General features: G+C 34.4%; 15 protein-coding genes and 1 long non-coding RNA gene across 26 annotated transcripts; 8 read left to right on the top strand and 8 right to left on the bottom strand.

Moving 5' to 3' along the window:
- The first annotated feature begins 6,130 nt into the window (after positions 1-6,130).
- Positions 6,131-7,844, top strand: LOC116342450. Its single transcript, XM_031770061.1, has 3 exons — positions 6,131-7,334; positions 7,459-7,577; positions 7,690-7,844. The coding sequence occupies exons 1-3, from the start codon at positions 7,193-7,195 to the stop codon at positions 7,753-7,755; spliced, it is 327 nt and encodes a 108-aa protein (XP_031625921.1). The 5' UTR covers positions 6,131-7,192; the 3' UTR covers positions 7,756-7,844.
- Positions 7,845-9,978: 2,134 nt separating this feature from the next.
- On the top strand, positions 9,979-20,238 carry LOC116342507. 2 transcript variants are annotated; one of them, XR_004201251.1, is made up of 4 exons: positions 9,979-10,292; positions 16,634-16,713; positions 18,615-18,813; positions 18,908-20,238. It is a non-coding gene; the product is annotated as an uncharacterized LOC116342507 (long non-coding RNA). The 2 variants fall into 2 exon arrangements; XR_004201252.1 differs by lacking the exon at positions 9,979-10,292 and adding an exon at positions 16,455-16,508.
- A 42,279-nt stretch (positions 20,239-62,517) lies between these two features.
- LOC116342459 lies at positions 62,518-85,355 on the bottom strand. Of its 2 annotated transcripts, none has more exons than XM_031770086.1 (3): positions 85,256-85,355; positions 64,172-66,899; positions 62,518-64,039 (listed from the first exon to the last, which is right to left on the bottom strand). In XM_031770086.1, the coding sequence occupies exons 2-3, from the start codon at positions 66,891-66,893 to the stop codon at positions 62,859-62,861; spliced, it is 3,903 nt and encodes a 1,300-aa protein (XP_031625946.1). In that variant the 5' UTR covers positions 66,894-66,899; positions 85,256-85,355; the 3' UTR covers positions 62,518-62,858. The 2 variants fall into 2 exon arrangements, with proteins under 2 accessions (XP_031625946.1, XP_031625947.1); XM_031770087.1 differs by lacking the exon at positions 85,256-85,355 and adding an exon at positions 69,127-69,331.
- Positions 85,356-86,824: 1,469 nt separating this feature from the next.
- On the bottom strand, positions 86,825-89,436 carry LOC116342483 (transcription initiation factor TFIID subunit 11). Its single transcript, XM_031770121.1, has 6 exons — positions 89,120-89,436; positions 88,912-89,059; positions 88,759-88,845; positions 88,006-88,695; positions 87,335-87,927; positions 86,825-87,208 (listed from the first exon to the last, which is right to left on the bottom strand). Exons 1-6 carry the CDS (start codon positions 89,327-89,329, stop codon positions 86,981-86,983), a joined length of 1,956 nt encoding a protein of 651 aa, XP_031625981.1. The 5' UTR covers positions 89,330-89,436; the 3' UTR covers positions 86,825-86,980.
- Positions 89,437-89,505: 69 nt separating this feature from the next.
- LOC116342484 (superoxide dismutase [Mn], mitochondrial) lies at positions 89,506-90,575 on the top strand. The gene is made up of 3 exons (XM_031770122.1): positions 89,506-89,639; positions 89,726-90,213; positions 90,285-90,575. The coding sequence occupies exons 1-3, from the start codon at positions 89,605-89,607 to the stop codon at positions 90,431-90,433; spliced, it is 672 nt and encodes a 223-aa protein (XP_031625982.1). The 5' UTR covers positions 89,506-89,604; the 3' UTR covers positions 90,434-90,575.
- A 337-nt stretch (positions 90,576-90,912) lies between these two features.
- Positions 90,913-92,911, top strand: LOC116342684 (U3 small nucleolar RNA-interacting protein 2). Its single transcript, XM_031770397.1, has 6 exons — positions 90,913-91,136; positions 91,196-91,795; positions 91,871-92,064; positions 92,134-92,331; positions 92,396-92,535; positions 92,609-92,911. Exons 1-6 carry the CDS (start codon positions 91,080-91,082, stop codon positions 92,836-92,838), a joined length of 1,419 nt encoding a protein of 472 aa, XP_031626257.1. The 5' UTR covers positions 90,913-91,079; the 3' UTR covers positions 92,839-92,911.
- Positions 92,912-92,980: 69 nt separating this feature from the next.
- Positions 92,981-94,315, bottom strand: LOC116342685 (ATP synthase subunit b, mitochondrial). The gene is made up of 3 exons (XM_031770398.1): positions 94,179-94,315; positions 93,729-93,888; positions 92,981-93,654 (listed from the first exon to the last, which is right to left on the bottom strand). Exons 1-3 carry the CDS (start codon positions 94,204-94,206, stop codon positions 93,093-93,095), a joined length of 750 nt encoding a protein of 249 aa, XP_031626258.1. The 5' UTR covers positions 94,207-94,315; the 3' UTR covers positions 92,981-93,092.
- An 84-nt stretch (positions 94,316-94,399) lies between these two features.
- On the top strand, positions 94,400-95,445 carry LOC116342687. Of its 2 annotated transcripts, XM_031770400.1 has the most exons (4): positions 94,400-94,636; positions 94,705-94,771; positions 94,847-95,011; positions 95,084-95,445. In XM_031770400.1, exons 2-4 carry the CDS (start codon positions 94,709-94,711, stop codon positions 95,096-95,098), a joined length of 243 nt encoding a protein of 80 aa, XP_031626260.1. In that variant the 5' UTR covers positions 94,400-94,636; positions 94,705-94,708; the 3' UTR covers positions 95,099-95,445. The 2 variants fall into 2 exon arrangements, with proteins under 2 accessions (XP_031626260.1, XP_031626259.1); XM_031770399.1 differs by having other exon boundaries at positions 94,404-94,771.
- Positions 95,446-95,689: 244 nt separating this feature from the next.
- Positions 95,690-101,038, top strand: LOC116342683 (UTP--glucose-1-phosphate uridylyltransferase). 2 transcript variants are annotated; one of them, XM_031770396.1, is made up of 6 exons: positions 95,690-96,031; positions 98,776-99,060; positions 99,138-99,484; positions 99,563-100,255; positions 100,325-100,409; positions 100,493-101,038. In XM_031770396.1, exons 1-6 carry the CDS (start codon positions 96,005-96,007, stop codon positions 100,598-100,600), a joined length of 1,545 nt encoding a protein of 514 aa, XP_031626256.1. In that variant the 5' UTR covers positions 95,690-96,004; the 3' UTR covers positions 100,601-101,038. The 2 variants fall into 2 exon arrangements, with proteins under 2 accessions (XP_031626256.1, XP_031626255.1); XM_031770395.1 differs by lacking the exon at positions 95,690-96,031 and adding an exon at positions 97,541-97,851.
- A 306-nt stretch (positions 101,039-101,344) lies between these two features.
- LOC116342301 (bifunctional 3'-phosphoadenosine 5'-phosphosulfate synthase) lies at positions 101,345-109,432 on the top strand. Of its 4 annotated transcripts, XM_031769826.1 has the most exons (7): positions 102,518-102,548; positions 105,624-105,811; positions 107,053-107,174; positions 107,247-107,519; positions 107,591-107,840; positions 107,912-109,025; positions 109,116-109,432. In XM_031769826.1, exons 1-7 carry the CDS (start codon positions 102,533-102,535, stop codon positions 109,223-109,225), a joined length of 2,073 nt encoding a protein of 690 aa, XP_031625686.1. In that variant the 5' UTR covers positions 102,518-102,532; the 3' UTR covers positions 109,226-109,432. The 4 variants fall into 4 exon arrangements, with proteins under 4 accessions (XP_031625689.1, XP_031625686.1, XP_031625687.1 ...); XM_031769829.1 differs by lacking the exons at positions 102,518-102,548; positions 105,624-105,811 and adding an exon at positions 101,345-101,790 and having other exon boundaries at positions 109,116-109,431; XM_031769827.1 differs by lacking the exons at positions 102,518-102,548; positions 105,624-105,811 and adding an exon at positions 102,983-103,185 and having other exon boundaries at positions 109,116-109,431.
- Positions 109,433-109,492: 60 nt separating this feature from the next.
- LOC116342300 (ATP-dependent DNA helicase Q-like 3) lies at positions 109,493-114,385 on the bottom strand. Its single transcript, XM_031769824.1, has 11 exons — positions 114,117-114,385; positions 113,978-114,036; positions 113,594-113,881; positions 113,404-113,520; positions 113,099-113,313; positions 112,876-113,017; positions 112,678-112,810; positions 111,666-112,613; positions 110,352-111,542; positions 109,750-110,280; positions 109,493-109,668 (listed from the first exon to the last, which is right to left on the bottom strand). Exons 1-11 carry the CDS (start codon positions 114,310-114,312, stop codon positions 109,586-109,588), a joined length of 3,903 nt encoding a protein of 1,300 aa, XP_031625684.1. The 5' UTR covers positions 114,313-114,385; the 3' UTR covers positions 109,493-109,585.
- A 144-nt stretch (positions 114,386-114,529) lies between these two features.
- Positions 114,530-115,494, bottom strand: LOC116342547. Its single transcript, XM_031770207.1, has 2 exons — positions 114,986-115,494; positions 114,530-114,917 (listed from the first exon to the last, which is right to left on the bottom strand). The coding sequence occupies exons 1-2, from the start codon at positions 115,311-115,313 to the stop codon at positions 114,658-114,660; spliced, it is 588 nt and encodes a 195-aa protein (XP_031626067.1). The 5' UTR covers positions 115,314-115,494; the 3' UTR covers positions 114,530-114,657.
- A 168-nt stretch (positions 115,495-115,662) lies between these two features.
- Positions 115,663-117,321, bottom strand: LOC116342506. Its single transcript, XM_031770154.1, has 3 exons — positions 116,896-117,321; positions 116,662-116,811; positions 115,663-116,558 (listed from the first exon to the last, which is right to left on the bottom strand). The coding sequence occupies exons 1-3, from the start codon at positions 117,194-117,196 to the stop codon at positions 115,837-115,839; spliced, it is 1,173 nt and encodes a 390-aa protein (XP_031626014.1). The 5' UTR covers positions 117,197-117,321; the 3' UTR covers positions 115,663-115,836.
- A 594-nt stretch (positions 117,322-117,915) lies between these two features.
- On the bottom strand, positions 117,916-120,282 carry LOC116342318 (neurofilament heavy polypeptide). The gene is made up of 3 exons (XM_031769864.1): positions 120,153-120,282; positions 119,597-120,078; positions 117,916-119,536 (listed from the first exon to the last, which is right to left on the bottom strand). Exons 2-3 carry the CDS (start codon positions 119,654-119,656, stop codon positions 118,115-118,117), a joined length of 1,482 nt encoding a protein of 493 aa, XP_031625724.1. The 5' UTR covers positions 119,657-120,078; positions 120,153-120,282; the 3' UTR covers positions 117,916-118,114.
- LOC116342317 lies at positions 120,233-127,582 on the top strand. Of its 2 annotated transcripts, XM_031769862.1 has the most exons (10): positions 120,233-120,581; positions 122,233-122,420; positions 122,537-122,795; positions 122,881-123,156; positions 125,072-125,235; positions 125,305-126,069; positions 126,140-126,160; positions 126,517-126,798; positions 126,859-127,198; positions 127,273-127,582. In XM_031769862.1, the coding sequence occupies exons 2-10, from the start codon at positions 122,300-122,302 to the stop codon at positions 127,424-127,426; spliced, it is 2,382 nt and encodes a 793-aa protein (XP_031625722.1). In that variant the 5' UTR covers positions 120,233-120,581; positions 122,233-122,299; the 3' UTR covers positions 127,427-127,582. The 2 variants fall into 2 exon arrangements, with proteins under 2 accessions (XP_031625722.1, XP_031625723.1); XM_031769863.1 differs by having other exon boundaries at positions 120,234-122,414.
- A 4,453-nt stretch (positions 127,583-132,035) lies between these two features.
- On the bottom strand, positions 132,036-136,166 carry LOC116342387 (ubiquitin domain-containing protein 1). 3 transcript variants are annotated; one of them, XM_031769977.1, is made up of 5 exons: positions 134,828-136,166; positions 134,621-134,728; positions 134,085-134,346; positions 133,775-134,015; positions 132,036-133,620 (listed from the first exon to the last, which is right to left on the bottom strand). In XM_031769977.1, exons 2-5 carry the CDS (start codon positions 134,700-134,702, stop codon positions 133,465-133,467), a joined length of 741 nt encoding a protein of 246 aa, XP_031625837.1. In that variant the 5' UTR covers positions 134,703-134,728; positions 134,828-136,166; the 3' UTR covers positions 132,036-133,464. The 3 variants fall into 3 exon arrangements, with proteins under 3 accessions (XP_031625837.1, XP_031625836.1, XP_031625838.1); XM_031769976.1 differs by having other exon boundaries at positions 134,621-136,165; XM_031769978.1 differs by having other exon boundaries at positions 134,085-134,334; positions 134,621-136,165.
- Positions 136,167-137,423: the final 1,257 nt, after the last annotated feature.

Below are 137,423 nucleotides of genomic sequence, written 5' to 3'. Positions count from 1 at the left end.
CACACACACACACACACACACACACACACACACACACACACACACACTCTCTATCTCCATCTTTCTCTACTGGTTGTTGGTTGGCTGGACCGAATGCACTGCGTGCGTCATCATGAGTGAACACCGCGTATATCCGAATGTAATCAAACAGCGAACACGTATTTGAAATCGCTTTGCCTGAAAATCGCCACATTGAGAACCAAAACCCGTGAACCTTTCCATCTGAAGTTTCAATGTATGCTCATACACACGCATACATTTCGAATACAATACAACAAAACATATCCCATGCATTCCGATGACGAAAATCTCTCTTTCTCTCAAATGTTTACATCGTGCGCAAGCCTGATCCCCGTTCTCTCACATTCTCCAACCTTATAATAATCATGCCAATCTCGAAACCCGATTTGTCTATTTTTTTCACTATTTACACTTCTGGTAGGTATTACAACATTTTTTTTCTTCACTCATTTACAATAATATTTGCTCCTCTCAAATATTACCTGTTTACATTTTTAGTGGCAAAAGAATGAAGGAGTGCAATAAGTAGATCTTTCTGTGTGTTTTTTTAAGTACAAACAGATATACACACACTTTGAATTCGATGGCACATCGTGTCACATTCCATTCCGAAAAAAGAGATACTGCAGGCTATTGAAACCGCATAGCATGCGAACAATGAAATAAATACACAATTAACAACAAAGAACCAAGTACTGTTACGATTGCAACATTGGCCAGTGTTATCCGTCTGCGAACTTGACTCAATCTTTCTTGTTCGCTCGCTCTCTATCTCTCTCTGTCTCTGCACCTTTTTCTCTCTCGCACATCAGCAAGACAATGGCCAAGCATGGCATAGAATGCCATAAATTATATTGGTGCTTTTGTGCTGAATGTTACTCTGCCCAAGAATTTTCGTATTTCGAAGAAAAAGCACTGTGATCGCGCACGAACCACCGTCGCGACCAACAAATGCACAGATTTCAAAATCGATTTGAGCCTCAAAGCTATACGATGTGTTCGCAAAGTGAATAGAGAACATTTTCATATGCACACAACCGCCAACTTTCGTGGCTACAAAAGAATCACACCCGATCACAAAGAGACTTTACGCAAATATTCAGCATACTCACCATTGAAACTCAAAACATACATATAACTGTCGTCATTGGCTATAATTTTTGGTGTTTTTGGCGGCATGGAAAAAATGATTTTCTGATTTGTGACTTGTGTTCTTTTCGTCTTCGTTTTTAACATCTCATAAATAATAACATTTTTGCCAATTAAAACAGCAAACAAGTTGCGAAACACAAAAATGGTACACTTTTCCAATTGGTCGTATTATTATTGACCATAAATATGCCGTAAATGTCGTCGAAAGTATTCGTGCCGTCAGTGTGCATGGGATGACCCCCCGATGAATATCAAAAGATCATTCCAGAAAAGCGCGACTCTAATTTGCATATTAAAGAACTTTTAAATGAATGGACCAAACATTATGCATATGAATTTCATAGTCAATTTCGATATATACAATACACATCTTTTTTTTTGTTCTTCTTACTCGGTGGATTATGGCTATGAGAGGCTTTTATGTTTAGTTTGTACACAGAATTTTGTGTTGAAATGACATGTCAAAAGAAAGCATTCTTTATTTATTATATTATGAGAACGACAAGATGCCGAAACCTCTGCTTGTCACTTTTGCACTTCTCTCTCTCTCTCATCATCATCTCTCGGTGTGTGTTTATGATGGGGCCAACAGTATGGCAAACTTGTCTTACACCAAAATGTTTTTTGTTTATTATTTTAAATTCATGCGATTTATTTAAAAGTGACAATTAAGTATTTCACTATTCAAGATTTCTCTCCGATTGAAACAAATCTCATAACTAATTTTACAGCTTATATATTTTCGCATTGAATTCAATTAATTAAAATAAAAAAAAATGTTTTGATTTGAGGCGATTGTGGAAAAATATCGAATTACTGGCCGATCGAAACGATAAAATGCACATATTTTTGGTGAAATAACGTGCGAATCTCACATTTCGAATCATTCTGGTCTGGTCGGGTCTGAATGAAAAAAGCGCATGAAATTAGTAAAACTGCTGGTGTATACGGTTGAAAATTCACAGACCTGTCACATTTAATTGTGTTCGAAATTATTTCTTAATGTGATCATATGGCCACACATAAGTGCACACGACACATGCTCACAAACGCACGACATACACACACACCGCTGGTCTCTCTCTCTCACACACACTCGTCCAGAATTCTTGGAATTTTCCGTGCTTATTATTTCGCTGACCATTCGTTATTATTGCCGTTATTATTCCTATAATATTTTTCACATTTGTTTGAACAAAAATAATAATAAAGTTATATAGAAATGTGAATTAATGCATTTGGCCATCGAGCAAAAAGTGTTCAGATTAATTTTCAATCCATTCGAAATTGAAATGTTGGTGTTTTCGATGGCATCGTCGTCGATGTCTTCGATAAAAGTCCATTTGGTTCTGGGCTAAGAAAAGTAAAGAAAGAAAACTGGTATTACTACATGGCCATTTATATCATTCTTATTCAAATATACCATTCTTTTTCCATCTTATCTCGCTTGCATTAAGCTGTGTGTCCGAAGCAGAAGGCAAAAAGGTGAACGAAACAAGTGTAGATATGTGGAATGCAGTCAATTGCAACATTTCAACTCTCAATCGAAACCGTTCGATAGAATCAATGGCCAAATGATTTGAGACACACAGAGACACATACACATTCCATTTGTGTCCAAAATGAAGGTGATTTTATATACACAACTCTTTTCTCTTTTTTATTTTCATTCTAAATTACTTCGACAGAGAGATTTAACTTTTTGAAGCTTGCGACTGTGTTGAAACAAGGTTTGCTCGTATTTATACACTTGTTTTTCAAATGCATGTGTCTAATTATGTGGTAATTTCTATTCAGAATCACGAGAATATTTATGGAAATGGCGGTTTAAATTCCATAAACAATGTACCATCATGCGTTCAAATCGGTTTTGAATGACAAAAACAACATGCAAATCATACGAAGAATCTCATCGTTTTGGAAGATGACTGAAACTGATTATACAATGCACGAAGATAAATAATTAATAACAACGATGGAACACACACGTAATGATAACACATGAAAATATTGTCATCATTCTAAATGTGATTTCTTCATCGTTCCCATTTAAACCAACGACGGAAAATAACAATAAACTCACCGATTCGTGGAATGTGGCCACAAGTGAATTTGAAAACGATAAACTTGAATCATTCCCAAAATCAAGTTAAACGAAACAAATACGTAAATTATGGTGAACGACTTTTCGAGTAAGTGAATGAAAAATGAACCAAACAATGTTATTTGTGAAACATGTGTATTGAATGCAATGAATTATATTCTTTATACCTATGTTTTTTTTTCTCATTCAATCGAAATGAGAGGAAAATGCTCATATCTTGCTAACAGTGCTAAGTAAACGAATTACCGCTATAAAATAGCTTATAAATTCTCATTTCAAAACCATATTTAATGTTATCGCGCACACAGTCTCTCTATCTTTCTATCGCTCTGTTCCTTTCCGCGGACGAGCAACACTCGACAATAACAATGTCATCACGCGCGCGCACGCATGCACGCATACACAATCTTATCCGGAACTATTATAATACATCATGATCAACCGGATATTACCTATTATATTTGTACCATATATCGGTACAATGCGCGCATATGAATGCAATTGTTTCGATTCTTTGTGTGTGTCATTCTAGCCGGGCCCGCCATCACTTCGCATATTCTCTCTCACTTTGATGTGCAATGTTGAGTGTGTTTCGGTTCCATTGCGGTGGAAATGGAAACATGAAAGAAAAACAACCAACTGTATAAAATATGATCCGCTACATTCCAAACCGATTGACAATAAATAACACTTGCGTTTATTTATCGACACCAAGTTAAGTTGAACGAGCGAATGAGTTCAACGAGTGTGTGACAATGAAGAAAATGCTAAATGAAAGATCTTGAGCGCATCGGCGTCGTCGTTATCTTCCACATCAAACCATTCGATACAACAGCTTCTTTCATAATCACTACACTCTTATATCGGTGGTATTAATATTTAGTATTTTGGGATTTTCAGCTACGATTAATCCAAAAGGACTAAAAAGTAATCCAATGGGATCATTTTATATTTTTTAACTTGAGTTCAATAAACACTTTTTTGTTGTTTGTAAAAAAATATCTCAAAATGAATCTTCCTTTGGAACACTGTTTCATATTGTATTGACATTTACATGAAACTTCAAATGCTTGTCATTTTCATTCGATTGCAAACATAACCTTTCACGGTCTTATGTTTATTGTGTAAATCACGTGCACCTTTGTCGAAAAAACTAAATTTTGTTTCTGTTGGAATTTCGATTAGTTTGTTTATTAGAATATAATTCTCAATAGAATCCTTTTTTCCATCGCTTCTGTGCAATTTATTAGATTTCTGATAAAATGTTTTATAGCTAGTGAAAACAAAGTAAAGAATTGATTAGCGAATGGTTTTCAATAGAATTTTGGGTCGGTTCGTATCAATATCAACATTCCATGTCAAAACCGCTTTTGTGTGCTCAGTGATTTTTTTTCAAAAGGGTAACATGGCAAACATTTTGCAAAATTTTCAAAATCCATCAGAATCTTGAACAACCGAAACACTATCGTAAAATGCGTGTTGACGAAAGATTAATTTTTGCTGACGAATGATTTTCAATAAGATTCTTTTGCATCGAATATCAACATAAATTCCGTATCACACCTTTGGGAGTGTAATTTAGCGAACATTTTGTCAGCATTTGAAATCGGACTGCAGAATTATGAAATTGTATTTATGCAAGAGTGAAATGAACGCATTGATATTTGTTTATTGTGAACCCGTTCGATCACATGAATCGGTGATTGTATATTTTGATAAATTTTTAGAGGCCTGTTTTTAAAATACCAGGAACCTATAAATTCATCAACAATAATACATTGCTAAATCAACCAATTTCTGAGTATAATTAATAAAATTATTTGATGGCATGCATAGTCTATCATAGTCATTGTAGTTTTTGATAAATATAACAGTGGCCTGAATATTTTTAAACCGGCACTTTTATATTTATCAAAATATATTTTGATTATTCATCAATATTTCGAGGTATAAATATCGGTGGAGATTCCAATACGTTAACAGTTGCTAAAAATGAGCGGTCGCAAACGGAATCACGAATCGGCGTTTAAGCCACGAAAAAAGATAAAAATTAAAGAACACCAAACAATTAAAAAAAGTGCTCGAAAAGGTTTAAAAGTGAATCTGCCCATTAACACTGGAAAATTTGCTCAGTTGATTGACGTATACGTATTAGAAATGACACGGTGCTACATATTGGGTGCACTGAATTTGCATTATTTCACCAGTGATCATTTCAAGCGCAGTACAGACGAGCAAATCGAAGCATTCTATACTTAATTCGTCGACAAAAATTTATTTCGAGATTGGTTTTACGGCGTTCAGTTCATTGAGCATGCATTTAACGACGCCAGAGAAAGCGGGTACAGGTTGTGTTACGGCATTTGGTACTATTGCCAAAAATACGGTGTTCGAGCTCCAGTAATTAAAGGATTCGGGAATGTAGTTGAATACGCAGTACAAATGTTTTATACAAATTACAAAAATAATATTTGTATGCACGCTCACTCACGCATCCGAAAGTTTTTCACACATCAAAACGCGAGCAAAGCACAAATTGATGACACCGTGGATTTCTTATTCAAGCGAAACTCCAACTCTGTGCCAGACCTGAATTTGATGTGGGAACTGGAAAATACATTAAAGCCAATCCGATTCGACGATGGGAAAGGGTACTTTTTTGCTATGGAAAGCAATTGGTTCAAATACATACCAATATTCCTGAATTTGCAACAGTGAGTTTTCGTTCATTTATTATTGTGAATCAAACGATTGTATTTTTTATGCGATTTTTTTCCATTTTGAAAATTCTACAAATATCACACGAGTAATTTTATCAATTTATTTTTTGGAAAATATACAAAAATGGGTACATTCGCAATCATGAACGTGAACGAAAAGCCGCATTGAAGCGAGGTGAACGAACCGAGCTTCGTGAATACAGAAATTTCACCGTGGTACCAACGTCATCGTTCGAAAGACATTACATTCGAATTGATCGTAGAGTGTTTTATCGCATGTTGAGACAGATAGAATGTCCACATTGATTATTTCGCAATAAAAACGGCGGCCCAAAACAGGAGCAAGACATCAAAAGTAAAGAATGGGATGTATTATGGCGTCTGTATTTCGACATCGATAGCATCGAAAGAGAACCGAGAAACAAAAATGATGGCCATGCAACAATAAAATTCGACAACTCCATTCAAACAGATGGTGTCGGTATGTCATTTTTGATGGAACGAACAAAATTCATCATTGAAAAAGACGATGAAGAGCGTATGAAAGAGACACAAGAGATGCTTCTGAAAAGCCAACAAGTGTATGGTCTCGATCCTGGACTACGTTTGGTCATTGGTGGTGTGCGCATTAACAATTTCAACGATCGAAATAATCGCACTGAAACAATCATTCGATTGACATCGGGCCAATACCAAGATATGATAAATTCATCGCGACGGAACAAATGGCGCAAAAAGTTGACAATTGAAATCGATGAAAAGATGCGTCTACATCGTGAGTCATTTGATGAGCAGCCTGGTCCACGAGCCGAAGATTGATCATATTTTGCGTCATTTTGAAGAAAAGTTCACAGCATACACACAGTATGAATACGCTTTGCAAGCATTTCTCCAGTACATTGACACGAATAGAGCACTTGATGCATATGCAACCAAGCTCATCGATGGTAAGCAAACGTTCATATTTGTCGGTGATCATTTCATTGCGGCAGATTCACCAGCCCTAGGATATATTCGATCGAAGGTGCGAGATTTGTTCGAGAAGTTGAAACGTCGCCGTAAATGTACAGTGGTCGAGGTGGACGAATTTCGGACGACCAAATTTCGGACGACATATGTTCGTTGTGCTTCCGTGAACTTGAAAAACCGACAAAAAGAGGCAAAGTAAAGGAGAAATATCGCTATCTCACATGTCATGGACAGTGTTTCATATATCGCTATCAGTATCCGTCCACGTATGGCATCAAAATTTCGTAAATATGAAGAGAAAACTCGAATTGGGCGTACTATCACCTGGAATCGTGATGCAAATGCAGGTCGTAACATTCTCTACAAAGGTTTGTGTTTGTTAAATTGATATGCTCTCAGTTTAATATGAACAAGTCAATGAACAATAGACAATGAATTCGGTTTTTTTTATTCCTTACAAACAAACCGGATGGTGTGCTGTTATGAATATAGAGCTACATCCAGCATTTCAACGGCATGTTGAAGAAGAAGAAGAAAATGCAGGAGGAAGAGATCCACCGCCAGCACCACCAGCACGAGCTCGACAATCAAGACGAGCAGCATCCAATCAAGTATGTAATCATTTCAATAATTCTGCTTTGAATTTATCTAATCAATTGAAGCTACACATACTTTTAATTTACGTTCATATTTAGAAATTGATATAATCATTTTCATTTTCAGAATCAACAAACAACACAACGAACATTGCGTTCTCATCTGGATCAAGCGCGGAGCTCTCGGCCGTAAGCCCTGGGTTTTGTGCGGGATTTCAACGTGGTCCTACAATTCGCTACAATTAGTAAGTATTTAAATTTAATCCTACAGTGCTAAAATTTAATCCTTTTGGATTATTTTGATGAAAAATCCCAAATGATTAATATTTAATCCCTTCTATTTTACAGTGTACCTATTCCATATTTCAATGAATGCATTCATACACATGTGTATTGTTTCGTTGGTTTTTTTAAATGCATTTTTAAATGTCTCAATCCAAAAAAGAAATACAAACAGTTACACGGCAATATGCAATATTTATAAATGGACATTTTGTAATGTATCGAAATACAAAAAATAAAAGAAGAAGTCACATGAGAAGTTATAATCAATTTTGTTTTCTAAAAATTACAAATGATCGCCCGACATCCATTCATTTTCAACCTGCAAAACATTATATCGCGGCAATTTTTAGTCGTGATTTGGCGATTCATTTGAATTTCGATCGGAAACCCTTTCTGAGCAGCTTTCTCCGAAAGTATTTCACTTCCCGGAACCACAAACATTCGTTTGTATGTATGTCGGTGTCTGACGCAAACCATTTCAATTCAAATTGAATATATGCTGATGAATGGACATAAACAATGGCCATAATTGGTGTTAAATGGCCGTTGGGGTTCAAATGTAATTATGTGCTATTTATTTTTCTTTTATTTTTAATTCACACATTCAAGCGATCATTGATCGTTTTTCTTTGGTCAAATACGAGAGAAAAAATCCATTGTATAACTATTCGAAAGTTCATTCAAATCGAATTTTTACCAGTGCAAACAGCTTTTCGAACTGTATTCAACTTCCACAAAGAAAAATAAATGGCATTTAGATGTTTTCTTCAACAGTCAGAAATATTTATTCGCTTCATTTTTTCCATATAAAAATAAAATATTTATGCAAACAAATGTAGGAGACATTCAATTTTTGTGGTGAAAATATTCTTCGCTCATACACATTTTCAAATGATTGAAACACACACATGAACATTCTTCAGTACAAAAAGAAGATCAAAATTCCATTCGCGGATACGACCACAATGACAACATTTAAGCTCATAAACACGCACACAAAAGAAGAGAAAAAAAGGTAAGGAAAAAGAAATATTTTCATAAGTGTGCGGCGACCACCATGAGATCAGCTGTAAGCTCTTGGGATGACTTTAAATTTGAAATGTTCTTGCGCATACACATGAAAACTCACATACACATTAACGTTCAAATTGATATCGAATAAAATATTAGAAAGAAAAAAAGCATAAGCGAAAAACGAAGAATGAAGAAAGAGAGAAAAAGAAAAAAAGCAGCAACTATGCGCAATGCGCACAATACTGAATAGTCAAAACTGTTCATCGACCATACATATGCAGTATGCATGAAATCCGAATCCAAAGATGTGAATTCGCTCGAAGCACACCGCATTACGTATATGTGTACAGATTTTGTGTATCGAAGCGATAGTTCGGTTTTCTTTTTATATAGAAATGCAAACACACACCGAACCAGCGAAACGAGGATCGACACAAATACCTTAGTCTACTAAGAAAAAGACTATGGTCTTGCTGTGCGCGAACGGAACGAAAGAGCAGAAAAGACGAAAGACTCGAAGAAGAAGAAAAAAAAAGAGTCGAAGAACGAGGAAAATTGTGAATGAGTGAGAAACTTGACTGTATTATTGTTATTACTATTAACATTCCAACGGCACGAAGCTGAAACGAACTTGAATTCGGCATGTCGACATACTCTCTATACTAACGGAGCTATTGTGCGATTTGCTATTTGCACATAGGGTTCAAGCAAACAAATTCATCATTTGGCGAAAAAAATGCCACCCGAGAAAAATGCATACCATCAAAACTTGACCAAATTCGAACAATTACATGTTATAGGCATATCAATGGTGAAGGTGGACAATGGTGTCATTGCAAAATATGTGCAAATTGGACAACCCTATACCTGCTCAATACACACAGTGTATTCAATGGCATAGTACACTTCGCATGTGTGTTCGGTGTTCGCACATACAGACATTTACAGTGTGTATGGCAAAGATGGCCTTAGGCTACAATAATATAATAATATCTGTGTGAGTGTGTGAGAAGACATACAGGCATTTTATTTCATTTCACAGTGCGCGCGGATGATGTAAAATACGAACATTTTTTTAGTAGTTACTGAACAACCTTTGGACATTTCTGAACTGCGATTGTTTTTTTCATTCTCATTTGCGACGTAGACTTCGAATTATCAGTAAGTGCACTGTTAAGTCGCCTGCGTCTTCTACCTCATCAATACACAACATTCATCAAACAAACAAGAAAGAATACATATACCACCGCTCCGGAATTTTCATTTTCAATTTGTTCAATTTTACTTTAATCAAGTAGTGCAAAAAAAATATATAAAGAATTTCTGTTTTTGGGGTTCAAATTCACATCGATCGTCAATCTGCATAATCGTGATCGCCAGGATTTTTGTTGTTATTGGAACAAATATTGTGATTCAGTTTGATGTTTGCACGTAAGAATTATTTTACTATTTTTGTTTTAATTCATATTTACAAAAAAAGAGACCAAATTCAACAAATAGAGAAGATTCTTGTGAAACTTTTTTCATCGGTAGCCATCAAAAAAACCAGCGAACGGATAAGAAAATGAAATATACACACACACATACGACAAAGAAAACTGTAAAAACTGATATGTCATAGTGCAAATAAATAGGCACGAGTTTAGTGAGTGATTTAAATTGTAATTGATTGCGCAGAAAAAAAGTCCCAAATACATAAAGCCTATGTACATACAGGAGAGTTGAATTCAAATAGATTTCTCAGGCCTAAACCGACGATAAACTCGGGTAATTCACTCTTTCGCTCTCTCTCTCTCTCACACACACACATACACTTTGTATGTCACATATGCCTACTATATTTTTGTCGCCATTCCTATTCATCAAAGATAAATTATTATTATTTAAATGGAATTTAGTGGAGACGATTTTTGCTGTTGCTAACCGAATAACCGAAATTAAAACACACAGACAAAGAGACACACAGAAATTTCAGTACAGAAAGCATTTGTTTGTGTGTGTGTGTTGAAAAAAAGAGAAGGAAATACATATAGACTAATGATGAACATTGCACAATTCACGATTGTGACGAGTTGTAGAATAAAAAAGAAACATTTTCTTCTTTTTGGCCTTTTCATGTCGAAATTGTTCGTGTTCCCCGTTTGAAGTAGAAGTAAAATTATAGCAACAACATCAACTGGCAATATATTCGCAGACGGTTAATTTTATTGCTTGTCTGCCTTGGAAACGAGCTAAGCATTTGAATGTATTTATCATTTAATTATCCACGTTTTGTTAAATGGCTAAGCAAATATTCGAAACATCATAGGCGTTAAACGGCTCTACATTTTTGCGCATCGCAACTATTTTACATTTAACATCGTCATCAAAATACAATTTTTTTCATTCATTTTTTCTCATATTTTTTTCCAACGAATTGTTCCCTCCTTTTGTTCATTTGTTGGTAATTTTCTTTCGGATGTCATTTGATCAGTTTTTTTTTATTGTGTGTACTACTGCTCAGTCCGAGCCTACGCATTTAAACCATGTCTTCATCCATAGGAACGGTTGTGTCCCTGTCACGTCTGACTGAAGTTATATCAAAGTGGCGAAGAAAAAAGTGCAAATTGTTTCGCTAGATTCACCGTTTCCTTTTGATCGTGAACGATATCATAGTTCGTTCAATGAAATGGCGTTTGCATGAATAAAGTCGTCTATTGATAAAATAAAATTGAAAGAACTTCAACTTTCAATTGTGTCGTCTATTAAAAATGTTTCACATTTCCGCGTTAGAAAACAACAAATTTCGTACAATAAACTTTTCGAAAGAAGTCTTCTTATTCATATGTTGCTTGCACAAAGACAACATGAAGTGCGTGAGACACTGAAAAGGGACAAACAATCTTATAGACAAACAAGAAAGGAGAGCAACAACCAGCATTCGATTTTGTCTGCGTCAGTACATGTGTATATGTATACATAAAATTTATGGCAAAATATATGTAAAAAAGGCGTAGAAGCAAAAAAAAAACGCGATCACTTTTACATGAAACATTTGAACTATGAAAACAAATACTGATACAGAATTTCCATTTGTTTGACTTATTTTAAGAAATTACATAAACGCGATGACCTCAAAAGACGTAAAAACGAAGGCGATCTAGCAGCAGCAGCTAAAGCGCGCAAAAAAAACCAACATAACGAAAAGTAAAGAAGATACACACATATTGTTGATTGTCGAAAATTGAGCGTTGCCGTGTGCATTCTGTCTCTCTTTCTCTCATTCGAAAAGGTTTATTTGAACGTTGTTTTCTTTCTTCTTCTTTTTTTAAATAACATCAATAAGAAATATTTTATTTTACTTTCTGGTGTTGTAGTCGTATATCGTTCGTATATATGCCCAATCAAGCCGACAAAAACCTTAGATCGAGAGAGAGAGAGAGAGAGAGAGAGAGAGAGAGAGAGAGAGAGGAACGAATGAAGAGCAATGAATAAGTCCACACATAGCACACAGAACTTCAAACAAAAATGTAGCTTATATGAAATATACGCCTTTTTCATGTAATATGTGCTGTTGCTGCCTTTGTGTACCGCGCAAAATAAATGATTTAGCACACGCGTATACGAATACCAAATTCGAGCACCATAAACTGAACTCGGTTCAACAATGTGTGTGTACGCAGTACTGCTGCTGTTGTCGTCGTCGTCGTCGTCGTCGTTGCGATACCACTTTATGTGGAATGTTCGAATATATATATATAAATATATAAATTGCTTGAAACCCGTTGATATCGAAAGATAGAGAGATTCTAATCCATTGCTAAAACTTCTATGCTACTAAAAAGTATGTAAGAATGCGATAAGTAAGAGAAGAAAACAGCCACCACGGAATAGAATTAGAAGTGATAATTTACTTATTCTTTTCTGTGCAGTTTCGTCTATGCGAACCGTTTTGTTTCTTCGTTCTTTCTTTGCCACTTCTTGTACTTCATCGTAGTAGTCGCCGTTGTCTTGATTTCAGTCGACGGAATCATTCGTTCTCTCTGTGTTGTGCAATATCTCTTGTTTTTCGACTCTTTCTTTTTTTCGAGTTCAATACGGATTGTTGCTGTACCATTGCAGACTGTATGTGTATGTGCGCCTCACTGCATCAATGCTTTTCTCTCTTTCTCTTTCTCCCTTTCTCCGCTAGTTCAACATCAAGTCATATCGTTATTATTTATTTAATTTTTATTGTGTTTCAATATTCGTTCTCATGTGAATCAAATGTACTAACTGTCTCTCATCATCAAGTAATATGTGTGCTTTTGTACTTGTTTTCTTATTATGTCGAGTGTGTGTGTATCTATGTATGTTCTTTTTTTCATTTCATTCCTTCGCTTATTCGCATAATAGCGATGGATTCTTTAAAATTAACTGTTTTGTTCGCGTTCCAGACATATATACGCAACAAAACATACCTTGTTAAGGAGTGTCCCGTAAACAGGAAAGGTCATTTAAGAATTGTAGACCAACTTATCTTATAAAATATTGAAACTCAAGTGAGAGCACATTGCATTTTTGAGAAATAAGTTCTTTTTAATAGCAAAAAGAGGGAACATTGATATTCAGCTTTTCAATGGATTCGGTCCAAATACAATAGACTAATAATTTGCCGTTCGACGCACTCAACATATCTGTATACAGTAAGAAAAAACATGATATTTTTGTTTGTTGTTCTTCCAATCATGTCTTTCATTCAACGAAAATGAATATTTGAAAAGTAGTTAACATGTGTGTGTGTGTGTGTGTGTGGCTCTTCTGCGACGCTGTAAAATTATCAAATTGCGCATAATTTAAGAACAATAACAGTTGAAACAGAGAACAAACAAAGTTTACATTGACAACAACGTATTATAAGAGAATAAATATGCTAGGGGGGAGACACCCGCAAATCCATTCACCTTTTGTGTCGGATTTGTACGATTAGTATGATTACAAAATTTTACAAAGATTCACATTCGATTCAATTTTTGATTTAAATTGCTATAATTCCAATGATTTGCACAGATTCACAGATTTGTAAAGATCCACAGATTCATTAAATATTCACATTTTTCTGTTTTTCCTTTTGACGTACAAACGCATGTTGATTTTATAGAAAATAAATATGCTAGCAAATATGAATTAAAATAAACACAACAATTACTCAACAATCAACACATTTTAAATTATTGACAAAGTGACTTTATCAAAGTCTCTATGATTCATGAGATTCTTCGGATCCTTCGGATTCTTCGGATTTGTGAGTTTTGTGTTTTTTATTATAATTCTAATGGAATCGTTGGAATCAATGAAATTATACAATTGAGTATTTTAACATAGATTTTTCATTTTGAATTGGTGTCTACCCCCTAGTAAATATGGCCATAACAAGATCTCAAGCAATGGCAGCGAAAGAACGAAGGAAACCCGTCTGCGCAGAAGCACAAAATCTCAATTTATGAAACGCACAAATCAGGTTGTAAAAGGGAACATATATACGCGTACTCACACAAAGCGAACAACAAAACAAAATGTTTAAATAAAGAACAAGACACTTCCCTATTCCGTGTATATCGTTTGAAATAATAATAAATGTGCCGAAAATATGCTCATTCCATAATTTCAATTGCGTTTCTCTGCTCTATTTTCCCATTTCGGCAAATGTCTCATTGATTCACTCGCTCGCTGTTAATGTGTTACCGCGCTCCATTATTTTTTACTTAAAAATGATTCGCCCAAGTGCCTTTTTATTTTCTCTTCGTATTTCATTTTCACACACTCTCGCATAATTTAGACAGACTTTTTCACTTACTCTCTCTCTCTTTCTCGCTCTCTCGCTCTTTCAGTCACTCTTTCTTTTCCCATTCATGGGATAAAAAAAAATATATTGATGCTTTGTGTTTCAATGCAGTTCAGTAAATGAATAGATTTATATATGTAAAGAAGAAATTTCTGTAAACGATTTTCGTTTTCGTTTGAATTTCGCATTTATATATTTTCCCACAATCGAAATGCTCATCAAACGCGAGAGAGAGAGAGAGAGAGAGAGAGAGAGAGATGAGGGTCAGACTGAAAAACCAAATAAACATTCAGCTAACTACAAGAGAAATATTTTACATTCAGGGAATTGCTTATTTTTGTGCCTGTGACAAAATAACAACAATGATGACAATTATCATGTTAGATTTCTATGTTATGCTACAGAAATTGTTATAAAAAAATAACGAGGTTAAAATTGAACAGTTTACACTGGTTCAAAACAAAATGGGGTCCAGTGTAGATTTTTTTAGCAACGGACCCGTCGCCAAGCCGAAAATCAATCGAATTTTTGTTGCTCGGTTTTCAACCGAATTCCATTGATCGTTCGATTTTATTGGATGTGTTCGTACCTTCCAAGAAAATCAACAAACACAATAACAAAGATTAGCCATAAGCCTCATCCTGTTTCTCTCTCTCTTTTCTCTCTCTCTCTCGCTCCGCATCTTCGTCTTGTGTCGGCCAGTTCTTTTCGTTGTTTCGTTGTTGCATATGCCTAAAAATCGAATGCATGTTATTTTCGTGAAAGTATCATGTTGTCGTGTTTGATTCATGTTTATGTTCAAACAAATTGTAAACTATTATGATAATAGTTAATAAATTGAACGGTCTCAAATACAGTCAAGTGGATGTGAATGCGTTTCATGTGAGCCGCTGCACTGTGTGAACTCTGTTGATAAGCTTCTTTAACCACTTTTATTGCCCGAGCAAACAAATATAAAAAAAATACAGAGAGACATAAAGAAAGAGAAAGAAAAAGTAAAAACTGAAGAAAAAAAATAAATGATTGGGTATACCACAACTACAATACCAAAATCACTGATACCATAGCGTTTTTATCATACAACACACAAGAGAAAGAGAACAACTTGCATATATATTTGGTATTTATTTCAATTCCATGGAAACGATCACGAGAGAAAAGAAGGACCAAAGAAGAGGAGTGTGAGAAAAAAATATATAAATGAAATTGTAACGCCGATTGGCATACATTCCCAAGTGCAGTGAAATTTGTATTCCGATGAACTAAGTGATGATTGACACACAGGCAAATTTAAAATCAACCATTTACTGTGCGTGTGTTTGTATTTGGTGTGTGCGTTTTGTTTCTTCTTCTTCTCTTTTTTCTTCAAAATGCACACGCATTACAGAACGCACTTACAAATACCAATATTCGGAAACGACCTCGACTAGACTCTGTCGTAGTTAGGGGCCCTACGAAGTATATATCTTGTGTGCACAACCGGAGTCGCATACCAATGCAGAATCTTATGTGAACGACAGAGATAAAAGAGTGCAGTTGGAATTTTTTTGTTGCTGCTACTACTGCTGCTGCTGCACACATACCAACACGCATACAAACACACTCCCCAGGAGAAAGAATAAAGAGGCACAAACACACACATACACACACACATATTGAAAGAATGAAAAATAGAGAACGCACGGTACAATGTGCGGTGCGCACACTCGTTTGTTGGTGAACAAGATGCGCAACAGAATGTTTTGTCAATCGTTTGCGCTCTCAGTTCATTCGGTTTGGCATCAGGAAGTAATAACACGTGGTTGATCAGGGAAAATGGCTGTATTTTTGACTAACTCTCGTGCGTGCGTCTCTTATATTTTTGTTTGTAAATTTCAAAAAAAAAAGTTTCACAAGTTTCAGTTCAAATTAGAATTTTTTTTATTAAAAAAATTTAATGTAATTTTCAATTTATTTTCTTTAATTCAAGGGACCAAATAATTGAAGCCAGAAAATGCTTGAATTTGCGCTCTCCGAGAAATGTGTACCGACCTCATGTTCAAATCTACTGTAAGTACCATTTTTTTTAAAAATTCGTTTCACTTTAGTTTTATTGGTTCATCTTTCGATTAAACTAAAAGTTAATTACACACATTACAATGATAAGGCAAAGCTATCACATTGAAAAAAATATTCAACGCGGTTCGTTTAATGTCTTCGATAGCGGTTAAAATGTTTAGAGACAGAGAAAAAATAGTTATGGAAGAAATACCCAAGCAACATTATAAAGATTATACGTCTTTCTTGATTCTAACTTATATTTATTGATTTTTCTATTCAATAGGTCGGAACATTTTTTCTTTTTCTCTCTCTGTCTCTCTTTTGTTTCGTGCCTTTTTTGACTAATAAAATATATAAAATTATCCGGAATAAAGAATAAAAGAACGAAAATTAAAACACATATCAAATTGTTCGAAGGTACCAATACGTTCGTATAACGGTATTGTAGTGATGTGCCATCTTTAAATGTGGTATTGAAAAGAATTTAAGACAAAAAAAGAACTCGAACAGCACACCACAGTGAAATGTGGCATACAGTGTGTATGGCAGAGCAGCGAACGACGTAAAGCACATTTACAATGTGCTGAAAATGCGCATTCGATTCCAACTTACTGTTATATGACGACGATTAACTGCCACGAATAAACATCAATGGCATGTGCATTAGTTGAACGAATATAATTTGTAATGAAATCGACCTTAGTGCTATTTCATGAATGAAAATAGAGAGACGGTTTTCTATGTATCGTTCTATTCGGTTGACGTCAATTTTTATTCTATCTCTCTCTCCCCCCTCGCTATCGGTGTGCCTTTTTTCCTTTTGTAGAGCGTTGCATTTACTCAAATTCATCCGATTCAATAAATTTCATCACATTGTGAATATGCATACACGTTCGAATCGAATATTAAAGCAATGTGACAACGCATTCCAAAACGAGAGAATGTTGCATTCTATTTGTATTGCGGCAACATTATTTGAGGAAAATAAAAGATACTTCCACAGAATATGAGTGTGTGTACGCACACAAATGATATTGGTTTCGGCTTTAGAAACGGCACTTCGCTGTCGGCAACAAGAGGCACACAAGACATGACAAGAACATTACAAGAAATGTGACAAACAACTAAAAAGCCTATTCAATAAACGACAAACGTCAGCATGACGATGGGATTTTGGTTCCGTTTCTATTTGTCTCTCTGTCTCTTTATTTTCACCTCGTACACCGAAAACAGCAACAAATTCTATTCTATTTTCGCTGTGCTCTTCTCTCTTTCTCGTACGTCGCCATGAAAACGAAAATAAAATCAATTCAATGTTCACTCACATCATACCAAATGATCGTGTCGGCGTGTTGAGGAGTATGAGTATCGTGGCACATATGCGTGCATGTATATGCGCCTGTGTATATGTGTGCCTGAGGAATGTATGTGATATGCATGCGTGCGAATTGGCGGCTGTGATAAAGTTCAACGAACTTTTCAGTCAGTCTCATTTCGTTCATATCTTTTAGGTTAGGTTGGCTTTTTTCTCTCACATCGTCGCCGTTATCAGAATTCTTTATTGCTTTCACTGTTGTTTGATTCATTTACATTCATTTATAAGCGCACAATTTTTGGATTAATGATCACTAATTTGACGTGAAAATTAGAAGCATTTGTGAGAAAGATAGTAATTCAAGTGACTACACACCTCGGTAGGTCGAATTTACAAAAGAATGGCATCGAAACAAAGATTAAAACGATAATAATTTCTTTGAATTAGTAATATTCAAAAATTTTTAAGCAAGAAAATGGGGAGATAAAGAAAGAGCCAGATGTATCTGGGTCTCTAGGAGACTGTCTAATACTCTTTTCTAACATTTTCATCTTCTTTCTTTTCATTTCGATGTGCTTTGTCGATTTCTCGCCAGGCGAGCGAGCTTTTCCAGTACCCACTGCTCATGTGCTATGCCCAATTAAAATTAATTCAATTAAATCATCATCTCAATTAACATATGTTTCGAGACGCAGCATGAAATCTATTCAAAACCACATTGATCAATTCATTCACAAAAGTGCACGCATCAAGTACGATACTAATCACAGACAAATTCATGTTAACGCTTAACGGTATGCAGATATTTCATATTATTGCTATACACTTTATTGTTATTTCAAAAAATTATTTTCTTTTTCGGATCACCGCCTTTATTTCAACACACAGATAGAAAGAGAAAAAAAAAGAAAGCCAAATTTGAGCGAGAAACGTTTCATGATAGAATTTTGTGCTGTCTTTATTTCTGTGTTTTCGTCGATACATTTTTTTCTCTGTTTGCGAACATTGGATTTTTTATGAAATGGAGCAAAACGATTGATACACACAGGTCCACAAAAAAAAAATGAAATAAACGATAAATAACAATATCTGGTAATAATTTATTGTGTATCGATGCCATATAACGGTATATACAAGTGAGTTCGGCAAACATGCATTGGCCATATCATTTGAGTAGATCGCGGTGTTCAATAAACTGTCTGAAAATCGATGCCACCGCACACTCGAAGGCTTTTTAATCAATTTGTATATACAATTTATATAAATATGGGCGTACTGTAATCGTCTTGTTTCGAAGCGAAAATAAAAAGAAACATATTTGAGATGAACGTTATTGTGTGGTAACAGATGAACAAATATTCGGATTAGTAAAATCGTTTGCGTACTATACATTCAATGTTCAGACAGACGTACAAATATTTCAAACGGTGAAAAACAAAGGAACGCACTTAAATGCTGAAAAATCGCTCTTTATCGGCGCGCTTTCAAAACTGACAAATAAACTCACTATTCTCTACTCCTTTCTCTCTCTTTCTCTGCCTCTTTCTCTCGATCGTTTGAGAAAAGAACCTGAAACATCATTTGGACGACCAGACACCAAACCCAATTGAAAGCTACACGCATTATTGGCCTGAAATCCATCACAAAACGAAAAATCACTTCGAAATCGTAGTTATGTATGCGCACACATTCACGAAAAATATGATCGGAATGCTGAGGCCCGTTTTGAAGATTATTTGATGTGATGGCATTTCATCATCACAATTCGGGCTCATCATTCTCCCTGTTTACAAATCAACATGAGCATTGCGTCACGAAATGTGTGTTCCGTTGGTGTGGTTTCAAGTGCCTATGCCGTTGTTTCTTCTTTTATTGCCTATTGCTCCTTTTCTGTTTACTTGACCTAAATAATTCTCCTACGACGTTAAATCACACACGAAACATTGATACCCTCAACAAAAAAAACTGTTCCCATGAGATCGAGAGACTAAACAAAATGTTTCGGTCATTGCGACGACAAATTGAATTGATGAATGTAGAGAGAGCGAAAAAAACAACAAGACAAAACGTTCAATTTGAAGTAGTCAATTTGCTTGAATTTTCAATTCAATTTTTTTTAAAAGGCGATGAAAAAAACGCGTCCGAAAAAAGTGGCTTCGCATTTTAAAAATGTTGACATCGGATATTGGCGCACGCGAAAGCAATTTACAGTTGAGACACAAATCATATGTGCTAAAAAAATTCAAATAAAAACAATAAACATTCAAACGGTGTCAAAATCAAAATCCATGGGAATGGAATGCGGTATTTAAATTGGTAAAATATTTTTTTCCCATTTCATTCCCTCTTTCTCTTCGTACGTTGGCATTCCATTTCACTGTGATGGTAATCGCAATACCAACCAGCAAACTTGCTCTGTCGCACATCGCACAAGAAGGAAAAAGAGAGATGGAAAAAAAGGCATACATATTCGTATGTAGCTTAGTTTAGATCGTTTTTTTTTTTCTTCTTTCGAATTCAAGTTTTTCGTATCCGTCCAAAACTTGAAATTCACATATTTAGTTAGCACAATATAAATATGCAATCAATCAAACGATCAATGCTTTACATGTTTGTGTTCGTACTGAGCGTTTGTATTTATTGGAGTTCATTGAATTTGCCATTGTCGTCACCGTCGTTGTCGGTTAAAATGTAAAAAGTCCCAAATATTACGAGATAAACAAACATATAAATATGATAAACATAAAATAAGCGTAACTCATCCAAACGATGAAAAAAAAAAACTGCAACATAACAAAGAACCAAAAGAAAAAACAATGAAGAATTCGACCAAATGAAAAAACCAAAACACAAGTCCGCAAAAACACAATGCGCTGTATGTATCTCGTGAAAAAGTTAACGCCACCGCCGTCATTGCTAATAAATTTGTGTGTTGGCCAATTCGAAAAACTGGCAAACGCCGCCATTGGCTTGCAAATATACTTTGGTCGAAAATAGAAAATAGGAGATTGCTATGAATTTCAATTTATTTTTGGCTTTCGAATGTATATCCGCATCTGAAAATTGGTTGGTGCCTCTCTTTTCGTTATTTATACACATTGGCCTGATATAATGTCTGCGAGACGACGTCGTCTACACAAATTAAAAAGTCCACACGTCGGACGATTCTCTGGTGTGGATGTAGCAACAAAATGGAATGTCGCACGATCATAGCCAGCTATCTCTATTTGTCGAACTATATATATTAAACAGTTTTTTTTTGGTTCGTCATTCGTCCGCTCTTTATTTCGTTTATATATATTTTAGACGCCGTGTACTCTATTTCCGTTTAAGTGGCGACAAATTTCAACGACATTTTTTTTTCATTTGCATTACACGATTCCATTTATGATCGAGTTTTTTCCCTGTCATTCAACTAGAGTAATTCTTTGATGAACATTTTTTCCTGTTGATTAAATTTTTTGTGAATAAAAAATGACCGTTTTTTCAACTTTTTTTAATCAGTTCTTTTTTTTTATTTTTACGACAAGTCAAATCGCTTTTTGTGGCTTATCAAATTCTTTTTTTGTTGGTGCTTATCACGTTTTATTTAAAAACATAAATATGCTGAAGTGCGATATGGCGACTGTAATTCACAAGACATTAACCTGACTTGCAAGAGTTTTACGACCACTAACCGAACGAAAAATAAAAAATCAACGAATCACGTTCATACTGAGCGCTCCTTATTTATCGCTTCGGAAGCATGGTGTACGAAAATACGAGCGCCCATACACTATTAAATAGAAATTATAATAAAAATCACTTGTTTTGTTTTGTGTGTGTGTGCGCCGCCGTCGTCAGAGTGTTTATGAATGAAATATGCTTTTAGCCACCGGATATGAATTGATATTAAAATGGTTCTCAATTTCAATTATATTCGCTATTTTCTCGTTACTTCTGTTTTTTGTTGTTGTTGCTCTTTTGCCTCGACATTCTTGCACTGTGTTTGTGTTGTGCCGTTTCACATTGAACATGATGAAGAAAGAAAAAAATAAGAAACTAACGCAATGTTGCTAGTCAACCGAAAGCACTATTATCACATCTTAATTGGCCTCGGTTTCTTTCTCATAATTCGCTTAGACGTGAATTCCTGTGATTTCTGCATCCGATTTCTTGTCGCACTCGGTTTCCAAGTATCAACTAGCACCGAATCGAATGGCTATAATATATAGCGACAAGTGCCTTCGTTTTTTTTTTATTTTCGTGCATACACACGCATCCGAGACAGACAATCATACAACAGCATTCGGTGCCATGGGTTTCTCGCTCTCTGGCTCTGTGCTACTTGTAGTTTATTTGTATCTCTGCAATATAAACACACAATGCGTTGTACAGACGCTTTTAGTTGCAATAGTGCTACATTCATAGCTGTACATGTTCAATTTTAAGAGAGGCCATTAAATTGCACCATGCACATGAATTCAATCGTCGGTTTGAATCACTACGTCTCACACCATTATAAAATGTGAACATTTTTTGGCATTTCAAATTCATTCATAAATACGCTCGATTCATTCATTAATATTTTTTGTTGTTGTTGCTGCCGTTGCCGTTGATGTTGTTGACTGCTATACTAACTGCTATGCACTTCGATTCGGCTCGGGGTCTGATTCGTTATGTATATGGACTGCATTTTTCTACAAAAACAATCTCCCTCTATCGATGTGTGTGCGTGTGCAATGTGCATATCTCTTGCTCTTGCTTCTATTCGATATGATACCGCATAACAAAGTCGATTAACTCAATGGATGGATGGATGAATGAATGGATATTCGTTCGACGCATGCAACACAATACAAAACACACATACACACACATACATAACATTTATCCATATTCCGCTAGCAAATTGTACGAATTTTTACATTGAGCTTGAAGCTCATTCATCGCTTTGGCATTCATGTGCTTCTTTCATTCACTCGCCCGTCTGCCCGCACCCGTTCGCTCGCTCATTTGCTCTCGCTCTCTCGTACACATGGACTCATTTACTTAGATCGGAAATTTAGATTATTACCAACAGGATATAACATATTATTGTTATGATGATGATTTTGTGAATGAATGAACGCTGTGCAGCTAGTGAAAAAGGCCAGCCACAGATTTGTGTGTGAGTACAATATATTTATTTGTTGTTTTTCAATTCTACACGAAATATAAGATGAATACAAAGAACCAAAGCAAACTGAATCTGCGCTAAACGAATTAAAAATGTAAAACAAAAAAAATTGAAGCAGTAAACGATTTATACATGTATTGAAAGAGTAAGAACGATAGAAAAATTAAATGCTACATAAAATAAGCATTAAAAATTTCACGTAATCGTAACTAGAATATTTAATTAAATTTGAATTATGCGCCTGCTTAGTTTTCATGATTGCGATGGAATTTAATTTCATAACCCATTTAAAACGGTTTTTTATTTTCAATTTGTAATTTTGATTTGTGATGACCTTTAGATTACCTGTCGTTAAATCGTGCTTATCTGTCCAGTTGCTCAAGCTTGACAGAAAAGAAAAAGAGAGAACATGATAAAAAAAAAGCATAGCCACATGGGAGAACGCTTGCGCACGCGCACAAGGCAAATCATTAAAGCAATCGTCAAATGAATATGTGCAATAACGTGACAAACACATCATAATTCATGAATGAATTGTGAAAACTTAGTCAGAAAAACGTTATTGCTATTGGAATGGGCTGATTTCGAATTCGGTGTCATTCGGTATCTCTCTCTCTCCCGCTCTCGCTCGCTTGCTCCATATAAAAGCAAACACAGAAAAACACGCCAAATAAAAACAAACGAAACAAATAAAAAAAAACTGAATGAAATGTTTCGTACACACGTTAATTTATTCTTTCAACATTTCAACACCGTGCGCGCATCCAGAGAAAGGGAGAGCGTGTGACGGGCGAAATATTTCTCATTGCTATATTTGTAGTGTGTTTTGTGTCTAACTCTATTTCTCTATTTGTCGGTGTTGCTGCTGTTGCGGCGGCCGTTGCTTTTTTTCATTTATAGAAATGTGCTTCGGCAATTGCATTTGTGTGTTTAAAATGTGTGATAATGGATATTATTATTCAACGACCGGAAGAAGCAGCGGTTAATTGTTTTTCTATGTAATTTTGACGCTTTTCGCATTAGAATCCATGTGATTTTCTCTCTTTTTCTGTTCTTTTTTTAGCTCAGTTTCTTTTTTTTCCCTCGCTCATTTGATCGTAATGTGTTTTGTTATTGTCGAAAGAGTTCTGCTTCAATTCATAATACCATTTCATGGCGTTGGCGATCGTGATTCGATTGTGTATGTAGTTGTGTGTGTGTGGTGCATGGCCAACAATGCCAATTTCACTGTGCAATCTGATAAATGTGCCGCTTGATGAATTTTGACTGCTTTATTTGAAGTTGATTTAGATTCGCTTGTCATTGCACTGAGATTGTATTGCACCGTTGCCACTTCAACAAGAGTGTATGAGAGGGAGAGAAAGACGATATCGGTGCTTTTCGAATTGTTTTTTACTCTGGCGTTTCCAACCTTTTTTTTCTCCTCCATTCAATTCAGTAAGACCGTTTTTTTGCGATATTTCTGCTTCCTGTAAAAATGGCTTCATCGGCTTCTATATAAATGAAAAGTCACGACACAGTGACAAAACGAAAAGACAATATGAAACCGACGAAAGTGCTGGGTGAACGAGTTTGAGGTTTTTGTTTGGTGAAAATGCAGAGAAAGAGAAAGAAAAGAAGGCAACCACGATTTTGAGTTTAGTCGCTTGTACGCGCACGCGTTCTCGTGCGCGTTACGCTCGAGTGCAAAGGAACAATCATTTCGTTAATAATTGGGTTAAACGGTGTTCATTACAGTCCATTTACTATAATGAATATTTTATCCACAAACCAAAGCGACCAGTGGATCACAACCGCATCATTTCGTGTCGATTTCAGTTTCTGAAACATTGAAAACAATTTATTCTTTTACCTTCTTGTGATATTTCAACTTAAAAAATTCTTAAGATACATTTTGCATCATGTGTGCACTAATCGCATTTAATCTCATGATCATTGATCAACGGCAAAGCGTACAATCACTTAATTTTTCTATTGACATGCTTTGTATTGCCGACTTTTTGGAAGACTCCATGAAAAATGCCATAATTCGTCTTTGTGCTATTTAAACAAATTCTCGATATACACGTATGTGTAAGAATTGTTGAGAGAATGCGAAAAAAAGCTTTTAGTTGAAATGTGCTCGAACAAACAAACAAATAACACAGAAACATATTCAATGTGCACGATGAGCTAATTTGTTTTCGAAGAATTTGATGAATATCAAGGGAATTTACACTTTAAATGTAAATCGAAATCGAAAGACCAAAGAGCACATTTTGCGATATGAATCAGTGAGTGGTGTGCTGTTCTGTTCTGTTCTGTGTACTTTTTGTATGCGTCATGAACACGATTCGTCAATATATATATATATATATATATATTCGTTCACAATTTACAGCATTTTTGCTTCATCAAACAATCATGCATTCACTGGAAACCGATGAAGTAGCAATTCCGATAATATCATCAAGAAAGAGCTGAGATCCACAGAGCCCATTTTATGTGCGCACAAAATGTATGATGTATTTCAGAAATGGTAACAATTTCGTTCGTTCGAAAAATTAGATTACGACAAATTTTCCTAAGAAATATGTGTAATGTAATCTACAAATAGTGTGTGTGTTTGTGTGTTCATAAACAGAAATCGAGTTGAATGTGATGGCTTCGGAAATAAGCCGTTTTGTGTTCAGTAAACATGATTATGGTATTCACACTTTGAAATTTGCTTGTTGCCGTTGTTTCTTTTCTCCGAACAAATACTAACGGCGTCATAGTCGCCAGTCACACAGTAAATATATCTACATGGAATTTCAAGTGTTTTTTTTTGTCGGGCCGCAATGAAACTTTATAGCTTCATCAAGTCGGTCAGTTTGCTTAATCTTCAATCGCATGCCCAGTTCATACATGCCATTCGATCAATTCTAAGTGTAATGGGTTCCCGTGCGAAAAAAAGCAACACACACACATGATCAAGTCCATTGAAGTTGTTTCGCTGTAACGGAATGCGAATGGAATGTTGTTTAAGAGTTCATAAACGCATAGATTTTGAGTTTGGATTTGAAACACTGAAGAATTTGAATATCATTGCGGTAATAATGTTGATTCGATGACTGTGAGAATTTTCGCGCTCTCTCTCCCTCTCTCTGTATGTATTATTCATTTCGAATGGAATTTCTTTTCATTCATAACATTCATACAAGATGCGAATGAATAATGAAATGCTCTTTCATTTGATCATATACGTACTCAATATATATCCGTACGCTAATTTCGTTCGGATATTTTCGGTTGGCTTTTACCATCTTTTCATTTTCGTTGATGTGCGAACAAAATAAAATCATCAAATTCGAATAGATGAAGAGAGTGAATAACCACGAACAATGGCACACGGATAACAAGCAAATAACAACAGCGAACGAAGAATGTATGTTGATTTGAGCTATAAAACTGTATAAAACCAGAGCCACAATAATAAAACGTCACATTATTTTTCGTAATTTACACTCGTTCTCAATGAATTGAGCTATGCTTCGAATCGGACACTTATTTTACACAATACATTTTTCTTATTGTGTGTACAGCTTTTCACTCGCTCTCTTTCTCTCTGTGTGTTCTCATATTCATTTTTGGTTTGCTCGTATGTGCCCCCGTATTGACATACCACATTGATCATTCAGTTCATACGTGTTATTGACTTGACATAAATACCACTGGATGCATACATGCGCAACGCGATCACGCATCGATTGGGAGGCGCAAAGAAACTACTCACTTGGAATCCAATTCAAGGCACAAAAAAGCAGCAACAAGAGAACCGAGAGAAGAAACAAAAACAACGACAACAGAAAAAAAAGAAACATGGCACAAGTGATTTTATCGCGCATATATTCATAAACCACCACATCAGATCAACGTTCGGCCAGTTTCATTTTATGAATCAATTGACATGCATACTTTTCTTTTATCCCGTTTCTATTCACAATGTGCTCGCGCTCACGCACATACACGACTCAGTTTCACAAAAAAAAAAAAACAACAAAACTTTATGACTCTTTGCCGCTTCTGTTGCTTTTGTTGTTTTTATTTTTCGCATTCATACGTCCAATTTTAAACATGTAAATTAATATAAATGTAACGAACGCACAATTTCCAACAAAACCAAATCAATTTACATAAATATTCGCTATTAGTTGTATTTTTTACTGTTTCTCTTAGCGTTCACCGTTGGCTATTTATGAATTATCATAGCCAGTCGAGCAACACACAAAAAAAAAGTATGAATATTGAACGACATTCCATCGTTTTCTCAAGTTTTATTGGGGGAAATTTCTTGTCATCAAATTTTAAACACTAAGAAACATTTGATTAAAAAAAATTGAAACAAAAAAAAAACGAGAAATAAATTTTTCCATTTTTTTTTTTCATTTCAGAACTTGAGTACTTGGAATCAAACTGGAGACAGCATTGGAATCCAGCATCTCTGAGGACCATGATAAGTAGATAGAGTTTACTTAGTAATAGTTTTTTTTTTATCAAAATTATTTATTGTTTCATTTGGATTCAAATAACGAGCTCATTGTTTTTTATTTAAAAAAATATGAAAAAAGACATAAAACTCCGACCTAATTCTGACGAGTATTTGCATTTTTCATTATGACGATTTAAGTAAACAAAATAACACAATATTCTTGAAATTATGAATGAATTGTAATAATAAGAAGTGTTCTTGTTTTCCTTTTCTACTTGTTTCATTGTGGTACGGCAATCGGGTATGTGTTCTTTTTTTTTGTTTATTTCGTTCACGACTGTCGCCGCCGTTACTTCAGCACTTTTCTTATCAATGAATTCCGTCAACACTTCAAGAGAGTGAGATGATGTAAAAAAAACTCTGGCAACAGAGTAATCGCGTGTACAATGTACACAACACCGAGTTAGATCTAGACAAGTAGAAAAGGAAGAGAAAAGAAAATCACAAAATTAATAGTCACACGAAAATATTTGAGAAGAGAGAAGCAAATACACAAAGAACTAAACGAATGTGCACGAAGCAAGAAAGAAGAGGAAAACATGAAGAACCAGACCGTCAAAGTGATTACAAACAGTGGAACAACTGAAGCGTACAGAACATTGAATGAGATTCGTCTCTCGTTCTCTGCTGAGCTCTCAGCCAAGCTCATCATGTTGCATGCAATCAAAGCGCAAAAAATATTTATTATAAAAATATGAATAACATTAAGTGTAAGCCAAATGTGCTGCACACGCACATAAATGCGTATTTAATGAGATTAACATAATTAAAACGGTAGGATTTTTTTAAAATACAAATTGAGATTTGCGCACACACCAATATCCCAATTCCGGTCTATCTACATGAACAACTCTTTTCATTCACTCATTCATAATGTTTTTTTTTCTGTCTTGTTTTCTATTGTGTGATATTCTACGTTTTTTTTCTGCGCATCAACTGTATAAAAACATTTGTCTGTCTAATTTTCACAACGTAATCTATCTAATTCGATGCAAAAAAATCGTTTGATACTTGGTCGTTGTGAAGGGAATAGGCTTAAAATTAAGATTTTTTTCTGATTTTGTTTCATAATTACTATGTCTTGTTATCAATCATTTGTGGTAGGAACAAAACAGAAAACAAACAAAGTTATTAACACACAACTAAATGTTAAACGACCATAACTAACAAGCGCATATCGCACAATTTTACACAAAAAAACGACCCAAAAATCACCATAGTTTTTTTTTATTAATTTTGCTACATATAAAGCAAATTTTCATTCATTCAATGAACATCAACGGTGCTCTTCTATATTTTTTTCCGCCCGGCTTCAAAGTGCGATGAAAGGTCAAAGCAAGTAAGCAAAAAAAACCTTTTTTTTTGTCTATCCCTTGTTATTCTTTGTGCTTTCGCTTAACAAACACCACACATGAAATCCAACGAAAAGAGAACAGAATCAGAATCAGTCGAAGTAATTCATATTTTTGGAGTCACGATTATCATTGAATGGAACGCAATGCAAACGGAATGCTCTGATGCCTTTTTTGAACTCGAAACGCCGGATGTTGATAAGAAATATATTTCGAAACTGAAATGACACGAAATCAAAGCGAAAACAGGCGCACTGGCAATGAACACACTACTGATTTCAGAGCATAGTTTCATTTCAATGAACTAAGATTACATTGTACAAATGAAAAGCGCACGATCGATTTCAGAGTTAATGCTCACTGTATGCGGCGGTTATTAATTAAATTTTCGGTTAAATTGTTTAATTTTTCAATTTATTCGATCGGCCGCCCCGATTATGTTCCACTGTCTGACAAAGCGCGTGTGTTAAATTCCAAATCAATTTGAATCACGTTTACCTTCATCATCCAGTACAGAGGGGAAAAACCAGGAAGAGAGAGAAAAAAGAGAGTAATTATCTCATTTTGCCTTCGCTGGTCTTGTAATTCGGCGTTCTCTTCGTCGGTGATCTTTTGCGCGGCCAGCTAGAATTCGTTACAGCTATCCATTACGCTATAATATTCATTTTCAATTTAACCAATCAACGAGCAATTATCTGTACGAAGTTTTACCAGGCCCATTGGCAATGATGATAAAAACACAAGCCAACATTCCGTTTTACGTTACTGTTGCTGTTACGATTCCTCTTCGGTTGCCATTTGCTGTAAAATGCATCAAACAACAATCTTTTCTTTTCAGTTTGCTATTTTCAACAACTTGAAGAGCGAACAGAACATGATTCGGTCTATAAGTTTCAGGGCTGATATGTTTCTCTCTATATTTTTCGTTCGTTTTGGTCGTGCTATTGGTTCCGAAATACCGTTCAAAAACATTCTCCAATTGAACGAACAAACAATTTTTACCTGTAGCTCAACAATTATGCATCGTTCCATACGGAAAAGCACACGAATCTATTCAATGTGCCGCGATATACATGACCGTTTATCGTGACCAAATAGACCACATCTTCTGTTCGTCGACTCCGAGCCAAACAATGAGAGACAGCTAATCAGAAAATATGTTCAATATAGAAAATTATAATAATAATAAATTTTAATTACTGCATTTATTGAAATATAAGCCCATGATAAGCGATCGAATTCCATATGACTTCTTCGATTCGTTTGATTGTGAAACCCTTTTGCCATACCTACTTCGCCATGACATGCTACATGATCGCTTGAGAATTGCTTCGCTTCCTATTTTCTCTTGCTATACTCGATCAACTTTTATTCGTTGTGGTTTTTTTTTTTATTCTTCAACGAAAAACTAAAAGCTTGACAAGAAAATCTCTGTTCGCTTGCATGTGAATTCATTTGAAATACTTAATTTGGTAATTTAAATGAAAGTTTAAAAAAAAATCTTAAAAATATGTTCTTTTCTGTGTTTCGTCATCGTTATTTTTAAGCCATACATTTCGTTTTCTATCCCTCTCTCTGTGTGTTTTTATTTAATAAATCGCTTTGTACTACGTTTGCGACTCTTTGTCGCGATTTGTTGCGTACATGCAGTGCGCTTGAACATCAGTAACAAAATGATTTCCGAGCAACAAGATACACTCAACCATCATGGTTTGATTCGCTTTCATAACGGTAAATCTACATGTCTTTTGATGTAGAAAATATGTATAGAATACGACGATATGGAAATGATATGCGTTGTTCGATGTGCCGCGCACACACACATATGTACAGTACAAGATGGTCTCGGGTTGCACATAAAAATACCGAAGAGAACAGAGAATGAAAAAAATAACAAGGCCCGGAGAGATGCCGATTCGTGTGAACATTGCCATAATGAAATTCTCTATAATCAAGCTACAACTTAAATAACCGTCATAAATGAATTTGACACATTTTTTTTATTAATTTTCCTACTCATTCATTGTACTTCAACCGACATCGGTCTTGCAATCTCATAGAAGAATGTGCTCAGCACAGCAGACAGTGAAGCAACGTCATATAAAAGAACGAATCTAATTTAATCATACTTTGTTCCAATTCGTAGTGAATTTTCTCAAAACAAAGAGCACAGTTTATATTGTCAAGAATGTATATGCATTGAATCCGAACTCATAGTATTGTTTCATCGAAATTATATCCTTTGAAGAATGCATTCGGCGGCTTGATTTGAAAATTCATGTTTGACCACAACGATTTATTTAGATTTAAAAATCGTTCAATGAATTTTCTATTTTTTTTCTGGTTCCACATCCACACATCCGTACCAATTTTGCGAAGCATGAGTGAACGAACACACAGAGCACACAACATGGAATCGAAATCAGTTTATAATAATGAAATAATAATTATTTGGATTTTACACGGGTCTGATCAGTCAATCATTTAAATGCCGCACGCAATGTAATTTCCCATTTGGTGGACCATACGATAGATTTAGGATAGAAAACAAACCATACTAATATGTAAATATCGGTTCAGCTGTATTGCTCAAAGCAAATACTTGAGCATTGTTTCATTTCAAACAGATACCAAATCGAGAGAGAAAGAAAGAGATACACCTAACCCATATATTCAGTTGAATATCGTTTTTATTTTATTGTTGTTGTTGTTGTTCGTGCATTCACTACGCAGACACATTCATAAAACATAATATTATCTCTTGAAAATATGAAAATAAATTAAACAATTTACAGTTGTGTTTTTAATTGACAATATGTTTAGTGTATAGTTAAAATGTGTTCTCGTTTTCTTTTCTCATTTTGTTTTCGTGTGTGGCTCTATTCGTTTCAAGCAGATAACAAAAATTCAATTGGAAAAATTATGTGAAGAGAACACAAAACAAAGGGTTATATGTGTCGTTATTGTCGTCGACGACGACAACTTGTCGTTGACTGTCATAAAAAAACCAACGCGCTTTGTGCGTAACGATGTAGGTACATATTAAAATGGAATACGATTTTGTGTTTCTGTAACTTTTTTTTTTCGGTTGATTTCGAAATGAGTATAGTTTGCTTCTTTTTATTGTAATATATTTAAGTTGTGAGTGTGTGTGTTGTGTAAGTTTCTAAATCATTCATTAAATAGTTTAAATATGGTTGAAGGCAAAAATCTTGAAACCGAATTGAATTGAAATCAAGTGTCTTCAAATCGTTCGGTACACATTGTGGATCAATTTGATTCACATTTTGTTGTCAACTTATTTCGGTTTATCTCAATCAATTACACTTGATTACACATTGATTTAGTTTGTCTTTAGAAATAAAAAAAATTTCGAAGCAACAATGCCGCAAGTTTAATCAGTAACGTAGTAACAGGAATACATACAATTGTAATATTTTTATGTTCTCTGCTTTTATAATCGCATCCATATAATTCCGGTGCCAACGGAATCACTCAAGAGCGATAGATGCCATCAAAAATAAACTGATACACTTTTATAATGCCAACGATTTATAGTTCGTTTAATTAAGCGCCAGCTCGAATAGGTGGTAATAATTCCACAAAAACGATTCAACAACGGTCTCTGTACAAATATTTGTAGACGTCATAAACGTACATAATGAAAATTGAAAAGTCGAGCGAGAGTGAACCATAATAGATAACGCATATGTATATATTATATTACGCATTCCTATTTCGAGCATGAATCTCTTCACAATTTCGGCCATGTAATAAAAATCGTGTTATCTCGGCTCCTTTGTTTTAAGAGCTTCAAACAAATGGAATTTTTGATTCAAACACTTGAATTGTAGACAATATAATTTTATGGAACCTGTGTTGTTGTTTTTCTTTATTCGATCTGTCTATCTAGCCATTCGTAATGCGTGAAAATCATACATTTATGACATTAAGAAATCGGAATGAACAAATTGTTTTTTTTTTGAGACGGAAAATATGTGAAATCGAAATGACGAATGTGTACATATGATATAACGCCATCGACGCCATTAATTTCCAGTCCGAGAGATTGTATTTCCCAGAATTATAAAATGTGTCAAACCATCAATTGTGATTGACAGCCAATTGATTTAAACGGATCGTTAATTAAATATATGACAATGTTTTTTTTGTACATCCATGCAGTCAAATCGACAAGCCCGCATGATCATTAGCCCTTTTTTAATGTGGGTCATAATGATGGCAAATTGATGACAAAAACAATTAAAAGTCTTATCGAAATTTTGCAGAGTACCACGGAAACGGGAATGGAAATGCACCGTCAAAAGCAAACTAACACATATTGAATTGCAGAAGAATGGTTCGTTTGACTGGTAATAGAATGCGATGTGAAAAGATGTCAATGGAAAATTAAGAATGAAATAAAACAAAAGAATAACAAATGGCGCTCTCAATTAGACTGAGTGTATTTATCAACCATTACACACCGATTTTATGCCGACGATAAAAATTTGGATTAACAAACCAGAAAAAATTGCTCTTTTCCCGTCTCTCAATTCTAAATTTCCCTCTCGCGTATGTCTTTCGAATGCATGAGCGCCTGTCCGCTTGATGTATTTCAATTTTTACGGTATTCGTTAGCATGAATTTAAGTATGCTTGACGTATTTCATTCGGAATCTGTATGAGAAGCGATAATTTGGAAAGTATATGTTTTTTTGGGTTCTTCCCTCAGTCTTGCCGATCTAATTACGGCACAGCGCCAGAGACACCAGAGTTAATGATCACTGTCGACTATGAGCTAAGCGACTCAAAATTTGATGACGGTGATTTACATCATTAAAAAGAAGCTATAGATCAGCACAAAAAAAAACGATCTTCCGAAAAAATTAGTCGCATTTAACCAATTTGTTGGGATTAATAACTCGGCATTTTTGTCTTTCTTTCTTAAAATTCCTCGGATCTTTTAGTCGCGGTGACCCCAAAAAGAGAGATTCATCAAAACAAAGAGACAACACACCAGAAAATATAAAGCGTTTGTCGCACGCGCTCCTCGTGCTATTTTGTACATTGACCACACATCATTTGAATTTTCACCATAGATATTCATATGGTTATCGTGTCTCTTTTTCGTTGGAATGTAATTACCTTTTGCTCTATCTCTCATTTGCTAGATAGTTTTTGGTGTTCTCTTTCATTCGCATCAGTATTAATATGAATAATTCTTGTGTCACCTCAACAAAACACTTACGGCGCATAATAAACAAAACCATTCTGTCCCTGTTTCTATATCAAAATGATGACAAATGTCATTAAACGAAGAAATGACGAGAGTGTAGCCATATTAGCGAAGCGATTTACACATTTTACAATTTTTTTCTTCTTTTCTTTATTGAATTCTCACGAAAAATAACTTTCAGTGGCCCGACATGGTGATGGTGGGTAAATACAGCACGTGTATGTGTGCGTGATGTGCAATGCCATGAGCAATCAAGTATTTTAAAATGGAATGCCAAAGTATGAACGCGCACACATTGAATAACTATAACGGTTTCAAGTGATAAATTTCCATTGACGGCAAATGAGCAAATCACACTCACATATCACAATTATGGATAGTCTGTGAGTCCGTTCTTCGTCTACTCGGTGATTTTCACATCAAAAGTTAATTTCTTTGAAAAGAAAGCAAAAAAAGCACACATCCAAAGCGGATAACGATGATGACGACGACAAACCGTGAGAGAAAGAGAGACAGGTGAATAATCTTTATTTCGCACAAATCCGGATCCGTCCGGATCAAATGTTTTCTCAACTCGCACAGCTTTTCAATTTAGGCTAAATAATATTTTTTTTCTTCTTATTCGGCTGTGTTCAAATCTATTCGAATATTCATTAATGTACACCACACAGCGCACAATAACATAGCATTTAGATTGAGCAACCATTCTCTCTGTTTATGGCATCTTGTGTGTGAGTGTTTTGTGCCCATTTAATCAATGGATCAGCCAGTTTTTCATTCAAATTTCGTAGCAATTATGAGTTGGCTTGTTGGAATTTTTTTATTATTTCGTCCGCTACCATTTGATTGTGTTATAGCGAGTTTTTTTTTCTTCTTTCATTCACCATCAATTCGCCAATTAATTATAATAAACAGATTTAGATGCATGGGCAGTGAATATCAACCTTTCTACATACATATTGGCAGTGCATAGTCTCGAGTTTCTTATCTCTCTCATTCACTCGCACTCTATCTCAATGGTTTTAGGAGTTTGGATGTGTTGGTTTGAGGCCGATTCGAGGGATTCGTTTTCTGCATACGCACGACGATCTATTATGTCATGTGCGTTTCGATGATGCGATCACTTTGCTGACTGAGCTTGATTATGTTTCTCTCTCTCTCTCTCTCTCTCTCTCTCTCTGTGTGTGTGTGTGTGTGTGTGTTGTGTATATGCGCGCGCACATCAATGATGAAGCGTGTATGTGTGCACTCGTGAGCCGCATTCGCATATCAACACACACAGGCGCACTGTGTGCCTGTGTATATATATATGTGCGTGTATGGAGCACATATTATTCATATTTCTTGGCCGCGATTAATAAGCTCCGTTTCCCCACCACCACAACTCAATTAGTCGATTTAAAGCTGTTGAGAGCGTACGAGCTGTAATGTGTTTTCTTGATTCACAACTAACTAACGCGTTTCATTTCGTTTTTTTACATCGTCGTCGACGTTTTCTTCTTCTTCAACAACATTCATTCTCAACATTTAATGAATTGAATTCCTCGAGCATGAATCACCGTGTCAACTTTTTCAAGTGGTTTTACTTGGTGCTGCTGTTGTGTGTTGTACTGCCGTTTTCTTAAGTCCCACTATATTGCAAATGCCAGAGCGCAAAATATTCAGTGTTTGCTTGATTGCCGTGTGTGGATGTGAATAACTTCTTCATTTCGCGTATTTTGTTCGAAAAAATCAGTAGAGTCGCATCACAAGACGAAAAACTACAGTGTTCAGCTGAGAAAGCAAAAAAAATCATCAAAAATTTATTATTTTTCAATATAAAAAAGCGATTTTTCTCAATTTTTTTAACCAAGTTCTCGTTTATTTTTCTCGTGAGTGGAACTGTAAATTTTTATTAATATTTTTTTTTATTAAAGAATTTCAAGGATTTTTGTGTGATATTGTGTGTTCAATTGAAACTAATATAATTTTGGTTGTGCGTTCGTTCCTTGCAGAGATAATTTAATTGTGTAGTGTTAACATTTGAAAAAAAAAAAAAAATATTATCGAACATGAAAAAAATGCCTATTGTCCTATCATTTCAATGATTATTTTGCTATAGTATGATTTTCAAACTTGTAAAAGAACAAAAATTGTATGTATGAAAAATGAGTTCTTTCGACACTTTTCGTTGAAAAAACGGTTAAATTCTTGAATGACATGAAAAAAGACAGATTCGAAGCCAAGTGTGAAAAACAGATGCGAACGCAAAGTGTAAGAGAGAGAAATGAGCTGTAAATCGAATAACTGTAAAATATCATAAAAATTCATTCACTGGGAGGAATTCTGATGGAATCGACATCACGCCGCTAATCAAAGTATTATATTTTTTTTTTTCTACATTAGAACTTACATTATCATCGAGGCCGTTTCTGCTGTTGCTGCTGCTGTTCAATTATTTATAAAAACGAAACCAGTTTTCGATTTGATTTGATTTTTTATTTAACAAAAGTGAGATCATTTTGAAAGCTGATTTTGTATAAAATCACCAAACACTTAAAAGGCTCAACACGAAGTAAACAAATCAGTCAGTGAATTCAGACAGAATGGTGTAAAAAACTACAGAAAAACCAACGAATCAAATACTCGAACAACATGTTTGAACGGAAACACGAGGTATGTTAAAAAATAGATTTTCTTTTGCAAAATTACAGCGAAGTGAGTATATTCATTTTTTTTTAGATTTGCTTTTTTAAAACAAACTTATCTTTCAATTTAATTTTAATGAACAGAAACTATGATAAGGCAAATTAATACAAAAATATGACAAAGTCATAGAGAAAAAAAAACTATTATAAGTTATAATTCATTCGTTCATTCGGCATATAACAATCGTTTATCTTGAATATCAAGTTCAGAAAATCGTTTGAATATAAATTGATATCAATGATACATCTAAGAGAAATCCGATCAAATGTATTTTTTTTAACATAACGTTTTTCTATGTCCATTTTAATGAATGAGAATGTGAAAATTGACACGATCGAAATAAAAATTCCACATGCTATCGCTTACGACAAAAAACCTGCAGAACGATAAAAAAAAGTCACACGGTTCCCATCGCGATTTATATGAATAAATTACCTATAAATTTGACAAAAACTTCTCAACACTCATATATTGACGTGTGTATATGTTCTCTCTCTCCCGCTGTCTCTCTTTATATATTCAATTCGTGATTCAATTTCAGAATTTCATCGATTAGCAACTAAATCCAATAGCAATGTCAACCACACAATTCGACACACAATATATATAAACAAATAACCCGAAAAACAGCATTGAAATTACAATATTTACGAAATTTCACAACTATTCAAAGAATTTAAATTGGTTTTCAGTGGCTGTCCGTCTCTTTCTCTCGATTCGTATACGTTGGTTCACTTTATCGTTTCCAGTGTGCTACGCATACTCACATCGCTACGCATAACGTACGGATAACATAGTGTTGATGTTTTTTTTTTTTTTTTCAATTCAAATGAATGGATATATTTTATTGATTTCGAATTGTTAAATGTGTTTCTTTTTTATCAATCGATGTTGTTGTTTGTTTTGCTAGCTCATGTTTTTTTGGTTTCTTTATTTCAATATCATGAGTTTTGTGCGTTTTATTTTCTTCTATTTTGTAATAGATAAAGACTATTAGTGACAAGGCCATCGACTCTCAAGATACAATGAATGTTTCGTCGCAAAATGTTGTTATTGAAAACATGTGCGCGCTGAGAACGGTGATGATGCAACCAAAACACTCACACACGTTCCGGGGACAGAGGAGAGAAAAAAAACAACAGCACCGTAAAAAGAGACCACCAAACAAAACACATCCGATTTCGAAAGGCTGACAAAACCTGTCATGATTGTCCGACACACACGAATTTGAGACAATTTGTCACCTACGCAATCAAATTTATTGATACATTTTTTTCGCCTAATATAAACGAGAGTTTTAAGCCGAAACCGATGCTTGTTGTTTGCGTAGAAAATTTTAAATTGTCAACATTTTTTTCATAAGACAAATACGACTCGATATTTAAATGATTATGATATAGGATTTGTTGTTTGTCGACCATGATATTTTATGAATAACGTGGGAAATGACCTACGCTCAACAATTTTAACTGTTTCTTTTTTATTTTTGCGCATGGGCTTATAAATGATTTGACGCCCAAATTGTGACAATTTAACGTTTCATAGATTGATTGGTATCATAGCGTTTGCCTACGAGTTCTTTGTAGTGCAAGAAAAGAAGGTCAATGAAAAATCTGCTTTCAATATATTCAAACATCAGATTGAGTGTTGGCTAAAAACTGGCGGAGCACGTGCGTTGAAAACTACATGAATGGAATTGAACAATAGATGGCGTGGATTAAGCTCGATACAATAGTTTTTCAATTGTAACTTTGCAAACGAAGTGGTTTTATGATTAAATTAGAGATGGCGTAACTGGTCATTCGAACTATTTGACGATCGTTTTTTTTTTCGAGTGGATAGTGGAGACTCGAATCTAATTAATTCTTTCTATAGATAGATGCTTTGAAATAGATATTTCCAACTTAAATGCACGGTTGTAATAACCGCAATTATGTGATACGTATTTTATGTTCTTACCAATGATAAAATCACGCCAGACTGCTTAACAGAAAGCGTTTCTATTCTTAAGATAATGCCTGCAATTTCAAAATTAAAGATAATAAAAACGCCAACATTTTTGTTGTTCAAACAAATTTTTTTTAGTATATTTTTTTGCATCATTTTCAGTTTTTCCTTAGTTTTAAGATACAAATTACAATACATATAATATTTAATTGGATTTGTAGGTTTTTTTTTCCATTAAAATCAGCATTGATTGAGTTTATTGTATTTATGGATTTTATTGTTACTTTTAAAAAAAATACTGCCGAAGTAGAAAATCGAATGTTGTGGAATGTATTAAAAAAAAGGTTATCAAGTCCTAAAATTAGCACCTATCATAAAATTTTATCAATCTATGGAGTTTGCAAAATATACTATTTCATAATGAATGTCGCTTGTTTGAGGTAGTTGTTTTTTTTTCGTCATGTTTCTTTTATCGGATCATTGTTTATTCAATCTGATAATATTTCCATATATAAATCTATGCGCGAGGTATTTTGATAGGATAAGTAGGATTTAAAACATTTTGAGGTAGAATCGGTTAAATAGTTGCGGTTAGTTTGCATTCATTTGACAATTTACATTACAATAATTTTAATTTTGTGGAAAATTGTACAATATCGAGACTATTTTTAATAGCTTAATCATCAACCGAAGTTCTCACTCCTTCTCTGGACAATATTTCGGAATGGATCATTACAGTAAAGTTCAACGTTTAATTGGATGACTGATTTTGGTGTAATACAAGCCCAAAAGAGGTCTTGTACATTTTAACTTGCGCGTCGTTAGAGTATCGTTGGATGGCAACGCGACAAAGCAATTAATGTGTGTTCAAAACGTATCGTGTGGACTCTGTTTTTTTTAAATATAATGATTTTTAAATGGCTCAGCGGTAACTAAAGTTTTCCCTTCTATTCAATCGAATCCCACCAATCTAATAACAACAAAAATACAATCATACAACGACGACGCATACATTGTTGTTGGCCACAATTTTATTCGTGTAAATGTTTATCGAAATGAGTAGTAGAAAGCGTGTGGTGCCATATGCGGATTTTTTTTTTGAATGCAATTACTTTCAATATACGCTCGGACGTTATGTAGATTATAAATTTTTTATAATTTGAAAGCTACGCAGGCAAGGACATATACACATGGCGTACAGCAAATAGCTGAAAGTAAATAATGACTGAAAAACGGAAGGAAAAATGTTTGTGTTACAACCCCCATGCAACAAACAAAATAAAATGCGTACCATAGGCAAGCACCGTTGGAGCTCGATGAAGCAAGCACAACTGACTGATAGCAGCGTTCACTGTCAAACAAACTATAAAAATGTATTCAATTTTGCGGGGTGAATTTAATGAGTCAACATTATACTGAATTTTTTGAAAAAAAAAATTTTATTTAATGTCGAATCAGTTTTATGGAGGATTTAACTCATTTTCCAAATAGTTTTCAAATTCATTTTTGCGCGAAGGGTGCGTGAATAAAAATGTGAAAACAGTTGATTAACATTTTCAGTAAAAAATAGAAATGTTGTGAACGCAACCGATGTTAATCACGCCATTTGCTGAAATGATCAAATTTTTTGTGATTTATAACCGGTAAAAGCTTTCTCATGAATCTCATTATCGATGTTTGTTTCAGAAATGTAGGTTGGATTGGATTTCTATATTTGTAAGATGCTGTGTAATACACGAAACTTAAAAAAAGTTCTTGTAGAAATCTTGAAGAATAAGCAAAAAAATCAGTTGAAAAAAAATAATCCAATGGATTTATTGCGTTCAGAATGACAAAATGTGTGTTTAATATCAAATTCACGCTTATACGAAAAGTATGTTGTCCTGCTTTATTATTGAATACAACTTGTAACGAGGTCCGAATGCCTCATTACAGAAAATATTATTGTGAAAAACAAAATGGAAAGATAGCGCATAGCGGATAAAAAAGCAGACTGGAAATTTTCCACATATACATGTTCTAAATACATGTGAGCGTTACGTTTCGCATCTAATACCAATTAAAAGTAGTTAAAAGAAAGAAAGAAAACGAGTGAATTTTCCATCCTTTTTTTTCTTTTGTAAACTTCGCCGTGAAAAGTAAATAAACGGGTATGAGAATCCTTATGTCCGACGAAAATGTGCTACGTTGAAGAAATTCGTTTGTCTTGGGCATCGCAAAAATATAGCTTCGTGCATAACGGACACTGTTACTTTTGGGCATCTTTATCGCATGGACCAAAATTTAATAACATACGAAATCACACATAAACGCACCAACTCACACACATATACACGCACTCTTTATTTGTGCACAAGGATAGATGATGTAAAAGTTAAAACGGACCACGCATTACATTTTACATGTGCAAAATGAAAAGAAAGTACTACTCATTTATTATCAGGAGTTTTTCTGCTGTGTTGATGATGGGAGGGGGAAGAGCCGACATTTTTTTTCTATTTCTTTTCGCTTCGCGTGAAGAGTGGCACAAGTATTTTATCAAAATAAAGTTGGATCGGTTGGACTTGGTTTGGCTTCTTGTTTCGCATATGTGTGCAAAAATTACCAAAATTTCGTTAGATAAACACACATACACACGCTGAGTTTCCATTAAAAATCGTTTGAAGCGAATAAAAACTAAAAGAATTTTCTTTTGTCGATTCGAGGGGTGCTTTTTTTTCGCCGCATTTTCACAATGCCTTTTTCTTTCTCATTTGCTTTGTTCTTCATTAAATTTGACGCGCTCATTGTGCGCACTATTCAGGGTGTATGGCAACGGAAAAATAGAGAATGGGAAAAAAGCCGAAACATTCATATAACAAACCAATAGATGGGATTTTTGGATGCGTGTGTTGTGCGGTCCGTTTATTTTTTCATCACCCACATATGTGTGTACCAGACTGGGAACAAGAGAGAAGTTTGAAGAAAAGTAGAGGCGCGCGCGTCCGCATAATATCAGCAACACATAAAAAAAATTTCGATGGTTCTTCTGTTCGGCTTTTTCTATATCGTATTGTATAATATTGATTTTCAATAGAATTTTATACAAGTCGAATGTAGAGAGAAATGAGATTTTTCTTTTTATTTTCTTCGTTCTCTCGTCGTTTCTCATCCTCGTGCATTTTCAATGGCTCGACTTTTATTTACACAGGCACTACACAGTACACACAATTACTCATGGCATGTATTGAATGTGCCTCTCATATGAGGTATTCACTTTGCAGCAACAACAACAGCAACACCATCACCACCAACACATGCTTACGTCCGCTTGCTCCTTCTTCTACACTCTGTTTTCCGTATTCAATGGAAAATGGAAACCCAATGAGAAATTCGGAAAAATAAAGTAAAAGAAAAATTGTTCACATTTATACTTTTTCTGCTTCTTTTTTTCCTTTTAGTTTTTCAAATTCCATATATTGTCGATATATAGGCGAAAGCTGGATGTTTGTACAGTTTGTTGAATTTTGGGTGTGTGCAAAAACACACTATTACACTCATATGTATATATAGAAAAGTAAAAGGCATTCACAACAAATCGGCATTAGAGTTTGTGTTGGATTTTCATTGGAATTTTTCTTTCGTTTTGTTGATTCGGTGTGTTTCTTTCTCTTTTCCACTCACGCTCTTCTTTGCTCCGCTCGTCATCTTCATTATTGCCAGTCATAAGTTGTGTAACGGCTTAAGTTTCTTAAACTTAAAGCTACATTCAACGGATGTGTGGCCGCCCAAACCGAAATTTCGATCGATCGGGTTCTAATAAGGAAATCGGTGAACAGAAAATATTGAAATATTAAACAGAGAGCAAATATGTTTGCGTGGAAAGTGTGGCAATTTGATGGAGGCTGGATCGTGTGCGAATATGGTTATTATGATTGTAAATGAATCGATACATTTCGGATGTCAATTCATGAAATGGGAAATTGGTTTAAGAATTAAAGAACTTTTCATACTAATGACATGATATTAAAAGAAGATGATGTTCTACCAGAGGAAAGTTTTCAACATCAGTTTTGATTGCACGATGATGTCATACTCTCTCTGAACGCACAAAATTGGCTCAATTCTACTTTCAAATATTTTGTTTTGTTTTCCCTTAAAAATTGCTGACGAGCCGCCGGCCAAGATTTGCATTGGTCTATTTTTAATTACATGGCATTGCTTGCGTAATGTTTTTCTCTCTCTTTCATTTCGCATATAATTCTTCATTACAACGCGTCGACATGCATGGCCTGCATGTGTGGAATGAGTGTGTTTGTGCTTAGTGGAAAAAAGATATTTCGCGCAATCATCATTCGTCTTTATAACTTCTTTTTGCCATCCATCGGTTGAATTCGTCGGATACTTAATTCCACACGCATTTTTGCCGGTCAGCCCGAATGTTGTTCAATTCACCACGTTAAAATAAGTGTGCCAGTGTGAGTAATAAAATATTATAATAATAATTTTCGTCTTTTTCGTTATATGAGCATCTCTCTCGTCTTCTGCTGCTTCTTCTTCATTCGTTCCTGCTTGGTTGGTTGCTTTTTAGTATTATTATTATACGTAATTGTAGCAATGGTCAACAGGACCGTCGAGGCTTTTGGTTGCCAACACAACGCACTCAGTGCATGAGTGAATGTGTTTTGATAAAAACAGCAACACACAAAAATAAAATTAATGAAAAGAGAGAAATTTTTCTTGTTACTCATCTCTTCAACCGTCGCCCACCCCGTCACATTTTCGACGGCATTGCTCAGCGTTTGCCATTGTTCAGCTTGACATACAGAAAGAGATACGAAATTTTTTTTCTTGAAAACATAATGAAATAAGCCTGTCTTTTGCAATTTCATTCGAATTTCACATTTGGTCGAAAATTGTGAGTCGTATGTGTGTTGCGTTGCGTTAAACGACCAATGGAGATAGAAGTTACGAGAACGATGGATGTGTTTTTATGTATGTATGTGAATAGTATAGATTTGGTGCTGTTGCCATTACTGTTGCAAACAATCTCAAGCTCATTTTGGAATGGATCATATTAGAACGATAGAACAACAAACCACATACATTTTACGTCGTGAATGTATGCGTTTGAATGATTTTAGGTTAAATTGTATTTAAGCGTTCCGTCTTTCCCTTCTTCGCTCACACTCTTCGCCCGACTCGTGTGTTTTTTTTTTTCATTTTATTTTCCATTTGACCACAAGACGAAAAGACGGCTGGTGGTAAATACCATGTATGGTGTACACTGTACTATCTATATAGATGTGTGCTTGGTGTGAAATACTGCTGGGTTTGCTATTCATTAAACATCAAGCTTATCGTTATCAGTCAATGCTGGTGAGCAACTACCATATCACCACAACCACCACTTCCACTACCGCTGCCGCTTACATTTTCACAACACAATGAAGCGTTATTGTAATGAAAATCGAAACTGTTCGACACTAAATTTGAGAAAATTGCAAAGTGTCTTTTGAGCATCGGTCGGGGTAATTCAGCGAAACGGGAACCAAAACGAGCCAAGAAAATTACTTCTCTACTCTTTATATACTGTATAAGTGGCTTGACGTCAACGCTCTGCTGGCACCAAACTGATACTTGGAACGGAAAGTAGAAAAGAAGCATCCAGTGATGTTTCTCATTAATTCTTTTAATTTGCTTTCCGTTTCTTCTTTTTTTTTCTCGATGCAGCGAATGAAATTCTTGGCAACAATTTTTCAGCATCTTTTTTCTTTATTCCGTTTCAATTTTATTTTTGGCAACACAACAGAAAAAACCCCGAAAAGTCAATCACTCATTCCAATCAGTCGATTCAAACAATAGAAATGTCATAAACCGAGCAAATAAGAATGATTTCCAGCTCAAGCGTATTGTACACACACATAATCCCGTTCAGTTGCATAATTTTGTTCGTTTCCGTGCTGTCCATGTTGTCGGACCGAATTTCTTATATGTTTTGATTGCGCAAACGAATAAATCTCATGCACACTTTGCGATCGTTGACGCACAATTTGTTTTTGACTTTGTTCTCATCCATTCATGATGAATGAAACTTTATGACATTTCCGGTTATGCCCATAGACATTGTCGGTTATGTTTTGATTTCTTTACCACGGCGGATATGACGTACTTTTCCACATACAAATAACTCAAAATGCGTATTGTTTGCGAACACAATCAATTTGCTATGACGTCTTACTCTTTAAGAACATATTCGCACTACAAGTGACAAAAAAACACCGAACTGAATAAATTGTATATGTATTCTTGCATGATTGTGTAGCATTTGGGATGACAAATATACATTCTTGAGTGGGTTTCATCTTATACAAAATTCACGAGGTATTTATACTCAAAGCCATGCGTTTTGAAACAATTGCTTTGTTGGGGTTGCCGATTCCATTCATGCGTGAACGATGTTATTTGATGCACTTATCTGCAATGACCATTCCTGAATGAACACCAAACCGATGAATAAGCAGAAAATAATTTCGATAAAATGACACTGTTTCCTTTGGATGCAAACATGTTAAATTCAACAAAAAAAAATCAAATGAAAATAAACTATTTTATTGTCTGATGTAAACGAAATGCGTGTTTCATGCAATTATTTTTTATCTTCTTTTTCTCTTCAGCAGATTTGGAAATTGGGATTTTTTTTTTGTTCATTTTTAGTTCGCTGTATCTTTTTTTCTCTATTTTGATGTAAACATTTATAAATATGTATATTTTTATATAGCGAATTTTCACTTTCACTTCATTTAAACAATACATCTAGTTTTTTTCATTTGCCTTACAAACTAATTTTGATTTTGTGCTTCCGATACATTTAAAAAAAAATTTCGTAAATTTCTTGTTTGTTGTTATTGTTTTGATAAACATGATCTAGTCCACTTTATGTTGGTGCTTTTTAGCTGGAAAAAATACGCAATGCTGACTTATTGGTATAATCGATGTTTGTGTTTTTTTTTCATTAAATTCGATCAATTATTTGCTCATTCAAAATCTACATAAATCAGCAATGCATACTTTATAAATGATTTTGCACTATGCGCTTCAATCCGTCAGTGAAATTTAAAACACTTCCTTCGAAAATGGTTGTCAATCTAATAACAGTTTCATGTTCCGCTTGAATCGATCAGCTTGTATAAGTGTGATCAGCAGCTTAGAATAATCTCTTTTTGTATATACTTTTTTTTGAATATAAATAGTTTGCATTTTTTCATTTTTTTGTTGTTTGACTTTTGTTGTAGCCGTTTTTTATGCTCGGATTTGGTATTAAAATTATCTTAAATTGTAAATAAGGTTAATAATTAAATTTTGTAATTTTCAACAATTTGATTTTTTGCTCGTCTAATACTAAAGAATTCTATTTACTAGGAAAAGTTTACTTGTTTCTTTTTTGTTGTGTCGTGAAAATGCTAAAAAATACCCAAAGAAAACACATCAGAATGGGGAAAATGAAGAAAACTGCACTGGCCGAACATAATACAATAGTTTGGCCATCGAAATAATATAAAACAAAATATGAATTTGAATAGCATGAGAAAGGCGTCTATTAACCAAAAATCCGAAACGAAATGAAATAAATTGAGAATGTCCATTTTGATTTGAATGATATTGTAATCCAATGCAATTAATTTTCGTTTTGTTCCATATCGTGTTTTCAGTTTCAGGAGGTCTTTCTTCCAGAACGAATTCAACTCTTGAACAATTGGAACACCTTCAAATCAACCCCCCATTCATTTATTTCAGTGACAATGTATTCTTCGCTTTCAAAACGAAATTGAGTTTGTAATTTTATTGGATTGGCTATTACTACGCAAGGAGGGCCGTTTCTTTTCAAACGACTTAATGGGAATTAATTTTCAGTTTTTTTGGCGTTGAAAAAAGAAAACTATTTTCTATAGAAAAATTTAATTACGTCGCATTCATGCAAGGCGTCAAACACCTTTAGAAGCGGCACACTAAAATTTGGTCGACTGAAATAATGATTGTTATTGTTCTTGTTTATGTTTTAATTACGGCCATTTGCAATGGTGAGGTGCCACATTTATCTACTCATGCTCATGCTCTTGGCTTGGAATTATGTTCAACCTTGTCGCCATTGCCGTGAAAATTATTTTGATTATCCTCCGCGTATTACAATTGCTTTGAGTCCGTGTTGATTTTATTTAAATTAAATTGGTGTGAGGAACTGGAGCACAATTGACGACACATACTTCTAAAAAAACGCACGAAAACCATTGTGCCTTTAATCGATTTTCTTTCTTTGTTTGCTTTAATGGTGCGGGTATTTTAGTTTTTTTTACAAATTAGAAACGCACAGCCGAATGGACATTGTTTTCTGTGTGATTTTACATGTTAATGAGCACTGGCGCGGTGACAAACAGAGAATTTTTTTTATAGATCGATTGACATGAATTCATCATTTCGTTGGAATAAAAATCGAATGACCCTTCTTTAAAACTGTATAGCATTGATGACAATATTTGATCACACTGTCGCTTCGATTATTTGTAAGCATTTCAAACGAAATATTTGAATAATTTTCGTCACCCATTTTATACGTGCTGCCGGTTTTGGTTGCTGTTGTTGTTAATCCAACTAATGAGATTTCGTTATAAATTTATCATTTTTATCATTTGTTGGAGATAACGAGGAACAGAAAAAAAACACCCCATGGCTAGACACGAATTGGTGTGATATTTCGATGCAAAGGTTAAAAGAATTAAAATCGAATAAATAGGAAAAAACGCGATAAATAAAGAACACATATACAAAAAAATGTGTACCTCAAAATTGATATATCTTTCGTGTTGCTTTTGAATCGAAAGCCAAATATGTAAAAAAAGAACTTCCAGATAAGGATCGTGACTTTTTTTATCGTGTCTCAATCACAACATTTAGTCATGCATTTATGCTTAACGAATTTGCGTACCATTTTCAATGGCTTATAATTTTCGGCCTGATGGAAAAAACCAGAGAACAAAAAATGCGTGGCATTTTCATTTTGAATTAATATGTTTCGAGTGGAATTTAAATTATGTAGTATCCGTTTGGTGGTGAATACCGAAAAAAAAACAATGTATCAAGAATATACGCTGGAATTTTACCATTGTTGATGTCATCAATTATAAATTCAGCTCATTTCGAGCTTTGTAATTCAAATTCTACATTATAATAATTACATTGAATATGAATAATGAAAAAAATCCTTTCGTTTTTTTTGTGTTTTGCCCATATACCACGGAAACAAGGTTTCCGATGAAAATATTTTTCGTTGTTTTTTACATCGCTTGTTTTAAATTAGGGTAATGGTCGAATTGATTTGGTGCTGTATAAATGTATTGCTTTTGCGATAACATTTCGCTGATAACGAATCACTTCACATTGGCCATGCTTTGAAGCGTGTACTTTAATTTTATTCCAATATACGCGCGCCCACTTATACTCAAACGCACTCATCAAAAATGTGATTTTTTTTCCCTTTGATGGAGTTGAATAGCTTGTTTTTCGTTTTTGCTTCATGTTTTTTTTTCGTTTCATATATAGTTTTATGACTTGGAGTTGGGGGGGAAGCAGACGTTGATCGTTTGTGTCGTTAATGAAAATTTTCCAAAATGAGAAATTTTGAGTGGATCAAAAACAGTGTGATACATGCGTCAATGATTATAGCGCGTATCCAGCCGACAAAATCGATAAAAATTGGAAAGCGCACATTACGATAAAGAACAATAAAAAATAACCATCTACAAACATTGAAGTAATAAATTATAATTTTACTTTTGATGGTTAATGAAAACACGGGGCTTAATCATTTGCTTTTTCTTGCCGGTGTTGTTCAATGAATTGACCATACCGAAAACTATTCAAGCGTCTTATTTGTTTACGAGTTAGGTTTCAGTTTTTTCTCCTTTTTATTTTAATTTTTCGGGGCGGATAATTATAGCCGAACTGATTTCATCGGTTCCGCGGCCTAGCCGTCCATATAGCCGTCTCCGACTAATTTTTTCGCTTTCAATTTTCAATTAACAAAATTATGCGCTGACCGAGTGTATGTGCGCCGATGCGCGCAATCGCCCAAAATACATATAATTTTGTTGCTCACGAAATGTCTTTCCAACTTCGATTTTACATTAAAAAGAAATTACGATTTTTTTTTATATATTAATGACTCGATAATTTCTGAACAAGTGTGTACTTTTCAATTTCTTTTTGTTGCTGTTTGGGGTGAAAGAATTGACGAGAAATACTCAAAATGTGACCTTAGCCAAATGACGGTATGGCTCGTGCTATATTGAATTGTTTTTTTTCTTGTTCTTAAATGAACATAACACTCATTCTTTTCACTTTTTTTCGCTCTCAATAGTTTGGCCACAATTCTATTGTTCAACGTTTACGAAAATTTTCATCAAAAACTCGAGTCCCATTGTGAAACTTGAAATGTAAAAAGAGAAAAAAAGGTAGGGCCCATGAATAAATAGTTTCGATTGTGTTTCGTTTTTTTTTTTCTTTTTTTGTATTCTTTAAGACAGACATAAAAAAAGTCAAAATCCATAAAGATTGTTTGTGAATAACATTTCTCGTGAGCTTTATTAACTTGGAGTGGGTTTTGCAGAAGGGCGAGCTCTATTGAAAGGAATTTGAGTGTCACCAAGATAAAGGCAAATGTGGTTCATTCATTTATTTGGTTTTGTTACTTTTTTTATTCACTGAAATTTACGTAAAATAAACTATTTCAATATACTTTTTTTGGGACGAAACAAACCGAAAACCAAATTTCCATATTTTGAGGCATGCTTCTATACCAATTTCGACTCCACCTTTATGAAAACTCTTTTCTTTTGTTCTGATGGGGACGAAGATATTTGTTTTTATTATGCAATCTAATTGATAGCGGACTGTATTGAACATTTGCGCTAGTTTGCATAATTTTACACTATCGCCGGGCGATTCGTTACTGTCACTGAAAATGAACTCAATCATTTTCATGCTTTTGTTTGCGTTCGACGATATTGTTTCTGTTGCAATCCGCATTAACAATGACTCATCTAGTTTGAATAGATAATTGTTTTTCGTTATTTTTTTTATTGTGAAATTTTACACAAAAATATCGTCGAAAAACTATAAAAAAATATTGAATCGAATTTGGTGAATTGAACCATTGTTTAAAATTAAAAAAGGATTACAAGGGAGATAGATCCATCAATATTTGTACATTTGGGGTGATGATCCCTTTAAAATGCGTGCAATAATAGGGCAATGCAGCGCGACGGCATTGCATTTTCGAGTTCGAACAAAATTTGACATTTTTCTGTGTTAAGGTTAACTTACTCGAATTTACACAAAATCACCGATGTAATTGAACCGCTCTTTTTTTATTTTCACTTTTTTACAGAATTTCATTCAAGTTGGGTGCAAAGAGGGACTATTTTTCACTGTTTCAAGTATTTATTGAACTCTGGGTGACGAGCTGCATTAGCTACGCTTTGTGACTGTTGTGCTAGCTGCTGCTGTCGCTTTTTACATTGTTTAATCCGATTTTTTCAGTTAAAATTTAGGGTTAGATGTGCCAATTTCGTGCTTTATACCGTCATTATAAATGATTTCCAAAAATTTGGAAAAAAAATATGTGTGTAGAAACGAAAAATGGGAGATTTAATGCGAATTGATTGGCATTGAAGTTTGAAATGTGTGTTGTGCCGGCATCGGATAAATTGCGTAAACGATGGCAATAACAATGGTCGACTTTTACCCTTTTACTTGTTACTTGCCGGCGTTCACATATCGAAAAATTGGAAAATTGCACCATTTCTGTAGCATCGAACGTGAACATGAGTCGCTCATTTATTTATTTTCGATCGATTTTATTCTGTTTACATGTTACGCATATGTGTTGAATGGGATGCACACATAGACATGGGTTCAAATGCATACGGGACCAACAATGTCGCATTTCAAATTCATGTTACATTAAATCGAAGCCATTCGTCACATGCATATAGCAATTTTGAAGCAATCCGTATTATTAACAGTGAAGATAAACCCTTTTTCTATTTGCGAACGCAATGAATTTTATTTTAGACTTTTTTTTCCAAATTTTTGGAAACAACACAATGAAATAGTGCACTGAATAAAATCGGGACGGCGTTAATTTTAACATCTGCTCAATCCTTTTGATGCGCTCAAATAGAATTTTCAACTATTTTGATAATTGCAGCTCGTGCTGCATGTGTCGCGCGTCTGTTGTGCAAACTTAATTCAATTTTGTTGAAAAAAAGAAGAGGTAAATAAACTGTCACAAATGAAGCGGCCGAAAGGGATCAGCTCAGCCGTTGCATTTAATGCATGCGGTAATGAAGTCTATGTAGTGTCGATCAATTATACATTTCACTGTGAAATTAGAAATGCATATGTCATTGAACAATGTTGTAGGTGGTGTGAATGTTTAAATTTCAGTTATAAACCCTCAATAGCATTTTGTTAACGAAAATTGAAAATCTGCGATGAAAAGATTTCTTGAATGGATGAATACAGCAATGCGACTGAATTTAGTTATAAGCTAAAATCACCGACCCCAATTGAATCAGCGACGCTGATTTTATACCATAAAAATTTCTTTCTCTCTTTCTCTCGCTTTTTTTCCAAATTTTTAGAAAAATCTGTGTTTTCAGGCATTTTATGTACGCGCGTGCCCCTTCCAACCAGCTGCTATGTGTACCGCAGTGCCAAAACGAGGGTAACAAAAACCAAACAAATTGTTTATTTTTAATTTAAAAGATCATGTGCATTTACTTGAATTGTTTGTCGTCGTCATCGTCGGGCTCCTAAATGGTGTGCGAAGCGATTATAACTTTTATTTTTCATTTTATCCCGTATTTTTTGTAACACGCACACAAAACACAGTGACAATATGTGCGTATTTTGCAGCCGAACGACGATAAAATATAACAAATGGGGTAGAACTTGTAAAATTCAAAAGAATTTTTGAATAAAAAAAAAATCTAACGAAGAAAACAATGTAAGTGAACTACCAATGCACCCATTTTTTCCATGAATTTCAGCAGTGGTGACGGTGATTTATTTTTTGACGAAAAAAACAACTACCTTTCTTTCGCTCTGGCCAAAACTGCTGATACAAAAAGTACACATATAATTTGAAAATGGGACGTGGTGGTTGAAATTCAAAACGACATGTGTCAAATTTTATTAATGGGATTTGGCTCTTCGACAATATAAATAAATGAGTCTTGAGCTAGAAAAATTCAGACGACCGAGAGAGAAAAAAATGTCGACGGATTTGTCGCGCGCGCGTTTGTATATGTGGATAACAATGAATAGAGGTGTTTTTTTTCGATTTTTGTCTATCGACAAGATCTCTTGTCATCGATGCAAAAACATCTAAATGAGTGCGTAATTAATGGACTTAATTTATTGCATTTCAGATTTCAATCACACTTTCCGATACTAATGGAGTTTATTTTGTTCTGATTTTCTGCTATCGAAGAATAAACGACGTTGAATTCCAATGATACATTTTCCATTCTGATGTGATTAAATAGTTACATGCAAATTCAAGAAATCTACTTTTTGCCACTAAACAACTAAAATGACTTATACAAGAAATACACCTTCAAATAGTATAGTTTTTTACGCATGACATCTTTGTCATATCTTATAAATTAAAGAAAGATTTCATTTACGATTTCGGTTAAATATAATAATAATAATATAGAATTTCTTCCCTTTCACAATTTCATGGTTTTTTTTAATTTGTTAAGTTTTTTTTTACTTAAATTTTTTTATAATGTCAATTTTAATACTTAATAGACGATGGGCTCAATATTTGAACCGGATCGAGTTTTATTTTGATTTTTTGCTCTTTTTGAAAAGGTACTTTAAAAAGGTCATTTTCAGTTACGTCTTATTAGGTTATGCGGTTGTCAGTATTTTATTTTTGCATCACTTATATCTAAAAGTAATGTTTTCCACAAATCAAATAAAGAAAAAGTACTCAAAAATGTACAAAAGAAAGAGACACACATGGATTTCTTGGAAGCAATTGTTAAAGAGACAATTGATGCGATTGGTTTGGTTGAAGGTCAAAGTAAAAGATGTCTCGGGGTGACTTTCTGTCTGTCTGCATTGAGAGCGGAAAATTGCCGTTGGTTGATAGGCATTTTCATAAAATTGAACGAAAATTGAGTTCAATCAAATATTTTAATTTTATGCCATCAGTAACATGAGCACACATGTGACTCGACTTCTTTTTTTCTCTCAAATTTTGATGAAATTTAAGCATTTTTCAGCGAATTGCCGCTGAACATACTTGGCATATTACAAATACATTTTCTGGTTGAATATTGGTGAAAGGCAAGAATTTGCCCAAGACTTCACTCTTTACATTTATTTGTCAATTTTTTCATTTCTTTGAACAAAAGGATGTCTCATTCTGCTGTGCATGTTTATTGATTTTGTATGATTGCTCTTCCAGAGAGCCAAAGCCGTAGAAGAAAGAATGCGCCACTTGAAGCACAAGAGACATTTGTTTGGTTGTGATCTCATTTTCTGCTCGTTGATTGTGTTTCACTTGAACTGAAGTCATATTTTTCTATCACGACGAATTCAAATTCTTCAACATTCTTCGTCGACTCTCGTTGTCGTATTCGTTGTAATGACGCACTTATGCTTCAAAAAAACTTCTACACCACTGAATTTAATATAAAAAAACACAATTTCGATACGATATATGTGTTTCAATGAAAATGTGCGTGTACATTTGCCGAATTTTCAGTTCGAAATTTTGCGCGCATTCTTTTTTTTTCGGGGGAAAGCCATCGACACACAAAAAAAGAGAATGAAAAATATTAAATAAAAATATTCCATTGATATATTCATTTATTATTATTATAAATATTATGGCTTCAAGTGAACATTCAGCACACGCATCATGTATGTTGTTAGATTCGCATATGAAGTCATTTAACATTTATTGAATTGGATAATGCGTGCATTTGACATTGTAAAGAATTTACATTGAAAAATTTCGAAGCGATTTTTTTGGGGCATGACGCAGCAACAACGAAATATAAATGGAGAACGAAACGAAATGTCTATGTCATTTTTGGCTGTCGACTCAATTTTGTTGTCGCCCGAATCGAGCGAATATTAAATTTATGCATCAAAAAATTTCACATATAAATTCGAAATGTGAAACACGAACATCAGCCATATTTTATGAAATCGGAATATGGTTTTTTTCTTCTAGCTTGCTTTAAAGAAAAATCAAATCATGATGTTTATATTCCGCGATAGCTGGAGATCGTTTGCATAGTTTTTCGTATTTCAGTTTTTGCATGTGAAATAAAAATAAAATCCGAAAAAAAAAATACTATTGAATTTTGCATAATTTATAGATTTTAGTCTGCCATTTGTTTAGTGTAGCTTCGACGACAACGACGACGACGATGACATTCATCGATGAGCCGCAAACGCTAATATATTTTATACGGTTGACGTGATTAACATCAGTTCAACGCGGGCTGAAAAAGAGCAAATGTCAATGTTGAATTTGAAATTCGATCGATTGCTGTGTTTGACAAATGAAACGCAAATGTTCGATTTTATGCATAAATCTTTGCATAAAAATGCTTTAAATGATTTTCCATTTGGTTGTTTGTGTTGTTTTTTTTTTTTTTTTTTTTCGGGGATAATTCGTTGAAAATGTTCATTTATCCATCCAAATGTTATTGGATATTGAATTTTCAGGCGATTTGACGAATGATTAGGAATTTTGTTGGTCTTTGCAAAAGCAATAATCATAGAACGTCATCGCATTTTTCTCATTTATTGACGAGCCAAGCTAAGTAGATTATGTCACTGAATGCTAGCGAAATCGAATACTTTTTATTCGCTTTTTGAAGTTGAGGGTGAAATGGCCATGAAACCCAATGATTCATTATCATGATTCCATTTTATGCTACCAAGAGAGTGAGACGATTTGACGAACGTTGCCATTATTTCCGATTTTGATCACGACTCCGCACACACATCAAATATGTATGCATTTATAAAATCCATCTAATAATAACAAAAGGCTCGGAACATGTCCATTGTGCAAGTGTCAGCTAGCCGATGTCCGATCAATTTGTGAACGTATAATTGTTTCTTTGTTGCTGGCCCACTCACCACAATTCGTTCTATCGCTCATCTCTCTCTTTCTTGCTTCGTCGAATTTTTATCGAACGAACCGAATGATTATAGAAACAAGGATAAAAAAGCAACATGCTTTTTATCTCAATTATGTACACAAATAATAATTGAAGTGCCCAAATAAATGGACTCAGAGTTCGTTGGTTCGATTGTGACCTATGGTCATCGGGCTCACTTCGTTAAGGATCGAACAAAAAAATATAACGAAAATAAGATTGAATCTCCGGCAACGGACACCAAAGTCTAATTGAAATCGACCAATCTTCCGTTGCGATTGCAAATGTTGTTGTGTTTTTTTCACTGTACATCATGTTGCCTTTGCACCCTGGCCGATTTTGATTAAGGGTGATTAACAAGTTCTTTGCAAGAGTGCACCATGAAAAGAGAGCGAATCGTACACGGCGATTTTTTTTTCTCTCGTCAAAAATGACCTGTACGAATTATTGAAATCGATAGCGATTGGATGCTTATGATGCATTCCATATTATTTCCACGTCACGCGTGTGCATTAATAATGACTACTTCGGGCATTATAGGTTTTCTATTTCATTATTTATTTTTTTCATTTCATTTCTCTTTTAATTTTTTCGAAGCAGAACAAATCCATCTTCAGTGCTTCGGTGGTTCGGTTGCCATGAATACTATATTTCTATGATTTTGCAAATCTCATCTCTTTTTCTCTATTTGATATTTGTCTCTACATTTTCCAAAAGATTCAATATAAATTTGCGACGTCTACAGAATGCACAATATGTGGTCGAAAATGTAGAAAAATCACCATGGTTGCCAGTTTCGAATGCTGCGTGAATTTGCATAGAAAACCACCCCATTTTAATTTGATGCTATCTGCTCTGTCGATTTTTATCGTTTTTCGTCGGGAAAAAAAAGATTTCGTTATAAATGCTAAATCACACAATATGTATGACATGTCATTCGGAGCGGCAGCCATACAAAATCTCTCAATACAATTTTGATGTATTTTTCGATCTTTCCATTCGAAAACAAAAAGTTCAAAATGCGAATGCAAACTTGTATGGATTTCCATTTTTGCGAATTTATTGTTATATATAAGTGTCAAATTCAAGCGAATTTCCCCGAAGAAAATGTTGGCGGAAAAGAGAAACAAAATCGTTTGCCCGAAAATCGACGAGCCATGCGAAACGAACATGGAATAAAAACATACAGAGAGAAAGAATGAAAGAAAGAAAGAAAGAGCCGAAAAAATAATTGTGTCCATGACATGTAAGCGACAGCGACAAGCGATGTTGATATTTTGTTGAAATTGTGACTGGGGTGACTTTGTGTATTCAAATGTGTATATGCTTGCAGTGTCTTTCATACATATGACTATGATATGGCATTGTGGATGTATCTGCATATTCTTGCTTAATGGCACATGATCATGATTATTATTATTATTCACATTATTAATATCCATAAATTTTGAAAAAATACAGAGAAAGAGAGAGAGAGAGAAAAGAGAAAAAATGCGAGTGAATTTATGTGTGCGTTGAAAAAGAATTGCACAGGATTTTGCCTATTAAATGCGGAATGTGTGTGTGCTGCCCCTTCTCACTCACACCCATTTATGCATATATGTTCGGCCGATATTGAAACCAACACACAAGATGAAAATGGGCAAGATGCTTGTGATGTAGAAGTCATCGTCGTCGTCGCCGCCACATAATATGTACTATTGTATATCTTTTCCGTGCACAAATGGAACAAATGCGTGATTTTAGATCAACAGACGTGCGTATACATTTCGAGCCAATTTTTGGTGGCAGCACAACGCAAAACTGTACATTTTTATTGTGTAACATATATTTATCTAACGCCGTCAGGTTTACAATGCTAAGATTTGGTGGTAAATCTCGTCGCCTTTGTCCTCATCTACATCTTTCTCAACGCACGCAATTTATTTTCACCATTTTTCACATCGTCCGAATTATTAAATATTATAAATGAAGGCAATATATTTTGAAGTTTTTCCTGATGAGCATAGCAACTGAGCGTTTGAACTATTGATCGCTGGTTGTGACGATGACGACAACAACAGTGGTTGCAAAAAATAACCACCATTCTCATTGGAATCTGACAAAAATGAAGTGACCGCTTTGCATGTGAATTTATGGTGGTTATTCTTTTTTTTTTTTGTTTCCATTCGAAATATTTTTCAACTTTAATATACTGAAGCGAAAACAACCACACAAGAATATAGGTCGAAAAATATGGTCATTTGTGTTATTGGTCATTTCAAACGAGATTGAATAGAACGATAAGACTATGGTGAAAAATCGAAAAATGGATGTACACAAGATTAGAACGGGTAGAGGAAACGAACGAGGAAAAAAAAGAATATGTAAATTAATGAAATTCGGACGGTTGATATACGTATAGTATACGTGCCATTGTCATTATTGAAATGAATGGAGGGACTGTCTTGTGACTCAAAACAACAGCACTGTTTATTTTCAGTGATAAAAAAAATGTGGAAAATTTATGCTTTGATTATGATGAGTGTTATTCCTTTGTTATTATCGATGGGAAAAAAGGAGAACCAAAGAAACACCTTTTGAAATCATTTCACTTTTTTTGTTCGACGGTCCGCGAATGCAAAGTAATTATGTTTTTACTGCCGCGCAAAAGAAAAAAAAAACAAATTCTTTTCAATTTCAACCGAAACAACAACCAAAGCGAGCTATTTGCTCAGCATTTAGATAAGAAGCATTCTCCACATTGAATTCAAAAAGGAATACACGAACCGCTTGACAAATGTTTTACAAACATCGATCCACGCTACGCGGCAAACAATTAGAATCGAATGACATTGTAAAGCAAAAATAAGGACGGGTTTTTTTCCTCGGTTCAGTTTAGATTATAAACAGGTGTGCGTTTCTAATGCGGAATGAACGCGTGCGCTACACACCGTACCAAAAGACATATGCCACCGAAGTTTACAATCGAAAGTTGAAAATTACACATTGCTCTCTTCTCTTTTATTACTTTCGTTCTTCTTTATTCTCTCTCGAAATCGATTAAATATATGCGTTTATATTGTTGTGCGTGTTTGGCTGCCGAAGGTGGCAATCGAAACAAAATAATAATAAAATTCACTTTTTTTTCATCATGTTTCATTTCGATGTTGTTGAACATGTCTCTATTTGTAGTTTTGGCGTTAAAATCTATTTTATTGGTTGTTTATTTCGATGTGTATGCCGACGAACGATTGAAAGGACGAACGAGGATTTTCGACATTTCTCATTTCTTAATTTTCTTGCACGCAATTAGATGATTTGAAATTTGTTGTCAACAACAGACACAGTTTTGCTTTGCTTTGTGCAGTTGTGAATTCAGAAAAAGGTAAATCACAAAATACCTTCATCAAAAACAAAAATTCAAATCGGTTTTTTTCCTCTAGGTATAAATTATTACCATAAATCTGCCTAACTATCGATAGTTTGTAACGAACGTGTGCGATGTAGCTGCAGCTGCATTTTTATAAAAATCCGTCAATTTTTTTATTGTTGTATATCGATACGTTTGCGCATCTTTCTCCCTCTGTTGGTCTATTTTTTTTTCATATTTTGTTCTGAAAAAAATCGTCCCTGAGTCAATGGTCAATGGAATATCCATTAAAAATAGGAGCTTCATTTTATGAATTTTGAAAACATCATATGTTTTACAATGTATTTAACTATACCGGTCATTTTCTATTATTCTCTTCCTGTGGTGCGTTTTCATGCGTAACAGTTTTTATTTCACACACACACACACACACACATTTTTTGTCCGTAGGTAAAAATCATTTTTCATTTTATGTTAGATTTTCAAATCGAAAAATGAAATCGAATGTGCATATTTTTTCGAAATATAATGGCCAAAAATTGTGTCTGTCGCATGCACAGTCACACAAAGCGTTCCTTTTAATGGATTTGAATACGAATTGTTCGAATGCACATGCACAACGCATGAAAATCAAAATCAATGCTCAAATGTAATTGTGCATATGCAGCGGTTGCAGACTGCGATTGAAAAACGCACAATTGATGCACATTCGCTCTTTTTCAAACACATTTTTGGAAATGCATATTCAAAACACAATAAAAATGTGCATAAAATAAAATCAATTATTTTTTTCCTTCTTCATCTATATATATTATAGCCTGATTTCAAAAGGAAAAATGCAAAACGACCCTCATTTCAGATGCATTTGACGAGGGCAATGGTCTTCAATCTGCACTGGCACATACACAAGAAATGCATATAGAAAAAATTAGGGCAATTTAATTGAAAATCAAAATGCGTTTTGGGCGAGTTTTTATGCATTTTTCTGTTGATTTTTATTCTTTTTGAATGGAAAACGATCGACAGCCATTAATTTGAATTCTCTCTCAATGTGTTTTTTTGTGTGCACATGTAGAATTCTAATTTGGGATGGCTTTTGAAAATGCAAACAGCATGATGTATTTCAATTTGAATATAGACTTCATTCGAATGTTTGTCATATGAAAAAAAAAATCTAAACACATTCAATACCGCTGCTTTTTGTTCAAAATTATAGGGGAATGTATCATTTTTATAACGGTCAGTTTAGATGATAATGGCAAAAAAACCATCGTCGTTAAAAAAAGAGAAACATTTTTCAAAAGAAATAATCAATTGAGATTATAGACGATTGATTTGGAAATGTATCATCTAGAGATCTCTTGCATAATAATTAAGTGTAATTGTGAAACCATTGTGTCGAGGCCATTGACGAGAGAGTTTTTTGTCAAAATACAAAAAAAGTGTAATTTCTCTCTTCATTTGTGGCTTATTGTCAAATGTGTGGAAATTGATGACTTTTCTCTTCTCAGCAATCAACCGCATGCTCAACGACATTCAATCCACCCGTATGATTGAAAATTTTTATTTTTGGATTTTTATATACTAAAAAAACAACCAAATGTTATCATAAATCTTATTCAATTTCACTGTAGGCGAAAAATGGGAAAATGTCAATTTATAGTTTTTTTTCTCTTATTTGAATCGTTGCGGCGAAAGAGTAGCTCTTATTTTTCTCCAAATAATACTGCAACATAAAGTTTTTTATGAATAGTTTATTTGTTGTATTACAACAAATAAACCGTGTGAAAAAAACTTCATGTTGCAGTATTATTTGGAGAAAAATAAGAGCTACTGTTTCGTCGCAACGATTCATTTCAAAGTTGAAATCCCGTATTTTTTTATGATTGACATTAATACATAATGCAAACCACTCAATCAGTAGTTATTAATATTATATTTTTCATGTTCAAAATGACAACAATTTAGTCATTTCACCCACCGTGTAATAAAATAATAGTCTGGTCATTGGTCACCCATATTGCATCCAATTTGTAGTCTCTTCCATAAAAAATATAAAACAAACAATGAGAACAAAAAAAACCACCATTCACTCTTCTTACCTTAAATTACAAAACAAGAGAAAAATAAAATGATAAAAATAAACTCAACCAAAAAAGTTATTAATTCTTCGAATCATTCATCTTTATTAAATTAAAAAATAATAATATTAAATCTAATTCATCTACAGCAAAATCATAATCGCTTAGAAAGTATGTAAAAGAAAGAAAATTATAAAAATAAATGTCCATTGTTCGAATTGTTGTGTTATTTCAATTGTGTTAAATGTGTGTAGAAGTGTCTTTTCTCGTGTTTATAACAAACAGTTCCATATATATCACCCGTTCAAAATACAAAATATATGAAAAAGTTTCTTTTAGCTTCTCCTTTGAGAAGACCAATTTTTTTTCTTGGATATATCCAATTCAGTTAGTCTCTCGTGTCCGTCAAATCAAAACATTTCGCCGTAGTTTTATCTCTTTACTTATTTTTCTTTCTTTTTTTTTTTTTTTGATTGAGTTGCTATCGCAGATTTTAGCTCACTGATCATAATTTCATTGCTGTCATCGTTCAATTTCGATTTTGTTCGGAAAAAATGCTAACAAAACAAAATCAGCAACCACTAAAAAGGCACACAACATTTTTTGAGTCATTAGTAGTCACTGATTTCAATGGTTCGAATGAATTCGAATGAGGAAAAAGTGTCAAAATCGATGGAAAACATCCTGCATTTAAACCACTTCGTATTCTTTTTCGGTTGCCATTTTGACAATTGAACCATTTCACTTTCGAAACTTAAATTGTGCCTTTTTCTCAAGCGCCGAAAATTAATGATCAGCTTTCATTTAGTTATTTGTTTTAAACGAGTTTCATTTTATGTATTTGATAAACTTATGTCAAAAGATTGTACTTTTATTTAAGCCCTGAGTGTATTTTCATATTATATAGTTTTCATTCATTGTATCGCAATTATTAATGTTTATTGACGTTTTTCTTCGTTTATTTTGGTATTTTTATTTGATTTAGTCATTATTGTTGGATTTTTGCTATCTTGCACATTCGGCTATTTCATTTTTGGCATTAGAATATGTTATGACTAGAGACTAGTTTCAACCTGGGGTGTCTGTACACAATTATTACAAATATAAGCCATCTTTGGAGGTTTTTTTGGTTTGGTTTTCTTAAGCATTTTACAAGCATGCGATTGGTAGTGCTTTATAAGGAATACTTGCCAAAATGGCTTTCATTTCGACTGTTGTGTGTGACTCGTTTTTTTTTAAATGTTGTCATTACAATTATCTATAAAATATTACATTAAATTTACACTAATGAAAAAACACCTGATTTGATTTCATTCGTTTGAACGAAGAACATTTTTGAGAAAAAAAGAAAGATTGAAAAGGAAACCATACTTAAAACGAAAATCTATTTAACTTTGGAATGAATGCTGTTTGAAATTGAGCAGGGTTTTGAATCATTGAACTGGAACAAAAAAATATGAAAAGAAAACCGATACGAAGATCATTATGAACAAAAGAACTACTAGTTGACTTTATACAAAGAAATAATAAATATAGTTATGTCACATTTTATGAGGTATTTTCTTCACGTAGTTAAACTTATTTTTTTTTTGATTTTGTTAGGAACTTTGTTGAAAACATCACTTTTCACTATTGCTCTCCCTCTCGCTTTCGCGAACCAAGAGGGTTTGCCGCTTCGTTTCTCATTGACTCTCCTTTTCGTACTTCGTTTGCTTGCAAATTTTACTTCTCAGTCTTCAATCCGTTTCATTCTTTTCGTTTCTTTTATTCTTTTCACGGTTTGACTGCTGCTATTATTTTTAATTTTTGGTTTTGTTGTTTGCCTATTCGGCAAAAACATTGTGACAGTCAATTGTCACCGGTTGTCATTTATGGCTTACTAAGTTCATATTTTAGTCTAAGTAGTTTGTTATCATTTTTTTCATTTTTGATTTACTTTTATTCTTTTGTTTTACTTTCTTTGATCAGACAATAAGTAAATAATTAAATTTGACTAGCATTGCACAATAACTAGAAATGAGGATAGTTTAGTGGTATTATAAATTATTATGTTTTTTTTGTTATTTAAAATGTATATTCTTTAAGTAGCATTTTATATGATTACTTTTATCGATAAGTAGCTAAAAATACAATTTTCTGTTAAATGTTTTTCATCTTTCGCCGCTTGTTTCATTCTCCTTGTATGAAAATGCGCGCTTTTTTAGGTTTAAATTCATGTTTAATTTTCATTTGTTTTTCATCAATTTGGCAAATATGAACTTTCAATATTTTGTTCTTAAGTTTAAGCTGGTGTTAAGGAGAATGAAACAGTAGTTCTGCCAACTACACGTTCTCTGACCGGTAAGAATACAACAGATGGTACGAACCTTGTTTTTGTGTTGCCAGTGCCGGTTGTATCGGCTCCATTTACATCGTCATTGTCAATGGGTTCCAAGAGAAATGATTGCATAAACATGCCGTTGCTGAATTCCTGTGGTATGGCATAGGTTGTGGGTCGTTTTGTAAAATTTGCCATTTCGGCGAGAATATTTTGAGCCTCGAATTGATCCTGACGTTGTTGCTGCTGTTGTTGTTGTTCGTCGTTGATTTTTTGCTCTTGTGTGGCACCTTTCAATAACATTTCCACATCATTCACAATTTGATTTTCTTTGTGAATTAAAGAAGAAATGTTTTGTGCTTCGATGGCTGGCAGCTGAATCGGTATTGGTGTTGTGGCTGGAGTTGAGATTGGTGTATTGCCAACCGAAGTTGTTTCATTCGACGAAGACTTCAGACCCATTGTTTGTTGATCTTTTGCAATCGAAACAGCCGATTCAGACAGCTCATTATTATCATTGTTCGGAATATTTAAACCGGCCAACGCTTCATTGGGCATTAGTGCTGCGTGCAATGAACGCTTGTGAATGTAGAGAAATGCATACGATGGTGTGGAAAATGAGCAAAATGAGCATTGATATTCTTTGGCTTTCGAACCTTGTGATTCACTGTCAACGGCAAATAAACTGTTGAGTGCTTGTTTTTGCATGAAATTCGGGTCGGTTGGATTTAAACCGGGAAATGTGACACCATTTGGAATTTTAATTGGCGGACTGTTCGATGTTTTTGGTAGTTGTTGTTCAATTTCACGGAATTTATCGATACCAGCTTTGCCATGATCGTTTAAAAGATGCGGTTTCAAATATTTTACATCGCGGAATCGGCGATTACACAATGGACATACACAATGCGCAAAATATCGATTATTCAAATCGTTTGTAATCTCACCGGATCGCAACGCGGAATCCACTGATGATGAGAACATTGACGATGTGTCCGGTTCAATTTGTTCACCATTTTGACGTGGTTGCGGCAACGGTGATCCATCATCAACAATACCGTGTGTGTTGTGTTTGTGCACACGCAAAAAGTATTTACTGCATAGCTCTTTGTTACAAATATTACAAACGACACCGCCAATTTGACCTAATTATCCAAGAAAAAAAATAAAGTGAAAAAAATCCATTTTAATATGATGATTTGATTTATTTTCATTTGTGGCGGTATTTTAGTGTGATGCTGTAGAAAAACGAGAAAAAAAGGAGAAATATTACTTACTTCCATTTTCAATTTCAATGCCGTGCATTCGTTGCATGTGTGTTTTCATGAAATACTTGTTACACAATTCTTTATTGCAAATCTCGCAATAGCTGCTGGTCGGTGTGATTGTGTATGGTCGACGGTCGGTAATTTGGGCGTTGGGTGCTTGCGGTGGTAAACTCAGACCAGAAATTGGTCGTTCGGGCGTTACAAACCCATCTCGAACGGGACTTGTCGGTGAAATGCCATGTATCTCAAATAAGTGTTGATTCAATGCGAACGCATTTGGCAGCTCTTTGTCACAATGTTTACACGTTTCACTTGTAGCTTGATTGATGACTGGTGATGTGCTCGGTGACGTTTTCAGACCGTTGTTGTTATCGCCAATGTTTGTGTGTTCGGCCAACATGTGTGTGTGCAGGACAAATTGATTTTCTTGCTCTTTACCGCAAATTCCACACATAACCGGTCGCTGAGCATTCAAATCGTTCAACTGCATAATCATACTTTGTAGCTTTTGCAAATCAACGCTTATATTTTCACTGTCTTGTTGATTATCTGTTGATTTATTTTCAGCATCGTCACCATCGTCAGTTTCATCCATTTGTTTTTTATCATTTTCATTCAATTTACGCTTTTTGTTTGGCTGCTCCAGCTCATCGTCGTCCATACTTTCAATGGAGAGTTTACGAACTTCGCCGGCTTCAAGTTTTTTCCGTTGATTGTGTAGTTGACTGAATGCTTCGGCATTGTTCATGATTAGATTAAGCGGTGCATTTTGCATTAATTGCCATGCACTAGCAGCGGCAGCGGCTGCGTTTGCCATCAATCGGCCGTCTTTCAAAATTGTATCGTCGAGTGGCATGATAATTCCATGACGCTTCATTTTATGCGTACGCAAAAAGTATTTATTGCAATATTCTTTGCAACAAATTTCGCAAAATGATTCGGGATTGGTGACACCGAGCCGCTTTAGTTTGTCGTACGAGAAATTTGCTTCGCGTGCTTGTAGAATGGATTGTGGTGAGAGTTTTCGTGGTTGCGGCGTAAATGTGGTATCTTCTTGTTCAATGGAATAATCTTCACGAAAACCTTCTGGCATTGTGATTGGCGTTGATGCGGCGCTGGATGTGTTTGTTGACATTTTTGCATCGCTATTCGGTTCGATTGACGGTGGAATTTCATGCGTTTTGGAGCGATGACGTCGCATTGCCGATACATTTGGATAACGCTTAAAGCAAATATCGCACATGACTGTATTTTCCGGCGCAGCCGATTGTGATGCACCGCATATTGATGGCGATTGACGTTGTGATGATGTTGACGATTGTTGTGGTTGCTGAATTAATTGTGGCGGTGATTTTGGCGATACCAATTGCTGTTGAGCGACCATTTGTTGTTGATGCATTTGAAAGACTTGTGACATTTGATTTAGTTGACTTGTGGTCGGTGTGTCAGCGCTTGATGTGGCCGATTCATAAATATTGTGCTTGTTTGCTTTGTGCGTTTTCAGGAAGTATTTGTTGCAAAATTCCTTGTTGCACAGATCGCAATATGCTTCGGGATTGAAAATACGCAATTGTGGTCCGACTGATCGTGGCAAACCGTCAGCCGTTGCGAATGGATTATTCGGAACACCGAGCAATGGTAATTGTGGCATATAACCGGACAGCATAACAGCTGCTTCGGGTGGAAATGCAAATGGTAAATTCGATAATGATGTAAGCCAATCTTCCGGTTTTAATTGTCCATTCGATGCCATTTGCATGAATTTCTCTTTCTCGTCGTCATTATTATAACTGTTGCCGCCACCAATTTCTTTTTTTACAAAAATCTTCGGTATTTCATCTTCGGGCGATTTTGTGTCGCCAACTTTACCGAGATTTTTCGGTGCATGCTCTTGCAAAATATGCAATCCAAGTTGAATCTCTGAATTCAATTTCAATCCACACTGATCACAATTCAAATTGTTTACAAATGATTTTAAAAATTGTTCATGACTTTCACTCAATTTTTTCACATTATCTTGTTCTTGGCCATTCTCTTTTTGTGCACTGTTTCCTATTTCGCTGTCAGTTTTGAAGTTCATTGCTGCAATTGATTTCTCTTGCAATTGGCTCAAATTCGATAGATAAATTCGTGGCATTACTGTGGAAAGTGATGTTGTCGACGATGGTGTTAAATCATCATCACCGTCTGCACCATCAATGATCTTTTGCTCAGCTCCGATTTGTCCATTTCTGGCCTCGATTGCGGCCATGGCGTTTAGTAGAATTGCATTTTTATTTGTTTCTGATATACGAATCGGTGTTGATTGTTTGCGTCGTTTCTTTGAATTATCGGGCATCGAATCCAATAACAACGATGATAAACTATTTATATTGATACCACCATCACTGTTTGCCGTACTGCCGTTGCTTGACGTCAACGTGTCCAATGTATTTGCAATGCTCGACGGCAGTGTCGAGATGTTAATGTTACCTGCAAACGGTATTGTTGCATTATTTGGTGCAGTCGGACTGTTTTGCGATGATGTGGTTATACTGGGCGGTGCACCAACACCGGATACTTCCATTGCTGATGATGTACTCAATAAAGAGCTGGCTGACAAACTTCGTTTTAATGTTTTCATTGAATTTGACGGACTACTTATTTGCGACGAATTGGATACATCACTAAGTGCTGTCTCATCGCCACTCAAATGATCTGGAGGTGGTGTAGCATACACAGATGCTGCCATTACGAGCTGTGTAACAAACGCCGAATGCGAAACATAACAAATGGAAGAAAAGAGAGATAAAAACAAACAAATTATTAGAAGAAAAACTTTTGATATATATAAGAAATGTTATTCGTTGTGATTCATTTAACAGGATTTTTCATTCATTCTACTTTAAAAATGAAATTACAAACTCAAACAAAGAAATTGATATAAGGTCTCCGTAGCAATAGAAACTATTGTAATATTCAACACAACAACAAAAAAATGTAATAATAAGCAAAAATAGAGAAAACTTTTTCAATTTATTGTAATGGAAAGTTGGATGAAAAACCAAGTAAATAATAACTTTGCACACAGACACGAAATCACAGTGCCGATGGGCGTATGAATAATATACCATATTCAAAAATTTATTTTTGCGCGGATCATTGACTTTTATTTTTGTGTGTGTGTGCGCGCGATTTTAACAATCATTGTCATTCAAAAGTGGGGGCAAAATTTGATTTGATGGATTTTTTTCGGTCAAAATTAGTCAGCAAACAAAAATTGACAAAATCTTGAACAACTTTCACATCTATCAACGTAAAAGTTTATTTAAAAACTACCATTATTATTCTGATGCAATCAGAAATTTTCAGTTTTTCAATAGTTTTTGTGCGTCGAGAACGTGGCGCCAAAGCACCGAAATGCTACCCCGAATTTTTATTTCTTTTTATAAATCAAAAAACTTCTGTCATTTGAAAAATTGAAAGTCACTTTCAATTTGCTCCTTTCGGTTGGAAATGTGTAAATCCTCAAAATGTTGGCGTGTGAACACAATTTCAATTCAAAGCCCAAAGATAAATAAATAAATAGCGAAAAAAAGACGCGTAGCTGCACGTTCTCTCAATAGGAGAATTTAACACCAAAATCAACAAAAACACTTTTTTTCTTCTTTCGTTTTCACTTATTAAAATATGAATGTGAAAAGCAGCCATGAAAAAAAACGGAACAGACACACAAAGATATCAAATAAATAATGAATTTAATTTTTTTGTTCCACCAAGAGAAATGAACCTATTTGCTGGGGCGTACGACGCATGAGGCATTTTTATCAATTGAATTTTATTTTTTTTATCGAGTTGGTGGTTGGGCAATTTGTTATCGGCAATAAAAATCTTTGACAGTGTTTGAAACAAAATGAAAATATTGAATTTTGTACACCTGAACTCGTATGTGCGGCACGTGAAAATGTGTGGCGTTGATGAGGGATAAAAGTGCGATGTGCTGCACACACTTCGTCCATGCAACCTGGTAACAATAAATGGCCTATCGATAATAGCATTAATATGTGGTTTTTTTCGTTATGTTTATCTTTAAGCATGTACCAACAAAGCTTTATTACATTCAAATTTCTGTTCCTACTCTTTCGCTCTTTCGTTTCACAGTTTTTACTTCGTCGATACCGTTTGACGAACGCATTTGTAATTCTGGTTGCTGTTGCCATCCAGTTTGAAATTTTTTTTAATACATATGCCAGTGAAAGTATATTGTTGTCGCGGTGGCGCTCATGTTAGTGGCTTTTGTTTGCTCAAAATAAAATGCGTCGGAAAAAAATATGATAACTGCGAATAGGGCACAGATATAAAGAGCTAAACGGAAAATAGAAGACAATTTTTCGGTTTCGATTAGAAATCATGTGATACAATAAATTCGATCGATTTCCATTCCTTTTGCCACCGTTTTTTCTATTGTTCGATTGCCGTACAATTTCGTTCGTATTTAATGCAGCATCGCTTCTTTTTTATTGGCTTATTGGCTTCAAGTGCTCTAAAGATGAAAGTATTGCAAAGTCTGATAGAAAACAGCTACATTCTGAATCAATGCAGGCAGAAGAAAGTGAAAGTGAAAATGGATGGAAACGGGAAAATTGGAGATGGCAAGTCGTTTGGCAAAAACAGATAAATACTGAAGCCATATGCTCAATTTAATTGTTCATATGGAATATGCGTATGCGAGTGTGTGCAAATGCGAAGAGTGTGAGAGAGAAAGCGGCTATATACAATCACGTTGCTAAGTAGTCAAGAGATTGACGCCAGACATTTGCAAGTGTGTATAATATTATTGTTATTGAAACGGATTTTTTGTCAATACCAATACAAAGCACTTTTGTTTGCGAAAATTTCAAGAGGTGGATACACTTAAGAATCAGTTACACATATCACAAAAACTCAGATTTAACGTGAAAGGAAAACTCGAAAAAGAAACTTACGAAAAAATTGCACAAAACACTAAACAAAAAAATCTTTTCACTTATAAATGTTTTTTTGGCACTAATGTCTTTCGGTCATTTCTCACGATTAAAAAAAAATTTAAATTTTTGATAAAAATCTACACTTCCAATGTCAGGTTCGATGTTTGCACATTGCGTGGAATAAAACAATACGAAAACAAAACAAAAAAAAAAGTCGTCAGAGAGTGAGAGTGAAATGCGTTATCGATCGTTCAAATAATCGATACCAACTAAAATTAAAAATCAACCGACATCGAAATAAATACAATTGCTACATTTGTAGCAAGTCTGCTGAGATTAGCAGAGGCCCGTTTGCATTTCATGTGCAGGATATACGTTGATGGTGACAAAACACACAAACACACATACGCATGCATACACGCATACACATACATGTCGTATCGATTTTTATTCCTAATTTCATTGGAAAAAAAAATTCCAAATTTTTGGAAAAATGCATATATACACATACACAGCGATCCGAGCGGCTTAACTGTAATAAAATAATTGCATTACGAACGCACACCACACCCCATTTTCTGTGCAAACAATGTTGAAGCAAACATTGAGCAGAGAGCAGCAATGTGCGTCTGTATGTATCGATAAATGCGTTGAATAAATATTTCAGACGAGAAAAGAAAAAGAATAACAAAGGGGAATCAAGAAACGTGTGCTTTACTGTATTGGGATTGAATTGGGTGCATGAGCGACAAACACACAGTGCAGTGCCGCACTTATTGAAATTCACAATTTCAAAAAACGTAAAAATCACCCCAAAAATAAGTAAAAATTCGATGCGTCCGCATGTGTATGTGTCTGTATAGTGTTCTCCTTCGGCAATGACAAAGTCGATGAGCATAAAAATATGATTATGAGTGTATGTATGGTGAACGTTGAACGCAATTCAGTATAGTAACAAATCAATTGTTATTTATGCAGTCTACTATGTTTTTTTCCTTCTCTCTCTCTCTATTCTACATAAATTTTAATTCCAAATTCAAAATTTTCTATCGATAAAAATTCATAGATATACAGTGAAATACTGAATTATTCGGTTGCGTGTTTTTTGTGACAAAAAATATAAACAAATGTTATTGAAATTTCATCGTTCAATTTTTCAACAACAACAAGCTGAATACTTTATGCACGCGAACCGTATGTTTATTAAAATTTTCGTCAATAATCGTTAATGACACGAAGCTGCTTGCGTTTCAACTCCGCCCCAAAAACAGAACCCAACAACGACAACTCTATTGATACGATCGAGGCAAGCACAGCGGTGGTTGAACCGCATTTGCTCAACAAAACGCTCAATTTTTTTTGTTTGTTTAAAAGTATAAATTTTAAACAGAAACGAAACAAACAAACCCTCTCATAATGAACGTTTATTTGAGGGAGAGAATAACTATTTTGGAAAAATGAAATGAATAAAACTAGTAATTATTGAAGAAATGATATGAATTGTGGTCGCTCACCACGTTCTGTGTTTGAAAACATTTGTCAATTGGGTTTTCTATTAAATTGGAGTAAATCGAATAAATGAGCCTTGGTTGCTATTTTTTGAACTCAACTATATCATTAAACAGTTCAAAATCATGACTGTATTCAATCGATTATGAGTAATGCACGAACGTTTCCATTTTTATCATCAAACGAATCTCCGAAACGAATCTCGTTCAATGTTATTTTGTTGTTGTTGTTGCTTCGGACCTAATGCATCTCATGAAAATTTAATAAAATTGAGGAGGAAAATTGAGAATATGAATCGTGACGTATGACTTTATTCCTATTTATGGGATTCGGTACATGAAAGAAATCAACGATCGACATGATATGAATTCAAATTGTTATGCAGGTATGGCGTATCACAATTTAATAAGAGTGCGCCCCTCAAAAAAAACTGAAGAGAGAATGATTTGGAACGCCATAGAAAAGAAGAAAAGAGGATTTTTGCGAGTATGGTGCCTCACTGCCAAGAGCAGGAAATGCCAAAAAATCTAATAAATATTTTTCTGTCCAGATTTTCTCTCTCTCTCTCTTTCTGCCTTTGATTCTCTTCGCATCGGACTTTTTTGTGTGTTTAATCGAAACAAGTGATTTCAGTGCTACACATTTGATATCAATAGACTTGTCGAACAAGTCTGGAATATGAGAGAGATCTTAACACACGACTCTCTTTCATTCAAAACATTGCGGCCAACAATAAAAGTGTAAACGGAGACAAGGACGACGTTTGCACGATGGCATGTATGGCAAAAAACGATAAAAGCAGATAAAATACTCTTGCAGCTCCAACAAATTGAAATCCAAACAAATCAAAAGTCATGTAGAAAACGACACACACACACACACACACACACACACACTTCATAGTGCACACGCTAGCCGTCACTTTATCATGTAGCATTACCGCAAATATATACAGAGCGTCAGGAAAACACAAGAAAAGCAAAGAAGAAGAGCTTCATTGCTATCTATATTTCATGTCTAGGCATTAAATACGCCAACACGTAGGTACAGAGCTCAAACTTACTTTTCGTGTGGCTTTTGCCTGTGTCGAAACCGGCAAAAATGGACGGTGAAAAATACGAAAATTCAAAGCCAGAATGGATGGAGAAAAATGACGACGAAAATTTCGAATCTGTCGAATGGCAAAGAAAAATCGAGAAAAATATTATTAAAAATGAAATCATCGTTGGCATTTTTTTTGCTATACGTTGTATGTAATAAACATATTATATATGACATCAACCAAACTTAAATTCAGGAACCATTTCGAGACAGTGTATATAGTCTATTTTCTCGAACCTTTTATGTAGAAAAAAGCTTTGATGTTTTGAGATTTCTCTTTTTTCTTCGTTTTTTTCTTGATTTTACCATATTTTTGTATTTTTGCTTTAAATCCGATCTCGTTCACTTTTATTTTGACGACCAAAATACATCAACGATTTCTTTCGTTATTCATGAAAAGCATTTTTCAAACAAAAACCAACAAGCTCTCTTGAATGGAATAAAAAAAGATCAAATAATTTGAACAAATGCTTAAAAAACAGAATAGGAAGTATAATTTCTTCCAAGAGAGTATCAATTGGTGTGCTCCGAAAATGAAAAATAAAATTGATTCGGTTTTACCTCTTTTATAGTATTTTCATGACACCCGCATATATCTTGGAAAGGTAACACTAACAAGACGGAAGAAAACGACAAGCAAGCGATGTGAAAAAAATGGTACATGAAACGGCATTGTTTGTTATTGTGTTGAGTTAGTTGAGCCACATGACATGCGTATATAGAGAGCTTGTACTACCCATTTCTTCAATTTTATTTCATTTCATTATTTTTACGTTTTACTCCGACATTTCCTTAATTTTGTGTTTTTACCCTGGACATTTTTCGTTTGATTTTATCGAATTTTTGCTGCATAAAAACAATTTTCTTATGGCACGTTACACGCACACATGTCAATGTGACAATAGTGGTTGTTTTTGTTGTTCTTGCTGTGTGAAGTGACATACGCCGAGTGCTGTTTAGATTTCATTATCCAAAAACGGAATATAGCTCACGGTGTACAAGTGCCACATTCGCATAAATACATGTATATGCTCATACATAATTTCACGTGAGTTTCATGTTTTTACTAGCTCTTATCATTGGCTTTACGCCGTACGGATCGGCATTTACGAATCAGATCATTTTTCTAAACGTCTTTGAATTTTTGGCAAAAAAAGAGAAAAAAAAACGCCATCACTATTGAAATGGTTGGATGGTATTCTGCATTGTTCGTGATTGGTAACGAATTTTATAGGTAGGTATGGTGACAGTCAAGGAGGAAAGAAGAAGAAGAGAGCATGATAAAAACCCCGACATAGTAATAATAATAATTCGACATTCGCTTGTTGATGATTTTCTATTGTGTGCAAATATGTGACATTTTTGGTATTTTACATGGGGACGATATATACTGTATGCCTATCCAAACGATCATATATCACCAAAGTGAAAATAATTCCTTTATATGTGTGATGTTGGTTTTTCTGTCTCCTTTTCTATTCTGGTCGTACAATAATTTGGCCTACGGCGAAAAAAAATCAAACTTTCTTAATGCCACAAAAGCAGCAAAACTGAAAATGAAGAAATAGACGAAGGCGACGCCGAACACACACAGAAAAAAAATCTTTTTTCATTTCGGGTTTTTATATTTTCATTTTCACCCATGATTGTGAGATGTGTGCTGTGCCGTTGTAGATAGTTGGTGGTGGTTGGTGGTTTATGTGTGTATTTGGTATGCTTGCCGAAAAATTGCGAATGTTTATTTTGCTTGACTGCTCGCATAGATCTTCATCATCCCGGTGCGGCTAAAATGTGATACAGAGAAGGCCTACTACACATTCAAAGTCATGTTTCGTTTGGCATTGATGTTCTCTCTCTACCTTGCCACCTTGTGCCGAAAATATAAATGAACTTGTCTTAATATGTTTAGATGTATGATGCGTGAATGAAGATTCTCTGTTTGCAAAGTGGCAAAATGAACCAACCGAAAAACATAACACCAAATACGAAAATTGTGTATGCGTGTGTGTTTGTGTGTGTGTGTGGGCATGGGAGAGAAAACTGAAAAATAAAATAAAATTAAGGTACCAAATGAGCGTTAGGACAAGCAAACAACACAACTACCGCAGTAAATGAACACGCGCCAAAGTAAATATGCGGTTGCAGAGAGTGAGAGAAGAGGCAAGAAGTGAACGGTCGAAAGAAGAAGAAGAAGCAGAAGAAAAAACAAGCAACCTAAAAAAGAAAAACGATGCCCAGCGTAAGTTATATGGTGTTCTCGGAATCAGCATCGAATTCTCGCCCTATATCGTACACGTAAGAAAAAGAAAATTCAACGCAACAACGGCAAACGATTGGGAAAGATAAAGGGAGACGGAGGTCATTTCCTTCGCTCATACAACATCGAAATATCATAACCGAATTTAGAACTTCGTTGGCAACGCAAACCAAACCACCTCTCTCTTTCTCTATCTCTCTGGTTCCCCCAACATCTATTGCGCTTCCGATAAGATGAAGCAAAATGAAAAGAAAAACCATATAAATGTGATTCGAAGCCAGCTTGCCTCATACACACATACGCACACATCAAATCATAAATAAAATTTTCCGTTTTTATTTTATATTTTTCTGCAAAATGTACGAAAAAGTGAGTGTGTATGGCGAAGCGCTCAAAGCATCACATTCAGTACACACATGGCAATCAGAAATATGCCCCCCTCAACACGCATTGAACACACTCACATATCGCAGAGCGTTTCGAATGTGTATATGGTAGTTTTTCCTTTTGTCTTTTGTTGCTTTTATTTTACTACTGCCACTTCTTCTTCTTCCTCCTCTTTTTCATCTTTCTTTTTTCTCACTTGCCAGTTTTTCGGTTTTATTTTACGCATTCAAGCACATGTATGTAATAAAGCCATGCTGCTATCTCTTATAGATTTTTTCCATTCTTTTTATTAATATTTACGAATAAAAGTGTGGAGCAAACACAAACTCATTCATTATAATTGAAAGTGGAAGACGATGGCAAAAGGAAGGCAACGAAATAAAGGAGAGAGTAGGAGTGTGGGAGCAAGCGACGAAGAAAGAGAAAGTGATGAATCGGAGTCTCAAGCGTGTATGTACGAGGCGAAAGGTTGATGATGAAATGAGATGTGGAGTTTCAAAACAAAAGCGAAATTTTTTCTGGAAAATATACACACACACCCACCCACCCAAAAAGTATTTAAGTGAAAACGAAAATGAGGAACGAAACAAATTTAACCAAACCGAAACTTATATTATATAATAAAATGTATGTGTGGCGAAGATTGAGTGTTTGTATGTAAGTGTATATTTTCATGTGAAAAGAATTTGCACCAGCAACATTCAATTATTTATATAAATGTAAGAAACAAAAGCGGTGCGAGATGAAAAAAAGAGAAGAAAAAGAAAACCACCAAGATTTTTTCATCGATGCATGATTTGAAAAGAAAAATTTGCGCGCACGCCTCATCCCTCCCGGTCACATCACGATCATTAAGAAGACGCACACATTAAACGAAAACCAAATATAGCCCAACATTTCAAATTCGTTTGCCAGCTCGCTTTTGTGTATCAATTTTATGTATAGATGGATGAAAGTAAAATTATTTCCGAAAAAAAATCATTCACGAAAAATAAACCCAACGGAATACATAAAAGAATCTTCCTTTTATCTTTCGTAGTGGAACGTCGATTTTTCACATTTTTTTCGTGGAAAACCTGTTGTTTAAAGGGTTCTACGAATTCTTTTTAAAACTTTGTTCGAAAAAGATCGTCTTAATTTAAACCCAAAATAAATTTAATCAGCCAATTGAAAACTCGACGAAAGATTTTGAATTTAAAGCTAAATATCAAAGGTGCGATAAAAGGCGGCAAAAGCGAAAGAAAAATTGAATGGTTGTTGAAATATTTTTCAAAGTCATAAATTGTGTACACTGTTGTATATTTACTCATACGGTGCAATTAGTTAAAACTGCGTGCAGTACATAGTGAAAAGAATGCGTAGAGGCGAAAGAAAAGTAGAATTGTACAATGTACACCATTGGTTATGTGTATCGTCGTAAATCGACCGAAATACATGCGTTATATAGAAGTGTTTATTCTCATGGTAACGAGCACATCCATCCGATTTTCTCACTCGGTGGTGCGGTCAATCGAAGCCCGTGTCCAATGCTTATCGGCCGGAGTATGTGTGTAAAAGTTTTTACATTTTTTTGTTTATATTATAATCAACGAGGTGGGGGCCCCCACGTTGATGTGAAAAGTGAAATGAAAATTGTATAAAACTCGCTCCGTCCACACACGCATACACACGTACATATATGATCGCATATGAGATGGTGTTTGTATGGAAAGCGGTCAGTCTTATTTGACGTACAAACATTGCTTATCATTTTCAACGGTCATACACATACGGTTCGGCGAATGAATGAAACACATTCAATATTTGCCGTCTCGTTTGCGCTCATTCACTTATATCCTGAACATCCATCCATTTTCCAATACATACACGATCATTTTTATATACGCACGCACTCATTTCACTTTCACTGAACATCACATTCTTCTTTTTTCCCTTTTTCTTCTGATTCGGCCGTTTCGTTCGGTTTTGAGTTTTTCATTTTCGTGTGCGTCGTCGACTTTTTCTGTTTTCTCTAAAATAAAAACTTTTCGTTCGTCCATTTGACTCCCCCTCTTTCTCAAATACGCACTCCTATTCTTCAAGATGAATGCGTACATGTATAAGCACATATACACAATCGGTCAAACCGAACCGAATGCTGACCACTTTCACATCACATTCACTCTATAGCTTCCATTGCGCGTATGCGAATCGAGTTTTTATAGATTGTTTTTTTGATACCAGAGTTTTGATCGAAAAGATTTCAGACTTATCTTGACGATTTTCTTTGCAACTTTTTATAAAATGTTTTCCCCTATAGAAGACTTTGAAATGTGAAATCTTTCATCTTTTAATGTTCTTTTTCTCCTCAAAACTTCTTAGCTTGGTTGCGTTGAATCTACGTCAAATGCAGACGAAACAAATCGATATTAAAGTAGTCAAATACGAGGGGAACGTACATTCATGAGTAGAGTCATCGACATCTGATATGCCTACTGAAACTATAAAAATTGGTCTATTTTGTGATATTTTTTTCCCATTTGACAAGAGTCAAAGTAACAAATCATAAAAAGCAAGTGGCTCAAGTAAATGTCTTGTGATAATTTCTAAAAGAAACATTACAAGAGCTTCTGATGTTAGAAATCGTGATCTGTTATGTGATGCGAATGAAGAAACCGAGGAAGAAACGTAGAGTTTCCCTCTCAACAAAACGAAATAATAACAGCACACACACACACACACACACACACACACACACACACACACACTCGTACGATACTGAACCTCATTTCACACTTTGTCCGTTTGATGCAATTAGCACCAGAACGAAATCATTTGCTAATAGTTTGCGGTAAATACACTAATACATCGAACCATACATACATACATCACAACGCATGTCAGATAAAATAGAAAATCGCATAAAATTGCTGCTTGTAATGATGGAATGAGACGTGAATGTGCCATTGATTCCACTATTTCATCTAATCGAATTTCGAGTAACTGGTATCAAGCGAGCGTTTACGGATAAGTTCGAAATTAAACCAAACTTTGAGTAGATGATGTAAGTTATCATTTATTTCCGTTCTCTATGCATTTCATTTGTGTTGTTTTGCAAGTCATATTAAAAATACTTGAATATGGATGGCATCACGTGCGGAAGTGAAACAGAGACCACTCGTAAAGTAAGAATTTCAAATTCTTCATTCGACGCATTTTTATTTGACATGAGAGAGTTTCATTTTTATTATCCGATGCATAATTCAATTGTGTTGATTTTTTCGCTCTCTCTCTCTCTCTCTCTCTCTCTCTCTCTCTCTCTCCATCTATGTTGTCTTGTTTTAAGCACGAAAATCTTTCATTTATGTACATTCTATTCGCAAGTAAAATTACGATGTGAACGAAGAGCAGAGCTCAAAAATTGCATTTGCAAGCGAATTTCAGTTTGCATGAAGTCACGTGATAACGTGATTAATGGTCATAAAAATAACGCACACTCTCCGCCAAAACGACAACAACATCGGACCAGGGAAAATAACACAAACACATGACGATTGTAGAAAGGAGGTTTGGAGTATCTCGACATTTTTTTGTAATTCAGAGTGTCCATCATCAAATATGTTGCTACTTGAATATTTAATGAAAATTACGATGGCGCTCATCAAGGTTTTCATTTTGCTTTTGACCGTTTTAAATTGCCTGACAAGGTGCCTTCGTATTTAATGGGTTTTTTTCCTACGGAAATTCCGTGCATAAAACTCATCATGCATTTTTTTTGTGATCGAAATTATTGTATTTCAGCACCTGATTCGTTATTTGATATGTAAGTTCATTACATTGATATGGACTTTTTGATTATTATTTCATACATGTTTGATGTTAACAACACAAAATGATGACTCTCTAAGCAACTCCAAATTGACTGCGAAATGTAATTCGCATGGATTTTTTTCTATGTTTTCGTGTGCACTACACTTCGTCTGGTACTCGTGTAATTTGTGTCTTTTGGTAAAATCAAGATGCAATAATGTTCTAATAAATATTCAATGAATAAAGGATGAGTTTATTGAGAATAAATCGAATGAAAAAAAACACACACTCAGTACAACTGAAGCCATTCGTTTTTTTGTCTTTTGATGTACGTTTTTCTTTATCTATCTCTGTCTCTAGTACGCTTGAGTACTTTATTAAAAGGTATTTGTTTGTTGCTGTTGTTGGTAAATCGGCGTTACCTTGATAATAATGTAAGTGACTTCTTTATCAGTCGTTTTTTTCTCTGGCTCCGGAAAAACATTTCTAAATCTTATTGCTTGTCCGATGGTGTACATTTTGAATGAAAATGCCTAAGCTTCTAATAAGAAAATTGCAAACGTATCCATTTCGCAGGCGAGGCTCGAAATGAAAGAAAAGTGGAAAATAGATCGAAAAAAATATTGGGACTAGTCGATTGGAATTTTATCATAAGCGCACAATTGTCATTACATTACACACATACACACTCAAACCGACTCTCATTCATCCGAATGTAGAAGAGCAATGTGCCAGCAAAATCGCTTATTCGGTAATTCAATGCTTGACCAGTTGAAAGAAAAATATGAATCGAGATGTACTCGATGCATGAATCGATTTCTCTTCAGTTAATCATCAATAAATTCATATTACATATATAGAAATTAGAATTACATAAAAATGATGCGGCCATATTATCGTCATCATTATATATCATTTGCGAAACAGTTATCATTCGAATCGAATTTCGTCGAAATTAAATGAATAAATGCGAATGTTATGGATCAAAACGATGTTCACTCGTTCGATTTTTTTATTCAAGACAATTCCGTAATTGGGTGTAAGTCGTTGAAGATTTTTTTTCGATACGATTTTGTTTGAGTAGGCTAAACAATTCAGCCGAAAGCGAATATGTTGGATTTTCGTTTCGAATCGAATCTCATTTATCTCATGACATGGCATGATGTGCGGCGCACAAAACTAAATAAAATATGTAAAAAGAAAAACTATTAACAAAGCAGATAAGAGTCTGGTTTGTGTGCGATAACAGAAAAGTGTGGAAAAGTAATGCGCGTTTTTGAAAACGGGCGAGGTCGATTGAAGTTGGAGCCAAAAGCTCATTTCAAATTTAATGGTAAATCATTGGTTATTTCGGAATATTTTTTATAGCATTTTCGCTCCCTCCAGTCAGTATTCGTCTCATTCTGCCGCGCTCACACTCTTTCATTCTCTTTCAATAAATTAGAAAATTCGGAATCATTACTCTAGCGTCGGCTGTACACTCATCAAATCAAATTCTTTTGTGGCCATACATTTTTTATTTGCTATATTTGTTACAGTCTTGAAATGATGACTTTGAGCGATGATAGCAATATATGCGTTGTACATTGTGAAACTTGAGGGTTTTTTTCTCTGTTCTTTTTCGTCTTTTCAACCGAAAATATTCAAAAGAATGGCCTCCCGAAATGGTCGCCGCTTACACACATGAAATTTTTTTCATATTTGTCGCAACTAGGCACAATGAATGGATTTTCTTCATCAGCCACTTGGTTTTTATGACTTTTTCCCAATAAGAATAGGCTGCCATTTACCTCCTCGTCTCCGCTAATAAGACACGCACTTGAAATCCATATAAGTCAGCTCGGGACTTCAATAAAAATGAAAGTTAAACGGAATTTTCGATGAATTTAATGTACGCCATGCAACAACACATAGATACAGCGAGTATACTATATAAATTGATAGACATTTATTTTTTTTTATAGAACAGACGTAAACATAAAGTTCGTTTTGTATTATGATTTCCAATTTTTTGATCAGATTTGATACGGCTCTTGCCATCTGGACAATGAAAATATTTTACGATTGGAAGGATCAAGTTTTTAGTCGGAAAAAAAGATCAAATCGGAAGAATACATACTTCAAAGATTTTATAGACTTACGATGGTAGAGGGGTCAATTTCATGAACTATTCACACTTATTCAACATATTATGTCCGGGAGGCATACTTTGATTGCGATTGCGTGTATGATAAGGCATACAAATGAAATTTTTGTGTTGAATAAAAATCTAAACGATTCAAATCAAAAATTGAAACAAAAATTGTTCAATATTTCTAATTGTTTTGGCGAGACGGAATTGATAGAAAAGTGATGTCAATTTGATAGAAAAGTGATGCAATTAAAGGCGTAGAAGTGCCTTTCAATAAATTGATGCGCAAAATGAACAAATGCGTGATAGCGCATTTATATTTAATGAAATGACAAGTTTCATGAGTGGCCAGTGAGTTCGCTCAGCGTGTTGTTTTAATTTTTGTTCGCTTCAAAATTGTATGGAAAATTAAAAACTACATGGAGTTGGTTGTAATGAGTTGAACAATTTATCGTGTGGCGGCAATAAATGACATCCGGCGAAAAAGAATACAGAAAATTCAATATTCGATTAAATAGCGAAAGAGAAGATAGAGAAAATGGAAAGCGCTTGAAAACGATGCAGTTCACAGCGGTGGCAAACAATGTATATTTCAAGTAATTTTATGTGTGTTTTTTCATTTCTCGTTCAATCGCTTGCCGGACCGAACACTTTACTGTACACGCTCCCCTTCAAAATAACTCGCCTTCTAAAGCCAATGACAACCAATGCTGTAATGTATCGTCCTGTCGTTGTTGTCGTTTATTTCACAAAGAAACGATATACATTCGATCCTTTCACTGTTGTGATGTATGTTTTTGAGTGCCCGAGAAGCGACAGCAAATAGTATAAATTCTACTCAAAATACCAATTTCATTTTTATTTTACGCTTGAGATATACTGAAATCGGTTTTTCTTTTTGTTTGCACCGAATTCACTTGGCAATATAACAATAAAAGGATTTTATTCTTCGCTTGTGTGTTTTTTTTTAGAAATTTTGATATTATTGTATTTCGTTAATTTCAATGGAATGGCGATTGAGGTGAAATCAATTACTTATTTGTCGCTTTATCGCTTGAAGACCATACAATCGGGAATATTTTTTTTGTCTATGTTCTTTGAAACTTCGAATTTCACTCAACTTTCAGGTGCAGAAAGGAAAAAAATGTACGGTATATAATTCTAAGTAATCTCTTATTATGAAATCAGCAAAAAAAAGGAGGAGCAGTGATTGTTGTTCAAGAGAGAGAGAGAGAGAGAGAGAGAAGAGTGATGTGAAAATAGAAGACGAAAAACGGGAATGAGAGAAATCTTCTAAGCTTATATTTATGTTTCACACAAAATCTATTGATAAGCAATTTTATTAACTTTTCACTTGCTGCCAACATAATGGAAGCCTAATAACACTGAAATCCAGTGTGTATCCATTTGAAAATTGTGCTGTATGCGTATGTGTGTTTTGGTACGGGAATGGAAAATGGATGAAATCGAAGACGAAATGAAATCAAGCCAAAATTACAAACGAAGGGTGACCACATCTATATCTATGAATGGTTTGAGCGACTGACAGAGAGAGATAGAGAGAAAGAGCCTTCGACTTTACGACAAATAGACGCGTGCAAAGCATACTTTATGATGCTTGTTCATCATGTGCGTGTTTGATTCAAACGATATGTGCCGGTGTCAAAAGCAACAACGAAATAAGAGAATAAGTACGGCTAAAAAAGGAATCGATGTAGAGATAAAATTAAGAAATCGAAAACAAGGAAAGGAAGAAACAGAATAAAAGATGAACCAAACACATTCGCGCACCGAGGTCGAACGACAACAATGCCAAATCTATTACTGTTTAGTATTATTTTCACTTGAATGCGGTGAATATTTTTCATTTGGTTTGCCTTTTTCGGTGTGTAAACTACGATACAACGATTCTCATCAAGTTCGAATGGACCTTTTAACATTTTACTCATCGCATTTCGTTTTTCCTTCGTTTACAATTTATTCGCCGTTGAACGCACAAAATCCGCTACTTCAAACATCTTCTGGACATATGTGAATTTTGCCTGGAAATTGTTCGTATTTGTATTGCCTGTTGGTCAATATATTAGTGACCGCTCGATGTGCGTGCGTACATGTATGCGTCCATCATCACTCAGTCACTGTGCTACGCATTTATATAATTTTTCGCCTCACACACAATAACAATTTGTTGAAGTATTTTTTTTCTTCTTTTTTTCCAGATTTTTTCCACCCGCGTCGCTATATGCAACGGTGGGCATTTTCGCATTTCTTATTTATTCTGTTGCTTTTTCCATTCGAATTATAGTATTCGACTCACACCGAATCCGTATGTGTGTTGGACAGCCTATCGTCAAATTATTTGCTGTCTAGAGAATTTACAATGGAAAAACTTGAAATGAAAAAATATAAGTTTTCACACACGCATACAACTAAATGTATGTAAGGGAGCGAAAGATCATTCTTGCGCATTCTCTAGAGTTTGCCTCTTATACATCCGACACTTCTCATATATAACATGATTAACTATCTGCAGTAGTTTTAGATTGACTTTAAATTGAGTAAAATATTTGACAGCGGAATTAATGTTGGCCATTTTTGCCGAAAAACGATGTCCAAGAGTATAACAATTTGGAAGCTACGAAAACAAAATTAAATTGAATGAAAATGAGTGCCACAATGCTACTTCTTAAGAAGTCATTAATTGAAAACCATTGACATTTTCATGTCATTTAAATCTTAAAGAAACGTCAGATTTATAATTACAATCCTTGTTATTTTGTTCGTTTTTTGGAAATATAATCAATTGAACAATAGAAATTGAGTCGTTTCAATATTATATTGTAAAAAAATCGAAATTTACATCGAAAAAGATAAAAGACACCCACTAACGAACTAAACATTTCAAAGAATGTGAGTAATATGCGTCGAACAAAAGACGTATACCAAACATATATATTTGGCTTCTTATAATCGAGACATTGATAAAAACGAAAGCAAACAAAGTCGGTAGAAAATTTGGCTTATTGTAAGTAAAGCATTGTAAAAATAATGTTTTCGGTTTGCGTTGGTTGATTGAATTGAAGGGTCGGCATTAAAATAGAACGTTTTATCACATATTTATTTTCATATTTTCATCGATTTGTTGTTTTGCCTATTTTTCTATTACAATTTTTATGTATCGAAAGAATTCGTAACTTTTGTGTCATTTTCACTTGGGATGTCGATGTATGTTTCGCTGCTGTTGCTATTGCCGTTTATGGCAAAGTGTGTGCATTTGACGGCCCTTCTATAGATGGCTACAACAGATACATACCGATTTTATTTGTACTTTTCAGCGGACGCAACAAAGCAAATCTACACACTTTTCAACTGTATATGTGGCGGATGTGTTCGGGTGCGTGCGCGCGTCCGCTTCTATCGTCTTTATTTTCGCTAATTTTTCTTCTTTTCCTTTTTCTTCTCATTCTTTGTTGGCTCGGTTCGTCTTCAATACACTCATTTTTCCATCTAAACAAAACTCACACAGACATTAATGATCATACTCATGCTTTCGGTTTGAGCGTAAATGTAGAGCCTCCCTCTGCGCATTTTTTTTCTAATTAGTTTTTTTTTATATTTTCACATATATTTATATCGTTTCAATATGTGTTGCGATGGCCACCACTCACTCTCCTTATCTCCCCTCTTCTCTTTACTGATAAACAATTTTGATGAATTTTTCGTCATTTTTCCCAATACAATGCGTCAATAAATCAAGAATGATTTGCTTTGTGCAGCGTTTTTGATAATAATTTTTTTAGCTCAAGATGAATCTCTTAATATTTCGTCGGGAGGAATACATTTTCTTTTATGAAATATCGATTTTCATTCTTTCAACGCACGCTGGATTATGCTCGAGGGACATTTGCCGATTTCATAGGCACTGATAAATTTTTCCAATCATGGAACAAATTTCAGAACTCAACAATATCACTTCCTTTATATTTTACACAATTTTTTTTTTAAACTCTACATAGAAAATTGGATAAATGTTCGTTTTTCGGTTCTTCGTTCTGGGCTTGAAAAAGGGATTTTTCTTTCTCATTTCGGTTTGTGACATGCCAAATTATATGCATGGAACTTTATTTAAGTATCAAAATCACTGAAATTACTAATCGCTTTCAAAACCTGTTCTGTTTCTGATTTTCACACTGGAAAAGGTATGGATACATTTTAGCGGCTCCCAAAATCCAAATCACATTGCATGATTCGTGCAGCATAAACTTGTTTGCATGATATTAAAAAAATAGTCAAACACACGTGTACACAATACGCTGAATTCACAAACGTATGAATCGAAAAGTAGAAAAAAAAAACAGAAACATTTCTGCTCAATTGCCTTTCATGAATTTCAGATTATGAAAACAGATTTAAAAGTAAATTTAGTCGGTATCGACCATTTCTATGGTTTTTCATTCATTTTTGGACGGAAAACTTTTTTTGCAAAGTATAATCATTAATTCGTTTTTTTTCATGCCACACAAACATCGAAAAAAATTTAAATACGCTAATCGTTGAATGGTAAAATCGATTGCCAATTTTGTGGGTTTTTCAGTTTATGCAAGTGAAACGTAGTTTTACGAAATGTAAGTAGTGAATAACATTGAATTTCATTGCGCTTTTTCCACATTAAATCCGTTAACGATCCAGTAAATTGAATTCAAACAGATTTACCAGACATTCCTTATCATTTAAAATTTAAAGCGCACATTCACCTAAATATTATCGACTCACTGTAAGTGACATAAAATTGGTAAATGAAAAAAATATTAAATTTTTTATTTTCTATGGACACAATCACACACACACACACACACACACACACATAAAAGAAGAATCAAGATCAACAACAACATCAATTGAGTTTAACATTAGAGTAATTGAAAAGTAAAAACAAAACAGAGAAAAAATGTGTGAACAAGAATAAAACTTACAGAACTTCACTGGACGTTATATTTAATTATCATTCCGACACAAAACGCGCGTAAGTTTGGCGATGCCTAAAAACTGGCCACCACTTCTTGTTCGCGTACGCGTATTTTATAGACTAAAATGAACGATATTCGGTACGAATCTATAGCGAAATAAAAATTGTTTGTTTGAAAGAAGAAGGATCGGATACACACATACACCGTTGAAACGGCTAGCTACCGAAAAATTGATACGGTCTGCACACGGCTTCTCTGTCCAACTTGTTATTTTCTTCTTTTGCACTTCCCTTCTCTTCCCATACACTTCTCTCGCTCTCTTTTTTTAATATTATTATTATTATTGTTATAACTGTTGTTTTTCCTATATGTGAAAACGGTCACTTCGTCGTCGTCATCGTCGTTGTCGTCGCCGTGTTGATTTCACATACAAGTGGCCAACTACCACCAATAGTCTCATTTATGTGCGCACGGATATATATAAATCGTCGAAACATACTCGCCGTATGTGAAATTGAGAAATCGAGAGTTTTTATGTTGTCATATGGTACGAGCACCGCATTCGATTGTGTACTACATTGTGTATTAGATTTTTCTGTTGCTCGATGGTCGCACCGTAAACTGTTCTTGTGTTTTTGTATAAATCTACTATTCGCTTGTGTCACACATGAACAACTAACTGTCGGATGCCCGCTGTAATTCACATTCTTTTTTATTTGATATCGCTTCGGCATTGTATGTTCCACCAACGTCGCCGCCGCCGCCGCCACCACCACCAACGATACCGTCACTTCATCCCTCATTCATTCATACACACAGTACACACAAGTGAGTGTGTACACATACGCACACTTTCCATTTCTTTTCATACATACATTCGCTTTCTCTTTACACGATAAACTTATTTACTTTTTTTTCGGAGTCGGCATTTAACTAATATTTTTCATTTCGGCATTTTGTAGATGGAGAAACACACATATAAAATGCGCACTGTGTGCTTCGGAGGTGCTCAAAAAGCATACACAAACTCACTTTCACTCATACATTCGCACACAGTTTTTTTTCTCAAGTGAAAATAAAATATGGAAAAAATATGAATTTTACCAATAAAATTGCGATGGCACAGTAAACACTCGGTGTTGCGACACAGTTTCGAAAATCCTGTTAGATGGATTGAACGCAAAGAATAAATTTCAGTAAATCGAGTGAATACTGTAACTCATCACTAATACTTGTTCATTTAAGGGAAAAAATTCATATAAAAATTGTACCAACAATCTTTGTGTGGTTCGCTCTGTCTCTTTCTAACCGATTGTCTGTTCTGAAAAATCTCTTTGGAAAAGAAAAAAAAATATTTGAAGTTTATGATCGCATTTAACATTGATTATTGCCACAATATCTGATGTATATCTCAAATGGCGAGCAACAACGAAAGCTTACCAAAATCAAATGATTTTAAACGCAACGCTACTTGTTTTCTGTATATTGTCTCAGACATAGTCAAGTCAGCACATTCATTTTATGAACAATAATAATTTTGACAACGATAAAAGTGAATGCGATAAAATTTGGCTCTAAAATCTTTATTTTTCTTTTTTTCAAAATAAAATATATCAACGTACAGTGTTTTTTGTACGTGCTAAAGTACAATTGAAAACTAAAAAAAAAATATTATAACATAATGTTATTAATAATACAATTTTCGATTATTTCACATTCTATCAAATTTCATTATTTTTGTTTGGTCAACTCTTTGTAATGTTCTACGCTGCCAAACTCAACATTTGGTTGTATTTCTGGAACGATCTCTTTTGGCGGTTCAACTTCTTCTAATTTTTGTGCGGTTTTTTGCGTTTTCTTTTCCTTGATTTTGCTTCGTACTTTATTGGCCAATTTTGCCGTTGCTAAGACTTTACTCACTTTATTACCTCTCAACCAACGCTTATCCCATGATTCATCCTGATGCAAATAAAAATGAGATTAAACGTTTTCTTTTATTAGAAATATTTCATATGCATTGTCAAATAAAAATATAACTTCAACTTGTGGGGATTTCAAGGATTCAGCATATGCAGTAAAATATACCTTTGGCTCAGGTGACTCTATGGGCTCTTTTGCTTTGCTACGGGTTTGACGTGTTGATTTCTCTTCTGATTTCATCGCGTTCAATTCAAGTTGTTCAAAATCGAGATCTTCATCTTTGCCCAAATCGATAATATCCTCGTCATCATCGTCGACGTTGGATTTTTTGCTTGTTGGCGATTTGGACTTTGATTCGCTGCTTTCCGACTCACTCACGCTACTTTTACCACTTTTTGTCTCTTCAAAATCTGATTCATCCGAATCATTACGTCCTGCGTCGGTTTCCACCACGTTTGAATTTCTCGAATCTGTTCCTTCGTTTGCATTTTCATGTTCATCCGGCTCTGTAGTAGGTTGCGGCTCTGGACTTTCGGCAATCTCCAAAATTTCTTCATCTTCAATAATTTCACCATCTTCCATTTCTACTGTGATCTCATCTGGTTTCTTGCCTTCGCTTGGTTTGTTGCGTTCCGTTTTCTCTTGTGTTTCCACATTTACAACGTCATCAGCCGTTTTTCCGTCCTTACTTGCATTAGCCTCTGCTCTCCTTTTCGCTTCAGATTTCTCTTTAATTTTCAGTAAAAAGAGTTCATCCTCTGTCAAATAAAAATGAATTTTGAGTTAATTAAAAACAAACTTACAATCATGTGTTTTATATGGTTAAAAAAACTGACCTGTTGGTGGTCGCACCACTTTCTCAATAACTGGCATCGTAATATAACTTCTCTTTGTTTTATTTTTCTCTTTCTCGTTCTTCTTGTCTTCATTTTCCGAATCACTGCTAGAAATACACAGAATTTCGGGTTCGGCTACTATCGGTACCACATCATCATCATTGGGAATTGTTGCTTCTACGCTTTTCTCCGGTGATTTTTCCTTTTCCACAATTTTCTCGGGCGATTTTTCAATTGGCAGTTTTCCATGATTATTGTGGATTTCCTTCTCATTTTTATCGCCTGACTCTTTTTCCGTAACAGAGCACGACCCATCAGATTCATAATCTTCCATTTGTCGTTGACGGAAATTGCGCTTTAAACGAACCGGCTTTGTGGCCGGAACTTTTGGTTCCTCCGCCAATTGTTTTTCACTGACTCTCTCATTTTGCTTACTATTACTTTGTGATGCCGTTGTCGATTTTGTTCTCGGTTCCTTCTCTTTTTCTTTGTCGGTCTCTTTGCTGGGCGCTTCATCGGAATCATCCAATTCTATCTTTGTAACTGGTTCGAGTGCCAATTGGCTACGGATCGCGCGAGCACGTGCCTGTAGTTCCAGCAACTCCAAAACGGAATATTGCTTTTCACCATTCTGCTCGGATGGATTTTCAGTGGATGCGGTTGCTTTTGGCGTTATTTTTGACAAAGAATCTAAAAGAAAAGAAGAATAAATTTCAATATGATTTCAAAAATTAAATGAAATAAATTATTAACCTTTCTTTAATTCACGCTTCTTTTTCTTTTTCGGTTTACTCAGTTCATCATTTGAGTCGGATGAGATTTCTTCCAATGAAATATGCTCTGCAAGAAGGACAGACGTTCAATTTTTGTGCACAAGATATATGCATTGCTCACTATGGGACTTACCTTCAATTTTCTCTACATCAGATCCAGAGTCAGACGATTCAGTGTCTGTGGGACATTTTGTCGCATTAATAATTGCCATCAAGCGTTTTTTGGATATGCCCAAAACTTCTTCAAGACAAATCTCTTGAATTTCTTCCAATTGTTTTTCCTAAAAGGAGTTTATTTATTGAAAACTTGAATTGAATTTGAATAAGGTTGATGATAGTACCTGCAAAAATTCTGGTATGATTGATTCAATCGTTTTGGTTTTTAATGAACCGAAAATTTGTTTTATTAATTCTACCGGGTCATCGACATAATGTTCCAATGATTTGAGTTCATCTGGTTCACGTTTTATTGACAATAATGATTTCTTTTCCTCTTTTATCGACTTCTTTTCTTCTTTAACCGATTTCTTCTTGCGATTTTCGGTGGGCATCTTCTCCACATAAAAATATCTAATCGAACAATATTTAAAATACAATTTCAATGCAAACAATAAGGTGTGTATATCAGCAATTTTTTTTCTTATAAACAATAATTATGTGTCGGTTTAGTTGAAATGTCAAACGATAAGTGACAGTTCATGTTCGAATATTTGTGTAAGTGTGTGCGAGCGGTTCAGTTTCGAACTGACAGTTCACCGATAAAAAAAATTAATAATTGGTTTCCATTTTTTCATCTGCGTTCGGCACAAGTACGAAAAGAAACAAAATGTTTTTGGCACGACGAATTCCTGCTGTTATCAGGTAAGAAATACATTAAAAAAGCGCATAAGTGCCAACTGAAATGATGAATATATTGTTTTCTTCTTACATTTTCTATGAACATACAGCCGCAATGTATTTTCTGCCGGTTTATTGCCTGCAGCACAAAAGCATACATTGCCCGCATTGGGATATGATTACAAAGCACTCGAACCAATTATTTCGGGTGAAATCATGGAATTGCATCATTCCAAACATCATCAAACCTATATCACCAATTTCAATGCGGCCGAAGAGCAATTGAAAGATGCCGTACAGAAGAATGACACTTCAAAAGTAATTGCGTTGCAAGGTGCATTGAAGTTCAATGGCGGCGGTCATATCAATCACTCGATTTTCTGGAAAAATTTGAGCCCAAACAAATCCAAACCATCAAGCGATTTACATGGTGAAATCGAAAAAACATTCGGCAGTTTCGAGAATTTCAAGAAGGAATTCACCACTGCAACAGTTGCCGTACAAGGAAGCGGATGGGGATGGCTCGGTTTCAATAAGAAAAACAACAAAATTCAAATCGCCACATGTTTCAATCAGGACCCATTGGAGGCTACAACAGGTAATGATGACAATGGAAACCGATGACAAGTATCGAGGCGCTGACAAATCTTAATCTTACTTATTTCTTAGGTTTGGTGCCGTTGCTCGGTGTTGATGTCTGGGAGCATGCCTATTATTTACAGTATAAGAATGTTCGTTTGAACTATGTTGAAGCAATTTTCGATGTAGTCAACTGGGAGGATGTCAGTCAACGTCTTGCCGCCGCTAAGGGCAATTAAGTACCAAACACTTTTGCATTGACCAGTTATAGGATTGATGATTTTGAATAAACCTATTTTTTCAATAAAAAAAATGTGAAATTTTCCAATCAAATTGGATGCATACTTTAAAAGTCAAATGTAATAAAAGAATTATGCTTTATTTAAAATGTGTTGATTATGTGTCGATTACGCAACACTCTTTGCAAAATAACCTATGATTCCTACAACATGAAAAAAATGAAATGTTTTCCATTTTATGAAAATTCTTCATTCGGTGCAATTAAGATTGCATGTCAAGTCAACTTTATGAGCAAATTTTGTGTATTTACGCAGCACCAATTGAAATGTATATGCATTTTGCTTAGGCATTCATTTCGAACTCTGTACAAAACAACATGTTGTCCGATGAACTGTCAAATGATCTGACACTTTTATGTAAGAAAGCAGTACCGGCTCAGTTTCGAATGTCACATATGTCTATAGAATCGAAAGCTGTCAACTGCTGCAATACACTGAACACAATATACATATAAACACGTGGGTCATCGTTGCCTTGTTCAAGCGAATTATTGAAATTTTACCCGAAATTTGAACGTTTTCAATGAAATTATTGTAATTATTGTAAATTTTCGAAAATCTGTCGTTGTGTAAAAATCCCATCACCATGAGTTCGTCGTCATTTTTCTTAAAAGGAAAGCCAAAATCGGCAAAAAAGCGGAAGGTATGTCCATGAACCAGTTCCAAATCGTGAAATTGTTTATTCAAAATTTTCTTTTATAGATGCCATTGGATAGTAAATTTGGTAAAAAGAATGAATTACCAAAACCGCCAAAAGTTGATCAAACCGAAGATGACGAAGAGATTCACAGCTCTGATGAAGATGAAGAGAATATGGCAACGGAACAGTTTTCGGAAGTTGAAGATGAAGAAATTGCCGAAACTCCACAAGATAAACGGCTAAAATTGGCCAAATTGTATTTGGAGGAAATAGAAAAAGAGGAAAAAAGTCGAGCCGAAGATCGGGAACTGTTGGAAAACAATGTGTCACAACGTTTGACTGATGAATATTTGGATAGCATTGGTAAACTACGGAGAAAAGTAGCCGAAACCTATACAGGATATGATGAAAAGAATATAGTACAAGTAAAGCATAAGTTACACCAATTGCCGGTGACATGTGTTTGTCTAACGGCCGATAATAAATTTCTGTTTACGGGAAATAAATCAGCCATCGTGCTGAAGTGGAACTGTGACAGCATGAAAGTAATCGGCAACATTGATTGCAATGTTGGGAAGAGTGTTGATGAAATTGAAAATAGTAAGAAGAAACGACGACCACAGACCTATGCACTGGCAGTCACAACTGATGGCAAATTTTTGGTAAGAAGATTTATTCACATTTTTCTCGTTTCTTTTGAAACAAACAAATCAAAATTTATTTCGTTTTTATCTCAGGCAATTGGCGATATGAGTCCATACATTCAAATCTGGTGCTGCGAAAAATTGACACATTTACAAACATTCAAGGGACACCGAGATATTGTTACATCATTAGTATTTCGAAAAGATACACATGATTTGTATTCAGCAAGCAGAGATCGTTCGGTAAAAATTTGGTCACTCGATGAAATGGCATACGTTGAAACACTGTAAGTTGGACTATGAAAATGGAAAAGAAGTAACTATTTAATGAAAAAAATCTTGTGGAATTTCACTAGGTACGGTCACCAGTCAGCGATAACCTGCATCGATGCATTGTCACGGGAGCGTGCCATTACAGCTGGTGGTTCGGATCGAAGTGTACGCATTTGGAAAATTGTCGAAGAATCACAGCTAGTGTACAATGGCCATAGTGGCAGTATCGATATAGTCAAATTAATCAACGAAGAGAATTTCATTTCGGCTGGAGACGATGGGTATGATATTCTACGTCTGCTTTTTGTTCATGTTTTTTTTAACTGGTTATGTTTCAAAATATAGGACGCTTTGTCTGTGGAGCGCAATGAAAAAGAAGGCATTATGTTCCAAGGAGTTGGCTCACGGAAAATCTGATGAAAATGATCAAGCCAATTGGATTAGCGCAGTTGCGACATTGATCAATACAGATATTATAGCTTCAGGTAAAATACAGAATCACATCATTTCAAAATGCTTGCATCACATTCATTGAGCTTTTCTTTCTTGTTTCAATAGGATCATGTGATGGAGTGATTCGATTATGGAAATTGGGTGAAAATTATCGAGAAATGTCGCTTTTGTTTGAGGTGCCTGTCCGAGGTTTTGTAAACAGTTTAGCGTTTACAAATGATGGAACAAAATTGATAGCGGCCGTTGGCCAAGAGCATCGATTGGGCCGATGGTGGCGAATCAAGGAAGCCAAAAATTCCATCATAGTTATACCATTGTTGAAAAAATCCTCATAAAATGAAAGACTATGTATCCAATTAATTGTTAAAAAGATTAAATAAAAATAACAAATTCTATATTTTTTTCTTATTTCCAATTGATTTTTACTTTATTTCGGTACTTCAATGCAATTTTTGAAACAAAAACAAAAACCATGTGTAAGAACCATTGATCAAACAATTCGTTATGATGAAATTCTATTTCGGAAAGTTTTATACAGTAAAGATTTCTCAGTGTGTTTTTTTTCTTGCTATTGATTTAATTTTTTCGTTTATTTTGGAGCCAATGCGTTTAAATCAGCAATGCATTTGGACAAAGTTTCTTTGTCTTGATCGGGTGTAATGCTGCCAAGTACTTTGTTTGTAACCCAATTAACCAAGTGCTTTTGTTTAACACGACGTTCAACCAATTGAATGTCAACTTGGTAGTCCAAACGGCGTTTCACTTCATTGAACACATTTGCCAATCGTTCACGGTAAGCGGCTTCCAATTGCAATGCAACATTTTCTTTTTGGGCATCGTTCAACAACAATTGACCATCAGCACGCCATTGTTCTTTCTTTTCGCTTTCGATTGCTTCTTCATTGGCGGCAATGTCATCTCTGCGACCCTGTTCCCAATCGGCTTCGTATTGATCGACTTCTGCGTCCAATGATTTTTTGACAGCTGGACCGAATTTCTTGATACCGATGATCAAAAGGGCGAAAAATGATATACCGGCATAGTATTCGTGTTCCATGACATAGATTTCTTTCGATGCCAAGTAGGTGAACAATGATGCACCGAAAACGTATGGACCAGACACACCAGTTTTTTTGTAGAAGAATTGGAACCTGAAAAACAACAACAACAACAACGGTAACAGTGTTGAATTCAATGTCATCGCTTTTGATAATAATTTAGCTACCATTCCTCTGGGATGAATCCATAGCGAACGGGGGCTGCTTCGATTCCACGAACTGGACGTTGGTAACCAACTTCAGTTGGTGTTGATGCAGCAGCAGCAGCCGATGAGGTCGACGATGTTGTGCTGGTTGCTCGAATTAATTGATTGAGCGGTTTGCGAACTAAAAAAAATTTTTCGTGATAAATATATTCTTTCGTTAAATTTCTGTTTGATAACAATTCAATTTAGCATCCTTTACAAAATATAAACCGAAAATATCTTTTTTTCAATATCAATGGGGTGACTGTCATTTGTCTTTTCAATCATAACCAATAGTGATTACATAAACTTTATTCACCACCGGAATGAAGTGTGCACGATACAATCACATTTTTACGGTCTTAAAATTCACAAATAATATATTAACCATTTGCGTGTTTTGTAATTTGTGGAATTTATGTGTTTACTCACCTTGGAAGACGCTAGCCCGTGACAACATTTTGATTTTAAATTATTTTTAATGAAATAATCTTCGACGTCCCAAGTTATCTATGAGAAGAAAAATATGTCTAATTTTTTATTCAATGCTACCAACTGTATATAAGTGACATCTAAAGACAGTATAGAGCAATAGCAGATGGCGCCCATTATGTCAAATCATTAGTACAGATATTCGAATTTAGCTCACAACACGTATATTCGTAAATATTGTATGAAGTTTTTCTTTTTTTTAACATAAAGTAAATAAGTTTTAAAAAAAAGTTATTATTTTTGTTAATATTAGACAAGTGACAAAAGAACAGAAGACGAACACTTTCAACCAGCGAAAATTGTTCATTTAATCATTAAAGTATCATTTTCGAAATTGATAACAAGTACTAAACGTAATTTGACATTGCAACGAGAAGTGATTGATAAAAATATAAAACGTAAGTCAAAACTTAAAAGTGTTTGTTTGAAACTATTTATTATTGAAATATCCATTGAAATCGAAAAGAATAATGGGTACCGGATGTTCATCGTGTCTAAAAGGGGATGAAACAGTTGTTGTTCAACCAGATACGGTAGGTTCACTTGCTTAAACACAAGGACCTTGTTGTTTCTTCACACAATTAATTTATGTGAATTTTTACTATTAGGCTGCCCGACGTCAAATGCAAATGGAAGCAGCCGAACGTCGACGACAAGAAAGTGAAAATCGTGGCATCAAAAATCCGGAAAAAGTGCGTCAAATGCAAGAACGAACCGCAAGAATAGAAAAACAGGAGATTGAAGCAGCTAAAATGGGTGAACCCACCCTACGGGTAAACATCCATATTTATAAAGAAAAAAACCAAGCCTGAAGCCCAAATATAAATGTTTTTCTCTATTTACAGTGGACATCTGATTGAAAATAATGTTTATTCCATCGAATTGCACATCCAAAGAAAGTTTACTTGCACTGTGCACTGTGATAATCCAGCAAATTGTGAAACTCAGCCGTGGATCTTGTTTTTATCTAAAAAAATTGATTAAATGTTCAACTCGTCTATATAGTATTTCAATTGTTCTTTTGCCAAAAATATTCTATCATTTCTATATGCGCGTAATCGAAAGTCAAAAGTGATTCATGCATTTTGGACCATTTCCTCTAAGAGATAACGGTTTTAAGCCGTTCAACACACGTTTACCATTGATATACCATTTTTTATTAATCTACATCTTGTTACAACAATAAAACGTCATTTTAAACAAAACAAAAAAAGCATCTTGTTTGAATCATTGTTCGCTCACACTTTGGTTTGTTTTGGTTCTTACGTCGATTTGTTATCCAATTTCGAATATTCTTATTCGAAAAGAGAGGGAGAGAGAATAATAGTTTGACAGTTCTCTGTTCAACATACACAAGCACACAGTTGTGCTGAGGTGTGTGCGTATTTGCGGTTTTATCACACGTTAGGCTACTTGCATTTCTGCATGTGTCGAACATACAAAATTGTCGGCGTTTATCTAACGGAGAGAACAACATTTTTTTATTAAACTCATCTAGAATATTGTAACTATCACATCTCATAGAAGCCCCAAATCGAATGCCAATCAATTGATTTGAAACGCACAAATAAAAGGAAACAAATCGATTAGATGTGTATTTATTTGAATATCACTCAGTGTATATAGTATATTTTTTTGTTAAGGAAAGTGGTTTGGGTGCGTGTGATAGCAACAAAAAGTGAAATTGCATTTTTGTGTATCACAAAATTGTGCTATTGTCAATTGTTCAACGCTCAAAGTACAAACGTTAAATTTAAATCGCCAATATGCTTGAACCGCCAAAGGAATCTCAGGTTTGTAATATAAAATATATATTTTTTTCAAAATGATTTTTAAAATGATGATTTTTATTTGTGGAACTGTTCAGTTTTTTTTAATTTTCGATGTATTATTAAAATAATCCAAATTTAAAAAGTATTCAATTAAGTTAGAAAGTTTTTGTGATTTTGACATTGTAAAAAATTCGATCCGATAGATGCCCTTCAATCGTCCTTCTCTCATTGACGTCCAAATATATCTTTACGACGCTTTTGCAGCGATGATTGAAATGCAGAGGGGAAAATCGACTGAAATTGCAAAGAATTCTTTCGGACAAAATCTCATGTGGAGTTTTTCGATTCAATGTTACGCACAAAAATTACAAAGTTTAAGAATGTAATCAAAACAACAATTTCAAAAAATGATATTTTATGATAGAGAAAAAATGCGGATATTCTTGTATAGAGTTGAACAATTAACAATTCAAATACAAGCAACGAGTTGTTTTTTTAAATTGTCAATTGGCTTATTTATAGCCTACAACAAAATTGAAATTGTTTGCTTGAGAGCGTGGTCTTTGCGTGTGATATATAATTAAGTACACTTATCATAAACACAAATTTCATTCACTGAAGATATTTGTGATGCGCAACGACGTCAACATATAGTATTTATCTTTTGCGTGGCACGCACCAGCCCGTTTGTTTGCACGTGAGTGACTATGCTCAAATTAAATACTTACAATAGATGCACTGTGTATCGTTCGTATCAATATAGGAAGATAAATTGCGGCTTAATTTGTTGGCAAGGACAAGATGCGGTTTTAAATTTAGAATATTTGCTGTTATATCTTTTTAAGACAAAATGCGGCGACCTTTGCAAATTACACATAGACAGAATTTAAATATAAACCAGCTGTTCAATAATTTATTCAGCCAATCTACGTTTCGATTCAATTGCAAACAATTATGTTCGTCCCTATGCCGAATTCAGCATTGTGACATTGTTTTAGGTCATGTTCAAAACATTGTATGATATCACCGAATCAACGGCTGATTTTTCGAATATTTGAATGAACCCTTGGGTTTTGTTACATCGGAACTACATTATCTACATCAGACGAATGCTAAGTGTAAATGCGCTTATCAATTTATTCCAAAAATGTCCATTATGATAAGAACATCAACACAAATGAAAACAATTTAAAATATATATGTGTTCGAACACACTCTATACACATACGAAACCCTACTAATGGAATCGTCCAAAAATACAATTGTATTTTGTTGCCACGAAACAAATACATTGAGTATTCCTAAAAGCTGGAGTTAATAGAGATAATGATTACATATAGCGTCGTAAGATCTGTGCTGATTTATTTTTTTCTCTGTCTGTTCTATTGCCGATCGCCAAGTATAAATTGTGGTCTGTGAGTGAAGCCAATCGATTGATAACTTGACAAATAATACCGCGATAAAAATATTGGTGACAGAGACAACAAAACAGCCGCTATATTGGGGCGCTTCGTCCGACTCGAAATCCAACTGTTGTACAATTTACGGCATCCAGTCAAGTGACGACTTTATTCCAGATCGCTCATAAATTCAAACGACTCCGTTTGCGAATCAGAATCAATTTATTTCGTCTAGTTCGTATTTTGAATATCGCTGCACATGTTGTTGAGTGCAATTTTTTTTATATTCGCAATTTTAAGTATTTCGGCCATTTATTGTTGTAGTCGCGATTTTGATCCGTCGGACTTTTGAAAGATATCGTTTCACTTTCACATTTTCAACGAAATACTTGAAATTTTTTCAACAAAATGCCAGGACCAATGGATATTTTAATGAGCCAAGTAAGTGTGGGATTTTCGAAACAATTTCGAATCAATTGACATCAAACCCAATAAAATAGTCAAACTGTAAAGAATTTGTGTTTTTTTTTTCGAAAAAGAAAATAATACAATTGCACATGTTTGTCTAACATAGATGATTTTTTCATAACAATACAATGGTGTCACACGCTGAAAAACACGTTTCTAGACACCTGTTCTCAATTCACAATTGATTGTTTTTTTTTTTTTATAAATTAATAATAAAATCAAAATAAGACGTAATTATTTTCATCGCCGAATTATTGTCTCATAAAACTGATATAAGTAATAATTATTTTGATGGAAAATTCAGCAAAAGATCGGCTTATAATATAGAAAAACAAAAACATGTATTTTTTTGAAAATATGGAAACAAACATCCTTTGAAAAATGCGAATCGGTATATTTCTTTCAACCAGATAACATAATTGTACGTATTAAGCAGTATAGTCAGACGAATGTGATGCCATTTGACACTACGATTGTGACGTTATTGATAACGACCTTTTCGAGATTTGCTCGATTTTGTGTGCTCCACTTTTCTCAGTTGCCCTTTAAACATATTGAATTTTTCTTTTTGTCAAACAAAGTTTTAAGTCATATTTTGTAACAAACAAAGTTCTTATCAAGGTTATTTAATTGCCGTTTTTTTACTACTTCACAATTGCATATCATTCAATCATTGAAAAATGTTTGGATTATACGATAATAGTATTTTTTGTTATGTCATGCCATGATGACAATTAATATTTTTATTTTCGTTTAAATGTTCCACCAGATAGTAGAAACAGCAAGATAATAGAAATAATATGCTTCAAAGAGCAATTTTGTATCTCCGCATTTAAGCTATAAAGCGATCTTTTTTGTTATAGCTAATCATATAATTTATATATATGCTATGAACAGGTTCGCGGCCACCAACGCAATGCATCCGACACAAAGGAATTTCATGAGGTTACTAAACGAGATGCACTGATGCATTTTGAACTTGAACTGAAGACTTTATTGAACACCGTCAAATCGAACGAACTTCAAAGTTTCTATGATAAGGAAATGCAACGATTCGCCGCGTTGTTCGGACGTTTTTTGCAAGAAGAGGGTCCATCGGTTGAATGGGATAGAATTCAGAAATTACCTGCCGACGCTGTTAAAGACTACGCAACACTTTCAGCACCAAAAAATGAGAGCATTGTAAGTTCATTTTTGTGAAACGTCTTTTTTCCATTCTGATCATGTTGGACCAACTTATTTTTTAAAAAAATCCATAGATTCGTGAACATTTGAATAAATTGGTGGTAATCAAACTGAATGGTGGTCTTGGTACATCAATGGGTTGTCATGGTCCAAAATCGGTGATTCCAGTGCGTAATGATCTTACCTTCTTGGACTTGACCGTACAACAAATAGAAACATTGAATAAAACATACAACGCCGACGTCCCTCTAGTCTTAATGAACAGTTTCAACACAGACGATGACACAGAGAAGATTATCCGAAAATACAAAGGTTTTCAAGTCAAAATCTATACATTCAATCAAAGTTGCTTCCCACGAATTTCACGCGACTCAATGTTGCCAATTGCCAAGGATTATAATATTGAAAATGACATGGACGCGTAAGTTTTCTTTTTTTTTTAGTCCAATTGATTTTAATTTACATCGGTCATTGTCTCTCTCTCTCTCTCCCACTATAGATGGTATCCACCTGGACACGGTGACTTTTACGAATCGTTCCAAAATTCTGGATTGTTGGACCAATTCATTCAGGAGGGCCGTGAATATTGTTTCCTGTCTAACATCGATAATTTGGGTGCAACCGTTGATTTGAACATTTTGAATAAATTGCTTTGCGAAAAAGGCTCGAATGGCAAGCCCATTGAATTCGTTATGGAAGTGACAGATAAAACGCGCGCCGATGTTAAAGGTGGCACCTTAATTCAATACGAGAACAAACTTCGGCTGTTGGAAATAGCTCAGGTACCAAACGAACACGTTGACGATTTCAAATCGGTGAAAACGTTCAAATTTTTCAACACCAACAATATTTGGGCCAATTTAAATTCGATGGAACGTGTTTTGAATGCAAGAACATTGAACATGGAAATTATTGTAAACAATAAAACACTGGACAATGGATGCCGTGTTATCCAATTGGAAACAGCCGTCGGTGCAGCTATGAAATGTTTCGAAGGTGCCATTGGAGTGAATGTGCCACGGTCTCGTTTCTTGCCCGTCAAAAAGACATCCGATCTATTGTTGGTCATGTCGAATTTATACAGTTTGAAAGGCGGCTCATTAGTTATGTCACCGCAAAGAATGTTCCCAACAACACCGCTCGTTAAGCTCGGCGATAATCATTTCAGCAAAGTCAAACAATTCTTATCGAGGTACTTTTATTCATCTATTTTATGTTTTTATGCCGGAGTCAAGGACATGACTAAATAGTTCATTTACAGATTTGCAAATATTCCGGACATCATTGAATTGGATCACTTGACGGTTTCGGGTGATGTAACATTTGGTCGCGGTGTTTCATTGCGGGTAATTATCACTTTTGCGCATAACAAACAAACGCAAATTAAACGGAATTTTTAATCTTATCATTTTTGTCGTTTCGTAAATAGGGAACTGTTATCATCATCGCGAACCATGGAGACAGAATTGATATACCAGCTGGCGCCATTCTTGAGAATAAAATAGTCTCTGGCAACATGAGAATCTTGGATCATTAAACTGTGCAATTTTATGCTCTTGCTAAAGATCTTCCATTTTGGGCCAGAACAAAAACAGTCATAGTTTCGACGAATTGCGTTACTTGAATCATTTTATGATCTAATTGAAGTTGTAAAAAATTTATTCATAAAAAAGTTGTTAATGTTTTAGAGAGGATTTTTAAATTATAGATCAATTCCGCTGATTTTGATTTTGTTCGCATAGACAGTTTTTTTTTCTTTTGAGATGTAAAACATCGAATTAATGCCCATTGTTTTCAGAGTTAAACACATTTTTAGGCATTCAAATGACAATTTATTTCTATGTACCTTATTTGTAGACATTTATATTTTGCTTTTCAAATAATGATATTTGTTCCGTGACGTTGACGTCACGATAAACACTTAAATCAACCCCCCTTATCAAATGAATAAAGTGCAAATTATAGATGTAGCAAATTAGATATTGTTTTTTTTTTTCGTAGAAATTTCGAATTGAAGTATATATCTAATAATAAAAAAATGAATCACTTCCTGTTTTATAAACCGATGCCACAAATCTGTTTGAAAATAGTTTGAATAGTCTTGTGACTTCGTTCAAAAAAAAAAAATATTTCTTCTGCGGCAACGGCTGAGCCGTATTTTCGAAATGTCAAATGTGTCAACTGTCAAAGTCATGCTGGCTCAATATGTGTATGTGCGAAGCTCAAACAGCTGCACCAAAACTATATGTGAGATGAATGATGAACATATCAATGCCAATGTTTTTATCAGCACCGATTTATCAGTGAATGAATGAAATGTGTATTATAGTTTCCGAGGCGAGTGTGTTAATATTTGTTTGATTGTCTGCGTTGGATCGTCGGCATTTTTACGTGGAATAATTTAGCATTTATTCTCGAAACAATCTCGATACCAACTATTCAATGAGATTCTAATAAATGCAAATCGTGTTCATGGAAAATCGATTGTGTTCTTTAAATGAAGATGTGAAACAAAAATTCAAAAAGTGTTCTTACTGAGTGTGTCCGATGTTAGTCTATACAATAACAAATCGAGTTATTTCGATTTAATGAGATACTAGTTTTAAAAAAAACAACCACAAACTAGAATTAAGAGCAAAAAACAAACAAACACAAACTATAACACATTTTGCACCTGAGCAAAGAATGACGGAGGAAAATGATCATATCATTAAAAAACAAAAGATCGTATGTATTTCATTTTGATATTTTTTTCTTTAATAGAGTTAATTAATCTTAAATTAACATATGGAGGAAAAGTTTAGTGTTGAACAGTAAAACAAGAACAACTGTACGTGTACATATGCCCCAGATTCAACAGAGAGAAAAAAATAACATATGCTTGCAAGTTGATTATACATTGAAACAATATGTTTATGTGTGTGATGTGCTTATTGAACTGAAGTCACCGATAAACTGAAAGTTACCGATGATCAATGACAAAATTTATAAATTTATTGGCTTTTCCATTCGATAGGTCCGTTGCCAATTAGTGCCGTAATGGTCGTAGCTTTAGCTTTATCAAAACAGATACTGTTTCGCATTACAAAACTCAAAAACAAACAAATTTTCGCACCACATCAGTAAATCTCTTATCATTACAAACATACGCGAATATTTCATACTGGATTTGTATGTACACAAGAGACTAAAACTCACACTTGAAATGAATTTTTTTTTCGAAATGAAATTTATTATTTCGCTTTTGCATTATCAGTTTTGCATGAACAGTTGTTAGCTTAGTGAATGGTGAAATTCTAAAATTATTTAATAACATATGAAGTGAACAAATTTAATTACATCGTTTCATTGAACAACTAATAAATGTTATCAAAAGAAATTAGTTTTATCAACACAAAATCTAAGCTTCGCCTTGATTTCTTACACGTGGTCTTTATCGCTCCTGAAAACAGTGATTGCGTTTGCAAAAATGATTTATAAATTTGGTAAATGTTTTGACTGTATTGACTTTTTGGATAATTAATCAATTCTTAGTTTGAATTTGGACAGCTGAAATCTCTATTTGCATGACCGAAACCTGGTTACATAAATGTTATCCAAACATAAACAGTAATTGATAAACAAATTAGTTAATGAATCGAAACAATTGTATTACTATATTTTTTCAAGTGACGAAAAAAAATTTAAAATATATTTCTAAAATTAAATATTTTATCGTCGGTTTAAACCTGACAAAAATATGCAGTCACGATATTTCATGTTTGTTGCACACATATGCATTGTTGTACATTTTACTGCGATAGATACACCAAGAATTGACTACTCATCCGAATGTTTACTACATACACGGTGTCTCTGTGTGTAACATTTATGCATTCAACATTTGCTGTATTATGGCATATAAAATTTAAGTCAATCAATTTCTACATTTTAAAAGGTGTATTTACTTCGTCAAAGACAGTCTTGTTTCTTGAGATTTTCCACGATTTTTTCTGTTCGTATTTCAAACTTAAATTTTGCGTTTTGAGGTGTTAGTTATTTTCCTATATAATGGTTGGTGTAAATTTTATTTATCCACCAAACGGTAATTATACGAAAAGTAGATCTCTCTTCCCTCAGCAGGTATGAATTTAAGATTAAAATAAATATTTTTCAATTTTTCATTTGCTCCGGTTAAACATTTTTTTTGCACGAACAGTATGTTTATTCATTTGCTTTTCATTATACCGATTAATGTGCTTTAATTTATTGTCAATGCAAACTGAAATAATTACAGAACGACCACTTTTTATTCGTGTAAATAGTTAAGTCAAACGAAGCCATGAATTATTTAGAAGTGATTATTTCCGACTTTAAGCACTTTGCCAGCATTGGAAGGACTTTTCTAATACTTTTTATTTGTGGAGATGTCAGGTTCATAGCTAGAAAGTTCAAAAAAACAAGATTTCTTCCGAACAATTTCATTTTTGAAAATTTCCACTAAAAATTGATTTTTCGGAATTTTCATGAAAACTAAATCACCAAAGTGTTGTGTGACAGGAAAATGACAGGCAGAAAAATGTCGAATTGCACTCAAAACCGAAATTCAACTCAAAATAAAAAGCTGAATATCTCGTCATTAAATTCTAAAAATTCATGCACAAATTAGAATTCTTCAATAAGAAAGTCGAAAATGACTTGCTGGAGAGTATGGGGCTATTTTTTGTACATTTGAAAATCAGTCGGGAATGCGAATAAATATTAATTATGTCGAATCGAATAGAAAACAATTTGTGTGAAAAAATCTATTGGAAATTGTCAAGCAATTTGGACGTCATTCTTGAAAGAGCCGGTTTTGATATTGAATAATCACTTGCATCTCATAAGTAACAATTAAAAAAAGATTTAAAATCAAGCGACGCATTTCTTTTTCAACTAAAAAATTGATTAATACGATAAGCATTAAAAGACTAGTCGCGACCAATCAATTTCAAAAATATTCTGTATTCGTGGAATAAGAAGTCAACAGATTATTTCGAAGAAAATCAATTTTTTTATTGGCATTCCATTTTTTTGCAATTGATTGAATACCGCATGTAAGTTTTATAAAAGTTTCTGTAAGTTTTTTTGTAAGGACATTAATAACTGTGGAAGTTGTAAGTAGTCATTTGCCCTTAAGTCAGAGCTCACAGAGGGATGTAAATTTTAGTGAACAGGTCCAGATAATACCAGATTTGGTAATTTTCAGTAAAAATAGAATATTTGTCAGTGATTGGAAATGTTTCTGGTTTTTATAATTCCACGAGATAATGTGAGATGAAATCAAATGCGTCATTCTGAATAAACAAAAGAGTAAAACAAAGAAATGTTACGCAACATGCTAAAATCAATTTATGAAATGGTTTTATTTTGAGATAAAAAAGGACGTAAATTAAGATATATTATTAAAACGGATTGGCACATAACATCTTTTTACATCATGTCTTTGACGTAAATTACTTCTCTATATATAGATAAGTTTCATAATAATAATCAAAGAGTGCATAAAGTATTTTGACAGACTCTTGAGATAACTAATTTACTTGTATTCAATCCAAAGAAGATTTATGGCTTACAAAAAACATTTTTTTATCTGTTTACGATTTGGATAATTTAAAATGTGACGAAGTTGATAAACACATATTCATTCAGATTGCAGTCAATTCTAAACTACTTTCTTATCTCCTTCCTTCCCTTAGCGATTTCATTTACTCAGTTGTATTAGAAACATGTTTCGATAACAAATTTCAAGTAACAAATGTACTTTGACTCCTAATAATTTCAAAATACCAAGAACTCTACACTCTTGAAGATAATGTGTTGATGGAAAATGTATTTGTTAAAAACCGTAAACAAACAGCTTTTGTCTTTGGTCCGTCTGCGTTTAAGTTTAAAATGTAAAACCAAACAAATTACTTTACGGCAATCGTTTTAAATGCATACGTTGTGCGTACGGCTCATTCAAATCGTAGTCGGTGTAAGAGGTTAACATTGATTTGTCATATGCGTGCTGTTAGACAAACTGGGTAGTCGAAAATACGAATTGTTGTACGCCACTCGATTTTTCTTCTTTCTTTCTTTTCGGTCAAGCATCAAATGCTCTTTTCTTACATAGCTACGCCACCACATTCGCATACCTGAGTCCAGGTACAGTATTTACACACTTGAGAGAGACTCGTTTATCGGTTTCAGCTTACACACATATTCTCACATTTGTCTTATGGTCTGTAGTTTCTTTCTTTCTCTTTCTTTCTCTCTCTCTCTCTCATTTTGGTCCGTTATATTTGTTTAAAATCGACTGTGCCAATCGTTGTGACTCTCAGTATTGCTTAAGAGTTTGTTTACCGCACAACGTTTGCTGAATTGAATAGCACGCGCGATACACTAAAAAACCGCAGAGGCAAAGAAAAAAAGCCATTGCTGTGAAGTGAAAGACGAAGAGAAAGTCATTCAGTTCAAGCTTAAGTGTTAAACGGTGACAACGGTCATAAATTCAGTTGAGAAGATATCATTCAATTAATTTTCGATTTTATTTTGGAAAGCTAAAAACACATTTCAAGTGCAAACTACAAAAATGTTGAATATAAAACGACGTTGCAAATTTAACTTAAATTCACATGATGAATTGTATTTGAACAATAACAATAACATTAAAATCAAACAAGAAGTAAAAGATCCAGTGCAAACATTTTGTTTACAACACAACAATTGCAACTGTTCAACGCCAGAGGTTCGTAATGTAACATGTAAATTATTGAATTAAGAATCACAGTAAATCAGCATTACGGTTCAATTATCGGAAAATTTATGCATAAGCCATCAATTAAAATTGCAATAGGAAACAAAAGTAAACGCAATCAATTTTCGATGGAAGACAAGTGTTAGACATAGATCCGTTGTGTGCTGTGCGGCGAGCGCACGTCACGACGCAATCATCATTTTTACTTTCTTCGTTGAGAAAGTGTGTTCGATAACATTTGTCTAACATTTGAAGAAAAAAAAATCGCACTCCACGATGCTGCATCGTATACATTCACGTTGTATTTGTGTATTGTATAAAATGGCAAAAAACTTGTTTTTGTTCTGAAATCCAAAACACAGTCGCAGTCGGGCCATTGAATATTACGAAAGAAAAGTGCAATTGCGAAATCGGACCTTTTTTCCTCACATTTTTTTTCGGTCTCTGCTTTCCCGTCTCTTTTTTTTTGTTGCTGCTGCTGTTGTTGGTTTTGATGTTACTTTCAATAAATGGTTTGTAAACATCAGGTTTGAATACGTAGTCAAACATATTTTATGCCGTTTGGCCAATAAGGCTCATTGTGTTATTTGCTTGAAAGATAAATTTTTAATGCACAAAATAACATCGATGTGCACATAGTACGAATATAAATTGCAAGCGACGCTTTTAATCTGGCCGCATATTTATTTTGTTCAGTTACATGAACAAAAAAATATGAGCAAATTCAAATGCAAATGGATTTTTGTATATTTAACTAACCATGCTTGAGCTCTTTTTTTCCTTCGTCAGTCGAATTTCAAAGCAAACAACTTTTCTCTTTCGTGTGAACAGTAGTACAAAGCAAATAGAATTGAAATTGACACATATAACGATCACTTTGTTTTAATATGTACTGTTGTGTCTGCGGCATATGAACAAAACAGAAAAATACTCGTACATCACCTGATCCATGCACACAGCACATACACATCACATTTTGGCATGGTCAATTAAGTGTGTCATTCATCATCGCGCGCATCTACCATTTGATTCTTTCGAATAAAACTGTGTTAACACAGTTTGTTCAACTTAACGGGAATTCCTACATAATAATAATTTAAATAATAGATGATAAATGATTTGATGTTTTGTTTCGTTTTCACCAACATGTATCACCATTTTTCAAACTTGGTAACCAGTTTATTTACGTTTGATGTGCAATTTTATTTCTTCAATTTTTTTTCTCTCGTTAGTGCCTTAATATTGCAACGAACGTAACGGAGCAAAAGCATCATGTGACACGTGAGGTGAGAGGTCATTATCTTGGCCTATCGGGTACCTTTCGCGGATGTACTGTGTGGTTGACGGGATTGAGGTATAGATCATATTAAAGATAAAAAATTGAACAAAAAATTTTTTTAAAAAAAAGAAAAATTTATTAAAATAGTGGGGCAGGGAAAACTTCGATTGCATTTGAATGTGAAGCATTCCTTGTCTCTCGCGGTATTCCGGCTTACGGACTGGACGGCGACAACATTCGAACGGGATTGAATAAAAATCTTGGTTTTAGCCAAGCCGATCGTGAAGAGAATATAAGAAGAGTTGCCGAAGTTGCAAAACTGTTTGCCGATAGTGGACAAATTGCAATTTGCAGTTTCGTTTCACCGTTCAACAATGACAGAGAAGAGGCACGGAAAATTCACAAAGAGGCTGGCTTGGAGTATGTTCATTTTAATTCGCATCAATTATCAGTAATATTATAAGAGACAATAATTGTAATTTGATTTGCAGTTTCTATGAAATTTATGTGGATACACCATTGGAAGTGTGCGAAGCGCGCGACGTTAAAGGATTGTATAAACGGGCCAGATCTGGAGAAATATCTGGATTTACTGGGCTCACGCAAAAATATGAAGAACCGAAAAATCCCGATTTGATCATACAAACGGTTAATGAGTCAATTCAAGAATCAACATACCGTGTCATTGAATTTCTTGAAAAACAAAATATCATTCCAAAGACTTTACGCGACATTGAATTGGTGAGATTAAATTTATTTGTCGTTTTTGTGAGCGATTTTTCATTTACAATGAATTGACTTTGATTTTGCAGGAGCCGGAGTTGTTCGTGAAACCGCAACAAAAAGAGCAGGTCGAAATGGAGGCGGTGTCGCTGTTCAAATCATCATTATATTTGGAAATTTCAACGGTTGAATTGCAATGGTTGCAAGTATTATCAGAAGGTTGGGCATATCCATTGCGTGGTTTTATGCGCGAAGAAGAATATTTACAGGTGTTACATTTCAATTGTATACGCAATAAGGAAGAACCGTCCATACGTGAGAATCAATCGGTGCCAATTGTATTGTCATGCACCGAAGCGGATAAGAAACGTTTTGAAAATGCGAAATCAATTGCACTATTCTACGATCGTAAGCCAGTTGCAATATTACACAATCCAGAAATTTACTATCAACGAAAAGAGGAGCGTTGTTCACGTCAATTTGGCACAAATAATGGTGGCCATCCATACATTAAAATGATAAATGCATCGGGCCCGTACTTAATTGGTGGTGATTTAGAGGTGATCGAACGGATTCGATGGAACGATGGCCTAGACGAATATCGTCTAACACCAAATGAATTGAAATTGAAATTCAGGGAACTAAAAGCTGACGCTGTGTTTGCATTCCAATTGCGAAATCCAATACATAATGGACACGCTTTGTTGATGAAAGATTGTCGTCGCCAATTGCTGGAGCGAAACTTTAAAAATCCAATTTTACTATTGCATCCATTGGGCGGGTGGACAAAAGATGATGATGTTCCGTTAAATGTTCGAATTAAGCAACATCAAGCGCTATTGGATGCGGGCGTTTTGGATCGTGAGCATACAGTGCTTGCAATATTTCCATCGCCGATGATGTACGCCGGGCCAACTGAAGTGCAATGGCATGCAAAGGCACGCATGAATGCTGGTGCTAATTTTTATATTGTCGGCAGGGATCCAGCCGGTATGCCGCATCCAAGCAAAGAAACATATCCAGATGGTGACTTATTTGAAAGTTCACACGGTCAACGTGTTCTTCGAATGGCGCCCGGTCTAGACATGCTCGAAATTATACCGTTTCGTGTTGCTGCTTACGATAAAACTGTGTCGCAAATGGCATTTTTCGAACCTTCACGAAAGCAAGACTTTGAATTTATTTCCGGCACCAAAATGAGAAGTACGATCACAAACGTTTAATTTTTCTTCATTTGATCGACTGTTTAAATTTATATTCGTTTGATGTTGTTTTCTTCAATTCTCAATATAGATTTTGCACGAACTGGTGTATCACCACCACCTGGTTTCATGGAACCAAAAGCATGGAACATTCTAGCTGAATATTATCAAAATATTACAAACAATACGACGCAATCGTAGGCGCAGGCTTCCAAATGAGACGAAGACCACGATCGATGCACACATTTTATTTAATCGATAGGAAGACAAAAGATCAAAAGAGCATGTGTTTTAAGTTTAATGGAACATAATATTTGATGTTATTTATTTTATTCAGATCAGCGTTTTTTTTTTATTGAATATTCTTAGGCAATCTATTTTTGATTCGACTATTTTTTAAATATTCGTCTTGTGTTGAATTCGTTTTTTTTATTTACTTCTTCAAATATATAAATGTTTAAAATGAGAAATGTTGTATTTAACAAAAACTTGTGAAAAAATTCATGCTTAATTCAAAACAAATTTATAAAAAGAAAACAAAAACGTGTAAACAAAATATCTTCATTTGGCCTTCCGCATACTTTCTCTGTTTTTAATCCAGTCTGTAACAACTCTCAGCACTTGATCTCTAATGGCTGCAGAACCTGTAATAGAAAAATTAAAATTCGCTTTTATCGCCATACAATTCATCTTCACCTTTTGAATGTCGGTGGACCAATACTTACTGTATTCGTTGCTTTCGTATTGGTAATGAGTAATTGTTTGGCAAATATTTTCATATTCCTTTTTGTTGATGCGTCTATCGTTGTAGAATGGCATTAAATATCGTTCGACTTTGTTTTTGATTGTCATCTTATCGTTGCGAACCTTGTCGATCACTTTTTGTGGCACCAAATCAAGCATATTTGCCTCATTCATTTTGTGAATGTGCTCGTTCAAGGCCATGCTAACGTGATATTCTTTCTTGGTTTTTTCATCTTCGCACTTGATTGGCTTCATCATGAAATCACTGTACGAAATGACTTTTTGTTCACGTGCACCACGATCCGTGACGAACGTTTTATGCAGCATTCGCTTTTCCAAAATATCAAGTTTGAAATTCGATCCGAAGAGATCGCTCATGAAGTTGCTACGAATTTTTTCTTGTTCTTTTTCGGTTTTTTTAGCCTCTTCTTTAACCTTTTCTTTATAGATGAGCTCTTTCTTCCTTAGTAGTTTTTTTAAGCGTTCGGCCAATGCTGCTCGTTCCTTTATATCTAAATTGGAATATCAAAACAAATGAAAATGAATGAACGTACAATGAAAATAAATTTAAAGTCCATCATACTTAGCTGTGCCATATTGATTTTCTTCAATTGTTCCAGCTCTTCATTGTGCGCCTGTTCCATATCTTCTACATACTTTTCAATTTCATCGCCCAATTCATCGTAGTTGATATCGTCGTCGTCGACGATTTCCACATAATTTTTCATTGGTTTTTCTCTTTCCGCTGGCCGTTCGAATTGATTGAATCGCAATAATGGGTTACCATCAACGGCATTCACAACTGATTTGGTTGACTTTAGTCCAACATTGTACAGTGGTTGATCGTAAATTGGCTCTTGATGAATTGGCGGCGGCGGTAGAGCTGTGAAATGTTGAGGATACGCTGTTGATGTTGATGGTTGTTGATATCGATCATCATCGTGGAAATTGGCACTAACGCTTTGAGGCTCGACATTTTGATTGTTAACATTACTTTCATCGTCTGTTTCTTCATCGGATTCAACCGGTTCATCTTTAATGTCATCGTTAACTCTCACTGGCTCAGCAACAACCATTGCCATTGATTCCTCTTCGCAATTTAATCCGATTTCCGAAATGATTTCATTTTGTACAAGTTGTCTCGGTTGACTGGTAATCGTTTCACATTGATTTGATCTATGTGTTCCAATTCGCTGGTCTCTTGCCTGCTGTTCATTGTCGCGCTGTGATTTGGTTTTTTTTCGTTGAACCTGGTTCACACCGGTCACTGTTTCACCGTCATTATCACTGGCTTCGTCTGTGTCGGCACCATCATAATTTCGTTCCGTTTTGACATTTTGTGGATTGAATTCTATGTTTTTTGCATTTGTTGTTATTCTGTTTGGTGGCGGTGCTGCTGGCTGTTGTTGTTGTTGTTTTGATGTATGTGTCATGGTATCCATTTCATCATCGCTGCCCTTTTCTGTGCCACAATCACTGTCATAATTAATCGGTTCGTTTTTTATTGGTACGGATGTCATATTTTCGGTGCTTTCATTCGTATCCATCGGTTCAGTTTTAATTCGAGGTGCTTCGATGTCCACTTTGCGTCGCTTTGCTGGTTGACTATTTTCCAATCCATTTTGATTGTCGTCAACATTGTCTTCTTCAGGTTCGCGTTTTATCGACGCCGTTGAAAAAAATGAATTGATCGACATTTGTGTCAATGGATCCTTCTTCATGCGATTTGTCTCTCTCAATTTATTGTTAATTTGACGCGCAGTCTGAAATCCCACTGAAATGTCAAATCATCATAAAATAAACGTCAAATTAAATACGTCAACTGACATAATGTCATGCAATTACATGCAATACACACACATACAAATATTTCATAGAACAATGACTTTTGACATACCGTTTGCGTGATTCGCTGTGTTATTTGTTTCGTCCACAATTTTATTCTTTTCCATAAAATCGTCCAAATCCCGTTGCATAGCTTCAGATGATCCGCCATATGCTGTTCGCTTTTTCGGTGTGTGATTCTTAATTTCGGTCAATAATTCATTATTTTTGGTGCTTCGATCGATTCGTAGACGCTCCACTGTGATTGATTTTTGGTACATTGCAAACACACGATTTTTTGTGAAACAGTTGTACTCCAATTCAGCAGCAATATCTTCAAAATCACAACCTTTCAATGGATGTGGTGGTTTCTCGCTCGCCTTTTCTGCATTTTCTTTCAACACTTTCAGCAAGAAGTCCAAGTAAATTTCGCGTTTCTTTACATCCAACCCAGCTATCTTACTGGTGTGAATACTGCTTCTAATTCGAATGCCAAACGATCGTGTTTGTGTTTGTTCCAATTTTTTGGCTGCCTCAATTTTCTGCTTGCGTCGTTCGAATTCTTTTTGTATCAAATTGGTTGTTTCTCGTTTGGCTTTTGCATCACGTTTCGTTGCACCGTATTCCTCGTGATCATCGTCATTGACTTGGGTATAGGCAGTTTCTGATTCCTGTACCGCATTTCGGCCACCTTCATACAAATCGGAACTATCGAAATCCACATCCATTTTACTGGTGAACCCATTCAGAGCAAGTCGATGAAAATTTTCCAACTTTTTTTCGCTACCTTTGTAATCTTTACACACATCACACAATTGCTTCTGTTTGCAATCGGGCGGATGATCACCGAAATAATGGGAAAAGAGCAAATGACGGCAACGCAAAGATTCACAATTATCGACCAATCTTTCAAACTCTTTCACGCTTCGCTTGGACTTGACGTTGTCGGGATCTTTTTGAAGTTGTTGTTGCAAAAGAAAATTGATTGTTTTCACCTCTTGACGACAATAGTAAAGACGACCTAGATAAATGGTTATAATGAAATGTAATAAATGGTTTTCAATAAGACTCATTTTATAATTTACAAAATGATGGAAGGCCATCCCTTCCAGCGCGGCCCGATTCTTGATAATATGCGGCTATGTTCTGTGGCACATCCCAATGCACAACAAATCGAACAGTCGCCTTGTCTACGCCCATGCCAAAAGAGTTGGTAGCCTAAAAAAAGTGTGTCGTTGCTCAAAACTCGTTCGCATATGACATTCTTTTAGATAAATACTTACACAAATTACTGGAAATTTACCATCGGTCCAATCTTCTTGGTATTGTTTTCGATCTTTGTCATTAATTCCAGCATGATAGGGTTTGGAGACGATATTTTGCTTTGTCAAACCATTAGCAACACGCTCCACCGACTCTCTCGTTCTATATTCAATAGAAATAATGTATTTGATAACAGTCTCTAATATAATTTTTTCAACTAAAATTTGTTGACGACTCTCTCACCGACAATAAATTATACCGCACGGTGCTTTGTTCGGTTTATCATCGGGATTTTTAGTCTTCAAACATTTCGTTACAAATTCTTTCAAGTGGATGTAATCATCTTGAATGGAATTTTTATAAATAATGTCGTAGAATAAATTTTTACGAAAACATGGTGTTTTGAATGATTTTGTATCTTTTAGTGCAAGTTGTTTGAATATATCCGATGTAACTTCCTGTAGAACGGATCAAAAGAAGAGAAAAGTGAATAGGTGAGCCCAAGAAATAAAATGGGACTGAACAATTCGGAGAGAAATGATACTCACCTTCGATGCTGTTGCTGTAAGTGCTATCCATTTTATAGTTGGATATCGTTTACGTAGCTCTCCCAATTTCAAGTAATCCCGTCGAAATTGATGACCCATTTCCGACACGCAATGGCACTGGAAAAAATGATTGGGAAATTAGTCGCATCGAATGGAAAAGATGCAATCGATTGTAATTTGTATTACTAACTTCATCGACGGCTACTAACGCCAATTTATTGTATTTCACAATAGAATCGAGTAGCGAGCGAAAGAAATCGGTGGCTGCTTGTTCTGGTGTAATGTATAGGAATTTTGTGCTCGGGCGTATACTTTTCAGGTCATTTATTACCCGATCGCGTTCTCTTGTAGTCATTTTCGAGTTCAAAGATTCCGCAGATATTTTTATCTTTGTCAAGTGATCCATTTGATCTTTTATCAATGCAATTAACGGCGAAAAGACAATTGTGATTTTGTTCTCGTGCAGCATACCAGGTAGCTGTAATTATAACCGTTCAATACAAATTATTGTTGGAAACAGTGAAAAGTACTTGTCATCAGAGATTGAGAATCATCTCATATTATAAATCAGCACCTGATAGCATAAACTTTTGCCACTTCCAGTGGGCATCGAAATATAAACGTCACGTTTTCCTACATAATTGAATTTAATTGAAAATAAATCGCATAGTATAAAATTCGACAAAAAAGCATTTTTGATTTGAATTACTTGCCTCTCATAATCTCTCTGATGGCATCTTTTTGTAGACTACTTTTGAAGTCCGAATGATTAAAGTAAACTTTCAATTTTTTACGCAGAAAATCTGACGTGTATATATCTTCTTTTGATGTTTTTTCATCCTTTTTTTGTTTCGAAGAACTCGATGAAGATGATTTTGATTTGGCGCTAGATTTTAATGGCTCGTCCATAATATTACGTTTTTTGAATAACAAATAAACAACAAAACAAGAGAAATCACTTTTATGTCTGGTTAGAGAATGACACTTGTATGTATTGGCGCGTTATGCGTGAATTTGAAACACGATTTGACATTTGACAATTTCCGTCATCATTTGTCTAAGCAAGAATAAAAACGGTTAATTCGGTTTTATTTTACTTTTAATTTTATTTTTTCTGTATTTATAAGTCTTTATTCTTTATTCATGATAATTCTACATTTTAATTTATTATAATGTATATATATATTTAGATTTTGTTTTCTTTTTTGAAGTCTATCATTTCAGTACAACGGGTTGTCGACAATTGAGTTGTGTTCAGTTTTTTTCTTTGGAGTCAGTGCATGATGTTTGAATAGTCATCAAAATGTCTTTTTTCATGTTGTTATTGATGTTGATGATGAGTTGATCGTCATCGGAATGTTCTATGTCGTTGTTTTGTTCGTCGGATGGGACGCATTCAGCGTCAGAATCGTCAGAATCTATAACAACAACATCACAGTCTACTTCGTATTTTGGTCGTTTTACCGGTTCGTCGGCAGCATCAGTCACACCAGAGTTAATAGAACGTTTTTGCACTGTCGAAAAAAAAAAACAATTGGTTACTCTGTGAACACATAAATGACTAGTTAGTAAAAGAATTTACCGTTAATTTGGTCCGATGTGTATGTGCATTGAACTTGATTTGAATCATTGCGTTTGTCCGTCAAAGTAGCCCTTTCTACCTTCATTGCATTATCGATCATCGGAAAGAGTATATTTCTTGATGTATATCGTTCGATTTCCAAACGGGATGCTGTTATTGCCCTTGAATACGAAGCCACATTACGATTTTTGTTAAAGCAACGTTCTTCAACATTCATTCCAAAATGTGTTAAAGCCATATCGTTCAAATCCAATTCGGAAGTCTTTTTCACATTTTCTTTCAGCGTTTGTGTCAATAATTTCAAATAGCTTGGCCGAAGTTGTTCCATTTTTTTGGATGATGTTGATTGTGGTCGATTTTTTCTTGCTATTAATGGATACTACCTCAAAATATATGCTTGTCTTTACCAAACGCGTACTTATGCAAACAACATAAATCCTTTTGACATCAACAATTTTCGCAGTGTGTAATTGCGTCTTTCAGATTCTGTAATGCAAACATGTGTGCGTCAAGAGATACAACAAAACTATGACATCATGCAGCCAAATACTATTACAACAGATGTAGATATGTACTCTATTGCCAGAGTGTAGATAACCAATACAATCAAAGGACCAATGTTTATGTAAAAGAGTGATTTATTGAAAACAAACCTATACATTTGAATATTTGTTGATTCTATTTTATTTGCTTCGAATAGGAAGTCATAATGCATTTTGGCATGCTGATTTATATACTAAAAAAGATGAAGTTTTTCTTAATTTGGTGTAATTTTACGTATTCGTGAAACCAAACATACGTCGTTTATGCTAAATCTTAAGAAACTTTCCGTTATAAAAATGGTGGTTTTACTAGCGATTATGTGTAAAGTATTGATGGTTCGGTGGTTGGTACAACTGAACGTAGTAGACTGGTTGATGAATGACTGATCCTTGCAAGACGTGCACTGGAGCACTGAAATTGATTGGCGTATAAAATAGACGTGGATTCGGTCGTGTCATCAGTGGCGGAATGTGTCTTGGAGCAAGGCGAGGAATCGGCCGAATAATTGTTGGAGCTTGATGAACAGTTGTGGCACTTGAAGTGGCACTTGAAACAACGGTTTTGAAACATTGTGTGAACTGCGTTGGTGCTATTTGTCGCAATCCATTATTCTGTTTGAATCGATACGCGATATTTGTTGGCAACAAATTTGGTACCTGATTTCTATTTGGCTGCTTCAACTCTTCGTCATCATTTGGTTTGGAAATCGTTCCAATGACCTCATCTACCGTATTTACGATTTCGATAGCCTTCTTCTCTTCAACTTTTGACGCGTCTTCATTTATGCTCGATCCATAGAAGCAAATACGCGTGTATTGATGGTCATCATATGGCAACTGATGGTATATGGTCTCATCATTTTTATCGTTGGACTCTGTGCTGTGTGATGATGTAGTGATCGTTGTCTCCGAATCAGAAATGTCAGAATATTGTGGCTTGCACGGCTCTGTATTGTTTTCATCCGGTGAAACAATATTTTTGCTATTCTTTCGCTTCCTTTTTTGTTGTTTCTTTACAACAGCACTTCCATCTGAAAGATCAACGATTATCATTTTATGAATGAAAAATAAAAAATAAAAACGATTTTTGTCGAAGCAATTTAGAACAGAGAGAGAGAGAGAAAGGTGTTTTACCCAAGCGACATTTTTTCATGATGCGACATTTTTTGCAAGAATGAGGTGACTTGCATTCGGCGTGTACTATGGGTGCTTCACTTTGTGCATCCTTCGATTGTTGTTTCTTTCGCTTCGTTATACTCACTCTTTCCGCCTGAGTTTCGGAAGCTATCAAACAATACAATACCATCACGTAAATTTCATTCAATCGCATATAATTTTAATTAAAAAATAATTCTATTTTCTGTTTACCTTTTGTAATTTTCGTAATCACAATGTTTTCTTTGCCGCATATGTAATCTTCAATGTCTGAAAATAGTGTGGCGGCCGCTGTGCACGCTTCAATTTTTGCCCGCAAATATTTGATTGCTTTGATGTACGGAGTGATTCCTCTGTTTTTCACAAAATATTCTCCTTCCACCTCATCACGAATGGTTTCAAAATCACTTTCTTTCATCAGCACATCACATTTTTCAACGAATTGCGATGATTCAAAGTTGTCTTTGAATAAATCAACAATCAGTTTTCGATAGATATCACGCTGTTTGTCCATTTTAACGATGTAATTCAAATGGTTTTGTCAGCGGTTAGTTATAGGTTATGCAAATAATCAATGCTTTGTTGGTCTTGTTGTACGATGTATTCGATGCAAATCAAGTTGACGAACTAAATTCATACACACACAATAATTCGGTTGAAGTGGTATGATGATATTTGTTTATAACCGTTAGCCGGTGCAGTGTTTTGTCAAAGTAGTCAACATTATTTCGACGATGTTGCTGATCATCATACGAGCTGTATATAATTGAATGCCTTTTCAAGTTTCGACATGTTATTTTCAATTTTGAATACTTCTTTGTCATCTTGTTTATGTAAGCATTTCAAAAAAGCATCGATATTGACTGTTTTGTTTATATGAAGATTTTTGCTGATATCTAAAACAAAATTGAAAACACACACACACACACAAAAGATCTTCTTACCGTACGAGAACGCATGTCGTATCGACAATAACTATAATCTGTGTATTGGTTGGTGGTCATTTTACATATTCATTTTTTTTGTAAATATGACAGTGTGCTCAGCGCAATTGTGCTAGCGCGTTGTTTATATAAATACATAAAAGATACAAGTTTCAATTCGTCGAAATTGACTTTTAAGAATTGATAGCATGATTCATTTTCGACTAACCAGAAAACTCGTTTATACAAGACCAATTTCCATATTCGTTTGTTTAATGTTACGTTGACAAGAGAAAATGAAAAGATCACATTCATTGTACAGAACCATTTATTATATAGACGTTTTCTAATTCTCCGATTTTTTTTTGTGAAATTTAATAAATGACAAAGTAAATATACTTTCGTTAAAAACAACACTAAACCTATTGCTATACAATGTTTCGATTTAAAAAAAAATGAAAATTTTAATCGATTCTTAAATGTAATTTGATATTTTAAGCACTTTGTGGTTAGTTAAGTATTGCGACGCTGTTGTCTGAAGCTGCTGATGAAATACTTATTATAGACTCCGTATCGTCCACTGCCGTAAATTCATCGGGAAATTTGTTTGAATCCATTTCGATTTTCGATATTCCTTGTTCACTCCCTTGTTCACTCCCATCGTCGTCCCAATCTTTCAAAATATTTTTCAAATTATATGTTTCATTTTTCTCTCGCTTCTTTCGTCGATTTTCCTTGAGATACTTGGCGAGGAAATTCGATTTGATCGAAGTTAAATCAATGGAATTCAAGTTTTGTAACTTTTTTACCAGTTCCGTTGGGCGCATTGTATTGGTATTATCCAAAGCTGAAACAAGTAAATCAGTCGAACATGTCGACTTTGAACGTTTCGATGTTTTCGTTTTTGATATTTCGTGCTTCAATGGCTCTTGCTTTGAGGTCTTTCTCGTCGGTTCTTTTGCGGTTTTCTTCAATGGCTCTTGCATTGGGATCTTTTTCACCCATTCTATTTCGGTTTTCTTGAAAGGCTCTTTCTTCGGTGCCTTTTTTGCCGGTTCCATAGTGGTTTGCTTCAATGCCTCTCGCTTTAGTGTTTTTTTCGCCGGTCCTGTTACGGGTTTCTTCAATGGCTCTTGCTTTGGTGTCTTTTTCAGCGGTTCTATTGCGGTTTGCTTTAATGGCTCTTGCTTTACTGTCTCTTTCACCGGTTCAGTTTTTACAGGCGATGCAGAAACCTTCCCATTTGATTGATTTTTACGCGCCTTTCTTATTGCCACCGTAAATTTGTTTGGTGGTTTTTCGTTGGCTTTCTTACTCTTTGAACGTTTTGTCTTTTCAATATGTTGAATGCATTTTGTTAGTTTGGCTTCGGTTTTGATTTTACCCTTTCCACTGGAACTGGCATCTTTGACACTCTTAAGCTTTGTCTCATTTTTGATGGGCGATAGATTGGCGATCATCTTATCAATTCCATTTTTGTCGAGTACTTTATCGGTATCAATTTTGCTGGGTATGACCGTTTCATCGAGAAAATCCAAAAAGTCTGGATTTTCAACGTTTGATTTCGGATCAATTTCAAATTTGGGTTCGGCTTCAAAATCGTTAAAAAGATCCGAAAAATCCAAATCATAAGATTCAATATTAGGATTTCGTTGACTATCACAAAATAGTTCAGTCGACAGTGGATTCGTTGATTGATAATTGTCTGTGCCATCAAGAGGCACACGGAATACAGCCTCTCGTCCACCCTCCAATACCTCTTCATAATAATATACTGAATTGTCTTTCACATTTTTAAAAATGAATTTTTCGTAGGGGTAGAGACATTGCGCGCCGTTACATTTATAAATTGCTTCGTCCAAACTGATGTAATAATACCGTAATTTATTGTCGATGCCTTTCGACGCACAATGTGGACACGTTTCAGTGTACTGAAATGGAGAATGAAACAGATATTGAGAGTTCTTGTGTAATAAGTAAGTCATAGTTACCTCAACAATTGTGTCTTCTACAAACACTTTACGTGCTTTTATCAGCATTTCGGCGTTCATTTTGATGTTTTCATTGATTTTTCATCGAATTTAACCACATACCATGAATATTGACGAAGAAAACATAACGAAGAAAAATGGTGTGTATTTTTATTTTCACTTGTTGGCGGCGACGTTTGATGTGTTTATCTGTGTATAAACAAACTTCATAAACGATTGAAGCACGTTTTTGTTCGAAACGTCAATGTCAATTGTATTGTGTAAGACTTTGTACGTGAAACAGTATGCATGTGTCGACCTGTGTTTACATTGGACATTATGCACGGTTCACACGCGTTATGAACATTTCTGCTCACGCATTGTTTATATATGGACAGTATATATATGTGGAAACAAAGAAATTTCAGTGAAGATAGAATAAAATATGACTCAATGTGAAATGTGTTTGTTCAGATGTGTATCGAATTTCATGGAATTATCGCCTGCGTTAAAAATTAAAAAATTAAAAAATATATGATTGAATTGTTATTTTGGCACTGTGTTCATGTTAACATACCTTAATTTTCTTTCACTTCGAATTCGACATACCGAGTCTGAAGCAGCTGATTGTAAAATGTTGAAAAACTGACATACAGACCGATTGATTGAACTGATATTACGTCGTTCGTGTTCATATCTTTTGCCTGCTCGCTCTCTCATACATCTTTTATTGACAGTCTGACTAAATGTGTTTGTGAATATTAGTGACCTTTGAATTGTGCTGAAAATGTCAAATATTCGCACTAATTCGCCGACCATATTTGCTCATTGTGCTCACTGCATACACATCGTGAGACTAATTTTAATAAACACACATACATATTTTTCTCCGTTTCGTTTTTTTTTTGTCGTATACGCTGAACTATCATCTATCGTTGAACCATTTTTTTTTTCGTTAGTTCGATCAATCTTCATTTCTTTATCGATGACATCTTGAAATATCCAGGTATTTTATATAGTCGAATCCATCCGAAAGCTTTTAAAGAAAAAAAAGTTATAAGCGAAAATAATGTGGTGGCAGTGCAAAATTGAACGCCCAACAACGACAGCAAAACAGAATCAAATAAGTGTGTAAATATTTTTTTTGTCGATCAAATTTCGGGAGTAGAGTGCGAGTTTGTCAGCTAATATCAAAGGCCTCAAAATATATATATATATATATCTAGTTTAGTTTACGGTGTGTTCCGTTTTTGTGTGGAGACATTGTGCAACATTTGTTGTTGTTTTTCTTTTTCGTTTTGCTCTCGATATTTTTGTTTCTCTTCAAAACAAGTGGATAAGATTATCATCAAAAAAATAAATGTGTGCGTGAGTGTGAAATAATGGCATTTTGTACACATCAATGTGGAAAAGCTCATAATCCACAGATAGAGAGACATTAAAGAGAAAAAGAGAGAATACGATTGAATTGAGCCAACAGTGAACGGATAAATTTGCAATAATTTAAGCAGCTGCCGATGGAAATCAGCCGAAACGGTTAAGGATAATAATCAAAGCAACAAAAATATAAATATTTTCGACGGCTAACCCAACACGTACATAGCGAGCCGTAGAAAGACACGCATGGAGCAATGTGTTTAGTTATCTGAAGCAAAGAAAGCGCACACATCGAACCAAAATTCAAGTGATAGATAGAAAGAGAGTGAGTGAGAGAGAGAGAGGAGACAAAAAGAACGAAAACAACCACCAGTGACAATTCAGAGCTCACACAGCGTATAACTGTGTATGATGGTACTTTGCGCGTTGTGACAAAAGCAAAGGAGGCAAAAAAATAAATAAATAAAATAAAACACAAAGCAAAAGAGAGAGACACACAGTATTTTCAACGACAACAAGATAAGAGCAAATAAAAATTTATTACGACAATTAGTCGACATCGAACAAAATTCGGCTGCAGCAGATTGTCTACGTTCATACGGAATTCAAGCATCGAATGTAACGCTTGATTGAGTTTCACATCGTCAATACAATATTCGCCCGAAACACATTATACTAATTTTTCTCATCGTGCATCTAATAAAAAGTAACAGTTGCGACCCATTTCCAATAAGAAATTCTTGAATACCGTGCGTGTTTGCGTCCGTGCATTTGCCTTTGTGTACACAAACGATATATACAATATATATACTACTAGTACTTTACAAAATTTGAAGAGGGAAAAAAGAAAACAATTTTGTCGCATATGGAGTCTTGTACAATCAATCAAATTGTCGTCGCATTAGCAACCAACACTCTCCGGCTATCGAAATTAAAAAACACACATATTTGCTTCGTCTCAACATTTATTTAACAATAACCGCTTTTATTTTCTTCGGTTCAGTTTTTTTTTTAATTTTCGTTCGTTCGCATTTTTTTTTTTGTTTATCAATCAAATTTATTTTCAAAAAATATTACAATATCGGATTTAGATCGGTTTTATTTCGAATGTGTGAATGAGATTCGGGTGCCAAATTCACACTCTGCTTAGCTGCTTTTCTGTTGTTATTGTACGATTTTGTTTTGTATTTCTATTTCTTTTGTTCATTGAATCCATCAAAACATATAAATAATAATAACAACAACAAACACCAAACACTGTGTGTATTGTAATTAAACAGAAAACGACTAGATAAATAATTTTGTTCATACATACGGTGTACTACAATCGATAAAATAGCCGACACAATGAGAGTGGTTGCAATGGTGAGTGGGGGCAAAGACAGCTCCTACAACATGATGAAATGTGTTGCCGAGGGTCATGAGATCGTCGCTCTGGCAAATCTACATCCCAAAGACAAAGGTAAAGGTTTGTTTGTGTCGTTTTTATCGTTTTTTTTCTGGCTTATTGCATCTAGGCATGGCGTTATAAATATCGATTTTTGATTATTACTATTCATTGCTTTCATGCACACACACACACAGATGAACTAGACAGCTATATGTATCAAACAGTTGGACACATGGGCATTACAAAGCTTGCCGAAGCGATGGAATTGCCATTGTATCGCATGGAAACAAAGGGACAATCGACTCAAACGGGAAAATACTATGTGCCAACTGATGACGATGAAGTCGAAGACCTTTACAACCTATTGAAAATGACCAAAGATGAAGTGAATGTTGAGGCCGTTGCAGTTGGTGCTATATTTTCTGATTACCAGAGAATTCGCGTGGAAAATGTGTACGTTACATTTACATATTTTATGGTTGAATGCGAACATTTTTGATGTTTGTTTTTTATTCATTTTTTTCGTCATGTATTGCAGTTGTATGCGCTTGAATTTGGTGCCGCTCGCATATTTATGGAGGAGAGATCAGACTGAACTGCTGCAAGAGATGATAGATTGTCAAGTTCATTCAATAATAATTAAGGTTGCATCGTTAGGTTTAGTGCCAGATCGTCATTTAGGCAAATCTTTGCGTGAACTTCAACCACATCTCGAAAAGATGAGAGAAAAATACGGGTTGAATGTATGCGGTGAGGGAGGCGAATATGAATCGTTTACCTTAAATTGTCCACTATTCAAGCAACAAATTTGCATGTAAGCCAATTTTCACATCTATTTTTTTTACATTCAATTCGTTCGATTTGTTTATTCCGCTCAAATGGCATCGACATTTATTTTGAAAAAGTAAAAAGTTCTTGGAAAATCCAAATGACAAAGTAAACAGTTATTTGTTTTAAATATTCAATACAAATTTCATAGAATCATGTGATTTAACCCCCATTTGTAAAATTAATTCAGTGAAAAACATGCACGTGAATTTGACGTATTCAAATAATGCCCTTAATTTGTTTCGTAAAGTGATAATAACATATGTTTTGCCCACACTTAAATCAAATCTAAAAATTCTTCATAGTCAACAATAAAAATCGCAGAACGCTATTTTTATTCATATTGATTAAAAATTCTGTTTGTACACCCCACAGTTCTGGCGAAGAAGATTTAAAAATTAAAAAGAAATTATACATGTTCAGTGATTTGCATAATATGTGTGAATATTGTGCTGTAGTAATCACGATTTTCGATGATGTCATTGCCTTTTGAACCTTATTTGCACGAATGCTCCGTGTGGCAAATGAAAACTATAGTCGCCATTATAGTTATCGATATAGTTGCCGGGGCTTGTAAAGTGTTTTTGTTGCTCGCGCGCTTTTCTTTCTTCTTTCCCCTATTCGCGTCAGCTGAAATATTTTAAAATTAGATTTAGCACGTGATTTGGTTTCTAATCTCATTTGGCACTAAAATAAAGCTACAAGTATGACGGTGACCGCAATAATAAAAAAAAGGAAAATGAATGAATGCGATAACGAATTATAAACGCATGTAAACTGTTGAAACTGACCGATATGGAGAAAAAAAGTGAGCGTTCTTAATTTTTTTAGCCAATTGCAGCCGTGGCTAGATGTTCATTGGAAAAAAGCGCAATGACATTAACGCTCGATGTCAAAACACTAGACAAAATAAATGCGTATTTGATTTGCTTGGAAATTGTTTGTTCGTTTAATTATCGTTTGTTGAGTGTGATTATAATCATAATTTTATCTTTGCCATGGCTTGCAAGCCACTAGAATGTCAACAATCATTTTTCACGTAAATAAATTCTCAGATCCCTGGTTGTTACATTTAATTCTGATATAGAAAACAAAATTCAATCAAAATAGATTTCAGATATTGATAAATCCATTTCAAAAGTCACTTTTGGAAAGTTGTTTATTTGAATGAAGTGTTTTGGCGGACGAATAACCTCACTTGCATGCTATATTCCATTTCAAGATTGCAATGATTGTCTCACACATTGTATTTTTCCTAGATGTTAAAGTCAATCAATCAATGCTGTACAGTGTACATGTACATACTTCACTGCATTTCACCGTTATCAATGTGTGTCTTCTATTATTTCTGATTGTTCTATGATTAAAATGATTTCCACTCTGACAACCGTTTCTCTATACTGAGTGCCGTACATGAGATAAACAATGTACAATAATACCTTTTTTGTGTGAAAAAAATCCTACTTATTCTCATAGGCATTCATGTATACAAATCGATTACACTGAGTCAACATTATCTTAATCTCTGTGCCTCATTCGCGCTTTTGTGATACATTTTCGTATTTGTTCTTTTATTGATAAATATTTTCATGAACAAAAACAATGTTTTGCTTGGCTGCAGCCATGTGACTATGAATTTGTAATTATTTTGCAAATGTGGCCCCATCAACTGATAATGAAAATCACGATCATCGGCCGAAAAAATCCTAAACCATGCATTGCTGTAAATAAGATAACTTTGCATACTTTGTGATTCAATGTCAGCTCAATATATTTTATTCGATTTCAGCGTGAAAAATAGCAATGAACACATGTCGTCTTGTATATTTTGGAATTTATATGAACTTTGCTACCTCTTCGTTTTTTTTATTTATTTATTTGTTGTTTTATTTCATTTGCAGCGAGGATTTTCAGACGATAATCAGTTCATCGGATCCGGTGTGTCCGGTGGGATATATAAATTTCACGAAATTGCGTTTAATGGCAAAATCTCGAGAAAATGAAGCAGAAGTTGTGGTCAAAAAGTCAATTGACTACATAAGCGATTTGAATGAATCGAGCTACAGTGAGTTCCATTTATGGATTTCCAATTGATGAAACAAACACAGAGTTTACGTTTAAATTCCATTTTTAGGTGACCTAAGCGATCCGGATTTGAGTGAAACCGAATTGGAACACATCGAAATGGAAAATCGAATGAAAGAATCGATGAGCAAAGAAGAAATTGCAATTCTGTCACGAAGCAATAGTTTGAGCCAAAGTGGTTCATTATTATCGTCTCCAGTTCGAATAATTACGAAAAAACTGGTTGGTTCGGACGAAGAATCTTCGGTGAATGGTGGTGCCAGTGGTAGTTATGCCACAAGAAATGGTTTGCTTGATGTAAACACAAACGATGTGACCGACGGTTTGGCATCAAAAAATTTAACATTAAATTACGATATTGAACAACGACCGATTGAAAATAAGCCAAATATTGGTATTAATCCACGTGGTTGGATGTGGATTGCTGGAATTCAAGGTGTTGGTGCCACATCAGCGGAGGGAATGCAAAATGCTATCGATGCTCTTGTGAAAATAGTTACTGAAAATGGCTATGAACTCAACAATCTGTGTTATATTTCGTTGTACGTGCGCAGCATGAATGATTATGCTGAACTCAATGACGTGTATGTGAAGGCTTTCAATTTTCAAAATCCACCATCACGCGTGTGCATTGAGAGTCCACTTCCCGATGGTTTGCAGGTGATAATGGAAGGCGTTGCATTCAAACCACGAAACAGTGACATCAACAATCAACGCCATACGATGCATGTACAAAGTATTTCACATTGGGCACCAGCCAATATTGGTCCATACAGTCAATCGACACGAGTCGGTGAAATTACATACATTGCAGGTTTGTTAACAGTAAATTAGTTTAGATGCTTTTTTTTGGACTCAACTTTTTTCGACTAAATTATTTTCAGGTCAAATTGCGCTTGTACCAGGTATCTAACACATAATTCAAGTTAATTCAAATGTATTTTATTATTAATATCAATTTATTGGAAATTGACTACTACACCGGGAAAAGTACTACTACGTGTCATGTGATCCTCATTCGCCGCAATGGAATTCAAGATGGATTCAAGCCCCACTACATCCACGTTGTCAACGATCAGAATACGATGTTCGAGTCCAGAACTCCATTTCTTAATTTTTTCCATCTTGAATTTTATTGTAGCGAATAAGGATCAGGTGACACGAAGTAGTACATTTTCCTTTAACGTTGTTTCATTCAATTTCCAATAAATCGATATTAATAATAAAATGCATTAACTAACACAATTAACTAACACACAAGGTAGCATGACGATCATCGATGGTGGAATTCGCCCTCAATGCAAATTAGCATTACGACACATTTCACGAATTGCTAAAGCAATGAACACACACGGACAATTACGAGATATAGTACAGGGAATTTGTTTTGTAACAAATCCAAACCATATAGCCGAAGCGCGACGCCAATTGGAACGTCGAACGACCAATGCAATTATGGATTATATTGTGGTGCCGGCATTGCCACGAAAAGCACTGGTTGAATGGCAAGTTTGGGCTCATTCACACAACGACAAATTCGACTGTAAGTGCCGTCATATTCTTTTTTCTTTTCTTTTCTGCTAATAATTTTCGTTTTTTTTAGACGAGGAAACTGGTTGTTCTGTTGGAGATTACACGGTATCTAGCCGACGTCGTTGGAACTATGAGAATAATTGTGCAGCTATTGTGTGTTATGTTTCAACGGGTTTGGCGACATCATCAACTCAATTGACCGATTTATCCGATGACATTATCCAAAGACATCAAAAACTAGCCATTGGTCTTACCGTTGATAATGTCAACGACATTCTCCAATATATTGTAAATAAATTGCTTAAATCCAATGGTGTTCCATCGGCGGATTCAGCACAAAAGCAATCATCATCAAATCCAAGCAATACTGGACTACCAGCCATACATTTGAAAGTATTCTATCAAGTCAGGTACGAATCATTCGATTAAAACGAACTCATGTGAATACGTTTTAAATATCGTATTTTTCTCAACATTTTAACAGTGCAACGCCACCGATTGGTCTCCTGACACGTTCAATTGCCGAATTCGCCGAACGAATCAGTAATCTAACATCGATAGCATTCTCCGTATTGCCGGCGAGCAGTTTGCACAATTTCAGTACATTTTTATCGATTTATGGCATTCGACATTTATAATAGTTATTAAGAGCAAAACAATCAGAGCGTTACTAAAAAAACATACCAAATAAATTTCGAGCGTTGCTTTTCATATTTGTCATGCCACCAAGATGGGAGAGAAAAGAGTTGCTGGCCAGTGATAAGCGCTCTTCAATGATTTTCATTGTGAATGGATGTGATTTGATTTATTATTGATGATATTGTGTTTTTTTTTTGTTTTCTTCTAAATGGAGCGAGTCGTTTGAAACGAAGCATAAAGACAAATAATAAGAAATTGATTAATATTATAGATAATTGAATAAGACGATATGAAAATCAGTTTGATTTAACACATTGTATTTGAATTTGAGTTTGACCATCGTTTTGTCTTACATTCACAAAGACACACACACACACACACAATACTTTATTAAAATTAAGGATATTTTTGCGCCAATTTTTGTGTATCAAATGAAAAACGAGTTATTTAATTAAACAACAAAGTCTATGCATGTGTTATTTAAAACGAAACAACAACAAATAATGCTGTTTTTTTTCTACGAGCTAAACATAAAATGATATATACACGGGATATATTAAAGTTTTTTTGATTGATTTACAAATATATATATATTTCCATTGCACAACACAGACACACTCATACAAACACAATTCAATTGATTAGATTTACTTTGATTTGTGTGCGAGTTTATTACACATCCCATTGATTTTTGATTGATTGCCAACAATCGTTTAGTATATTTATTTAAAATGTGCCTACTAACGAAAAACGAAAAAAATAAATAAAAATATGTACGGGTATTAGTCCCAAGTGCTGGTTTGATTTGATATCAGGCAAAACAAAGAAAATCGTTAGAATTCACCCATTCATTTGCTCAGTCTAATATTTTGAAAATAAAAAGAACTTTTAAGTTATGCGATGTGTTCGAAACTAGACCAAAAAAAACTAGAGAGAAAGAGCAAGACGGAAACACACTTTTTTGTATCTTTACTAAATAACGGTTATATGATTACTAACATTAAAACTAATTACATTTGATATTGATGTATTGCTAATGAATTTTTTCCAGAAAAAAAAATCGAGAAAAAAAATATTACAGCACAGTTCATATTCGCTTTTTATTTGTTTTTCTTTTCTTTTTTTAACGTTTTTCTTTGAATAATATCTTTCTTTGAGCTGTCAAAAGTGACATTTCCACACTGACAGTTCGATCAAATTAGACAGCAAAACAATGTACGTTGGTGATACAGTTCATACTTTGTAGTTGTTTTTTACATAATGAAAATGGCAAGTGCAAAGCAAATTTTCGATTCATTGCCTGGAATCTGGAGAATAACACGAGAAACACTGACACCATTAAAACAATGGCAAAATTCAGGAGCAGAGTGTATTAAAGCTAATGGCTTTGCGGCATTTACATCAACCGAATCGGATCCAAATTTGTTGATTTATTCCGAAAAAGTTCGAATCAATAGTGGTATTGATGATAATAACAGTGGCATGAACGGACTCGAAGCCAAACAAAAGTACAAATATCGTTACGACAACTTAACATCATCCGTGAACAAATATTTCTTTGATGATCGACTATTTTATACGCTAAACATTGACAACAAACACGACAATGAGCTAGCAACAGAAGCGACCGCTTCGAATGTTATCACGGTTGGATGTGGCACACATTTATGTATTCAAGATCTTTATGAAGCCAATTATTCGTTCCATAATGATAAATACTTTGAATTGAAGTACACAATAAACGGGCCAAAAAAATGCTACGAAATTATCAATACCTATGAAAAATGTACGACCCATGAAATTAATGAAATCGGCATTCAAATTGAAAATGGTGAAATTTTATAATAAAAATGTTTACAATGAAATCTGGCATTTTCATTCATTATTCAAGCACTGACACTTATTGTGTTATTATTGTGTTTTTCAATTGAAAACTTGATACGAGTCACATAAAACGTGAAAGATTCACTTTTAATGCAATTCAGCCACAATTCAATTGAAAAGAACACCATTTTTAGAATTAAAAAATCTAATTTTTCATTATCTCTTTAGATCGAGAACGTTCTAATCTCTTTAGATCGGGACTCTGAGGGTATTTTTACGGGGAATCCAATAGTGGGGTCAATTTTGGAGTCGGGGTCGATTTGGATACCATTTTGACGATTTTCTTCAAATTTTAGTACTTTTTTCGAAGTTTGGACCCGTGCCGCCCGATCTAGGTCTCCCTGGGGGGTCAAATCAATATGCCAGTGTATATGGATATACGCGACTTTCATGAGAAGAAAAATATAGGCCCATTTGATCTTTATAAGTTAAAAAACTAGTTTAAGGGTCAAAGGGATGGTCAGAGGGTCATGCAATGTGACCCTAAGGGTAATTTTTTACGAGAAATCCAAAATTCGGACTCGTGTCTCCCGAAACTGAGTCTCCTCTGGAGTCAAAGCAATATGTCACTGACATAATGTCAGTGGATAGAACATGGATAGACGTACCTTTCGTGGGAAGAAACATATATGCCCATTTGACCTTCAAGGGTTCAAAATCCGTTTAATAACTTTAGGTTTTCCTTTTGGGTCATTTTTTGCCACCAGGGAGGGGTCGGGGGTGGTCAACGTGGTAGCAAAAAAATTTCGTTTCATTAGGAGCTACAACTTTGCCAAAGAATGTAATCAATTATCTCCAGTAGTTTATGATATAGATCATCATGGAAACGCCGAGGGGCTTAAAAACGTCAAATATGAAAAGTCGCACAAATGCTTCAAAAATCGGGGTGTTACATATTGAAAGGTTTACTGGTGAATTTAAAAAAACAAATAAGTTGGTTATGTTTTCAAACAGAGAATGAATATATACTTTGACATTGACATTTTTCTCCACAAAAATTCTACACGCCAAATGTCAAATCGCAATGGAAGTGTATTCCAAGTAAGCGATGCATACCTATATACATTTGAAATATATTCATAAGTTGACTTGTAAGTTGATAAACGTATAATTATCAAAGACGCAATGATTACGCCTTTGTGAGAAAACTCGAGCCATTTCTTTTCGTTAAAATTTAAAACAAGAACCCATCACGCACTATATATTTTGGACTGTTTGTCATGCGATAAATATAAATCTTAGTCATATGCAATGAGTAATTCTCTCTTATGTTTCTCTGTGTTGATTCTCTGTGTTAAAGAAGAAATAAAAGACAGAATGCATTTTTGATTCATATAAATTACATTTATTTCTAATTAATTTCATTATAATAACTAAGGGTTTTATTTCATAAAAATAGAAGATAATTTTATATAAATTGTTTCGTTTTTTTTCATCTAATTTGTTTTCTTTAGAAATTAAAATGAAATTCCAAATTATTTTTTTTCTCTTTTTTACAATATAGAAACACACCGCTATAGTGAACAACATCAATCAATGCATTTGAGTAAAATGTTATTTAAAAATCAAATTTCTTTCAAATATAAGACGTTTGATGTTTTATACATTACGCTTGTTTCATTCAGTGCTTAACAATTTATGATGGCAAAATAAAATAGGTTTTCGATAAATTAATATTAAATTTAAAATAAAAAAAATACATTAAGACGAGTATTAAGGAAACAAAATGCAACATTTTTCTCATTTATGTATGTCATTTATATATATAGAAATATAAGCAAAATTGTCGGTTGAGAAAATGCCGCCGGACTCAGTACGATCTACTACAGAAAATACTTGTTAACAAAACATACAAATATATATTGGCTAATTGTCATTCAAAAAAAAATTGGTATAAATCATGAAAAGAACATCATAAGTGGTACACAAAAAATGCAATCAAACCAAGCAAATTTATAATTGAAAAACCACTGAAAAATGTCATTCAAATAACCGTTAATGATTTGATTTTTCGTTTTTAAAAAACTGTCTTGCTCAAATTGAAATATATTAACCTGTAAATTCGTGTTTAACAAGAGAATTAATTATCATTGTTTTAAGTCACTCAAAGCGCAGTGTTATTGAATGAAAGTCATTGCGGATGTCAAATTTAAATAGATTTTACAACGCGTGCCACAACAAAAAAAATTATGTTCAAATTCAGATTGATTGTGCTTGTTTTATTACTATGATCAAATGTGAATTTCAATTTGGACTCGTCACTTTGTGCAAATAGAGAAAAATGCATTTAGTAAGATGACATAGCCCACATTGAAATGGTTTTGTTTTTATCGTGATTCATTGGAAAAAGAAAACTCGTTCGATGATATTGAGTTTTTCCCTTTCATTTTTCATGTAATGTGCACAAAAGTCTAGAATAATTGTATTTATGGCTTAGTTTTGTTATTGTTTTTCTTCTAATTAGAAAATTATTGTATTAAAACGAAACCGAATCTCAATTGAGTACAAAGAATAATAATAATAATCGGAAAACGAACATTTTCATGGAGTAAAACGGTGTTCGTGTATGCATGACACAATCGGTTAACAAATTAAAAATGAAATAAAACAAAACATGTCTATAGTGAGTCCTAATATGCATGCGGCAATATTGTGCCTTTTGTAAAAAAATTACATCTTTATCTACTTATCATCTGCTTTAATCATTTTATGTACACAAATACAATTTATTGTTTCACATTTGCACTTTGATGATACATTTCGTACGAACTAATGTGTTTTTGTGTGTGTGTGTGTGTGTAAAAAAATAATCGCTGAAGTGAATTTTTTTGATTTGTGTCTTTTTTTATTCCTGATGTATGGCTGTTACAGCAACGTGTCGTTTATATGTGTAGTAATAATAGAGAGCAAAATCAATGACGCAGATATTTTGTACTTTTTCGCTTCAATGATTTTAAAATGATTTTTTTCCTTCTTCATTTAGCTAATTATTTATTGACCGAATCCATTCAGTTGAAACTGAACAAATTCAGACAAATGACTTAAATAAAACATGCAAAATTGTGATGACAAAAGTAATTAGCATTGGGAAGATTGCACGAGAATCGACAAAATAATTGAGCATAAAAAATTTATTGCTTTCAGCGTATTTTATTCAAAATTGTTTTTCTTTTTTTTTTAATTGAGAAGAAAGCACCTGAGTTCTCAAAATTCAATATGAGTGTTTGTGTGAAAGTGCAAATAGATTTTTTAAGTCTAGTCATTTATGTTGACTCATTGTGTTGAGTCGAAAACAACTGTATACAATTCACATTTCATGTGTTGTTTGTGATCAAAATGATTAACGTACACACCACATCTATTAGCCGACCATCATTTTGGACATTCGTCTCTTTTCTTTGTTTCACAATGTCATTTGTTTTTGTGACGTTTCATTCAACCAATATGTCGTCTACGTATGTGTGTGTGTCTTCCTTGTTAAATTTCGAACAAATCTTTAAACATCTCATTTCTTCACACCAATCAGGTAAAAAAGTAAATAGGTTTCATTTAAAATAACGATTTTTCATTTAACTTCATATTATTATCAACTTAAAAAAATATGTTCATTCTTTCTTCTATATATTACATTTTCATCTAATAAATCACACTTAAATCGCTTTTTTTGTTTGTTTGTTATATAGTTGTAGTTTATTTTTTTGTTTCGCTAGGGTAAATTCTTTTAAAACGGTTTGGTTCTTAGTTCGTTTCTCCTTTTAAATATTTGATAAGATCTCTCCTAATTCATAAATGCACATCATGCACAATCGGAAGTGCATGGAATATTGTTGTGTTGTTCAACGCACATAAACCATATTTATATATGTATGTGAAATAGGAATTTACAATTTATATGATTGCGCCGCACTAAATTTAAATTATTATTTTATTTGGGGCTAAATGTGTTTGATGCAAATGAATCTCCGAATGACCGATATTCGATGCATTTTATTTCACCTGTATGCATTGTTATTTGTTTGTTTTATTTATTTCCAATTTCATTCTCCCTCTTCACACGATTGCATTTTCTGTATGTGTCGATGTGTTAGGTTTTGCTTGTGTGCGACATACTGTTCTCTTCGGATAGGTACATGGCATAAATATTGTATATTGGCTAGCTTGTCACACCATGATTATAGTGTTCAGTATTTACAATAACCTGTACAATGTACTGCGGTTGGATTTGTGCGTCCTCGATCAACATTTTATCGCCCAACAATTTTCCGCTGTAAAACCATCGCTGACAACATGCATCTACATTCTCTTGTGCCTGTGTGAAAAGAAACAACAACACCAACAACAATTATAAAACTAAATAAATTTGAATTGTAGTGACGCGTGATTATTTTTAATTTGGTTAAATAAAAAAAGGAATGATTCATTTATAATTGATTATGCACGACTATATAGATGTGTTCACTCACTTGTAATTTCTTTTTACATTGACCGATTGTGTCTTTTGAATAAACGGTTAATTTTGTATCGGAAAATGATGACGATAAACGTAATTTCAATATAACTTCGATGCCACCATCGACTGGCTCTGAATATTCAGCTGGTGAATCTCGACCATTGTCCTCTTTCACAATGTTTATAGGATACGATAGACAATATATAGGTACTTTGTATTGTGTGCCTAGTTCATCATAACATTCCGTTAAGTAGCTGCAATGCGAAATTACCATGTGAAACGATTTAAATGAAATTGTTCATAAAACGTTAGTCGCCACTTACCCATTTGGTACGGATATATTTGCACCGTCTAATATGGCCTGTGACAATTGAAAATCCAATGCTTCGGCAGCAACAGTTGCGGCACGTAAAGCATCCCAAATTTCTTTGCGGCCATCAAACGCTGGTGCGGTGTCCCAGAATTCATCACGTTTTGATCTGAGTTGTCCTTCGGTCAACGGCACATCCGACTTCCAACGTATTGTCTCATGACACAGCGGATGATTCTTTCGCGGTGGTCCACCGTTTCCACCTATTAAATTTCCTAATTAATCAATTAAATCAATTTTTTTATGTAATCGTCGAAAAAAAAATTTAAACTTTCAATCGTCAAATCAACACAAATTGATCGAAGAACAACAAAATGAAGTGATTTAGTTTAAATGTTATGAATTTAGATCAATATAATAATGAATAGGTTGCAGCAATCTTATCACCGTAAATGTCATAAAAAATCAACTCAACACCAATTGAACGAAACAAAAAACAAAAATTGTCTTTCGTTTTTATTTGAATTCAATGTTTAATAATACACTTACCCGAAAGCGGTCGCGATACATTTAATGACGATCCATTTGCAGTATCGCCATCGTTGCGATTAATTCCAATACAACCACCCATGTTTAGTGTGAAATCGATCCGTCAATCTGTCACCAATAGTTTCAACACAATGAATGAAGAAACTTAGGGAGCGACAGAAAAAAGACACACAAACAAATAATAAATCGGCACTTGGTCACACTCACTTTTCTCTCACGATTACTCTTCTCTTTCTTTTTTTGACTTGATAATAATTTCCTTGATTATTAATAATAATTCTGTTTGACTTATCGCTGATATTTTTCCTTGTTTTCAATTTGTTGATTGAAACGATTTGGTGTGTCATTTATTAGTTCACAATACTTAAAGTTGTATGTATTTGATTGAGCTCTAGTCGAATCTAGCAGCGTATGCATGCAGAGTGTGAGACCTTCGATTTCAATTCGAATTCAGTCTATAGTCGCGCGCGTGCTTTGCCATCCAATTCGCTTCGTACGCGCACTCAATAAATGTGTGTAAACGCAAATATTAACACCTTGTAATGATTGGAATGATTGTTTATTTTGCGCTTATTACTTCATGCACTTCAATTAAAACAAACAGAGAAAAAAAAATATGAAACTAAAACAAAACGGAAAATGAAAGACACATCCGTCACACCACCGAACGCAAACGCAAATACACACGGGCACACACCGCCGTAAATATAGCGCACACACACACACACACACCGATCACTAGTTAATACCGACAATTATATCGGATAAACGCCAAAATAAAATCGCACTTTCCAACATATACTATTTGTATTTTCACGGCATAATAATAATTTGTCTCTTTTCTTCTTCTTCTTCTTCTTCTCTTGTGTTTGTTTTTCTTTTTCTCTCTCTTCCAATTTGATTTTGGTATGTAATATATATTAATTATGTGCTCACACCCCAGTCTCCAGTCGAAATTGTTGTTTAGTTTCACCAGCAATTTCAATTTGTTGCCTTTGTTTTTGGTGTGCAAATTAAAAAATTTTGATTAATTTATTTTAGCTTTGTTCGGTCATTTATTCACTTTGCGATACCGAAATGAATTGAACGGAGTGAATTGATGAAGCCCAAAAACAGCTTCAATGTTTTGTTGATGTTGCGAAAAATGGAATTCGTATATTGGTTAACATTTTTCTTATCGGTGTAAATTCAATACCGCACTTCCAGCAAAAATTCATTTGTTTGCTCACATTCACTGCCAACCTTGATTGCAATTCCATACACAATTTACGTATTTTCAAATTCACCGTCATCGATACAAAATCACACACCAAATATTAATCACGAATTATTATTTATTTATTTTTAAATTGGATTCGATTATTTGCTTCTGGTTGGATGTTCGTCGTTCTTTTAGACTAAACTAAAATGACGGCATTTGAGAACACATTTGAACAGAAGAAAAATTAAAATTCAGTGGACTAATGAAAGAAAAAAAAAACTTAGAGAGAAGAATCAGAGGAATTTTTGATGGTGTTACAAATGTGTATATATGCGAATGCCAATGGGCTATAAGTTTGTGTAGTATAGAATGTCAAATGTCGTCAATGTGGTGGCCTCACACAAATTTCATTCCGAAGCATTGTGATTGCAGTGAAGTTGGTCACATTACACACTACCAAGCTCTACACACAATTCAAATTATACATTCCAAATTGAAATTTTGTCTCGATTTTAAATAAAAAGAAAAGAAAAAACATTTTTAATTTCATTCTTTGATGGAATTTTTTAATCAAATTTTTTTTATTGAAAATTCCATAAAACTTTAACATTTTCTTCGTATCGCCTAGTCTAGTGCAACGAATACGAATCGGACCACTTTCAAACACAACTGCATGACATTGTCAAATAGTCTAAAATGACGTTTCAGTTTCGATAGACAATAGTCTTTGTGAATATTTGACATTCAAAAAGAAAAACATTTTTCTTGGTGGTGTTCCACAAAGATTGCGTGAATGAACACATTTCTTTGACGGTGATTTGTTTATATTTTTAAATTAATAACGCAATCATTATACAATTCGAAAGGACTTGATTTTGAATGTGATGAGCCTTCATTGATTTTTTGATTTACAAAATGATTTCGTCCTTATATATCATTCATTTTAATCTCATGTGTAAAAATGAATTTATTTAATTCTTTCTATTTTTAAATACGGCAGAGTATGTTTGATCCTTATCAGTAAACCTTTCAATATGTAACACCCCGATTTTCGATAAGAGCTGTGAACTTACAGTTCATATTTTGTAGTTGTTCCTTACATAATGAAAATGGCAAGTGCAAAGCAAATTTTTGATTCATTGCCTGGAATCTGGAGAATAACACGAGAAACACTGACACCATTAAAACAATGGCAAAATTCAGGAGCAGAGTGTATCAAAGCCAATGGCTTTGTTGATTTATTCCGAAAAAGTTCGAATCAATAGTGGTGGTGATGATAACAGCAGTGGCATGAACGGACTCGAAGCCAAACAAAAGTACAAATATCGTTACGACAACTTAACATCATCATTAACCAAATATTTCTTTGATGATCGACTATTTTATACGCTAAACATTGACAACAAACACGACAATGAGCTAGCAACAGAAGCGACCGCTTCGAACGTTATCACGGTTGGATGTGGCACACATTTATGTATTCAAGATCTTTATGAAGCCAATTATTCGTTCCATAATGATAAATACTTTGAATTGAAGTACATAATAAACGGGCCAAAAAAATGCTACGAAATTATCAATACCTATGAAAAATGTACGACC

Source organism: Contarinia nasturtii, unplaced genomic scaffold, assembly GCF_009176525.2.
Source record: "Contarinia nasturtii isolate CC-2019 unplaced genomic scaffold, AAFC_CNas_1.1 Cnas_scaffold_864, whole genome shotgun sequence".
Classification (NCBI taxonomy): Eukaryota; Metazoa; Arthropoda; class Insecta; order Diptera; family Cecidomyiidae; genus Contarinia; species Contarinia nasturtii.
The sequence above is the reverse complement of the archived record's forward strand: the minus strand, read 5'-3'. Positions and strand labels throughout refer to the sequence as shown.

Excerpts from the sequence above, each read along its gene's own strand:
- LOC116342317 (XM_031769862.1), top strand. The coding sequence starts at position 122,300 with ATGAGAGTGGTTGCAATGGTGAGTGGGGGCAAAGACAGCTCCTACAAC. Across the intron at positions 122,796-122,880 it reads AGAATTCGCGTGGAAAATGT|TTGTATGCGCTTGAATTTGG; the intron begins GTACGTTACATT and ends CATGTATTGCAG. Across the intron at positions 126,070-126,139 it reads TGAAATTACATACATTGCAG|GTCAAATTGCGCTTGTACCA; the intron begins GTTTGTTAACAG and ends AATTATTTTCAG.
- LOC116342547 (XM_031770207.1), bottom strand. The coding sequence starts at position 115,313 with ATGGAACAACTTCGGCCAAGCTATTTGAAATTATTGACACAAACGCTG. Across the intron at positions 114,918-114,985 it reads CACATCGGACCAAATTAACG|TGCAAAAACGTTCTATTAAC; the intron begins GTAAATTCTTTT and ends TTTTTTCGACAG.
- LOC116342484 (XM_031770122.1), top strand. The coding sequence starts at position 89,605 with ATGTTTTTGGCACGACGAATTCCTGCTGTTATCAG. Across the intron at positions 89,640-89,725 it reads CGAATTCCTGCTGTTATCAG|CCGCAATGTATTTTCTGCCG; the intron begins GTAAGAAATACA and ends ATGAACATACAG. Across the intron at positions 90,214-90,284 it reads CCCATTGGAGGCTACAACAG|GTTTGGTGCCGTTGCTCGGT; the intron begins GTAATGATGACA and ends CTTATTTCTTAG.
- LOC116342506 (XM_031770154.1), bottom strand. The coding sequence starts at position 117,196 with ATGGACAAACAGCGTGATATCTATCGAAAACTGATTGTTGATTTATTC. Across the intron at positions 116,812-116,895 it reads GATTACGAAAATTACAAAAG|CTTCCGAAACTCAGGCGGAA; the intron begins GTAAACAGAAAA and ends ATTGTTTGATAG. Across the intron at positions 116,559-116,661 it reads CATGAAAAAATGTCGCTTGG|ATGGAAGTGCTGTTGTAAAG; the intron begins GTAAAACACCTT and ends TTGATCTTTCAG.
- LOC116342301 (XM_031769826.1), top strand. Across the intron at positions 105,812-107,052 it reads GCAACTGTTCAACGCCAGAG|TGCCTTAATATTGCAACGAA; the intron begins GTTCGTAATGTA and ends TTCTCTCGTTAG. Across the intron at positions 107,175-107,246 it reads GTGTGGTTGACGGGATTGAG|TGGGGCAGGGAAAACTTCGA; the intron begins GTATAGATCATA and ends TTATTAAAATAG.
- LOC116342459 (XM_031770086.1), bottom strand. The coding sequence starts at position 66,893 with ATGGCAGCATCTGTGTATGCTACACCACCTCCAGATCATTTGAGTGGC. Across the intron at positions 64,040-64,171 it reads CATTGAAATTGAAAATGGAA|GTCAAATTGGCGGTGTCGTT; the intron begins GTAAGTAATATT and ends TTGGATAATTAG.
- LOC116342687 (XM_031770400.1), top strand. The coding sequence starts at position 94,709 with ATGGGTACCGGATGTTCATCGTGTCTAAAAGGGGATGAAACAGTTGTT. Across the intron at positions 94,772-94,846 it reads TTGTTGTTCAACCAGATACG|GCTGCCCGACGTCAAATGCA; the intron begins GTAGGTTCACTT and ends TTTTACTATTAG.
- LOC116342387 (XM_031769977.1), bottom strand. The coding sequence starts at position 134,702 with ATGGGTGGTTGTATTGGAATTAATCGCAACGATGGCGATACTGCAAAT. Across the intron at positions 134,016-134,084 it reads AATATATCCGTACCAAATGG|CTACTTAACGGAATGTTATG; the intron begins GTAAGTGGCGAC and ends TTCGCATTGCAG. Across the intron at positions 133,621-133,774 it reads AATGTAAAAAGAAATTACAA|GCACAAGAGAATGTAGATGC; the intron begins GTGAGTGAACAC and ends CTTTTCACACAG.
- LOC116342684 (XM_031770397.1), top strand. The coding sequence starts at position 91,080 with ATGAGTTCGTCGTCATTTTTCTTAAAAGGAAAGCCAAAATCGGCAAAA. Across the intron at positions 92,332-92,395 it reads ATTTCGGCTGGAGACGATGG|GACGCTTTGTCTGTGGAGCG; the intron begins GTATGATATTCT and ends TTCAAAATATAG. Across the intron at positions 92,536-92,608 it reads TACAGATATTATAGCTTCAG|GATCATGTGATGGAGTGATT; the intron begins GTAAAATACAGA and ends TTGTTTCAATAG.
- LOC116342683 (XM_031770395.1), top strand. The coding sequence starts at position 97,819 with ATGCCAGGACCAATGGATATTTTAATGAGCCAA. Across the intron at positions 99,061-99,137 it reads CACCAAAAAATGAGAGCATT|ATTCGTGAACATTTGAATAA; the intron begins GTAAGTTCATTT and ends AAAAATCCATAG. Across the intron at positions 100,256-100,324 it reads GTCAAACAATTCTTATCGAG|ATTTGCAAATATTCCGGACA; the intron begins GTACTTTTATTC and ends GTTCATTTACAG.
- LOC116342300 (XM_031769824.1), bottom strand. The coding sequence starts at position 114,312 with ATGGACGAGCCATTAAAATCTAGCGCCAAATCAAAATCATCTTCATCG. Across the intron at positions 112,811-112,875 it reads GTAAATTTCCAGTAATTTGT|GCTACCAACTCTTTTGGCAT; the intron begins GTAAGTATTTAT and ends CACTTTTTTTAG. Across the intron at positions 109,669-109,749 it reads ATACGAAAGCAACGAATACA|GTTCTGCAGCCATTAGAGAT; the intron begins GTAAGTATTGGT and ends TTTCTATTACAG.
- LOC116342483 (XM_031770121.1), bottom strand. The coding sequence starts at position 89,329 with ATGCCCACCGAAAATCGCAAGAAGAAATCGGTTAAAGAAGAAAAGAAG. Across the intron at positions 88,846-88,911 it reads TGATGTAGAGAAAATTGAAG|AGCATATTTCATTGGAAGAA; the intron begins GTAAGTCCCATA and ends TCCTTCTTGCAG. Across the intron at positions 88,696-88,758 it reads GAAGCGTGAATTAAAGAAAG|ATTCTTTGTCAAAAATAACG; the intron begins GTTAATAATTTA and ends CTTTTCTTTTAG.
- LOC116342318 (XM_031769864.1), bottom strand. The coding sequence starts at position 119,656 with ATGAACGCCGAAATGCTGATAAAAGCACGTAAAGTGTTTGTAGAAGAC. Across the intron at positions 119,537-119,596 it reads TAGAAGACACAATTGTTGAG|TACACTGAAACGTGTCCACA; the intron begins GTAACTATGACT and ends TCTCCATTTCAG.
- LOC116342450 (XM_031770061.1), top strand. The coding sequence starts at position 7,193 with ATGGACAGTGTTTCATATATCGCTATCAGTATCCGTCCACGTATGGCA. Across the intron at positions 7,335-7,458 it reads TCGTAACATTCTCTACAAAG|AGCTACATCCAGCATTTCAA; the intron begins GTTTGTGTTTGT and ends TTATGAATATAG. Across the intron at positions 7,578-7,689 it reads GACGAGCAGCATCCAATCAA|AATCAACAAACAACACAACG; the intron begins GTATGTAATCAT and ends TTTCATTTTCAG.
- LOC116342685 (XM_031770398.1), bottom strand. The coding sequence starts at position 94,206 with ATGTTGTCACGGGCTAGCGTCTTCCAAG. Across the intron at positions 93,889-94,178 it reads ACGGGCTAGCGTCTTCCAAG|TTCGCAAACCGCTCAATCAA; the intron begins GTGAGTAAACAC and ends AATTTTTTTTAG. Across the intron at positions 93,655-93,728 it reads GGATTCATCCCAGAGGAATG|GTTCCAATTCTTCTACAAAA; the intron begins GTAGCTAAATTA and ends GTTGTTTTTCAG.